At 43.7% G+C, this 144,179-nt stretch overlaps 2 long non-coding RNA genes and 1 pseudogene across 7 annotated transcripts; 2 read left to right on the top strand and 1 right to left on the bottom strand.

Annotated features, from left to right (window-relative positions):
• The first annotated feature begins 20,916 nt into the window (after positions 1–20,916).
• Positions 20,917–21,944, top strand: LOC140478454 (cyclic AMP-responsive element-binding protein 1 pseudogene; annotated as a pseudogene).
• Positions 21,945–33,554: 11,610 nt separating this feature from the next.
• On the top strand, positions 33,555–60,276 carry LOC140478539 (uncharacterized). 3 transcript variants are annotated; one of them, XR_011960796.1, is made up of 5 exons: positions 33,555–33,620; positions 34,175–34,281; positions 38,970–39,069; positions 56,046–56,249; positions 60,130–60,276. It is a non-coding gene; the product is annotated as an uncharacterized lncRNA (long non-coding RNA). The 3 variants fall into 3 exon arrangements; XR_011960798.1 differs by lacking the exon at positions 60,130–60,276 and adding an exon at positions 59,470–59,630; XR_011960797.1 differs by lacking the exons at positions 33,555–33,620; positions 34,175–34,281 and adding an exon at positions 37,148–37,219.
• A 28,388-nt stretch (positions 60,277–88,664) lies between these two features.
• Positions 88,665–125,881, bottom strand: LOC140478538 (uncharacterized). 4 transcript variants are annotated; one of them, XR_011960792.1, is made up of 4 exons: positions 125,829–125,881; positions 124,682–124,775; positions 119,016–119,141; positions 104,225–104,251 (listed from the first exon to the last, which is right to left on the bottom strand). It is a non-coding gene; the product is annotated as an uncharacterized lncRNA (long non-coding RNA). The 4 variants fall into 4 exon arrangements; XR_011960794.1 differs by lacking the exons at positions 104,225–104,251; positions 119,016–119,141 and adding an exon at positions 88,665–88,794; XR_011960795.1 differs by lacking the exons at positions 104,225–104,251; positions 119,016–119,141 and adding an exon at positions 88,817–88,953.
• Positions 125,882–144,179: the final 18,298 nt, after the last annotated feature.

Raw genomic sequence — 144,179 nt, 5'->3', positions numbered from 1 at the left:
GGGGACTCTTTGGGATTTCCACTCTCACACACACTCTGGGGATTCCTTCTCTCCCACACATTCGGGGATTCCCTCTCTCCCACACACTCTGGGAAACTCGCATGCATACTTTGGGATACTCTCACACACACTCTGGGATTCTGACTCTCTCACACACACGCGGGGACTCCCTCTCTCACACACACTCGGAGATTGGCTCTCTTTCACACACTTTGAGATTCCCTCACTCACACACACGCTGGGATTTGCCCTCTCTCACACGCTCTGGGATTCTCTTTCACATATGCACTCTGGGATTCCCTTTGACACTCTGGGATTCCCCCTCTCTCACACACACTCTGGGATTCCCTCTCACAAACAAACACACACACACACACGGATTCCCTCTCTCTCACACACACTCGGGGAAACTCGCACACACACTCTGGGATTCCCCCTCTCTCACACACACTCTGGGATTCCCTCTCACATACACACTCTGGGAAACTCGCACACACACCTTGGGATTCTCTCATTCATACTCTGGGATTCCCTCTCTCATACACACTCTGGGATTCCGACTCTCACACACAGTCAGGGATTCGCTCACGTACACACTCTAGGATGCTCTGGGATTCCCTCTCACACACAATCTGGGATTCCTGCTCTCTCTCACACTCTGGGATTCCCTCTCTCTCTCACTCGCTGGGATTCCGCCTCACTCACACACTCTGGGATTTCCTCTCTCACACACTTAGGGATTGTCTCACACACACACTTTGGGAATCCCTCACTCAAACGCTCTCTGGGATTCCCTCTCACACACACAATCTGGGATTCCCTCCCTCACACACACTCTGGGATTCCTTCTCTCACACACACTCGGGGACTCCCTCTCACATACTCTGGGGCTCTCTGGGATTGGCTCTCCCTTTCACATACTCTGGGGCGCGCTGGGACGCCCACGCTCTCCCACGCGCTGGGACTCTCCCAGGCGCTCACACGCGCTGGGACTCCCACGCTCTCCCACGCGCTGGGACTCCCACGCTCTCCCATGCGCTGGGACCCCCGCGCTCGCACACGCGCTGGGAACCCCGCGCGCTGGGACTCCCATGCTCGCACACGCGCTGGGACTCTCCCACGCTCTGGGCCTCTCACACGCGCTGGGACTCCCACGCTCTGGGCCTCTCACACGCGCTGGGACCCCCGCGCTCGCACACGCGCTGGGACGCCCGCGCTCTCACACGCGCTGGGACCCCCGCGCTCCCACACGCGCTGGGACCCCCGCGCTCCCACACGCGCTGGGACCCCCGCGCTCCCACACGCGCTGGGACCCCCGCGCTCCCACACGCGCTGGGACTCTCCCACGCGCTGGGACCCCCGCGCTCCCACACGCGCTGGAACCCCTGCGCTGGGACCCCCGCGCTCTCACACGCGCTCTCACACGCGCTGGGACCCCCGCGCTCCCACACGCGCTGGGACTCTCCCACGCGCTGGGACCCCCGCGCTCCCACACGCGCTGGAACCCCTGCGCTGGGACCCCCGCGCTCTCACACGCGCTGGGACCCCCGCGCTCCCACACGCGCTGGGACCCCCGCGCTCCCACACGCGCTGGGACTCTCCCACGCGCTGGGACCCCCGCGCTCCCACACGCGCTGGGACCCCCGCGCTCCCACACGCGCTGGGACCCCCGCGCTCCCACACGCGCTGGGACTCTCCCACGCGCTGGGACCCCCGCGCTCTCACACGCGCTGGAACCCCTGCGCTGGGACCCCCGCGCTCTCACACGCGCTGGGACCCCCGCGCTCGCACATGCGCTGGGCCGCCCGCGCTCTCACACGCGCTGGGACGCCCGCGCTCCCACACGCGCTGGGACGCCCGCGCTCCCACACGCGCTGGGACGCCCGCGCTCCCACACGCGCTGGGACACTCCCACGCGCTGGGACCCCCGCGCTCCCACACGCGCTGGAACCCCTGCGCTGGGACCCCCGCGCTCTCACACGCGCTGGGACCCCCGCGCTCCCACACGCGCTGGGACCCCCGCGCTCCCACACGCGCTGGGACTCTCCCACGCGCTGGGACCCCCGCGCTCTCACACGCGCTGGGATCCCCGCGCTCCCACATGCGCTGGGACCCCCGCGCTCCCACACGTGCTGGGACTCTCCCACGCGCTGGGACCCCCGCGCTCTCACACGCGCTGGAACCCCTGCGCTGGGACCCCCGCGCTCTCACACGCGCTCTCACACGCGCTGGGACCCCCGCGCTTGCACACGCGCTGGGCCTCTCACACGCGCTGGGACGCCCGCGCTCTCACACGCGCTGGGACGCCCGCGCTCCCACACGCGCTGGGACCCCCGCGCACTCAAACGCGCTGGGACCCCCGCGCGCTGGGACTCTCACGCTCGCACACACGCTGGGACTCTCCCACGCTCTGGGCCTCTCACACGCGCTGGGACCCCCGCGCACTCACACGCGCTGGGACTCTCATGCTCGCACACACGCTGGGACTCTCCCACGCTCTGGACCTCTCACACGCGCTGGGCCCCCCGCGCTCCCACACGCGCTGGAACTCTCTTGGATTCCCTCTCTCACACACACACACTCTGGGATTCTCTGGGATTCCCTCTCTCTCTCACACTCTGGGATTCCATCTCTCAACACACACTCTGGGAAACTCGCACGCATACTCTGGGATTCCGTCCCACTCACACACTCTGGGATTGGCTCTCTCTCACACACTCTGGGAAACACACACACACTCTGGGATTCTCTCACACACGCAAATGGCGTTGCACGGGGTTGGGGGGCGGGGGAGGAACGGGGGGGGCGGGAGAGGAACGGGGGGGCGGGGGAGGAACGGGGGGGCGGGGGAGGAACGGGGGGGGCGGGGGAGGAACGGGGGGGGCGGGGGAGGAACGGGGGGGGCGGGGGAGGAACGGGGGGCGGGGGAGGAACCGGGTTGCACGGGGTTGGGGGGGGAAACGGGGGTGGGGGGGGGGAACGGGGGTGGGGGGGGGAACGGGGGTGGGGGGGGGAAACGGGGGTGGGGGGGGAACGGGGTTGGGGTTGGGAACGGGGTTGGGTTTGCACGGGGTTGGGGGGGAACCGGGTTGCACGGGGTTGGGGGGGGAGCCGGGTTGCACGGGGTTGGGGGGGACGGTGTTGTGGGGAACGGCATTGCACTGGGTTGGGGGAATGGCATTTGGGGGAACAGCGTTGGAGAGGGTTGACGGGAACAGCGTTGCACACAGTTGGGGGTAACAGTGTTGCACAGGGTTGGTGGGACGGGGTTGGGAGGGACAGTGTTGCATGGGGTTAGGGGAACGGCATTGTGGGGGGAACAGCATTGCACGGGATTGGGGGGGAACGTCGTTGCACAGGGTTGGGGGGACATGGTTGGGGGGGAATGGGGTTGGGGAGGAACGGCATTGGGGTACGGCGTTGCACATAGTTGGGGGGACGGGGTTGGGGGAACGGCGTTGGGGGGGTACGACGTTGCACAGGGTTGGGGGGACTGGGTTGGAGGGTACAGCGTTGCATGGGGTTGGAGGATACGCTTTGCACGGGGTTGGGGGGAACGGCGTTGAGGGGAAGCGGGGTTGGGGGAATGGCATTGCACAGGGCTGGGGGGTCGGGGTTGGGGGGGAACAGGTTTGGGTTGGGGACAGCATTGCACGGGTTGGGGACGGCGTTGCACGGGGTTGAGGGAACGGGTTTGGGGGAGGGGCATTGCACAGGGCTGGGGGGTCGGGGTTGGGGGGGAACAGGTTTGGGTTGGGGACAGCATTGCACGGGTTGGGGACGGCGTTGCACGGGGTTGAGGGAACGGGTTTGGGGGAGGGGCATTGCACAGGGTTGGGGACGGGGTTGGGTGGGGTTGCATGGGGTTGGGCGGGGACGGGGTTGTGGGAATGGGTTTGGGCGGGAACGGCATTGCACGGGGTTGGACGGGTACGGTGTTGGGGGAATGGGTTTGCACAGGGTTGGGGGGATGGGGTTGGGGGAAATGGCGTTGCACGGTGTTGGGGGGACGGTGTTGCACGGGGTTGGGGGGAGGAACGGGTTTAGTCGGGTACGGAGTTGGGGGAACAGGGTTGTGATGAACGGCATTGCACAGGGTTGTGTGAATGGAGTTGGGGAAATGGCGTTGCACGGGTTTGGGCAGGGATGGGGCTGCATGGGGTTGGGCGGGGACGTCGTTGCACGGGGTTGGAGGTACAGCGTTGTGGGAGCGGGGTTGGGGGGGGACGGTGTCAGACGTGGTTGATGGGAGCAGCGTTGGACGCGGTTGGGGGTGGGTGGGGGGACAGGAGCCCCCTGGAAATTGATGTACATCCCACCCAGCCCCTGAGAGCCCCCTGTACACATTGACACATTCCCCCCACCTCACCCCCCCACCTCGGATCCCCCTGGAAACACTGACACATTCCTCTGGTGTATTAATCCGTTCCTGAAAGTTTGTATAAACATCCCCACAACCACGCTCAATCAGCTTCTCTCAAGCTCCCACTCACAATGAAAGCTATAGCCCCCTCTACAAATGGGTGAAATGAACAATCCAAATGATACCCTTCCATTCCCTACATCAAAGCAGTGACTACTCTTCAAGCTGACAATCTGGGCCTCCAATCAATCTCTGTTCTGGGAATTCACTGAGCAAATATTAAAGAAATATCCATTATGATCCTGACAGACCACCTTTCAGGGATTGCCCCTGAGGGAGAATGTGTATAGTGGGTATCTCCTGAATTGTCCCAATGGCTGGAAGTGTTTCTCCATCGAGATCCTCTGATTTAGAGTCCAGAAACTGGGATGTGTAGAAGGACAGGACTGTGTGAGCTAGTGTATACCACATCTGACTGTGTCAGTCACAAAAATAAATCTCTCGGTTTGAGTCCTGTCATGGTCAGTGAGGATCAGTAATGGACGTCTGATTCCCTGTCTGGGAGAAAATCTTCCTGTTTTGCAAGATCAACATTTTAAATTGAATATTCCCATGTAACAGAACTACCTCCAGAGTCAGCAATGAACAACGGACCCTAATTTACACCCAGGCATCAATGAGACATAGAAAAATAGTCCTTGCTGTTTCAATAGCATAATCACAGCACCACAGTCAAGCAAATGAGGGGATTGTTTCTCCCAAAAAAAAACTTAAGCAACACAGACAGAACGTTACCATTTAGCCCCAGGAGCCTGACTGCAGCTTAATAACATTTTTTGTTCAGATTAAAAGTTTGTAGGCAGCACGGTGGCACAGTGGTTAGAACTGCTGTCTCTCAGCGCCAGAGACCCGGGTTCATTTCCCGCCTTAGGCGACTGACTGGGTGGAGTTTGCACATTCTCCCCGTGTCTGCATGGGTTTCCTCCGGGTGCTCAGGTTTCTTCCCACAGTCACAAAGATGTGCAGGTTAGCTGAATTGGCCATGCTGAATTGGCTGTAGTGTTAGATGTAGGAGAATGGGTCTGGGTGGGTTGCGCTTCGACGGGTCGGTGTGGACTTGTTGGGCCGAAGGGCCTGTTTCCATACTGTAAATAATCTAATCTAATCAAATGGAAAACATTAACTCTGCTTCTCTCTCTCTACATTACCTGCCAGTCTGTTTCAAATTTCCAGCAGCCACAGCATGTGTGTTCATTTTAGTAGCATCATCATTAACTTTCCAGAACTCACCCAGTTTCTGCAACATCTTTTGATCCACTTTGTATTGCAAACATTGCAAATTATTCTCTGGAATGTAGTCAGTGATTCCGTTCTTGAAGTGGAAATGATCACAGATTCCCGGGTGTTTGAGTGAAGTCATTTCTCCTTATCTCAGTCACTCAGGCTGCTCTCCATTTCGGAGACTGTGACCCATTGTTCTAGATTCCTATCAGCAGAGACAGCTGCCAACATCAATCCTGCCAATCTCTTTGGTCATAATATCCAGTTCAATGAAAACACCTCTTATCACATGCAGTACAGGATCTCTGAATCTCACCCACTTAGTCAACAATCTCCAGAACCAGGAATAAGCCGGTGCCCCTCTGTTACAAACACTCTGATGGCAATGTGTGCTTCCTTCAGTGAGGAAAACAAATTTGCAACCATCTGTGTCCATCTGTCTGCCTGAGGTTCCAATAAGTGCATTGATGGAAATCACATTGGAAAACCAAATCCCGTTCCAGGTGTTCAAATCACTTCACGCAGAATTTACAGACAAAGGAAATCTGTGTTATCGGGAGCATAATCTTATTAGTGACAGTCTGTTGCACACAGCAACATGATCCTCTCACAAACACAAGCCATTGTTCTATGTTGAAATTGAAATGTGAAGCCAAAAAGGTCATGTAAACAATCTGCTGCTTGTCACTTTAATAAATGAACTTGCTGATAAGATAATGCTCAAAGTGTTATAAAGTTGAAGGTGTGTACTGTATCTTTAAGAGGGAGAGAACACTCTTCTGAACTGAGAGCTTATAACTACCTGTGTACCGTATATGACTGGCCAGCAATCCCAGAGTGTACTGGGAAAGCAAACAAATGTAACATTTGGCTGTGAAATATAGACCTGAGTTGGTTGCTGTTTTGACAATAATTCAAATTTAATCTATCAGTTTAAATTATACCCCAAGATTCCAAAACCCAATCGAATTTGTATTTATTGTTTTGCCAGCATCAAGCCAATGAGATGATCTGTTGGGGGCATATAAAGTGCAGACATTTTAAAATTGGTCAGAGAGTAACTGCTGTCTGGGAGAGTTAACATCTTGCTCGCCAAGAAATTAGGAAAGTCTCTCAATCAAAGGGTATTTTTTCATATGAAACATACTCGGAATAAAAGAAGACAACGGCCCAGGGAGATCCTCAGACAGACGAAGAAAGACACGAAGAAAGAGCTGCTATGTACTTTTGAAATTAAGTTGATGTAATTTTAATAAGTGTCTTATTGAAATAACATATTGTTATATAGCTGGAGGCAGATAATAAACAGTGAAGAGAAAGAGGGAGCTTAGATTTATGATTAGTTGTTTAATATTCACTTTTCAAGTTAAAAATAATTTGATGCTATTTTCTTTAAATAGTGGAATTTGTGAGTTTTCTGTCACTCAGACTTTAACAGATTACGTGGTGAGGTGAACTTTTCTGGGTGTTTGGTTTAATTAACAGAGGGGTTTACCGTCATGTTGCAACAAAAGAAACAAAACAAAGTACAGCACAAGAACGGGCCCTTCAGCCCATAATGTTGTGCTGAATGTGACACCAAATTAAACTCATCCTTTCTGCCTATCTTTGTTCCACATCCTTGCATATCCACATGCTTACCCAAATATCCCTTCAACACCCCTCTCATATCTGCCTCCTGTACCATCTTTGGCAGCATGTTCCAGATTCCTACCACTCTCTGAGGAAAACATATTAGCCCTCACATCTCCTTTGAGCTCTCCCTCTTTCCCCTTAAATGCATGTTCCATAGTAAAGATATTTCAGCTCTGGGTAGAACATTTTGACCGTTAACCCTGTGCATCTCATGACACTGCGCTGACTGTCCCTAATTAGGCCATTCTTTCCCAAATGCGCATAAATCCTATCCATAAGAGTTCTGTCCAAAGCTTCCCAACCACTGAGATGAGACCCACCAGGATATAATTTCCTGGATTGTCCCTATTTCCCTTCTTGAAGAGAGGAACACCAGTCCTCTACGACCTTTCCAGTGGCTAGCGAGGACTCAAAAATCTTGGCCAGGGGCCCAAAGATCTCCTGTCTTGCCTCTCTCAATAACCTGGGGTAGCTACCATCTGGCCCTCGGGATTAATCCACTTTAATGCTCTTCAAGAAACCCAACGCTTTTTTCTCGACCTCAAAATTGCCCGAGCACATTAGCCTGCTCCACACAAATCTCAGTATCCTCTATATCCTTTTCCTGGGTGAATGCCGATGCAAAGTAATTATTTAGGATCTCGCCCACTTCCAGTGACTTCAAGCACAAGTTCCTTCCTTTAGACTTGACTGGCCTGACCTTCTTCCTAGTTATGTGGAAGCTGTGGAAAGGGTTCAGAGGAGATTTACTGGGATATGGCCTGGTATGAAAGGAAGGTCTTACAAGGAAAGGCTGAGGGAATGGAGGCTATTTTAGTTGGAGAGAAGAAGGTCGAGAGTTGACTTAATTTAGATGTATAAGATAATCAGAGGGTTAGATCGGGTAGCTATTGTTTCCGCGAATGGTGAAGGCTAACATGAGAGGACATAGCTTTAAATTGAGGGCGGATAGATTAAGGACAGATATTAGGGGTACTTTCTTCACTCAGAGTGCAGTAGGCACACGGAACGCCTGCCTGCAACAGTAGTAGAATCACCGACGCAAAGGGCATTTAAATGGGTATTGAACATACATATGGGTAATATTGGAAGGGTGTCTGTTAGATAGGCATCAGATTATTTTCACAGGTCGGTGCAACACTGAGGGCCAAAAGGCCTGTACTGTGCTGTAACGATCTATGTTCATATCCTCTTGTGGGTAATTATCTCCAGAACGATTTGGGATTCACTTTAACCCTACTTGTGAAGGGCATGGCTCCTCCTTGCTCTGCTCATTCCCTGTTTGGGTTCCTTTGAGCTTTTGTTTTGCACATTTCTCGCATGCGATGCCAATTCTAGCTTCCCAAAATTTGCATAGACTTGTTTTTTTCTCCCTTCTGACTAAATTCCCAGCCTCCCTCGTTATCCAAGGAGCCCTTACATTGCCAGCCTTGTTTCTCCTCCCTCCTGAAACATGCTGGTCATGAACTCCGATCAGAAAGCCTTTAACTAACTCCCACGTGCCCAATTCGGCATTGTCTGATGACAGCTGCTCCCAATTAACACTGCCTAGCTCCTGTCTAATACTGACATCATTTTCAATCCCATAATTTAGAAAAATCCCTCAGGGTCCTGTCCGTATCCTTATTTGTAGCTACCTTAAAAAAACTTAAGTTGTGATCACTGTTTCCAAAATGCTCTCCCACTAAAAGGTCAGTCACCTGGCCAGGCTCATTCTGAAACAATGAAACCCTGAAGTGTTGAGCAGCCAGGCCTTTGCTTCTCCCAACCAAATTTCTGGAATGGCCACAATATCGGATCTGAGTTTATCTACCTTAGCTACGTTGCTCCTTGTGTTGAAATTAACACACTCCAGCCCTTTCTGATTGACTCGTTTACATCTTCCTTCCTCATCCCCCCCCCCCCCCCCCCCAATGTGCTGCCCTGCTACTGTGGTTCTCATGTCCTTGCCATTCTAGTTTAAACCCTCACATGTAGCAGGAGTGAGTCTCCCTGTGAGGTATCAGTTCCCCTCTAGTTCAGGTCACCCCTGCTCCAGAAGAGGTTCCAATGATCCAAGATCCTGAAACACCCACTGTACCAGCTCTTCAGCCATGCATTCATCTCTGCTATCTTTCAATTCCTAATCTCACAAGCACATGGGACTGGTGGTAACACAGTGATTACTACCCTCAAGGTCCTGCTTTTCAATCGTTCCCTACTTCCTGTGCTTACTGCTCAGGATCTCATCCCTCTTTCTACCCGTGTCGTTGGTAGCAATGTGCACCATGACCTCTGGTCTCCCATTCTCCCAATTCAGAATTTCATGCAAATGCTCAGAGATGTCCTTGACCCAGTCACCAGGGATACAACACCCCATCCTGGAGTCTCGGACGCAGCCACAGTAACACCTGTCTATGCCCCCCAACTAGCGGCTCTCCTCCTATTTTCGCTCCCTTGGATTTTGCCAGACCTTGTTCTACAGCAGAGTCAGTTATAGAGTCATAGAGTCCTACAGCCCTACAGCACAGAGAGAGGCCCTAAGAGCCAGACTGATCCCTGGCAACCATAATGTCCATCCGTGACAACCCCATTTCCCTGTCCATGCCCCATATCCTTCTAATCCTTCTAAGAAGGCTAATAGCATGCTGGCCTTCATAACAAGAGGAATTGAGTATAGAAGCAAAGAGGTGCTTCTGCAGCTGTACAGGGCCCTGGTGAGACCACACCTGGAGTACTGTGTACAGTTCTGGTCTCCAAATTTGAGGAAAGACATTCTGGCTATTGAGGGAGTGCAGCGTAGGTTCACGATGTCAATTCCTGGAATGGCAGGATTGCCTTACACGGAAAGACTGAAGCGACTGGGCTTGTATACCCTTGAGTTTAGAAGACTGAGAGGGGATCTGTTTGAAATGTATAGGATTATGAAAGGATTGGACACTCTGGCAGGAGGAAACATATTTCCGCTGATGGGGGAGTGCCGAACCAGAGGACACAACTTAAAAATACGGGGTAGACCATTTAGGACAGAGATGAGGAGAAACTACTTCACCCAGAGAGTGGTGGCTGTGTGGAATGCTCTGCCCCAGAGGGCAGTGGAGGCCCAGTCTCTGGATTCATTTAAGAAAGAATTGGATAGAGCTCTCAAAGACAGTGGAATCAAGGGTTATGGACCTAGAGTCAGGGGATGTAGAGTCAGTGTGGATAGAGCTTCGAAACACTAAGGGTAAAAAGACCCTCATGGGAGTCATCTACAGGCCCCCAAACAGTAGTCTGGATGTTGGAGGTAAGTTGAATCAGGAGCTGAAATTGGCTTGTCGCAAAGATGTTACTACAGTTGTTATGGGGGATTTTAACATGCAGGTAGACTGGGAGAATCAGGATGGTATCGGGCCTCAAGAAAGAGACTTTGTGGAGTTCCTCAGAGATGGATTTTTAGAGCAGCTGGTGCTGGAGCCGACCAGGGATAAGGCGATTCTGGATCTGGTATTGTGTAACGAACCAGAATTGGTCAGTGACCTCGAAGTGAAGGAGCCATTGGGAAGTAGTGACCATAATACAATAAGCTTCAATCTGCAATTTGAGAGGGAGTGGGTACAATCTGAAGTGACAATATTTCAGTTGAATAAAGGGAAATATGGAGCTATGAGGGAGCAACTGGCCAAAGTTCAATGGTTCAATACCTTATCAGGGAAGACCGTGGAGGAACAATGGCGGATATTTCTGTGTATAATGCAGAAGTTGCAGGATCAGCTCATTCCTAAAAGGAAGAAAGATCCCAGGAGGAGACATGGGAGGCCGTGGCTGACAAGGGAAGTAAAGAAACGTATAAGGTTAAAAGAGAAAAAGTATAACTTAGCGAAGATAAGTGGGAAAACGGAGGACTGGGAAGCTTTTAAAGAACAACAGAGGATTAGTAAGAAGGAAATACGCAGAGAAAAAATGAGGTACGAAGGTAAACTGGCCAAGAATATAAAGGAGGATAGTAAAAGCTTTTTTAGGTATGTCCAAGGCAAAAAAATGGTTAGGACAAAAATTGGGCCCTTGAAGACAGAAGCAGGGGAATATATTACTGGGAACGAAGAAATGGCAGAGGAATTAAATGGGTACTTCAGATCTGTGTTCACTGGGGAAGACACAAGCAATCTCCCTGAGGTAACAGTGGCTGAAGGACCTGAACATAAGGGAATTTCTATTTGCCAGGATTTGGTGTTGGAGAGACTGTTAGGTCTGAAGGTTGATAAGTCTCCGGGACCTGATGGCCTGCATCCCAAGGTACTGAAGGAGGTGGCTCGGGAAATCGTGGATGCGCTGGTGATTATTTTCCAGAGTTCAATAGAATCGGGGTTGGTTCCTGAGGATTGGAGGGCGGCTAATGTTGTGCCACTTTTTAAGAAGGGTGGGCGGGAGAAAGCAGGAAATTATAGACCAGTTAGTCTGACCTCAGTGGTGGGAAAGATGCTGGAGTCTATTATAAACGATGAAATTACGGCACATCTGGATAATAGTAACAGGATAGGACAGAGTCAGCATGGATTTATGAAGGGGAAATCATGCTTGACTAATCTTCTTGAATTTTTTGAGGATGTAACTCGGAAGATGGACGAGGGGGATCCAGTGGATGTACTGTACCTGGACTTTCAGAAAGCTTTTGATAAAGTCCCACACAAGAGGTTAGTGAGTAAAATTAGGGCGCACGGGATTGGGGGCAAAGTACTAGATTGGATAGAGAATTGGTTGGCTAATAGGAAACAAAGGCTAGTGATTAACGGCTCCATTTCGAAATGGCAGGCAGTGACCAGTGGGGTACCGCAGGGATCCGTGCTGGGACCGCAGCTTTTTACAATATATGTAAATGACATAGAAGATGGTATCAGCAATAACATTAGCAAATTTGCTGATGACACAAAGCTAGGTGGTAGGGTGAAATGTGATGAGGATGTTAGGGGATTACAGGGTGACCTGGACAACTTACGTGAGTGGGCAGATGCATGGCAGATGCAGTTTAATGTGGATAAATGTCTGGTTATCAACTTTGGTGGCAAGAACAGGAAGGCAGATTACTACCTCAATGGTATCAAATTAGGTAAAGGGGCTGTTCAGAGAGATCTGGGTGTTCTTGTCCACCAGCCAATGAAGGCAAGCATGCAGGTACAGCAGGTCGTGAAGAATGCTAATAGCATGCTGGCCTTCATAACAAGAGGGATTGAGTATAGAAGCAAAGAGGTGCTTCTGCAGCTGTACAGGGCCCTGGTGAGACCACACCTGGAGTACTGTGTGCAGTTCTGGTCTCCAAATTTGAGGAAAGACATTCTGGCTATTGAGGGAGTGCAGCGTAGGTTCACGAGGTCAATTCCTGGAATGGCAGGATTGCCTTACATGGAAAGACTGAAGCAACTGGGCTTGTATACCCTTGAGTTTAGAAGACTGAGAGGGGATCTGATTGAAACGTATAGGATTATGAAAATCTGGACACTCTGGCAGGAGGGAACATATTTCCGTTGATGGGGGAGTGCCGAACCAGAGGACACAACTTAAAAATACGGGGTAGACCATTTAGGACAGAGATGAGGAGAAACTACTTCACCCAGAGAGTGGTGGCTGTGTGGAATGCTCTGCCCCAGAGGGCAGTGGAGGCCCAGTCTCTGGATTCTTTTAAGAAAGAATTGGATAGAGCTCTTAAAGATAGTGGAGTCAAGGGTTATGGAGATAAGGCTGGAACAGGATACTGATTGGGAATGATCAGCCATGATCATATTGAATGGCGGTGCAGGCTCGAAGGGCAGAATGGCCTACTCCTGCATCTATTGTCTATTGTCTATTGTCTATTGAGATAAGGCTGGAACAGGATACTGATTGGGAATGATCAGCCATGATCATATTGAATGGCGGTGCAGGCTCGAAGGGCAGAATGGCCTACTCCTGCATCTATTGTCTATTGTCTATTGTCTATTGAGATAAGGCTGGAACAGGATACTGATTGGGAATGATCAGCCATGATCATATTGAATGGCGGTGCAGGCTCGAAGGGCTGAATGGCCTACTCCTGCATCTATTGTCTATTGTCTATTATCCTTTCCTACCCATGTATTTGTCCAAATGCCTCTTAAATGTTGTTAATGTATCTGCCTCAGCCACTTCCACTGACAGCTCATTCCGTACGAGAATCAGCATCTGTGTAAAAAGGTTGCTGCTCACGTTCCCTTTTATTCTTTCCCCTCTAACCTTAAACCGATGCCCTCTAGTCTTCAATTCTTCAACCCTGGGAAAAAGACTGAATGCATTCACCCTCTCCATGCTTCTCATGATCATATACATTTCTATAAGATTGCCCTTATGTCTCCTATGCTCTGAAGAAAAATATTCCAGCTTGTCCAACCTCTCCCGATAACTCAGGCCATTGAGTTGAGGTGTTAAAGACCTGGCTACCGCTGTGCTACTCCCCTGAGAAGCTATCCCAACAATACACCAGCTCTCTCTTCTTAAACATCCGCATCCAACCCCATCTTTATCCCCTGTATGATCCTCAGTGTGTCCTGCTGTTGCTCCAACCCGAACACACGGACACCCACCTACCTGATGGAACCTGGATGTTTGGACTGGACAAGATCAGGGGTGTATTTAAACGCAATGAATGGAATTCTGAAATTACATTTGGAGTGAATGTAATGTAGAGCAGCGTGAAATGGAGGTGGATGACGTACGTGACTCGCTGTAAGGACACAGACAGGAGAATCTGAGGTGATCATGAGTATATGGAGGTAGAATGTGGGAGACAAGCTGGGACTGTATTGGGTAGTCATGGTCAGAGGGAACAAATGCTCGATGGAGGGTTTCAGCAGCTGATGGACTGACGCTCAGGTGAGCCATCGGAAACTGAGCAAGTGACCACCATCTAATAGGACAGAGAAACTGATCCATCAGCCTGAAACTGACTCACCACGTGGTTGTCAGTGACTCCAACACAAGTGAATGGAAGCATTGCTCAGAGCCTGTTTCTGTAACATTTAATACAACCAGGAAATGAAAAGTGAATAATTAGCTGAAAACAAGGCCACTGCTCTGTTAGAGTCAAAATCATTCAATGTTCAGTCACTGAATATTCTAACCTGCAGAAAGGAATCTCCCAGAATCACAGCAGAAGGAGAAAACAAGCTTGGCAGAGACAGAATGAAGCCACCGCCTGCATCAAAACAGCTCAGAACAAAGAGGCTGAATTCTCCACCAACTGACAAGCAATACAGATACTGTCAGTTACAGATCGAGTTCAGAATTATTCAGGAAACAGACTTACCAGATACACTGGTCGGTGGTGTGTGCCAAAAATCCATGAAATAGCTTTGTGATGTGTCATTTTTTCGTTGAGAAATGATTCTTTGTTTTCGCTGAGAAGAGCGGATGTGTAGTTCACTGATCACTAGATTTACAGACAAAGGAAACCTGATCAAGGACTCACAGGTCAATTACACTTTTAGCGACAGTCCATCGCACACAACAACAGCCTGTCACACAGAGAACAGAACAGATTCTAGTTTAACAGAGACACTCTCACAATGAACATCTGCTGCTTTAATAAAAATGTTACCTGTTTGAAGAAAAGGAACATATCACCTATACAGCGAGACTTTTAAACTGCCCAATGTAACTGCGGAGATTTTAACCAATTCAGTGATCACTTTTTCTATGTACTTTGAAGCTATTTTGAGCAGGGTATGTATCGTGGGTCGGTGTGGACTTGTTGGACCAAGGGCCTGTTTCCACACTGGAGGGATTCTATTCAATACAATTGTCAACCTGTCCCACAGCAGGATGGGTAAGGCTCGAGGGGACTCTGTACCGGGAAATGGTCATGTCCCATGGCAGGATGGGCAAGGCCTTGGACAAGTCTGGACCCAGGATGGGTAATGTCCAAGGGATATCTGTACAGGGGAGGCATTGTGTCCCACGTTAGGGTGGGTGAGGCCGGACAGGAATCTGTACAGGGGAACGTCTCCCCCACAGCAGGATGGGTAAGGCCCAAGCGGAGTCTGTACTGGGGACTGGTTGTGTCCCACAGTAGGATAGGTAAGGCCCCAGGGGAGATTGCAACAGGGAGGGGTTGTGTCCCACAGCAGAATGGGTAAGACCTGAGGGGAGTCCAACCCATAGAGGGGTTGTGTCTCATAGCAGGATGGGTAAGATTTGAGGGGAGTCTGTACCGGGGAGTGGATGTGTCCCGCAGCAGGATGGGTAAGACCCGAGGGGGGTCTGTACTGGGGAGGGATTGTGTCCCTCACCAGGATGGGTAAGGCCCGAGGGGAGTCTGTACACATGTGGTTGTGTCCCTCAGCAGGATAGGTAAGGGGTCTGTGTCCCTCAGCAGGATTGGTAAGGCCTGAGGCGAGTTGTACCATGGAGGGGTTGTATCCCAAGCAGGATGGGTAAGGCCCGAGGGCAGATTGCACCAGGGAGGGGTTGTACCCCACAGCAGGATGGTTAAGGCCAGTCAAGAGTCTGTACTGGGGAGGGGTTGTGCCTCACAGCAGGAAGGGTGAGGCCCAAGGGTACTCTGTACCAGGGAGGGTATGCGACCCAAAGCAGGACAGGTAAGGCTCAAGGGTAGACTGTGCCGGGGAGGGGTTGTATCCCCCAGCCAGACGGTAAAGGCCCGAGAGGAGTCTGAATCCTCAGAGGGCATGTGTCACACAGCAGGATGGGCAAGGCCCGATGGAAGTCTGTACCGGGGAGGGGTTCGGTCCCACAGCAGGATGGGTAAGGCTCGAGGGGAATCTGTACTGAGGAGGGGTTGTGTCCCACAGCAGGGTGGGTAATGTCCGAGGGGAGTCTATGTTGGGGAGGGGTTGTGTCCCACAGCAGAATGGGTAAGGCCTTAGGAGTGACTGAGAGCAAAGATTTACGTAGGGAGCTGAGGGGCAACATTTTCCACAGAGGACAGTTCATACACGGAATGGACTGCCAGTGGCGCATGGGAGAAACAAGAACAATTACAACATGGAAAAGACATTTGGGCAGGAACATGGAGGGGAGAAGGTTTGAAGGGCCAAGGGCCAAACGCAGGGAAATGCAACTCATTCAGTTCTGGAAACCTGGTCAGCATTGATGACTTCAGCCAGAGAGTCATGCAGCACAGAAAAAGACCCTAAGTCTTGGGTTATTGGTGGAGTGGACTATCGTGACAAGGCATGTTGTCGAGACTGAAGTAAGTTAGAGAGATATGGATGGTCGTCTGGACTGGAGCAGGTTTCAAATGTGTGAAGTGATTGGTGAGAGGGGAGGAAAGTACAGAGATAGGAACTGTTTTTGGCATTAGAATGATTGAAGACACTGATCCACAAGACAAGCTATAGATACAGTGTGGGAGAGGGAACACAGAATGGAGCATTCCCACCTGCTCGTGGAAGGCCTGCTTTCCCCTCTTTTGTTCTGATGCTCACAAGACAGCACAGGCTTGGATTGATAACTGTGACACTCCCAATGTCGTCTTCGTACAAGAAAGCTTGCAGTAAAGGCAGTGACTGAACCTGGGGTGTGTCTGTATTGTGCTCCCCCTCCAGCACTTTAGCTATGTCATGTCCTGTTAGCTGATGTTTGGAGTCCTCTCATTGCTCTCTGTTCTGTGCACTGAGTGTGATCTTACCTCACTGCAGGATTTACTGAAGGCTCCAGATCTCCCTGCCCTGTGTCTCTCTGGCTGACAAACCATCTTCAATGAGAGATGGATGAGACACCTAGCAGCTGGGAAGTCTATTAGGTCAGGACCTTCCTGAGTACCTACAGACAGATAAGCAGAATGGGAAATTAGACTGATGCAGTGAGGGCTACACATGTCAAATGGCACTGAGTCCCACAGAAATCTGGAACATCCCAGTCTCCATCGTCTCTCTGGAGTGGAGAAGTCTGTTTGCTCAGGATCTGGAGTAGCTGCAAGAGCGAGGGACATTGACAGAGGCAGCAATTAGACCCACTCAGTGAGGGATACCACATGGAGAGATACTAAGTGATATCACCAGAGTGCAAGATCAAACAATTGTGCAGGAAGAAAGGGTTTTGATTCATGTTGCACTGGGATGGGCAACCTGTAAGCAGGCGAAGTGATGGTCTAGTGGCATTAAGTGAGACAATTTATCCAGAAACTCAGCAAATGTTCACTGGACACAGATACAAATCCCACCATTGCAAATGAGAAAATGAGAATTAAATGCTTCAAAAAAGATGTAATTAAAAACCTGTGAGTATTAAACAATTGCTGATGTTAAGAAAAATCCACCGGGTGCATTCATGTCTTTAGTGAAATGATCTAAGATGGGTCTTTCCTTTGATTGTCCTGGACCCCGATAGCCCCGCCCTCCTGCTCGTTGACCTTCTCAAGATGGCGGCTCTGAGGTCCGCGCTCCCTCTTCCCTCAAATAAATGGCGGCCGTGACCCTGGGCCGCTTTCCCAACAGAGACTATCATCTCCTTATCCGGGTCTGGAGGGTCTTTTTCGGATTTTTTTCACCTATATCCGCGTCTTGTGAATTCTCTCCGCTCCTTTCTCCCAGTGAGTCTCCCACACACCGCTCTCTGAAGCCAATCGTAGCCGCACCCGGAGAAAGCTGCTCCATGACTCGCCTTGTCCTGGTTAATGTGACACTGCGCATGCTCTTCATAGAAACCAAACTGCGCGTGCGTCGGAGGTTGTCAGTGAGTTTATAGAGAATATTCATATCTGCACAGAATCACGGGGGAAATATTCGACATTAACAATTGCTCTGTCGAGTTACAGTCAATGAGATGGTTAATATGCAAATAGATTGTTCGGTCCAACTTAACCATACTAGCCAGGTATGTAAATTACCAATCGTTCTGGGAGTTTGAAAATAAGTTTGTTAATCAAGTTGTGTAAATCGATTGGAAATATGTTCATTGTCAGATTTACATCTGAACTATTTCTTTAAAACCTCACATTGGTTTATGAGAGGTGTTTAATGCTCCGCTATGCCGTGACAATGATCAATCCTGCAAAGCAGTTTGCTTTCTGACCAATCCTGAAGCGTTCACTCCACAGAATGCATTGGCCTGCTCCTCACTCACTCTGGTTGGAGGACCGGCCGCTGCTCGGTCCTTCAGTTCCGCCCCTTCCTTCCAAAAGCAGAGGTGATTCAGGTGCGACTCAGCAGTTAAGCAACAGAAACATTAAGGGACAAGGGAAGTTGGAGTCGATGCCTTATGATACAGGGAAAATATCCCGAATCTTGGACCGACAGACCGGCGTTCAATTTACAGGTAGTGCAGGTGTGTGTAAAAACAACTTTGAACAGGTTCATGAGGGAAAATAAGGGAAGTCAGGAACCGAGTAAAAACAATAGAAAACCCATACAATGTGGTGGTGCTCTCAATAGTCAGATGATTTTAGTCTTTACCAAGTGTTTCAGGGTCCCAATACAGTCTGTTCCACTCCTCCTTGTGCACATATACCACGATTGTGGGGTAAAGTGTTGTGGTGGGATATAAAGGTGCTTTTCTAGAACTCACTCGGTTTTGGAGTTAAAAATGGGTGAGAAAGAGTAGGGTTTTGTATGAAGTTACCTGTTCCCCTCCTGCTGCAGCATCTCATTACTGCCCTGACTCTACCTCGTACATGTTTGGTAGAGATCACTGTCATTTCATAAGCCCACAATACAAGATCCGTCACTCTGTTTAAGACAGCAGAAATCTCTTTTAGCACTATAGTCATGACATGCATGAACCTGTTGCAGTGCTTCAAACTCCATGACAGACTCGGTCTGGAACCTCCTCTATCCTTAAGACTTTATGCATTGCTTGCACTTTTCCATTTCCCCTTTGCACGTTCCCTTTCCAACCCACCCCACCTGTATCATTCCACAGTTGGAGCTGTCAAGGGCAGAAGTCTGTGGAATAGCCTCCCTAACCTTCTGTATCTTCCTTTTAAGATGTATTTTAAAATCATTCTCTTTAATCAATGTTTTGATCATCCATGAAGCACCTTAGGAGATTTGCCATTGTGAAAGTTCCATACAATGCAAGTAGTTGTTGTTATTGCCATACATTTAGGAGAAACAGGAATGATGCAGTCAAAATTCTAACAAGAAAGTCACTGATAGGCACAATATATAGGCCAACAAATAACTACATTACATTGGCATGGGCAATAAACAAATAAATAACTAATGCCTGTACAAATGGTACAGCTATTATCGTCGATGATTTTAATCTACATGTAGATTGGTCAAACCAGCTCAGTCAAGGTAGCCTTGAGGAGTTCACTAAGTGTATTCATGATAGGTTTCTTGAACAGTATGAAATGGAACTGACAAGGGAGCAAGCTATCCAAGATCTGGCCCTGTGCAATGAGGCAGGAATAATTAATGACTTCAGAGTTAAGGATCCTCTGGGAAGAAGCGATCACTGTATGGTTGAATTAGAATACATATGGAGAGTGTGAAGATAAAATCTAATAACTCGGTCCTGTGCTTGAACACTGGGAACTACAATAGAATGAGCGAGAATCTGGATAAAGTAGACTGTAAACAAAAATTTTATGGTGGGAAGTTGATGAGCAGTGGAATATTTTCAAAGACATTTTACAATGTGCTCAGCAAAGATATATTCCAGTGAAAAGGAAGGACTGTATGAAAAGGTATACTCAGCAATGGGTATCTAAGGAAAGTGATCAAATTAGACCCTAAGAACATAAGACATAGGAGTGGAAGTAAGGCCATTTGGCCCATCGAGTCCACTCTGCCATTTAATCATGGCTGATGGGCATTTCAACTCCACTCACCCGCATTCTCCCTGTAGCCCTTAATTCCTTGTGACATCAAGAATATATCAATCTCTGCCTTGAAGACATTTAGCGTCCCAGCTTCCACTGCACTCTGTGGCAATGAATTCCACAGGCCCACAACTCTCTGGCTGAAGAAATGTCTCCGCATTACTGTTCTGAATTTACCCCCTCTACTTCTAAGGCTGTGTCCACCGGTCCTAATCTCCTCACCTAACGGAAACAATTTCCTAGCATCCACCCTTTCCAAAACATGTATTATCTTGTAAGTTTCTATTAGATCTCCCCTTAACCTTCTAAACTTCAATGAATACAATCCCAGGATCCTCAGCCGATCCTCGTATGTTAGACCTCCCATTCCAGGGATCATCCATGTGAATCTCCGCTGGACATGCTGCAGTGCCAGTATGTCCTTCCTGAGGTATGGAGACCAAAACTGGACATAGTACGCCAAATGGGGCCTAACCAGAGCTTTGTAAAATCTCAGTAGCGCATCGCTGCTTTTATATTCCAACCCTCTTGAGATAAATGACAACATTGCATTCGCTTTCTTAATCATGGACTCCACCTGCATGTTTACCTTTAGAGAATCCTCGACTAGCACTCCCAGATCCCTTTGTACTTTGGCTTTATGAATTTCTCACCGTTTACAAGGTAGTCCATGCTTGTATTCTTTTTTCCAAAGTGCAAGACCTCGCATTTGTTCACATTGAATTTCATCAGCCATTTCCTGGACCACTTTCCCAAACTGTCTAGATCATTCTGCAGCCTCCCCACTTCCTCAGTACTACCTGCCTGTCCACCTAACTTCGTATCATTGGCAAACTTCGCTAGAATGCCCCCAGTCCCTTCATCCGGATAATTAATATATAACATGACCACGCAAGTAACCATGCCTGGGATCCAATCAACGACAAGTCCAGCAGTAACTTCAGTGCATTTGCCAAATGGGCAGACTGTTCAAGTGCAAGGAGTTATCCAAGCAGCTCAGTCCTCAGTCATACAGTCCCCTTCAGTTCAGACTGTTCAGATCTCTACTATATCTGAATGTGAGGACTCCAAGGAATCTGTGGATAGCATGACTGACTCTCAGAAACGTAGAGAAATTCTATCGAGACGGCCTTCATTCAGGAAAATCCTGAATGAACTTTCTACTGATCCCCTGGTGTGCCAAGAAATTGATGAGGAAAAATAAGAAGAAGAGTCTGTCTCAACTGTTACTACAATGACGATGCAGACACCCATCTATCAGACTATCAGCAGACAATACATTGCTATCACACAGCGGGGGAGCAATTCAGCTGGCCACAAAGGTTCAGATGGAGTGCAAGGACTCCAGACACTAACAATGACCAACGCAGCTACAGCCAAGGTTGGAGCAGCCATTGTACAGTATGCACAGAGCCCTGATGGACAGCAAATCTTTGTTGAAAATGTGTTGCTGGAAAAGCACAGCAGGTCAGGTAGCATCCAAGGAACAGGAGAATTGACGTTTCGGGCATAAGCCCTTCTTCAGGAATCAGGCAGCATCCAAGGAACAGGAGAATCAACGTTTTGGGCATAAGCCCTTCTGTGCCAGGCAGCCAAGTGCTTGTACGAGGTGCTGCTGAAGATGTCCAAACCTATAAGATCCGTAAAACTCCTAACTCCACTGCTGGCCAGGGAATGGTTATGGCATCTTCACCAGTCCTGCAAAGCCAGTTCCAGAATGCTGAAGAAACCACTCATAAATGTGAAATCTGCCACATGAAAAACAGGGAAGCAGCTCGAGAGTGCTGTCGCAAGAAGAAAGAGTATGTGAAATGCTTGGACAATCGGGTTGCTTTTCTGGAAAATCAAATTGAAAGAGAAGGTGTACAAAGTGGCCAAAACAGCGTGAAACTAGAACTGGGAAAACGTTAAAGGTCAACTGAAAGCCACAAAAGAGCAATAAAGAAAAGTAATATAGAACATGAGAAAAATAAACTAGCACAGACTATAAAGACAGAGAGCAAAAGTTTATATAAATATATATAATGAGAAAAGAATGGCTAAAGTAAATGTTGGTCCTTTGAAAAATGAGAAGAAGCATTTAGTTATGGGATATCATAGTGGAGGATACTAATATCTTTCCAGTAACTAGCAAAGAGACAAAGGTAGGTGAGGATTTGGAAACTATCATTATTACGGAACAGCGAGTTTTAGACTGTTTGGAGGTAATTGAGCTAATGATAGAAAAGTCTTCTGACCCTGATGGAATGCCTCCCAGGATACTAAAAGAGATGCCAGGAAAAATAGCAAATGCACTGGCAGTAATTTTCTAAAATTCACTGGACTCTGTGGCAGTCCCAGCAGACTGGAAAACAGCAAAAGTGACCCCACTGTTTTAAAAAGGAGGTGGACAAAAAGTGGGGAATTATATACCAGTTAGTTTATTTTCTGTAGTGGGAAAGATGCTTGGGTCTATTATCAAGGAAGAAATAACAGGGAATTTCGATAGAAATTGTCCCTTTGTACAGATGCAGTACGGGTTCATGAAGGGCAGGTCATGCTTCACCAATCTTTTGGAATTCTATGAAGACATTTCAAGCAAGGTGGACAACGGGGACCCAGTGGATGTGGTGTACCTGGATTTCCAAAAGACCATCAACAAGGTGCTGTGCAAGAGGCTGTTGCACAATATAAGGGTGCATGGCATTAGCGGTAGAGTATTAGCATGGATAGAAGATTGGTAAACTAATAGGAAGCAAACTGTTGGGGACAAATGAGTATTATTCTGGCTGACAACCATTGACAAGTCGTGTGCCTCAGGGATCAGTGTTGGGACTGCAATTATTTACAACTGATACAGATGATTTGGAGTTGGAACTACATGTAGGGTGTCAAAGTTTGCATGTGACAGACACTAAGATGATTCGCAGGACAAAGTAAGCGGAGGACTGTGAAACTTTGCAGAGAAACATAGATACATTGAGTGAGTGGGTAATGGTCTGTCAAATTAATTAGAATGATTGTAAATATAAAGTTTATACTCTTTGGTTGTAGTAACATTTAAAAATAAAATAACTTGAATGTTAAAAAGTTGCATCATTTGCTTTGCAGAGTGACCTGAGCATCCTTCTGCATGAAGGTTGGTCACCAGGTACAACAATCAGTTCAGAAAGCAAATGGAATTTTGTCCTTTGTTGCTGAAAGGATTGTGTTTAAAGGCAGGGGTTATGTTCCAGCTGTATTTGAGTGCTGGTGAGGCCACACCGGGAGTACTGCATGTAGTTTTTGTCTCCTTACTTGAGAAAGGATGTACTGGAACTAGAGGGGATGCAGAGGAGGGTTAACTAGGTTGATTCCGGAGTTGAGGGGTTTGGCTTGAGAGAGACTGAGTAGATTGGGATTATATTCATTGGAATTCAGAAGAATGGAAACATATAAAATAATGAATGGAATGGATAAAACAGAAGTAGAGAGATGTTTCCATTGGCAGGTGAAGCCAGGACAAGAGGGCATCACCTCAAGATTAGAGGCAGCAAATTTAAGACTGAATTGAGCCGGAACTTCTTGACCTCTATGGAATTCATTGCCCAGGGAAGTAGTTGATGCTAGTTCAGAAAACATTTTTAAAGCTAGGTTAGATTTTTAAAAACGTAATTAATTAATGGACACAGTGAGAACGTGGGTAAATGGTTCTGTGTCCACGAAATGATCAGCCATGATCTTATTGAATGGCAGAGCAAGCTCGAAGGGCAGGACAGCCTTCTACTGTTCCTAGTTCTTACGTTATCTCTCCCTCATTCTTCGTGACTTGGTGTTGGATTGGGATGGACAAAAGTAAAATTCACAGAACACCAAGTTATTGGTCAAAGCACTGCTGCCTCACAGCGCCAGGCACCCGGGTTCAATTCCTGCCTCAGGCGACTGACTGTGCGGAGTTTGCACGTTCTCCCCGTGTCTGCGTGGGTTTCCTCCGGGTGCTCCGGTTTCCACCCACAATCCAAAGATGTGCAGGTCAGGTGAATTGGCCATCCTAAATTGTCCTTAGTGTAGATAAGGGGTAGGGGTATGGGTGGGTTGCGCTTCGGTGGGGCGGTGTGGACTTGTTGGGCCGAAGGGCCTGTTTCCACACTGTAAGTAATCTAATCTAATCTAAAAAAATATTCTTTGGAAGCACTAGATTTGCTGGTTCTTCATCAGGTGGTTTTGAGGTGGTGTTGTGTCATTTTTCACTCTTGTAACTCATGAACAGCAACAAAAACCACGAAGCAATCCGCATGCTCCAGCCAACAATGGGCCCCGGGTGATTGATGTCAGAGGCGGACCAATGGAAAGGCAGGGACCGAGCTGGAGGACCTGGCGGAGCAGTTGGTCCTCTGACCAATCAGGGTGAATGAGGGGCGGGACTAGACTATACCACGTGATCATCCTCGCAATCGGTTTGGGATGTGTGGACGGAGAGCTGTTGGTAAAGATAGAAATAAACAGCAGCAAGCGGGAGGGAAATGGTGTTGGTATGGGGTGAGAGGGTTTATAGTCATTTGGAAAATACAAATTTGAAACTTAGTCCCGTTTTTGCAGTAAACGGGTCAATGCCTCATCTAGCGATTGACTCGAGTAAGCGCCACCATCTTTATTCGGGGCAACGATTCACTGGACTTGTGCAGCCGCCAGCTTTGTAGGGGGCAAAGTTCAGCGGGACGCATGTGCAGCCTTCTCTGGTAGAGAGACAAAGGAAAGGATTTACACAGAGCATATTCACACCCAGAGAAATGGATCTTTTTCTGGATTTGTTTTGTCATTCGTTTAAATGATTTGGATGTGAACAGAGGCGGTACAGTTAGTAAGTTTGCAGGTGACACCAAAATTGGAGGTGTTGTGGACAGTGATAACCGGTATCTCAGAGTACAATGGGATATTGATCGGATGGAACAATGGGCTAGGGAGTGGCAGATCGGGTTTAATTTAGATAAATGTGAGGTGCTGCATTTTAGAAAAGCAAATCATACCCTCCCCTTCACTGTTTTGATCACGCAGCATTGCCCTTTGATGTGAAGGGCAGTGCTTATCACTAGCCACTCGGGTGCTTTTCATATCTTCCTGGTGGTGGAAATTGAATGAAGATTCGTGCACTTTGTGTCCTTCACTGTGTCTCACATCTACACACACGCACACCATTGGTGCTGGGGAAAAAATAAGCACTAAAGAAAAGAAGAAATAAAAAATAGAAAAGCAAATCAGAGCAGGACTCACACATTGAATTGTAAGGTCTTGGAGAGTCTTGCTGAACAGAGACCTTGGAATGCAGGTTCATAGTTCCTTGAAAGTAGCGTCGCAGGTCGATAGGATAGCGAAAAAGGCATTTTGTATGCTTCCCTTTATTGGTCAGAGCATTGAGTAAAGGAGCTGGACAGGACATTGGTTAGGTCACTTTTGGAATATTGTGTGCGGTTCTGGTCTCCCTCCTATCAGAAGGAGGCACTGAAACTTGAAAGGTTTGAGAATTGATTTTCAAGGATGTTGCCAGCTTTGGAGGATTTGAGTTGCAGGGAGAGACATGATAGGCTGGGGCCATTTTCCCTGCAGTGTTATAGGCTGAGGTGTGATGTTATAGAGGCTTATAAAAATCGTGAGGGATATGGATACCGTAACTAGACAAGGGTTGGTGGAGCCCAGAACTAGAGGATATAGGTTTAGGGTGGGGGGTGGGGGGGAATTTAAAATGAGCCTAAAGGGCAACTAAAATTGTAACATTTCAAAGACATTTGAATAGGAAGGGTTCAGAGGGATGTTGGCCAAGTGCTGGCAAATGCGAATACATTAGGTTAGAATACTTGGTTGGCACAGATGGGTTGGACTGAAGAGTCTGTTTCTGTGCTAGACATCTCTGACTGTGGGATCATAAAAGTGAACATTGCTCTGATTCATCTCTGGGCTCTTTAATGTCCACTTGTTTGTTATCTAGCTTCCTCAGTCTCTCCTGTGTATTTTTGCTCTGTGTAGTATTTTACTATTACGTTCACAGACCTCTTTGTAAATGAATTGTCCACTGCTGCCCGGCTCCTGACCATATGCCCCATTATCAGGTTATTTTTTCCACAATATCTTTGGCAGTCAAGAGTTCTTTTTTCCAATAAGTGAGTGGATTTTCCTTCCATTTCTGACAGTCAAATTCTGCACCATTTTCATTCCCTATAAATCATATTGCACTCCCTGAAACATCATGTGTATTTCTCCTTCCACAGATACCAGTGATACCAAAGCTCTGTTACCTGTTGAGAAGGTGATGTTTGACTTATTTGTACTGCTGCAGTTTGTATGGTGAAGGTGCTCCCACAACGTGGTTGGGTAGGAGACATTACAGATTATTCACTCAGAGATAGTGAAGAGTAGAAGATATCTGTACAAATCAACACATTTTTAATTTCACAAAAGTATAGAGAACTTTTGACATAAGACCACAGATGGAGAATATTATGTCCGGTGACCAAACCTTTGCAAATTAAGCAATTTTTCAGGAATGACTTCAAGGAAGAAAGCAGATCTAAGAGGGTGGGAATTCCAGACCATTTTGCCTTGGAATCTATAGAAACAGTCACACAGCTGAACCCAAAAATAAACACATCATTGGGAGTCTGAACGAAAATGAGTTGTTGAGATGTGAAAGGGTGTGTGGTGCAGGAAGATAGGAATGATTACAGCCAGGAATTAAGTCAAGGGTGTGAAAGTAAATTGCTGTTGCTTATAAATGGGAGCCTTTTGATGGATCAACAAGTTCTGGTACAAGTGAACACTTGGGCGGTAGAGTTCTCAATATTCTGAAGATTATAGGGAGGGTGATTGTGGGATGCTGGTCAGGAGTGGGTTTAGATAATGAAAGAGAGTTTCAGTAAATGAGCTGAGACTGTGGTGAGGTCTGGTGATATCACTGAAGTCGAAATAGTGGTCTTGGAGTGGGACTGGGCTGTTACCCTCAGCTGTGGTATTCAGCTGTTTGTCAGTTTGTGAATCAAGTCTGTTACAAGCTCAGAAGCTGATTGGCCCTGGCAGAACCCAAACTGGGTGTCACTGAGGAGGTTATTGTGAGCATGTGCTTGACAGCACTATCGACGACAACTTCTATCACTTCACTGCTGAGGGAGTGTGGACTGATGGAGGGAAATTGGCTGGGTTGAATGTGTCCTGCGTTTTTGTGTTGAACAACACTGGGAAACATTTCCCAATGTCGGTAGATGCCAGTGCTGGAGCACAACGTGTCTTGGTGGGCAGCAAGTTCTGGAGGAGAAAGTGAGGACTGCAGGTGCTGGAGATCAGAGCTGAAAATGTGTTGCTGGAAAAGAGCAGCAGGTCAGGCAGCATTCAGGAACTCATTCCTGAAGAAGTGCTCATGCCCAAAACATCGATTCTCCTGCTCCTTGGATGCTGCCTGATCTGCTGTGCTTTTCCAGCAACACATTTACAGCAAGTTCTGGAGCACAGCCATCAGTATTATTGCCACAATGCTGGTAGGGCCCATAGCCTTTACACTACTTGTCAATTTCTTGATCTGATTTGAAATGAGTTTTCAACCAATTCGATTCACATCAGTGATGTCAGAGACCAATGTAGAAGGCTCATACACTTGGCACTGCTGGCTGAAGATTGCTGCAAATGTTGTCGTCTTATCTGTTGCATGAACGTGTGAGGCCCCTCCATGTGTAAGGGTGGGGATATCTGTGATGCTTCCTGCAGTGAGTTGTTTAATTGTCCATCACCATTCCTGACTAGGTGTGGCAGAACTCAGATCTGATCCATTGGTTGTTTGATCACATAGTTCTATTTGGTGTTGCTTGCACTGTAGCTTCACCAGGTTGGCACCACATTTTTAGGTATGCCTGGTATTGTTCCTGGCATGCCCTGCGGAACTCTCCATTGAACCAGGGTTGATTCCCCTGGCTTGATGTTAATGGTTGAGTGGGGGATATACCAGGTCATGATATTTCAGATTGGGCTGGAGTACAGTTCTGCTGCTGCTGTTGGCCCACAGTGAGACAGAAGTTGCAGGGTCAAAAGAGCTGATTGTTTTTTCTAGTGCACTGGAAAATACAATAACACAATGTGGTCCATCCAGTTTCATTTCTTTGTTGAGTCTGTGCAGTGACTAATACAATGAGTGATTTGGTGGGCCACTGTCAGGAATGCAACTTTTTTTTAAAAAAGGATTTGTGATTTACATGTGAAAGAAGTGAAACTATCATGGTATTCGAACAGATGAAAGACTGAACAGAAAATCAAGCTATTTTTCAATGGAGAATTTCAGTTACATCACACTATAAATTTTTGCTATAAATTCTGTGCCTTAGAATTCTGCCCTCCACAATCACCTGATGAAGCAGCGGCGCTCCGAAAGCTAGTGTGCTTCCAAATAAACCTGATGGACTATAACCTGGTGTTGTGTGATTCTTAACTTAGAATATGACAGCACTACTAACAGGGCTGCATGTAAACAGGCTCAGCCCAGTTAATCAATACATTCGGAAGGATTTCCTCCAAGTTTGATGACACAATATTAGTCAAAACAGTCAACTTCAACCTGCGATGTTGCTCTTAACAAAAACTTCAGGCTGACACAAAGCTCCCCACCCCACTGCAATGTGGTAACTGGGCCCGGCCCAGGAATTGGAACTGGGACATTTGTGGACTGTGATCTCAAAGGAAGGGAGCAAACACAATTCTTACAGATTAGTCCTCAAAGACGAGTAGCAAGTTTGAGACAAGGCAGGTGGTATGCCTTCTTACACTTCGCTTAATTGCATTTCTTATTTACAGTCGTGTTTTGCAAAGTATAAAAAACCGGTTTGTTTTCCGTGGTTAGGGAGTTTTATCCTCGTTGATCACAATTGCTGCCCCTCGCTCCCCAAGTCAAATCATAGGATCGATAACAAAACAATAAACTGTACGTGCTGGAGATCTCAACCACAGAAACAAAGTGCTGGAGAAACTCCGCAGTTCTGAGGGTATCTGTGAAGAGAAAAAAATGTTACATTTGAAGTTCACTGACTCTTCATCTGAACGGACAAAAGGTCATGAGACTTGGAGCTTACAATGTTTTATTCCCCTCAGAGATGCTGCTGGACCTGCTGTTCTCCAGCACTGTGCTTTCTATAGTGAACTTTATTTACAAAACAGATCGGAAAAATACTAATCTCCAAAAGTGAAAGGTTCATTGCAAACATGAGCATAGTTTCCACACTTGAGTTACACAAGCACGTCTCTTTTTAAAAACAAGATTTAACTCAAAGTAACATTCCATCTCAAAATTAGCCAAGTTACACCAGTAATAAAGCTCATCTACCCAATGAGGCACTTCAGCACAACATCCTGCAGTGTTGCACACAGCCACCATTACCAAAGAATGATCACATGTCACAAAATTGAAGGCCAAGAGCATGTCTCTTTAAAGGAGCTGAAGTCAAACTCAATTTTTGGAAGGATTTTTATTAAACCTGATCGAACATTTAAATCTCAGAGCATAATCTTTGCTTTTTTAAACAAAGTGTGTGGGAAACATCCCACATCTTGCTAAAGGTTCAGTTTGGCCTGATGCATAGAGCCAAAGGTCAAACAAACATCTCACTTTCCATTCACTTCCACAAAGGATTTAGGATTTAAAGAATTTTATTAATTATTTGTAAAATCATTTGTCACGTTAAATAACTGGACAATAAATGCCATTGTTTGCAATAAGCAGATTTAGCTTTGGAAGGCAGTGTATGCACTTTCTAAATTCTGGGAGCACTTTGGGAGACTGCTCCCAGATGGTGATAGTGAGCATATCTGGAATGCACTTTTTTGATTTGGGAATCCTTGGGAGACAATCTGTGGTTTCACTAATACTTGGCTTACGTTGTTGGTGTACAGTAAGCAATTCATAAAGTTACTTATGTATTGTTGTTGACTACCCGAATGGTATTCTAATCTGCCAGGTTGCCTTCAATAGTGTAAATGCATCTATTGTAAATGTTTGGAATATTCCAGAACTGCCCAGTGCTTGGCAAATTCAGGGGGGACAAAAAATCACATTGAGTAATTTTAAATTAAGAATCCAAGAGGACATAACCACTGAAGTATTCAATTCAAATAGTTAAATGGAGTGCTCACATTTAAAATACCTCTTATCCATAGGAATGGATGGACTGACAGAATTGGGACCAAATTCCTAGCTGAGGCATGTGAAATGTGCTTTGATAAAGTCACCTGCATTTACCAACAATAATTTGACAAGCTCGGAAATTTAAGAAACAATACAAGCTTTATTGCTGCTCCAGTCGGGTCATAAGCTCTGTGAAAAAATAACAATGTTCAGGTTTATTGCATATACTCTGAAACACGTGTTTCTTCTACAGATCTTGCAAGTTTCTCCAATGAGCATAGTCCATCCAAATGATGTTGCTAACTTTGGCCAATTCATTTCTTTCCTAGCCTCTATAGCCTGAAGCGTAACCAGATGCAATTACTCCACATATGTGGGAACATTACCGACGAGGATCTTTTCATTCAGAATTGATTTCCATATATTCAGTTCCCAGAAACGATAAAAAGCTTGTTACCTTTTATAGAGCAATGATTCAGTGGGAGTAAAACACTAACCTTTCCTTGCTTAACAATCACGCTGCCTAAATTTTAATAATGAACACTTCATAATAGTTCACCAGATCCTAACGAAATATTTTGTGCGAAACAAATCACATGATACATTATTCAGATAATAAAACAGGTTTGTTCATTGAAGAACCCAGAGGAAAAGGTCATGAAACAATGTGAGTTTGATATACCTCAATCATCATTTCAAGTGCATTCTCTGCATAAATTCTCCTTTTCTTCCTCGAAGTATTCAACTTCTTGAATAATTGAGAGAATGAAGTCACAGTTGTACAACACAAAATCTGACCCATCAGTCCAACTTGCCCATGCTGACCAGATATCCAAAATTAATCTAGTCCCATTTGCCAGCATTTGTTCCATATCCATCCTAAACCCTTTCTACTGATTATCAGTTTATTTCACTTTATCAGCACTTGAAATACTGACTTTTTTTTTCCCAACATTGGTTAAAGAAATCATAAGTTCATTCATCCAAGTTAATTTTGTAATCTTTCACAAAGAAACAAGTGAGAACAACATATAGCTGAGTGCAAAACAAAATACTGCAGCTGCGTGATATCTGGAAACACTCTAAAGGTGAGGCACTGATATTGCACAAGTTTGTCAGCACGGTTTCAATTACTGACAATAATTTAGTAATGCCTTAGCCTTCACACAGTTAAGATAAATGTGAGATATCTGAATTTCATGAATTGGTTCCTATTGCACTTTGAGAAGATTAAACCAAGGATAACTTTTGTTGATCAAAGGAGAAAGTGATGACCAAAGAAGCTGGACATCAGAGTTTAAAAAGTGTCATGCTGGAAAGGCACAGCAAGTCAGGCAGCATCCGAGAAGCAGGAGAGTTGATGTTTTGGGCATAAGTCCTTCATCAGGAATCACAGGCTTCAGAAAAATTACTGGCATAGACTTATGCCAATACATATGTAGAAGGGTCAGAGCATGTTACTATCAGATTAGAGACTAATTTCAGATTTGGTACCATTCAGTGCAACATTTCAGTATGATATTTACATATGTACCTAAAAGAGAAGTTGTCTAAAATTACAAGCTCTAGAATAATTATAGAATTAAACCTGGAAATAAAGCTGGTGAACAAGAATGGCAAAGTGAAGTCCCATCAGTATCGCCTTGGGTAGTGTCAAGTAAGAATTTGAGAGCAGAGTTGTCACTTTGGTGTAACCTGCAGCCTGGCCAAATTGCAGCAAACATCTGTTCAATTTTATCTGCAAACTATTGAATGCAAAATCCTCCTTGCACAATAATGAGGCAGCATTTTGGGATGTCATTTTTAAAATATATTATTTTCAAAGTTACTCACAATTAAGAGTGATCACTTGGTGCTGTCTGCATAACACAGTACGAAAAGGAATTAACAGAAAAAACATTATAACCCAAATTCAGAGTCACTAATTTATTGATATTGCATGGGTCCAGCATTGATAAGTAATCGATTTTTAAAAATAAATACAGATATATTTACTAACTACATTGGAGTACAGTCAAGTTTTTTTACTGAACAGTGACAGGATTGGACAGAGTCCGCATGGATTTAAGAGAGGGGAATCATACTTAGCAAATCTACTGAAAGAATCTACAGAGTCGAATATTAAAGAAAGAAATTGCAGGACATTTAGAAAAGCTTATCGTTAAACATGGTAGACTGGGTTTTGTGAAAGAGAAACTATATTTGACAAATTTACGACAGTTCATTGAGGAGATAACAAGCAGGGCTGATGAAGGGCAATCCAATTATGTTCTGTGTTTGAATTTTAAAAATGCAAATTATAAGGTGCTACATAAAAATTAATTGCACAATTTAGGAGCTCATGGTATCGGCGTAATGTATTAGCATGGATTGAGGACTGGTTAACCACACTAGCTGTTGCTGAGTCCTCACTTGCAGTGCTGTATACAATAATAGCTCCCATATTTAATAAAGGATAAATCAACATCGGAGACCATTCAAAAAAGATTCACTTAGCTACTTCGAGGATGAAAGGGTTGACCTATCAAGAATAGATAAGCAGGGGTGATATTATGGAAACAAGATACTCAAGAGCTTGATAGAGTAGATGTTGACTAAATCTTCCAACACCAGTGAAGTCTCAAACCAGGGGACATTACATAAGGGAACGTTAAATTTAAAAAAAAAGTAAAGAATTTTTTTCTCACAGTGAATGACTAGAATTTTCTCACCCAAACAATTGTGAAAGTTAAATGTGGGAGGGGAATGGTTGGGTTACTCTTCGGAGGGTTGTTCTGGCTTGTTGGGCTGAAGGGCCTGTTTCTACACAGTAGGGAATCTATGATTCTATCTCAAATTATTTTAAAAGAGGGCAGATAGATTTTTGAAGTATTGAGCAGTTCAGGACTATGAGGATCAAGTATAAAAGAGGTGTTGAGGTCTGGGTTGGCCCAGCCATGATCTGATAGAATGGGGGAACAAGCTGAAGGCGATGAATGCCCTACGCCTGCTCCGATTCCTTGAGGCTCCTTTTCATGTTTTTTTGTTTCCAAAGAAGAGTGTGATACAATGTGCTAAAGATCTCAGATGTGAAAATGGGGTGTTTATGTACTGGTTCAGATGGTATTGATTCATCAATCATAGCTATACAGTCATGAGTAGGAAGGCAATTCCTTCCATGAATAAAGGAAATCTACTGCAGAGCTCACACAAAGGGATCCTTCCCCTCAGTAAACTCTCCCATCACGTTTCCCAACATATCAGCTCAAGCAGGACACACTGCGCATGCTCTAGTCAACAAGTCGACCCCGGGTGACTGATGTCAGCACTGGACCAATGAAAGGTCGGTGGGCGGACCTGGATGACCTAGCTGGAGGTTGGTCCTCCAACCAATCAAAGTAAATGAAGGGCGGAGCTAAACTAAACCATGTGATCACCCTCGCGCGCGGCGCAGAGTCGATGTAATGAATGTTCGGGAAGTTATGGAGAGAAAGGATATGGTAAGGAAAGAAATAAACAGGGAAATGGGAGAAAAACTGTGTTGCTATGAGCGGAGAGGTTTTACAAACAAATTGTGCACGTCGGAAAACACAAATTTGAACGTCCCAGTCCCGTGTTTGCAGTAAATGGGGAATTGCCTCAGCGCGGCTGCAGGCCTGAGTGAGCGCCGCCATCTTTATTCGGGACAATGAATCACTGGATACGTGCGGAGCCGCCATCTTTGTAGGGGGCAAGGTGCATCCAGGCGCATGTGCAGCCTTTCTCTAGTGTAGAGTCATTGTGATCATAGCAGCCAATACTGCTCTGATTCACCTCTGGGCTCCCTCATAACCACTTTGTCAATATCTAACTTCCTCAGTCTCGAACCATGGGTGTATATTTAGTCTGTTTAGTACTGTATTATTACTTTTATAGACCCTTTGTAAATTAGTTTTTCACTGCGGCCCAGCCCCTTACCATGTGCTGCTCTATTATCAGGTTACCTTTTTCTTTTTCATTCCCTGTAATCCATTTTGCACTCCCTGAAACATCAACTGTGTTTCTCCTTCCACAGATACCAGTGATTAATGCCAAAGCCCTGTTGCCTGTGGAGAGGGTGATGTTTGACTTTCTTGTATAGCTGCAGTTTGTGTGGTGAAGGTGCTCCCACAATGTGGTTGGGTAAGAGACATTACAGATTATTCATTACAGTAACAGTGATTATTTGAAGATAATGTCCAAATCAAGAACAGTTTGTAGTTTTATTATCATGCTTATAATTTCACAAAAATACTGTTGACAACTTTAGACATAAGGCCAGAGATGGAGATATTAGGTCAGGTGACCAAAAGCATTGCCAAAAAACAGGTTTTGAGGGATGTCTTAAAGGTGGAAAGCAGACCTGTGAGGTTTTGCCTGCAAATTCCAGACTATGTTGCTTTAGTAACTGGAGAATCAGCCACACAGTTGAAGTAATGAATTAACAAATCATTGGGAGTCTTGAAGAAAATGGGTTGAGACCTCGACAAAGGATGTGCGGTGCAGGGAGCTCGGGATGATAACAGCCAGGAATCAAATCAAGAATGAGAATTTTAAATTGTTGTTGCTTATTGATAGGAGCCTTTTGACTGATGAACATGTTTGGGGAGAAGTGAGCACGTGGGCAATAGACCTTTCATTTTTTTCCTGAGATTACTGGGAGGCTGGCCAGGAGTGTTTGGATAATTTAAGTCTGGAGATAACAAAAGATGGATGAGAGTTTCAGTATATGAGCTGAGATGAGGGTGGAATCAGCTAGAAATAGTGGTGTTGGAGTGGGACTGGGCTGTCACTCTCACCTCACCTCTGGCATTCAGCTGGGTGTCAGGTTGTGAATCAGGGCGGTAACACAATCGGGAGCTGAGTGGCCCTGGTGGAGCCTAAAATGAGTGTCGCTCAGCTGGTTGTTGCTGAGCAGCAGCTGCTTGATAGCCCTGTTGATGACTACTTCCCTCACTTTACTGCTGATCGAGTGTGGACTGACAGAGGGAAGTTGCCTGGGTTAGATTTGCCCTGTGTTTTTGTGTTGAATTGTAGAATTGGCCACACAGTTGAAGTATTGAATTAACAAATCATTGGGAGTCTCGAAGAAAATGGGTTGAGACCTCGACAAAGGATGTGTGGTGCAGGGAGCTAGGGATGATCACAGCCAGGAATCAAATCAAGAATGAGAATTTTAAATTGTTGTTGCTTATTGATAGGAGCCTTTTGACTGATGAACATGTTTGGGGAGAAGTGAGCACGTGGGCAATGTTCCACATTGTCGGTCGATGCCAGCGCTGGAGCGGTATGTGGCTTGGTGGGTGACAAGTTCTGGAGTACAAGCTATCAGTATTATTGCCAGAATGCTAGCAGAGCCCGTAGCCTTTACACTACTTAACCATTTCTCGATATTATTCAAACTAAATTGAACTGGCTTAAAGCTCACATCTGTGACATTATGAACCACTGGAGAAGGCTGAGATGGACCATCTCACTTTGCATCTGGCTGAAAATTACTGCAAATGCTGTCATCTTATCTTTTGCATGGATGTGTGAGACCCCTCCATCAGTAAGGGTGGGGATATCTGTGATACTTCCTGCAACAAGTTGTTTAATTGTCCATCACCATTAACAGCTGGGTGTGGCAGAACTGCAGAGCTCCGATCTGATCTGTTGGTTGTGGGATCACTTAGCTCTGTTGCTTGCTGCTGATGCTGTTTGAAATGCAGATAGTCCTGTATGGTAGCTTCACCAGGTTGGCACTTCATTTTTAGATATGCCTGGTGCTGCTCTTGGAAGACTCTCCTTTCCTGTCCATTGTGATGGGTGAGTGCAGGATGTATGAACCCATGAGATTACAGATTGTGCTGGAGTACAGTTCTGCTGCTGTTGTTATCCCACAGTGCCTCAGAGATATCCAGTTTGAGTTCCTACATCTGTCCCAATTAGCACGGGGATAGTACCACTCAGCACAATGGAGGTTTTTCTCAACTTTAAGGTGAGGCTTTGTCTCCAAAAAGACTGTGGGATGGTCACTCTTACCGATACTGTCTTCGACAGATGCATTTGCAGCTGGTAGATTCATACTGCTAAGATCTAGTATGTTTTTCCCTCTTGCTGGTTCCGTTACCGCCTGCTGCAAACCCAGTTGAGCAGCTATGTCCGTGAGGACCCGACCAGCTCAGTCAGTAATCCTGCTGCTGAGCTACTCTTGGTAGAGGACATTGAAATCCTGTACCCAGAGGAGCCTTGTCACCATTTTATTGCCTCGGTGCTTCCTCCAAGTGTTATTCAACATGGAGGAGCACTGATTCATCAGCTGTGGGAGCACGGTACGTGGTACTCAGCAGGAGCCATGAGACTTCCTGGTGTCCGAAGTCCATGCTGAGTACTCCCAGGGCAAATCCTCCCTGTGTGGACACGACTGTGCCATCACCTCTGCCTGGTCTGTCCTGCTGGTGGGACAGGACAATCCAGATATTTCAAGAGAAAGTGAAGACTGCAGATGCTGGAGATCAGAGTCGAGCATCTGGTGCTGGAAAAGCACAGCAGGTCAGGCTGATGAAGGGCTTAGGCTCGAAACATCGATTCTCCTGCTCCTCGGATGCTGCCTGACCTGTTGTGCTTTTCCATCATCACACTCTCGATATCTAGGGATGGTGATAGTGGTGTCTGGCCATTATCTGTAAGGGGTTACTCTGTGAGTATGACTATGTCAGGCTGTTCCTTGACTAGTCTGAGAGACAGCTCTCCACGTTTTGGCACAAAAAAAACAGATGTTAATGAGCAGGATGTTGCAGAGTCGAGAGGGCTGATTCTGTGGTTGTATTTCCTAATGCCTTGTTAGATGCCGAGTGGTCCATCCAGTTTCATTCCTTTGTTGAGACTTTGCACTGATTAATACAGTGAGGAGCTTGTTGGGCAACTGTCAGGTTGGCAGGATGTTTTTCGCCGTTGACAATTGTTCCATGGAGATTAGGAGATTCCTAATTCCAGTTATTTTTTCTTGAATTCCGATTCCACCATCTGCCGAGCTGGGATTCGAACAAGGACTTCAGTTGTACATTTTAATATTCTGGATAAAAGTTAAATACATTAGGTTTGTTCACTCATTTTAAATATCACTAACCCTGATTTTGTTTCTTTGTAAAACACTGTCCATCATCCTGTCTCCTTCATCCTTCCCTCCAACAACAAGAGCAAGGAGCACATTGATTTTCTCTATCACCAAGACTGAGACAATCCGATCAGCTGCCTCTGCTGCTTCTCTCCCTCCCACTAGCCCACCGAGACAAGCTGCCTCACATGGTGTTCCTGATTTTTGTCCCAAACTTACATCTTTCTCCAGTCTCTTGTCAAGCCTTATCAGAGCTCATCTTGATCTTTTACTCGTCTCACTAAACTACAGACATTCCAACTCTGTTTCCTCCTCATCACTCCCCCTCCCCAATTCACAGGTATTGTTCCTTGTTGTGTCTGTCTGTCTTTTCTGGTTATGTCCTTCTCATCCATTCTGCAAAAAAAAACTAACATTTGATCTCACCATCATTTGTAAATCCTGTTCCATCTCCACTCTCCCTTTCCTTTCTGAATTCATTGTATTTGGTGTCCCTCAAGGATCTATCCTTGGTCCCTCCTGTTTCTCACCTACGCACTGCCAGAAGGTGACATCGTCCAAAAGGACAGTGTGAGGTTTCACATCTACACTGACGATGTCCAGCTCTCCCTCCCCACCATCCCTCTCCATTGCTCCACTGTTACTCAGTTACCAAACTGTTTATCACATTCCCACTACTTGATGAACTACAATTTCCTCCAAAGAAACATTGTTACAGTTAAACCCATTACCTTCAGTTGCTATTCCAAATTCCGTTCCCTTACTGCTGAGTCCCTCCCTCTCACTTGGTGCAGTCTGAGACAGAACTAGACTCTTCATAACATTGCTGTCATATCTGTAACCCCAAGGTGACCTTCTGATCAGACATCTACGTAATCACAAACACCAGGAATTCCAATCTCTAAAACGTTGCTTGTCTCCACCTTACCCCAGCTCCATTGCTACTGAAACCCCATAACCGTGTTGGTGTTACCTTAAACTTGATGAATCTGAAATGAACCCTTGATTTCGTGACTGACCCAGAATCTGCTAGTTTTCGGTGTTTCCTGCGCAATTACCATCCCCCCCCCCCCCTCCCTCCGATCCCTTTGTGGTGCAGTTTTCTACAGTTTCCACCATGTAAATAGCACTCTGTTCTCTTATTTTCCCCTCCAAAATTACTGACCTCACTTTTTCCCAAATTATACTCCATCTGACAACTTGTTGCCCCCTTTTCCTGTGCATCTCTCTCTCTTCTCAATCCTCTTAGAACTTTACAATTATGCCTTTTCTAGGAGCCCCCGCCCATTCTTCTAAACATTTACTGGGAGCACTGGGCAGTGTGAAGCATGCAGAGTTGCTCTGTTTTTAGAGATACTCGATGGGAGGAGCTTGCTGCCCATTAGTCAGAATGGAGACAACTTGCCCATCAAGTTGCATGAGCCTTTCATCCCCCCATGTCTTATTGATGAGGCACAGCGGCAGCACAGAAGGAAAGAAAAGGAAGCAAATCCTGCTCTCCACATCTCACTGACTCTTGGAATGTTCTGTCCCATGTGTCAAAGATCTGCCCTGTTCAGTCACATGAAGTCCCATGGTGGAAACTTCTAGAAACCCACATAGATTTTCCTCTGAACTGACTGCTGACCTTCACAAGGGGTAATGTGTCCAGTCATCCTGGGCCAGGAGGAGGGGATGGTGTGAGTTTCTAACCTGAACTGACAGTGATGGATTTTATGAACTTGTATTACAGGATACTACAGGTGGACATTCAGATGGTAATCTCAGTCATGGTAACACCAAACTCTGATTGAATTAGTCAATTCATCAGGACCTGGATATTCGCATTGTGTGTGAGTATTGTGTTCCGTCGGAATCCCATTTGCTGCATAAAAGTTCTCCTTTGAATCTTCCCAAACCTTTAATGTGTGTCCTGTAATCCTTGTATAATGATCTGATGGGTGTAAGGTTTATTATTATAATGTGTAACTTTTCTAAACCCCTCTGTCACAGCTCCTCTCAATTGCCTTTGCTACAAGGAGAACACCTCAGTTTCCCCAAACGCCTGATTCCCCAATGTCTGTTTGTTCTCTATAAGGCACACATCAGGATTGTGTTGGAACATTCTCCACTTGCCTGCATCAGTGCAGACACCAACAATATTAAAAAAAAAGTGAACATCCTCCAGGACAAAGCACTGTGCCTGAGTGGTGTCCAATCCACTACCTTCAGCATTCCCTCTCCCCATCCCAGAGACACAGTGGCATCACCGTGTAAAAGGTAAAGGCAGCATTGTCCTACCAGACCATAGGGCTGCTCTCTCATTAGGGAGGAAACTGGAGCCCCTGGAAGAAACCCATGCAGACACTGGGAGAATGTGCAAGTCCCACAGAGACAGTTGTCCAAAGCTGGAATTGAACCTGGGGCCCTGGCAGCAGGGCTAATCACTGAGCCACTGTGCCACCCTAAAATTGTAATTTGATTCACAACTACCACTTCCTCTGATGGTTCATTCCATACATAAACCATTATCTGAACAAAAATAAAAAAAAAATTATCAAACGCCTTTTTAAAGCCGTTCTGCTGTCAACTTAAAAGGTATGTACCCAGTCTTGAATCGCGTCCCTTCCTGGAAAGGACACCTGCTGTTCACATTACTGATACCACCCCTCCATGATTTGAGAAACGTCTAATAAGGTCACTCCTCAGCCTCCGGCGCGCCAGTGAAAGAAGTCGCAGCCTATCCAGCCTCTGCTTATAATTCAAACTATCCATTCCCATCAACATCCTGGTAAATCTCTTCTGAATCCGCTCCAACTACATAATGTCTCCCAATATCAGCAGGACCAGAACTGGACACTGAATTCCAGAAAAGGCCTCCCCAACATCCACAATAATGTCCCAACTCTTGTACTCAAAGGTCTGAGCAATGAAGGCAAGTGTGCTAAGCACCTTCTTAACCACCCTGTCTACATGTGACACAGACTTGAAAGACCCGAACCTCTCGGCCTCTTTGTTCCATAGCACGACTCGAGGCCCTGTTTTTAATTAGTGTCAGTCTGCCCTCGTTTGTTTTCTCAAGATGTAATATTTTTGCATTTATTCCAATCCAAAAATCCCAAATAACCCTGAGCATTAAAGACAGTAGGAATATACTTAAGAGGGAAATCAGGAGGGCAAAAAGGGGACATGAGATAGCTTTGGCAAATAGGGTTATGAATAATCCCAAGGGTGTTTATAAATACATTAAGAACAAAAGGGTAACTCGAGAGAGAATAGGGCTCCTCAAAGGTCAGTAAGGTAGCCTATGCGTGGAGCCGCAGGAGATGGGAGGGATAGTAACTGAATATTTTGCATCAGTGTTTACTGTGGAGATGGACATGGGCAATATGGAATGTGGGGAAATAGATTCAACATCTTACAGAGGATGACGTGCTGGGTGTCTTGTAACCTGTAAAGATTGGTTAATCCCCAGCACCTGATCAGGTGTATCCTAGAACTCTGGGAAGCTGGGAATGTAATTGCTGGGCCTCTTGCTGAGATATTTGTATCATCGATTATCACAGGTGAGATGCCGAAAGGCTAGAGGTTGGTTAAGGTGGTGCCGCTATTTAAGAAAGGTGGTAAGGACAAGCCAGGGAACTATCGACCGGTGACCCTGACATTGATGCTGGGCAAGTTATTGGAGGGAATCCTGAGGAACAAGATGCGCATGTATTCTGAAAAGCAAGGACTGATTAGTGACAGTCTGCATGACTATGTGCATGGGAAATCATGTCTCAGACACGTGATTGAGTTATTTGAAGATGTATCAAAGATTAGGGCAGAGAGGTGGACATGATCTATGGAATTCAGTAAGGCGCTCGACAAGGTTTCCCATGGAAGACTGGTTAGCAAGGTTAGATCTCATGGAATACAGGGAGAACTAGCCGTTTGGATATAGAACTGGCTCAAATGTAGAAGGCAGGGTGGTGGTGGAGGGTTGTTTTTCAGATTGGAGGCATGTGACCAGTGGAGTGCCGCAAGGATCAGTGCTGGGTACTTTGTTGTTTATACATACATGATTTAGATATTAGCATAGGAGGTATAGTTAGTAAGTTTGCAGATGACACCAAAATTGGAGGTATAGTGGACAGCAAAGAGGGTTACCTCAGATTACAACAGGATGTTGTTCAGATGGGTGAGAAGTGGCAGTTGGAGTTTAATTCAGATAAATGTGACGTGCTGCATTTTGGAAAAGCAAATCTTAACAGGACTGATACACTTAGTGGCAAATGATAAACAAAGATATCTTGCAGTGCAGGTTCATATTTCCTTGAACGTAGAGTTGCAGGTAGATCGGATATTGAAGAAAGTGTTTGGAATACATTCCTTTATTGATCAGAGCATTGATTATATAAGTTGGAAGGTCATGTATAGGACATTGATTAGGCCTCTTTTGGAGTATTGTGTGCAATTTTGTTCTCCGTCAGTCAGAAAGATGTTGTGAAACTTGAAAGGGTCAACAAAGATTTACAAGGATATTGCCAGGGTTGGAGGGTTTGAGCTGCAGGAAGAGAGCAAAAAGGCTGGGGCTTTCTTTCCCTGGAGCATCAGAGACTGAGGGGTGACCTCCGTAGAGGTTTATAAAATCATTAGTAGCATGGATAGGGTAAACAGACAAGGTCTGTTCCCTGAGTAGGAGAGTCCAGAAATAGAGAGCATAGGTTGAGGGTGAGAGGGGAAAGATATAAAAGGGAACTAAGGAGCAACTTTTTCACGCAGAGTGGTGTGTGTATGGAATAAGCTGCCAGAAGAAGTGGTGAAGGCTGACAATTATAGCATTTTAAAGGCATTTGGATACTTGACATGAATAGGAAAGATTTAGAGGGATATGGCCCAGGTGCTGGCAAGAGGGATAACATTAGGTTCAGATATCTGGTTGGCATGGACAAATTTGACTGAAGGTTCTGTTTAGTGGTGTTCATCTGTGACTCACAGCTCAGTGGGTTTCAGTCTCTTCAAAGATAAATCTTAATCTTTTATTTTAGTAAAGCTACAGCATTCAGTAGGGCGACCATTTATTTCTTCAAATACACTTCTTATAATACTTTGATTAAGTTTTTTGATATAAAATATTGGTACTAATTTATTCTAGAGTAGTGTTTTGTAAAGCTGTAAGACTGTGTGCCTTTTTCTGGGTCTGTGGACTGTTAAGGTGCAGAGATGGACATTCGTACAGTGATGTGCTCTTCCTGTTGGTTTTAGGAGAGTAAGCAAAGTTTCAATGATCCTGAATGTCTGCAGGAAGTGAGGGTGTAAATCCTGTAGGATTTCATGGATCAGATGGAGCGATGGTTAAAGGTAATGAAGAATTTACAGAAGTCAGGGGGTGTGATAGGTGGCAGTTTCAGAAAGGTAGGAAGACTACCGATCCAGTCAGGTAGATGGGTTTCCTCTTGGAAAGGGAGGAGTGGAGGGCAATTAGTGTAGGTGTCTCCTGTGGTTATTTCCATCTCAAACAAGTATACTGTTTTGGAAAGCGTCAGGGGGTCACACTCTCAGGGGAATATCGCACTGACAGCCAAGTTACTAGTGTAGTGTGAGGTATATCAGGTTCCAAGCGATCGATGGTGATAAGGGGCTCTCTAGTCTGCAGCACAGGCTGCAGTTTCTGTAGCTGACAGTGAGAAATCAGAATAGGGTGGTGCCTCCCTACTGCCTGGGTGAAGGATGACTCCAAGGGTGCAGAATATTCTGAAAGGGGAGAATGATCAGTGGGAGGTCGCTGTACATTGGTCCCAATGATATAAGAAAAAAGGATGAAGTCGTGATGAGAGAATATAGCAAATTAGCCTGGAGGATAATAAGCAGGTCCTTGTGGGTAGTAATATCTGGATTACTCCCGGTGCCACATGCGAGTGAGAGTAGGAATAGCAGGGTAGAGCAGATGAATGCATGGCCAAGGATCTGATACAGGGGAGAAGGATTCACATTTTTGGATCATTGGAATCTCTGCTGGGGTAGAATTGACGTGCATAAGAAGGATGGATTACACCTGAATTGGAAGGTGTCTAATATCATAAGACCATAAGGCATAGGAGCGGGAGTAAGGTCATTCGGCCCATCGAGTCCACTCCGCCATTCAATCATGGTTGATGGGCATTTCAACTCCACAAGCAGGGAGATTTGCCAGTGCTACTCGGGAGGCATTAAACCAGTGAGGGTGTGGGGGTAAAACGAAAGAGATAGTGAGAAAGGAGGTAAGTCTGAGTTGAGAAGTTAGACAGGCAAGGCCAAGGCACCGAATGAGGTAGGACTGACAAGGTACAACAGACAATAGGTGCAGGAATAGGCCATTCTGCCCTTTGAGTCAGCACCACCATTCATTATGATCATGGATGATCGTCCACAATCAGTATCCTGTTCCTGCCTTATCTCCGTAATACTTGATTCCATTATCTTTAACAGCTCTATCCATCTCTTTCTTGAAAGTATCCAGAGACTTGGCCTCCACTGCCTTCTGGGGCAGTGCATTCCCTGTGTCCACTACTCTCTGGGTGAAGACGTTTCTCCTCAACTCTGTTCTAAATGGCCTCTCCCTTATTGTTAAAGTGTGTCCTCTGGTCTGGACTCACCCATCCGTGGAAACATGCTTCCTGCCTCCAGAGTGTCCAACCCTTTAATAATCTCATAGGTGTCTATCAGATCCTCTCTCAGCCTTCTAAACTCAAGTGTATACACGCTCAGTCGCTCCAATCTTTCAACATATGATCATTCCACCATTCTGGGAATTGACCTCGTGAACCTACCCAACACTCCCTCAATAGCCACAATGTTCTTCCTCAAATGTGGAGACCAAAACTGCACACAATACTCCAGGTGCGGTCTTACCAGGGCCCTGTACAGCTGCAGAAGGACCTCTTTGCTCCTATACTCAATTCCTCTTGTAATGAGGGCCAGCATGCGGTGAGCTTTCTTCACTACCTGCTGTACCTGCGTGCTTGCTTTCATTGACTGATTTACAAGAATACCTAGATCTCGGTGTAGTGCTTCTTTACCAAACTTGCCTCCTTTTAGATAGTCATCTGCCTTCCTATTCTTGCTTCCAAAGTGGATAACTGCACATTTATCCACATTAACCTGCATCTGCTATGCATCTGTCCACTCGCCTAGCCTGTCCAAGTTAACCTGTATTCTCATAACATCCTCCTCACATTTCACCCTGCCACCCAGCTTTGTGTCATCAGCAAATTTGCTAATATTACTTTTAATATGTTCATCTATATTATTAATGCATATTGTAAACAGCTGCAGTCCCAGAACCGAACCTTCTCGTACCCCACTAGTCACTGCCTGCCATTCTGAAAGGAAACTGCTCTTTGCTTCCTGTCAGCCAGCCAGTTTTCAATCCAAGTCAGTATATTCTCCTTTGTAAATCCATGCTGACTCTGATGAATCCTATTACTGCTATCCAAATGAGCCTTAATTTCATCTTTTATAATTGACTCGAGCATCTTTCTCACCACTGACATCAGGCTAACCGGTCTATAATTCCTTGTTTTCTCTCTCCCACCTTTCTTGGAAAGTGGGACAACATTAGCCACCCTCCAATCTGAATCTGCATCTCCTGATTCTGTGTCTCCCCCTTCGCAAGGGACTGAACGTCATCCCTCACCAACAGGGCCATCCCACCCCCTCTGCCCATCAGTCTGTCCTTTTGATAGCACTGCACTGCATTTATTTCAATGCAAGAGGTTTGACAGGGAAAGCAGATGAGCTTAAGATATGGTTTTGTACATGGGACTGGGATATAGTGGGTATAACAGAAACGTGGCTTAGGTTGGAAAGGACAGGTAGCTTAATGTTCCACAGAATAGATGTAAGAGGAAGGATAGAAAGGGGGATAAGAGAGAAGGTGGAATTGTGTTTTTGATTAGGGATAACATTATTGTTGTGCTTAGGGAGGATATTCATGGGGGTTCGCCCGTTGAAATTACTTGGGTGGAACTGGAATATAAGAACAGGATGATCACCTTATTGAGGTTGTCTGTGTGGGTTTCATCCGGGTGCTCTGGTTTCCTCCCACAGTCCAAAGATGTGTAGAATGCGTGGATAATCCAGGCTGAATTGCCCATATTGTTCAGGGATGTGCAGGTTGGGTGGATTGGCCATGTGAAATTGCCCATAGTTTTCAGGGATGTGCAGGTTGGGTGGATTGGCCATGGGAAATGCAGCGTTACAGGGGTAAGATAGGAGGCTCTGAGTGTCAGTGTGGACGTGATAGGCCGAATGGCCTGATTCCACACTTGGGATTCTCTGATAATTCTACTAGTTTTAAAATAGTTACAGAAAATAATAGACCAGATCTAAAAGTTGGTGTTCAAAATTGGACAAAGGTGAATTTTGACAGTACAAGGCGAGAACCTTCAATATTTCTTTGCAACCCCCAGGTAAAGGGACGGCTGGAAAGTGGGAACATAAGAACAGAAGGAAGAGGAGCAGGAGTAGGCCATCTGGGCCCGTCGAGCCTGCTCTGCCATTCAATAAGATCAGGCCTGATCTTTTCATGGCATCAGCTCCACATTCCTGCTCTCTCACCATAACCCTTAATTCCTTTCCTGTTTGCAAATCTACGTTTTGCCTTCAAGACATTCAAGTTGATAACGTCAACTGCTGCACTCTGCAGGGAATTCCACAGATTCATAACTCTTTAGCTGAAGAAGTTCCTCCTCAACTCTGTCCTAAATCAGATACCCCCTTATTTTGACGCTATGCTCTCTAGGTTGACCCGCCTCCCCAATGGAAATAACCTCCCTGCTTCTATCTTATCTATACCCTTCTTAATTTTATTTTTTCCAATAGAACCTCCCATTCTTCTAAATTCCAAAAAGTATAGTCCCAGTCTATTCAATCTCTTCACGTACACCTACTCTCTCAACTCCTGACTCAAAGTAGTGACCCTCCTCTGCACCCCCTCAAGTGTCAGTACATCTTTGCTGAAGTAAGGAGATCAAACCTGTACACAGTACTCCAGGTGTGGCCTCACCAGCACCCTGTAAAGTTGCAGCATAACCATCCCTCTAGTAAGGAAGGTCAATAGACCCTTCACCATCTCTTTTAGTCCCCTGAGATGCATTCCATCACGGCCAGGAGACCCATGTAATTTTGGGCTGTTACCTTTCCCAACACTACCTCTTTACTGAGAATGACTGTTTCCATATCCTCATCTGCCATTGCCTCCATAGGCCTGTGGAAATGAGACAACATGAGTACATAGACAGTATGTTCCTATTAAGGCCAAGTCTGGTAGGTGTAGAGAATGCTGTGTGTCTAGAGAAATTGAACCTCTGGTCAAAAAGATGAAGGAGGGATATGGCAGGTACAGACAGCTGGGTTTGAGTGAATCCCTCGGAGTATAGGGGCAGTAGGAGTATACTCGAGGGAAAACAGGAGAGCAAAAAGGATACATGAGACAGCTTTGGGGGGAAAGAGGTTTAAGGACAATCCAAAGAGATTCTACAAAACACTGAGGACAAAAGAGTAACCAGGCAGAGAATGGGGACCCTCAAAGATCAACAAGGCTGTCTGTGGAACCACAGAAGGTGGGAGAGATACTATCCGAGGATTTCATGTCAGATTTTACTGAAAGAGGATATGGAAGCTAGAGACTATGGAGAAATAAATCGTGATAACTTGACAACTGTCCATTTTACAGAGGAGGTTGTACTGGATGTCTTATACATAAAGCTGAGTAAATCTGTGGGACCTGATTGGGTGTATCCTAAATCTTTATGGGAAGTTAGGGAAGTGATTGCCGGCCCCCTCGCTGAGATATTTCTATCACCGATAGCCACAGGTGAGGTGCTGCAAGACAGGCGCCAATATTTGAGAAAGGTGGTGAGGAAAGTCCAGGGAACAATACACTGGTGAGCCTGAAGTTAGTGGCAGACAAGGTGTTGGAAGGAATTCTGAAGGACAGGTTTATATGTAATTGGAAAGGCAAGAAGTGATTAGGGATAGTCAGCATGGCTTTGTACATAAATCACTAACTTGGACTTCAGAAAGACATTCAAAAAGGTTCCACATAACAGGCCGGTTAGCAAGTTAAAACACCATGGGATACGGAGAGAACCAGCTATTTGGATACAAATTAGCAGGAAGGTTGGAGACCGGAGGGTAGTGTTTTTTGGACTGGAGGCCTGTGATGAGCAATATCTTGTGTGGATCGGTGCTGGGTCCACTACTTTTCATCATTTATATCGGTGATTTCTATGTGAATATATGAGGTATAGTTAGTAGGTTTACAGTAGACATCAAAATTGGAGGTGCACTGGACAGCGAAGGAGGTTACCTCAGAATACAATGGGACTTCAATCAAATGGGCTGAGGATTATCACATCGAGTTTATTTCACATAAATATGAGGTGTTCCATTTTGGAAAAGCAAATGAGGGCAGGAATTATACACTTAATGGGAAGGTCCTGGGGAGTGTTGCTGAACAAAGAGATCTTGGAGTGCAGGTGCATAGTTCCTTGAAAATGGAATCATAGGCAGGGTAGTGAAGGTGTTTGGTGTACTTGCCTTTACTGGTCAGTGCATTGAGTAGTGGAGTTGGGACGTCATTTTGCGGCTGTACAGCACATTGATTCAGCCACTTCTGGAATTCTGCTTTCAGTCCTGGTCTCCCTGCTATCGGAATGATATTGTGAAACTTGGAAGGGTTCGGAAAAGATCCGCAAAGATGTTGCCAGGGTTGAGGGTTTGAGCTATATAGGTAGAGGGTGAATAGGCTGGGGCTGTTTTCCCTGGAGCATCGGATACAATTGTGAGGGGCATGGATAGGGTAAATCCCAGGGTCTTATTCCCAGGATAAGAGAGTCCAAAGCTTGGGGGCACAGGCTTCAGGTGTGAAGGAAAAGATTTAACAGGGATCTAAGGGGCAATGTTTCCAGCTGAACATGGTACGTGTATGGAATGAGCTGCCAGAGGAAGTGTGAAGGCTGGTACAATTACCCAACTATGCCTTTGAGATGTTGTACGTGATACGCAAAAGTTTAGTAGGATATAGGCCAAGAGCTGGCATATGGGGTGAGGTTAATTTAGGATATCTGGTCAGCATGGACAAGTTGGATTGAAGGGTCTGTTTCTTTGCTGTACATTATTATGACACTACTAAAATTAAGATGGGTTTCTCTTTTATGGAGAGTTAGCAGAAGGTCAGATAATTCTCCTTGGAGTTGAGAAGGTTAGGCAGTGATTTTGACCAGGAGCAGATTTGAATCCAGGATATTTAATTTACAGAGAGACAGAGGGAGAAATTATTAATGTCACAATTTTTAGTAACTACCTTCAGGTAACTGGCAAATAATGCTGGTTAAAAATGTGAAGATTATTTTGCTCACTAATTTCTGAACATCTGGAACAGTTTGACCGACAGCTCGATGAAGATTCAGTAGTTATTGTCAAAACAAATTTGGAATTTAACTTGTTTAAGGAAGGATTTGGAGGGCTACAGACAAATGGGAGGTGGGTTGGGATAGACTGGCACCATCTCCAGAGGTGGAGCGTATAGCCCCAAACCCCTGTGCTCTGTGTTACTGCCCGTTCACTGTGAATGATGAAGCTCATCCCAGGGCAGAGTCACAGAGACCTACAGCATGGAATTAGACCCTTTGGTCGAACTGGTCCATGCCGACCAGATATCCCAACCTAATCTAGTCCCATTTGCCAACATTTGGCACATATCCCTCTACACCCTTCCTATTCACATACCCATCCAGATGCCAAATGGTGTAATTGTACCAGCCTCCACCACTTCCCTGAACAGAAGATTCCATACACGCACCAATCTCAGTGTGAAAAAAGTTGCCTCTTGGGTCCCTTTTTAAATCTTTCCCCTCTCACCTTAAACCTACACCCTCTCGTTCTAGACTCCCCCACCCCAGGGAAAAGACCTTGTCTATTTTTGCCATCCATACTCCTCATGATTTTATAAAGCTCTATGAGGTCACCCCTCAGCATCCAATGCTCTTGGGAGAAGCCCACTCATGTCACAATGGGGCCCGGGTGATTGACAGCAGCTTCAGACCAATAGGAGATTTGGCGTGATCCTCCAGCCAATGGGAGTGAATTTGGGGTGGGTCCAGCAGGCCAACACGTGGCCATGAGCTGTACAGGCGCAGTGTCACGGTGAGGGTGAGGGTGAGGGTGAGGGTGAGGGTGAGGGTGAGGGTGAGGGTGAGGGTGAGGGTGAGGGGGGAACCTAGTGAGTGTGAAGGGAGTGGGAGAGACTGCAAAGTCTGGGGAAGAAATGGAGCTATTGTGGACTGGGAGGGTTTATAAATGCACGGTTTTAGGCTGCTAGACCTGAATTAGAAATTCCTGGTAAGTTAGAACCAAAAGAACTGCGGATGCTGTAAATCTCTCACAACAACCAAAAGGGACTGGAAAAGCTCAGCAGGTCTGACAGCATTGTGAAGAGAAATCAGAGTTAAAACTTTGGTCAGCTGACCCTTCCTCAGAACTGATGTTACTGAAAAGAAATGTCGGTTTATATGCAGAAGGTAGGAGTTAAGGAGAAAATGATAGGTGGTGATAGAGTCCAAAGAGATGGGAGCAGTAGGACAAAGGAGTGGATAATGATCTGGCTGGGGGAGGGTGAATAACTGTTTATGGGGACTGTTAGTGACTAACCATAGGTAATGTGTAATGGTAGGCTATGTAATAACAGGGCCTGGCATGTGGGTTAAGAGGCTAGGGCGCTAGGAAATTGGAGAGTTCAGGACGTAAAATTATTGAATTTGATACTGGGGCTCGAGCGGTGCAGGGTCCCCAAGTAGAAGATGAGGTGTTGTTCTTCCAGCTTGCGTTAAAGTGTGGCGCTGGAAAAGCACAGCAGGTCAGGCAGCATCTCAGGAGCAAGAGAATCAGCGTTTTGGGCATATTCCTTTTCATCCGGAATGCCAGGATGGGGGGCGGGGGGGAGTAAGAGGGCTGAGAGATAAATAAGAGCGATGTGTGGGGTTGGTGGGAAGGGAGCAAGGAAGGCAATAGGTAGATGTAGGTGGAGGGTAATGGAGAGAGGGTGGAGTGGATAATTGGAAAGGAAGATGGACAGGTGGGACAGTTCAAGACGGTGGTGTCGAGTTGGAGGGTTGGATCTGGGATAAGGTAGGGGAGGCGAGGGGAGATGAAGAAACCTTGATTCTGTGTTTAAAGGGTCCCAATGTGTAAGATGAGGTTTTCTTCCTCCAGGCGTCGGTTGGCTGGGATTTGGTGGTGGAGGTGGCCCAGGACTTGCATGTCCTTGGCGGAGTGGGTGGGGAAGTTGACGTGGTCGGCCACAGGATGGTGGGGTTGGTTGGTGCATGTATCCCAGAAATGTTCCCTGAAACATTCCGCAAGTTGGTGTCCTGACTCCCCAGTGGAGAGGAGACCACATCGAAAGCAAAGGCCATAATAGGTGAGGTGGTTGGATGTGCTGGAAATTCTCTGCTGGATGTGGAAGGATCCATTATGGGTGAGGGGGAGGTGTGGGCACAGGTTTTACACCTCTTGCATTGGCAAGTGAAGGTGCTGGGAGTGCAGGGTGGATGGATCTGACTAGGAATTCACAGGGAATCATCTCTGTGGAATGCTGAAAGGAACGGAGAGGGAAATATATCTGGTGGGATCTGATTGTAGGTGGTGGAAATGGTGGAGGCTGATGCGTTGTATCTGGGTGGAAGGTGAGAACTGGGGGATTCTATACTTGTTGCAGTTGGAGAGGTGTGGTTCAATGGCAGATGTGTGGCAAGTGGTGGAGATACACTGGAGAGTATTGTTGACCACATGGGAGGGGAAATTGCAGTCCTTGAAATACGGGGCGTTTTGGTATGTTCTGGAGTGTCCTGCCAGCTTGCATCAAGCTTCACTGGAACACTGCAGTAAGCATGAGACTGAGATGTTGGCCAGGGAACAGACTCGTGTGTTAAAGTGATAGGCAACTGGAAGCTCAGGGTCTGTTTTGCAGCAGAATGTAGATCATCAGCTGCCATTTCCAGCACCTCCATTGAGATGCTGCCAGACACAGTTCCTGTCCCGTCCATTAACAGCTGTGCACCCTCCCAGCCAGATTGTTATCCACTCCTTTGTCTTTCCAAATGTTCCTGTGTCTCTCTGGGCTCTGTCCTCATCTATTATTTACTCTTTATACCCCTATTTCCTGCAGTCCAAAGGTATGCAGGTTAGGTGAATTGGCCCAGCTAAATTTCTCGTAGTGTTCAGGGATGTATAGGTTAGTTGCATTAGTCAGGAAAAATGTAGAATGATAGGGTCGGGGAATGGGCTTGGTTGAGAAACTCTTCAGAGGGTGGGTGTGGACTTGTTACCACACTGTAGGGATTCTAATTTTCCCAGCTGCCATCGGTTCTGAGGAAGGGTCAGTGGACCTAGAATGACCCTTGGTGTATGCAGGAGGAGGAAATGGGAAAGGGGAGTTGGATCCAGTTTAGACTGGGAGGATTTAATTACACCCTGTACATGTAGTTAGACCTGAATTAGAAACTCTTGGTCCCACGTTTACAGCAAATGGGAAAATGGCTGTGGCCCTCAGGTCCTGGGTTATGGTCGCCATCTTTATTTGGGGCAAGGTACAGCGAGGCACATGGACATGTCCTCTTTCTGGGTGGGGGAGGGGTGATTGAAAGCGGAGCATTTACACATCAGACACATACCAAGAGAATTTTTGACTTTACTGTTCAGCCTGCACTGACTGTGAGGTTTGTTTTGTAAATTCATTTTATAGGATATTAGTTGAGAATAATTGAGACAGAGATCTCAAAAGTAATTTTCTATCGTCAGCAGGGTCATCAGGATCTGAATACCATTGACATTTAAATGTGGAAGGAGACAGGTATGTCTGTTCTGTCTGTGGGAAAGTATCTGTTTTTTCAAGCAAAAAACGGCACGGTGGCACAGTGGTTAGCACTGCTGCCTCACAGCGCCAGAGACCCGGGTTCAATTCCCGCCTCGGGCGACTGACTGCGTGGAGTTTGCATATTCTCCCTGTGTCTGCGTGGGTTTCCTCCCACAGTCCCAAGATGTTACAGGTCAGGTAAATTGGCCACGCTAAATTGCCCATAGTGTTAAGTTATGGGTGGATTGTGTCTTGGCGGTTTTGGTGCAGGCCATTCAGAAATTCACATGATCTCAATGGGAACAGGCAAGTTGTAAGCAATACCTGCTGAGTTTTCTTTTAAAACAGATTTTAAAGTATAAAATGTCAACTTAAGTAAAGATCGGGGCTTTCGATTATAATGGAAATGTCTGAAGAGAAGGAAGATTGCTGGCTCATTTAGATTCTCCTAATGGGAGTAACTTACTGAAACTAGAGAGACATTGTGACAGGAGACCTTAGACCAGTGGTGTGCTCCTCTTGCACAATGTGCGAAATAAAGGGCACTTCCAGTGTCCGTGACGGCTATTTGTGCAGGAAGTGTGTCCATCTGCAGCTACTGGGAAACTTTTTCAGACCTGGAGCTGAGAGTGAACTCACTGTGGAGCAATACTGAGAATGTTATGGACAGTACGTTTAGTGAGTTAGTCACACTGCAGGTGAGGGTTACACAGGCAGAAAGGGAATGGGTGACCATCAGATCAAGTAAATGGTCAGGAAGGAAGTGCAGAACTCCCCACTGATCGTTCCCCTTTTCAAACAAATATTGTGCACCGCTTGGGATTCTATAAGGGGGGAGCAGGTGGGGTGGACTCTCAGGGGAAATCAGCAACAGCCAGGTTCATGACACCACAGATAGCTCCGCTGCACAGAACGGGAGGAGGGAGAATGGCAGAGCTATAGTGACAGGGGATCCAGTAGTCAGGGTCAGAGACAGGCGTGTCTGTGCCCACAGACATGAATCCAGGACAGTGGAATTGAACCCAAGTTCATTTATTGATAAGTGCACAGACCAATAAAGGTCAGTGTCCCAAATGCAACCTTCAGCACTTGGTCACCCTGAGACTCTACTTTCCAGGGACTGTGCACTTGTTCTGAGCCCTTCAGAGGGATTGAAGGGGATAGGGAGAAAACAGGAACAGGGTTGTGTTGTAGATCTACAAAATAACGTCACCCTCCCGTCTTGGTCTCTCCCTTCTGTCTCCCACCCCCATCATGCCTCCTCCCCACTACAGGGAAAAGACCTTGTGTATTTACCCTATCCGTGCCCCTACTGATTTTATAAACCTCTCTCAGGTCACCCATCAGCATCTGACGCTCCAGGGAAAACAGTGTATTCAGCCTCTACCTGTAGCTCACATCCTCCAACCCTGGCAACATGCTTGTAATACTTTTCTGACCCCTTTCAAGTTTCACAATATTGTTTTGATAGGAAGGAGACCAGAATTGCACGCAATATTCCAAGCGTGACCTAACCAATGTCCTGTAGAGCTGCAATATGACCTCCCAACTCCTATACTCAGTGCTCTGACCAATAAAGGAAAGCATACTAAATACCTTCGCTATCCTATCTACCTGTGATTCCACTTTCAAGGAGCTATGAACCTGCACTCCAAGGTCTCTTTGTTCAGCAGCACTCCCAAGGACCTTACCATTAAGTGTATACATCCTGCTAATATTTGCTTTCCCAAAATGCAGCACCTCACAATTATCTAATTTAAACTCCATCTGCCAGTCCTCAGCACATTCAACCATCTGATCAAGATCCCGTTATAATCTGAGGTAATCCTCTTCACTGTCCACTACACCTCAAATTTTGGTGTCATCTTACTAGCATTACTTCCTATCTTCACATCCAAATCATTTATATAAATTATGAAAATTAGTGGATCCAGCACCGATCCTTTGTGACACCCCACTGGTCACAGGTCTCCAATCTGAAAAGCAAACTACCACCACCACCCTCTGTCTTCTACCTTTGAGCCAGTTTTGTATCCAAATGGCTAGTTGTCTCTGTATTCCATGAGATCTAACCTTGCTAACCAGTCTCCCATGTGGAACCTTGTTGAACGCCTTACTGAAGTCCATGTAGATCATTTCCACCACTTTGCCCTCATCAATCCTCTTTGTTGTTACTTCAAAAAAATTGGCTCAAGTTCATGAGACGTGATTTCTCACACACAAAGCCGTTATTAATATCCCGGACTTAACTCTGTACATTGGGGTCTGTGTCACCCAGTTATGGGTGTTAATATTCTGGATAAAGTTCCCGTACACCAGCTTTGTGTTGGTGACTATGAACTGAGTCTTGTTAATAACACCAACACAGGTGAGTTCCAATTGAAAGGTAGTCCCTATATCCCTTCCCCCTCCCACCTGCTCTGTCTCCTCCATCCCCACCGTAGACAGTAAGTGGGAGGAGCTCATGGAGTTTCCATGTGAGTGAGATTGAGAGAATCTTCCCTTCTTTCCACTAGCCCACCAAGAAATGTTGGTAGTGTCCTTACCTCTGGACCAAGAGAATCGGGTTCAGAGTTTGGTAACAGTGGCTTTGAAGAGGCTGATTGGAAAACATGCCCAAGCCACCAGACCATACTGTCTCCCAGCTGTCCCTGCCTGAGTCTCCAAACAGAACCATCCTGTAGTTTCTCTCCTGTCAGACTCTCCCATTGCTCAGTTTGTCCAGGATCCCGTCCTGCTGCTGCACTGCTCCTGTCCCTCACTGACCTGTCCATCCCCCAGTGTCCTCCACATTCATTCACTGTTCACAATCCCATTGTTCCAGTCCTGCAGCCCCGTCCCCTCCACTCTATTGGGCACAGCTGCTGTCAATCACCCAGGCACCTGTGTGATCTCGAGCATGCTCTGTAGGAGGGGAGACCTGTGCACAGGCGCAGTGCTGGCCAATTGTTGGCGTATGTGCAGTATGGGTCAGTGCCAGCGAGGGAGGCTGTGGATGTGTGGGATTAATCTGTCATTGGCTGCTCCCTCCCTTCCTCCCTCTGAGAACAGGACCCAGGGGACTGGTCCCTGCCCTGGTATCGTGACAAGTGGTCGGCATATCAGTGGGGGAGAATTTTGCAGAAAGTTATCAGAACTCAGGTGAAGATTCAGGAATGTTATGGAAAGGAAAGGTAGGCCTGCAATTAAAGTTCTAATTTGGTTCATTTTAGTTCAACCAGATATGATTTGTCCAGTGTGTGCAGGATGGTTCTCATCAGAGGGTCGGTGTAGGGAAAATAAATAAGAGGTTCCAGATTGGGGAAAAAAAATCAGTTTGGGTCTGACCAGGAAGGAAACCCTGCAAGGTGGGCGGAGGATTCACCAACACCCAGGAAGCTCTGAGTCAGAGTAATAGACTTGATTAAATTAGATTTCCTGCAGTGTGGAAACAGGCCCTTCGGCCCAGCCAGTCAACATCGACCCTCGGAAGTGTAGACCCCCAGACCCATTCCCCCTGACTAATGCACCTAACACTATGGGCAATTTAGCCTAGCCGATTCACCTGACCGACGCATCTTTGGATTGTGGGAGGAAACCAGAGCACCTGGAGGAAACCCACGCAGACACAGGGAGAACATGCAAATTCCACACACAGTCACCCAAGGCTGGAATCGAACCTGGGACCCTAGTGCTGTGGGGCAGCAGTGCCATCGTGCCACACCTTTGTTTTGGTTCTTTGTCTGCAGGCAGGAGCTAGGAAGCTGAATTCAATGAGAGGAAAGAGCATTAGAACTGGGTGTGGAGGAAAGGAGTGAGGAGATTGGTTTGGATTCCAGTTCACAGAAGGGAGAAATTGTGAGACTGAGAATTAAAGCTTTGGGGGAACAAAGAAACTACAATTTAATCCTATAATTGTCTTGTGAATTTCCATCCTGTGTTAACAGTGGTGACTTGTTTTCTCTGTTGTAGAGCACTGAAAGGGCGGATTTGTGGATGAGAAATTCAAATTGAACTTCCTGTTCACCTTTGTTAGCTACTAGATCCGTGCCAATCTGGATATCATTGGCCTTTTCATGTGGAAGGAAAGGTGTGCATTCTGTCCGTGGGCGAATATTTCAAATCTCAGTGTGACTGGCAACATTACTGAGACACAGCCAAGTCCATGTCAGCATGGTGAGTGTGGAGAGAGATTTCATTTGTTTTTAAAAGTCTGAAAATACATGTCACATTTCCCAGGAATAATTAAGTTACAGATTTGTTTTGTATGAGGACAAGTTTTTAAATAACCATGCAACCAGAAAGACAGAAGGATACCTGCACCATGGAAAATACAATGAAAACGGTATTGTTGTAAAGGGGTTAATTATCGATCATGGCTTGTATTCCGTTGGCGATGTCACGTCTGTTCCAGTGCCGTGGGGAGACACTGGAAATGTGATGAATGGAGTGTAGGTTTCAGTTATTAAACTGGAAAAGGTGCAGAAGAAATGGGCTCAGGGGTCTGAGTTAGAGGGAGAGGTTGGACAAGCGAGGATTTTTTTTTGTTTAGAGCAGAGGAAACAGAGGGGAGATCTATTTCTGGAAGTGTATAAGATCGTGACAGGCTTGGGTAAGGTGAATGCACTCAGCCTTCTTCCCAGGAAATCAAGGAGTAGAGGGCATCAGTTTAAGGTGAGAGGTGAAATTATGAAAGGGAACCTGAGGGGCAACTGTTTTACATAGAAGGTGGTATGTATATGGACTGAGCTGCCAGTGGAAGTGGTTGAGGTGGGTACATTAACAACATGTAAAAGGCATTTGGACAAATACATGGATAGCAAAGGGTCAGATGCAGAGGAGCCAAGTGTGCAGGGAAATGGAGTTCGCGTGGATGGACATATTGGCCGGCATGGGCCAGTTTGGGCCAAAGGGCCTGTCTCTGCTGTAGGACTCTGACTCCAAATATATTTACTATTTCTCACACCACCTCTGGTAGTACCCTGGGATGTATTCCATTAGGGCAAAGAGACTTGTCTACCTTTAGCTCCATTAGCTTACCCAGCTCTAACACTTTCGTGATAATGGTTTTTTCTTGGTCCTCGCCTTCCTCAGTCTCCTTATCAATTACTGGCATGTTCTTCGTATCCTCCACTGTGAAGACTGACTGCTGTGTACTCATATTCCTGAACCCTGCTGGATAGGAATAACTAGGCACAGAACTCTGAGAGGTCTTCTTTGAGTCTTTATTGATGAGACATGGCAGTTACCTGGATAGTGTACAGGCAGAACACCTTCAGGTAGCATTATGTAACTCCCCGCCTGTCCGATGTATGGCTCCCATTCTTATACCTTTGTGGTTTTGAATGGACGCTGTCTCTCAATATTATCTCCATGGCATTGGCAGTTAAAAAGTAGAGTTAAGCTCAACACTTTGTGGTTAAACCACATACCCCTCCCTCACACCCCTGTGGCTCAGTCAGGTATCTGACAGGCACTTCAGTTTCCGTGGGGCTGTCTGTCAGGATTCTGATTTGGAAGAACTGGTGTTGGAGTGGGGTGGGCAAGGTTAAAAACCACACATCACCAAGTTATAGTCCAACAGGTTTATTTGGAAGTACAAGCTTTTGGAGTGTGCTGTGACTTTGAACAATTACAGAGGCCATATGTTCCCCACACAATAGGTTCCCCTCTAGCAGTGTAAACTGCTATTCTGGCCCTGGGGATAGCTACTTATCGCTTTTCTCCCCCAATCCCATCTAGGTTTCTGTTCATCTTTAAAGTTTTTCTAATCTCCTAGTTTCTCCTTGGTCTTTGCCAATTTGGATGCTTTCTATTTCAGTTTGATAGACTCCCTTATTTCCTTAGCCACCCACAGCAGATTACTCCTTTTCCTACAGTCCTTCCTTTTCACAGATATATACTTTTGCTGAGCAGTTTGAAAAATTCTTTGATATTCCTCCACTGTCTGTCAACTGTCCCACCCTAAAGTCTTTGCTTCCAGTCTAAATTAGCCAACTCCTGCCTCATCCTATTGTAGTCTCCTTTGTTTAAGCACAGTATCTTGGGATTGGATTTAATCTTCCCGCTTTCCAACTGTACTCTAAATTCAACCAGACTTAACACAAGTCTTTTATCAGATTACGAGGTGAGGTGATGTTACCTGGGTGTTTTGGTTTTCATCGTCAGAGACCTTGGCTTTGTAATAAAGTACAGGATAGATATTCAAAACAGAGTATTCTGGACGGTGTGAATGTACTACACAGTCTAAAACCATAAATCACTGTCTCCCCTCAGTTTACATGATCTGGAGATGCCAGTGTTGGACTGGGGTGTACAAAGTTAAAAATCTCACAACACCAGGTTATAGTCCAACAGGTTTAATTGGAAATACACTAGATTAGAGTGTTGCTCCTTCATCATGATCCAGTTAAACCTGTTGGACTATAACCTGTTGTTGTGTGATTTTTAACTCGCCTCAGTTTAAAATTGCAAAGTCATTATCTCCCACATGCTTCCTCACTATCTAAGTTTGGAACGCTAATCCACATGACTATCCTGCTTTTTCCAAAAATCTCCTTTGGTTAAGGCAGTGATTTTTGGATTCATCTTTTCAGTTATTACCGTAAGAAGATAAGCCCTGGGCACAGGAGAGGCAATGCAGCCCTTCGAACCAGCTCCACCATTTAATACGGTGATGATTGAGCTCACATCGGTCTCAGCTGGATTTTCCCGCCTGCTCTCTCTCTCACCCTTCACCTCATTGCAAAATCAGCATCTCTATCTCTTCAGTAAATTTGCTCATTCTCCTGGCATCCACTGCATTTTGAATAGGGAATTCCACAGATTCACAGCACATTGAGACAGGTGCATTCTTCTTCATGAGTATAGAATAGAATTCCTACCGTGCAGAAACAGGGTGATCATCCATGGAGTCCGCACCAATCCTATAATGAGCATACCATTCAGACTCACCCATTCCCTGTACTTCCCAAGGTTAATGGCTTAACCTGCACACGCATGGATACTGTGGGCAATTTAGCATCGCCAATCTACTTAACCTGTACATCTTTGGACAGTGGGATGAAACTGGAGCACCCAGAGGAAACCTGCACAGACACGGGGAGAACGTGTAAACTCCACACAGTCGCTTAAGGCTGGAACCAAATCCAGGTCCCTGACGCTGTGAGTCAGCAATGCTAACCATTGAGCCACCTCTGCTTAAAATCTGCTCCTCCTATTAACCACCCCACGCCCCAGTTGGCTGAATCTATAGTCCTTACATCAGAAAATCAGCTTGTGGAAGCAAGATGTCTCCATAAAACCCAGTGACAGTCCATATGTTCTGTGTATTTGAATGGGGATACTATACACAACACCCTCCAGTCCACACTTTTCTTTCACTTTCCTGAGACAGGGCTCCAGTGGCTTCATGGGGACTACAATTCCGACAATCCCTGAGGCAGGGACCACACGTGTGCGGGGAAACCCGGCACTGTACATGTACAGAATGTGGGCGGGTTTTGGAACACGTGCTTTGGGTAAGTATACTTTGCGGAAAGTATTTCACACTGTGATTGGCTGGAGGAGGGATGTATCTGCTTATACTATTGATCTGTTGGGGGGTTTAAAGTGTCACTACACCCATGTAGGAACACTCTCCATCCCCAATTCATTGTAATACTGGGAATCAACTAATGGGAAACCAAGAAGGATCTTACCCATTCTCCCAGACTGAAGGTTCCTCTTCTGTCCAGGATCTGCCACCTCCCTTTCTGTTTCCTTTTGTTTCATTCTGCTGTTACATTATTGACTTGCAGCAACTGAAGGGAAAGGAAGTGAACCCAGAAAGGGTGCAGAGTCTAACCAGGGACGGAAAGTGGTGGCATGGATCTGTTTATCAGTTACTCCATGAGAATGGGGAGGGTGTACATTAGGGGCAGCAGAGTCAGAATGGTGGGAGAGAGTAAGTGGGCTGGAGGGTTACAGCTTTGGGGAAGAAAGGGGAAAAAGATATTCCAGAGAAACTAGAATTGTCTGCTCTGAATTTCTAATCTGTACATATTCCTTTATACAGGGTGCTAGATGATGAAGATTTGCAGACTGAAATCTCAAAATCAGGTGCAGATTGTGATTAAGTTAACCAGCATTTGATGAACCAAAGATGGAGAATCACTCGGCCAAAATCCTGCAACACTCTCCCTCCCAGCATTGTCAGTCTATCTGCGCCAAATGGACTGTCAATGGTTCAAGACAGCAGCTCACTACCATCTTCCCGAGGGTAACGAGAGATGGGGAATAAATGCTGGCTGAGCCAGTGATGCCCATATCCTGGAAACTGTTTCTATCTCTAGTTGCTGAACCCCAGTTGATGTTCCTGCAGGATGATGAGGGACGCTGAGTGCATCCTCCAGGAGGCAACACCATCACATTGCCCCTGCCTACACCCACACAGTAACACCACAACGCCACTGGAACAAAAGGCAATGAAGCTAAATGAGGACTTAGATATAGTTCTTCGAGGTAAAGCCATGAAAGGGGATTGGAACACAGCAGGAACAGGAGACTGAGCTGGATGGTCAGCTGTTTCCCATTGAATGGTGGAGCAGGATTGAAAGGCTGAATACCCTCCTGCTACTATCTCCCAGGTATGTATATAGTCATGGAGCCCGGGTAGGAAGAAGTAGGCAGGGATTCTCCAGGCGATTGCACTTCCACAACAGTTTTCAGTGAGGGATGGTTTGATGGATTTTATTTGACATTTATCTTGAACACAAGGTTTCTAAATTTTGGCTTTAAAATGTTGTAAACGTTTTTTGCACCGCAAATAAAATTAAAGAAAATAAATTAAACTGTCTGAATATAACAGTTTTAAAGCTTTCAACCTCCTATAAAACAAAATCCTGTCTATTCCCGGACACCATCACTTTCCAGCTACTCAAACTCCAGGGAAATATTCCCTCCCTGTCTGAACCTTTGGTTTGATTCAACTGCTTTTCAGTTGTCGTTCTGTGAGCTGTGAAGCGTTCTTTTTCCCCATTTCTCCAACCCAGAAATGTGATCACAGCAACCTTTCCACCATCAAAATCATCATTACGCCATTTTGCTTTTCGTTATCATATAATCACCAGCAGTGCAAAAGTGAGGACCGCAGATGCTGGAAACCAGAGCCTAGATTAGAGGAATGCTGGAAAAGGCCTCTCGCCAAATCGTTGATTTTGCGGCTCCTCTGATCCTGCCTGAACTGCTGTGCTTTTCCAGCACCACTCTAATCTAGACATATCATCACCAGCAGTAAACCATTTGTGTAATCAATTAAATATTTATAAACAAAGCCCATTACAGGCCAAGCAATCTATTACAAGTGACAGAGTGAGAAGGACTAAATCGAAGTAGAGTTGGGGGGAGGAGGGGGCAGCGGTGAAGATAAAGCACTATATCTCCTGCGGTGCCCACTTCTATCTGAAGGCAGAGGAAGCATTGATACACACCACATGCTCCTTCTCCAAGGACACCCTTCTGCGTAGCCTTTATCCTCAATCATAGAATAGAATCCCTACAGTGTGGGAGGAGAGCATTGGCCCATCAACCATCCGAAGCACATCACTCCCAGAGCACTCCATCACTGTAACACTGCATTTCCCATGGCTGATCCACCTAGTCTGCACAATCCTGGACACTGTGGACAAGTTAGCAGACTGATCCACCTAACCTTCGCATCTTTGGGCTGTGTGAGGAAACCAGAGCACCTGGAGGGGACCCACACTATCATGGGGAGAATGTGGGAACTCTGCACAGGCTGTTGGACAGGGCTGGACTCCAACTTTGTGCCTGATGCTGTGAAGCAGCCGTGCTGCAATCACAATTTAAATCAAAGCAGATGATCCCTGCTCCTTGTCACATTGCTGTTTGTGGAGACTTACTGCCCAGAGAGACATCCTGAGGTTCAGAAAGTGGCAATGTAAGTTCAGTCACCTCCAGCCCAGTTAATGTGGTTAACAACAACAACATCAATACTCCAGCAGTGTCATCATGTACAAGGTCCACTCCTGACTCTGATGGACAGTAACATCAAAATCAGAGTCCTGCAAACCACACAGAGCAGGGGGCTGACCACTTCCCTGTGAGCACTCACTGGGCTCTCAATCGTGTTGAAGATGCAGCAAATCCCTTGTCACACAGAGAGGGGAACAGCTCCTACCCAGTGTGAACATGCTGGGGTCTCAGGGGGTGGGATGAATCACTGAATTCCTTCTCCTATACTGAGTATCTGAATGGCCTCTTCCCTTCCCCCCCCCCCCCGTGTGGGCTCACTGGGACTTCGCAGGTGGTGCATTTGTGTGAATCCCCCCCCACACTGGGAACAAATGAATGGCCTTTCCCCAGAGTGAGCTCGCTGGTGTTTCAGCAGGTCACCGAGTGAATCCTTTCCCACACACTCAGCAGGTGAATGGCCTTTCCCCGATGGGACTGCACTGATGTCTCCGCAGGTGAGAGATTTGAATGAATCCTATCTCACACATGGAGCAGGTGAAGGGTCTAAATCCGCTGTGCCATCTCTGGTGCCTCAGCAGATTGTAAGATCGAGTAGTTCCCTTCTCATACATGGGGCAAGTGAACGGCCTCTCCCCAGTGTGACTGTGTCAGTCAGTGTCACGCTGGGAGGTGTAAGTGAATCCCGTCTCACAGTCCTTACATGTACACAGCCTCACCCTGGCCCAAACACATTGGTGTCTTCCCAGATCACATGACCAGTTAAATATTCAACCACATGCATAACAAAGGAATGATTTTTCTGGGCTGGGAATGCTGCTTTCCCCTTCCATATTACCGATAAAGATCAGGACCTGCGGAATTGAACGACTCTGCAGTTGATGTGATGTTAAAGCTGAGATTCCCATCTGGGAACTCTGTCTGTAAAACAAGGTTTCCCCTATCATTACTATAACTCCCAACACCAGCTCTCCCTTCAATTCCCCTGAATTTCTAAATTTGGACTAGTGAAATGACCTACTTAATGTGCCTTTCTCTCACTTGTATCTGAAAGTAAGTTGGGGCCATTTTGAATAACTTTATACACTTGACCAGCAGAACTCGTACTTACTCTGTCATTTACGATTTGTAACCCATGGGAAATTTGTTACCATCTTCGATGACCGTTATAATGCTCTGCCCACTTCTCTGGAGACAGTGCAAGTCAATTCTAACAATTACCAATAGATTGTATCTGAACGGGATGCCCCCACAACAGTAGGCGCTCTGACACTCCATGCCCATCATTTAAGTTATTTTTCTTAAAGCCCCTCATGTGTCTGGCAATACAATTGAAGATACTTTATACAGTAACCTTTCAGTCTCAATTGCCAGTCCCAGTCCTTGAAACAGTCAGTAACATGCCAGTGACTTGAATTCTAACAGCAGCATTGCCCTGGCAGAAGAGATTGAGGAGAATGAAGCTGTCTTCTCTGGACTATCTAAACATGAAACACTTCAAATGAACAAAACTCTTAAAGAGATCAATATGGTAGACACAGCAAAGGATGTGTGTCCTGGCTGGAATGAAATCAGCACTAACTGTGGTATCTTTACCCAGCATCCCCTTTAGCTGCATAAATGTTTAAGATTTATTTGCTGCTCTAATTCCACTCTCTTGATCAGTCCCACTTGTAACTCCTGTAATGTTGGTGGCCATGCAAATTTATAACATTTGATTTATTCCATCCCAAAACCTCTCTGTATAGGTGTCTCACTTTTGTTCACCGAGACTCTCATTCAATCTGACCTCTTCACAATCCCTGCTCTGATAATTCCTTCGTGGGCTCAGAATGAAATGTTTACAGAAGGACAAAAGGAGGCTGATTGACTCATCAGCTCTCCAAAGGATCACCTCACCAATGCCAGTCTTTACCTTTACCCCATAAACATTCCCAGTCATCCCCTTCCAATAACTGTTCAATTCTATTCTCGTCATTGTACCTGGCTCCACCTCGCTCTTTGGCAGTGCATTCCATAAACATTTTCTGCATGAAAACATTTTGTCTCATGTCACATGTGCTTCTTTTGTCAATCCCTTTACATCAGAGACTCCTCATTATTGATTCTTCCATGCATGTGAACGGTTTCTCCTGATCTACTCTCACTAGATCCCTCTTGGAGATATCTTTACCCAGTATCTCCTGGGATGGTGAATATCATCTCTCCCGGTCCCAGGAGACCAGTAAGAGATCATTCAGGTGCTCTCACTGTGGTACTGAGTTCAGTACACCATCCAGCCTCGCTGTATTCCAGCGAATTCTCACTGGGGAGAGGCCATTCACCCGCCCTGAGTGTGGGAAGCCACGCACTCAGATATCCAGCTTGATGAAACATCGGCAAGCTCACAACTAACCACAGCGATTGGATTTGTTTTGTTTGTTCATGGGTTCACGGCATCACTTGCTGGGGCAGCATTTGCCATCCATTCTAACTGCCCAGGAGATGGTTCAGAGTCAACCACGTTATTCAGTGTCTGGATTCACATGTAGGTTGGACCAGGTCAGAATTAGCACAATTTCCCAGACCCAGTGACATGAAGATTTATGGTCTATTATCCTATTTCAGAAATATTAATGAATAATGTTTGCAGTTGAATTAAAAGTGGAAGACCAAAATGTGTTTTATTCTGATTGAGCACATCCTCCTGTTTTCTCAGTTGTTATTGACAATCTCATTCCCCCCGCACCAGAACCTGTTCCAGACAGTGTTACAGAAAAGGCAGAATGGTCAGCGGCAGCTGGTCACCTGACCCGTCACTGGTCCCAAAGGTGCACTCTCCATAGATGCTGCCAGATCTGCTGAATTTTTCCAGCAATATCTGCTTTTGTTCCTGATATCCCAGCATTTGCAGTTGATCAGTTTTTCAATATTCATGTTGTCTGTTGCAGTGGAGTTTATTGATGTGTTTGGAGGGTTTTGAAAATTGCAAGTTAAGCCAGAAATCAGCCATGATCATCCTGAATGGCAGAGCAGGATTGAGGGGCTGAATGGCCTCCCCCTGTTCCAATGTAAGTTGTCCATCTGCAGCTTGTGGCAACATTTCCCCTCACTGCTCACTTCACCTCCATGTCTAACACACTGTTACTGACTGAACCAACCTCCTTTGTTTGAACTAAACCTGTTCATGTTCAGTGGCTCCCTCTCCGGCCACCCGCGTTTAACTCTCATCATGGAATGCTGTCTCGTGTTACTGCGGGAATGCCCACAAGGACTAATCCTGGAGTCTGTATCCCCGGGATCCACAAACCCTGTTTATTTCCTCCTTCCTCTTTCATTCTGGTTATTGAACTGTCAGTTTCAATCCATTCTCCTGTCATGGTCTTCAACATACCATGTGGGTGGACTATAGGCAGCTGGGATTTAATGAAGGGAAATGGGGATTAGGCAGAAAACCTAAGAGAGGTGACAGCAAAGAAAGCTCTCATGATAACAGCAGAGTTTCTCCGTGACCCAGTGAGTGGTGAGGCACCTGAGATTGTGGGGAGAGGCAGATTCAATCAGGGATTTGGGAAAACACTCAGACAATGACCTATCCATCTGATTGTTAACTCAGACAGATAGATAGAAAGAAAGATGCACATTTCGATAGCACCTTTGATGACCTGGGGCAATGAAACATGCTTCAAACCCAATGATTTCAACCTCAAATCTCTGAAAACACAGACACAAAGCTTCCTTCTTGTACCAGGTTGTCTCTCAGCCTCCTCTTTTCTTAAGAAAAGAGTTTTAAGCTGTTAATCACCCCCCTGGTGATTATAACCTCTGCGTTTCTGTCAGATTTGTGACTGAACCTTTATTTTCCTGTTGTGAGTGATGCTAGTAGCAGAAACAGTTCCTGACTTGTGAGGGGTTTCGGTTGGAGTATTTATATTTACACATTCATTCCCACCCTCACATACAGTGTGAAATTGATGTAAAACTGAAGGAAAGGATTGAGTGAGAACCCAGAGAGACACAAAACGCAGCATGTGTACCTGAGCTGAATGAACCTGGCATGAGGAAACTGTGACAACAATCACAATTAGTTAGAATCACAGCATCCCTTAGGCACACAAACAGGCTATTCAGTCTATTGAGTCTGCAATGACCTGCTGTCCCACCCTACCTCCATAACCCTACCTCCACATTTAGCATGGCTAACCCAACCCACCTAACCTACACACTACAGGCCATGTTAGCACGGCCAATCCATCAAACCTGCACATCTGTGGGAGGGTCTCAAGTAATGTCTAAGTGCTCAGAATTGTGGATGAAGGCTCAAAATCCTTTTCTTTCAAAATAAAATCTGGGGGAAACTGCAGCCAGAAAGATTTCCGTTTATCTCATGAGGAAGAGAATTCAAAACTCGTGCCACTGTCCCAGGGGGTGCAGTGAAGTCACAGAGGTCTGGGAACCATCAGAAATGTAACAGGTTGTGAGCAAGTTGGGGGTGAGATAAGGACAAAAAGACAGTCTGGCACACGGGGGATGGCAGGAGAGATTAAACAGCAGAAATGGTAGTCCCTCAAGGCCATGGGGAATGGAGTTAGGGCTGGGAAAGAAACCAGGAAACAAGGTATGCAGCTGTGAAAGATATACATTATAAAAACAGATTATAACAATATAAAGGGCAGAGTTCACAGTCTGAAATTGTTGCTCTCGTTGGTGAGTACAGAACGCTGTAAAGCCTGGGTAGTTCTATCACAGCCAACACATGCAGGATGGGCCACGTGGCCTCAATCTGTGCTGTAACTTTCTGATAGGGTTATTCTGACATTTGGAATTCAGGTCGGATGATGTTCATAAATTCTCAAATTGGACTTGATTTGAATATTCTGGAGAAATATCAAGTAAATCACAATGATCCCATTCTGCAGACTTTAGTCCGCAGCCCTGTGTGCTCCAGCATTTCAGTTACATCCATGTCCTTTTATTCTAATGTGATGCTGGTTACTGCCTCTGCCACTCCATCAATGAGTTCCTGTTCCCCACCATCTCCGAGTGAAATGAATTCTCCCCTCCCCTTCTTTCTGAGAATTAGTTTCAATCTAAAACCTCCAGTTTATGAATAGCTCCTTCCTATCCACTCAAACTGGATTCCTCAGCATTTTATCACTTCAATTAAATCTCAGCTCATCCTCCTTGGAAATCATTCCCAATCTATCCAACCTTTCCTCAGAGCAGAAATTTTCCAATTGTAGAAACATTCTGATCAATCTCCTCTGTACCCCCTCTGGTGTGATCACATCAACTCTGGAATGTGGGGATCAGAAGTGTGTGCAGTACTTTAACCACAGTCAAACGAGTGTTCCTGACATTTCCCGTGTCACCTCCGTGTTCTTATGGTTGTCGCTCAAACAAGAAGTGTCCTGGTTTTCCCACATGGAACTGGATGTGCACTCCATGGGGCTGGGATTCCCGACCATGTGTTTATTTGTTAACTAATCCTAAATTAACTTCAGATTAAAACAAGATTATCAGCTACCCACCAATCAACTTCTTCCATTATACTCAAGTCACCTTACTTTTTAAAATCTCTTTAAAATTATTGCTATCTAAACACAACAGGCTTTAAGTTGCTGATCAAGTATTCAGATGTCCCCACTGTTACAATCACTTGAAGACTATCTTTACCTTCAGCTACATTTGGTGAATTGAACACGGATTGTAAATATATAAATATCAAACGGACTTGAGTTTTATGATAATTAATCCAGTCTGATGTTCTTGTTGGTTAATATCTTGAAGAGAACTGTCCTCAGAACTCCAGCTGTGCTCTGACTTCATTCACAACTGGATGTGGCTGGACTGCAGATCTTAGATCTGTTCTGTTGTTTCCCGGATTGCTTCACTCTGTCTATCACTTGCTGCTTATGCTGTTAGACACACAAGTAGTCCTCTTTGGTAACTTCATCAGGTTAACACCTCATTCTTTGGTATTCATGCTGCTGTTACTGACATGCCCTCCTGAATTCTCTCAGTTGAATGAGGATTGATACTCTGGTTTGATGGTAAGAGGCAAGTTGGGAATATGCCGGGCTGTGATTCTGTAAATTTTGTTGGAGTACAATTCTACTGCTGTTGGTGGAAGGAAAGAGCTAAACTCTTGCACTGTAAGCCGTATATGTAAGAAGCTACATGCAGTATCATGAACACGGATAGGCCATGAAATGAAATGCGAGCATCACTGTACAATGATGCAGGATCATAACTGCAGCAAGGGGAGATTTAGATCCAACTTGACATAGGAGTAGGGAAAGAAGCAGCTGATCAGATTGTCTTATTCATAGTCACAAAGAGACTGTGAGATTATTGTACTGTTGGAGGTGAGGATGGAGGAGGTCAGGGGGATGGAGAGTCCTTCCACAGAAACTAATCTGCCTGAGAGTTATGGGATCGACTTGATTTAATAGAAAGCTAATTGAAACTGTTTTTATCCCCAAAGGATAACAAGACAATAGAAACAAACCCCAGAATACATGGTTCAGAGATGGGTGTCAATAGCCCATCAACATCCAACTCCTGCAATTATTCAGCAAACGTATGTGTGATTACCCTGTTCTGATGAACCAGAAAATCGCTGTTCACTCTGTGCAGATGGACAGTGATGTGGGGAAGTATTGGCCGAGTGGTATTGTCACTAGACAGTTAATCCAAAGCCCCAGATAATGTTCTGAAGACCTGGGTTCAAAGCCTGCTGCAGCATTTGGGGGAATTTCAATTCAATAAAAAAAGCTCTGGAATTTAAGTGTTTAATGATGACCATTAATCGATTGCCAGAAAAACCAATCTGTTTCAGTAATGCCCTTTCAGGAAGGAAGCTGCCATCCTTACCTGGTCTGGCCTACATTGTGACTTCAGACTCACAGTAATGTGGTCGACTCTTACCTGCCCTCTGGGCAATTAGGGATGGGCAGTAAATGCTGCCGGGCCAGCGATACCCTCATCCTGTGATGTGGCTGCATCAAGCTGTGCGTGGATCCCCGGTACGCAAACACCAAGTGTCACTATGTACTGAGGTTCTACCTGTCCCCGGTGTTGCGAAGGATGGGCCTGGCCTCGCTGCCGCGGAACGCTCCGAGTAGTTGGACTGTTCCGTATCACCTGTCCTTCGTGGAGAAATTTATGAGGAAAAACACCTTTGACCACAAGTCCATCAGGAAGTGGTCAGCACGTAGCGTCCTTGAGACCCTTCGGGAAAAGGAGAGGGCGGATCCTGTCGAGCGGTTCCCTGAGCAGACTGTCAAAGCCATTTGGCAGAATGCCTCATCGCCAGAACTTTCCAACAAGCACCAAGACGTGGCTTGGCTGGTGGTGAGAAGGGCTCTGCCTGTTAGATCCTTTATGCACGCCCAGACTCTCTGCCGCACCGCACGCTGCCCTCGAAGTGGCTGCGGGGGGGACGATACTGTCACACACCTCCTTCTGGAATGTGCCTATGCAGAGGAAGTCTGGAGAGGAATGCAGTGGTGCTTGTCGAGGTTCGTCCCGAGCAGCGCCGTGACGCGGGACTCCGTGCTCTACGGCCTGTTCCCCGGGACTCACACCGAGACGAACATTAACTGCGCCTGGAGGATCATCAACTCGGTGAAGGACGCTCTCTGGGCAGTCCGAAACCTGTTGATCTTCCAGCTGAAGGAGTTGACCCCGACCGAGTGTTGCAGACTGGCACATTCCAAGGTCCAAGACTACGTGCTGAGGGACGCGCTGAAGCTTGGGGCAGCTGCCGCCAAGGCACGGTGGGGAAAGACCACCGTGTAAGATCGGCCTGCCTAAAGAAGAACAGGGGGCCCATGCGGACGTTTTTTTGGGCTCTGCTGATGCCTCAGCCAAATATATGTATATGTACAAGATTGAAAAGTGCACAGGATTGTAAATGACAAGGATAAATTTGAATCTGTGTTTGTAAATGTGGACATATGTATGGCATGATCAAATGTACAGACCATCAAATCATTCTATGAATAAAGTAAATTTTTGAAATTAAAAAAAATGAACAAAGGAAAATAAAAATCTGTACCCAGTGTGAATCTGTACATGTTCAACGATGTTGTGAACATTTCCAAAGCTAAGTTCTCTATATGCAAAACTTTATGAACTGCCAAAACCATTGTTCATTACTTGGTGACTTGATGTGAACAAGAGAACCTATCAACAACCTATCAAATACAGATATTTTTGTCTGCTATATCTAGGTCTGTTATAATCTTATACAGCTTTATCAAAAATATATTTAACTTGTTTATTTCAAAGAAAATAGCAATCTCTTCAAATCAATCCAGTGACTGCATTTTCTTCATCAGTGAACCACTCCAGTAAGTCTGTACTCCACACTCTGAAGGTCACTTATATCCTTCCTTGTTCATGTCTGTTTTGTTCCACAAATCTAGACGACACAAATTTTCTGCACAACAACAGTAGCTTTATTATCAGACAGCTGGCAAAAATTTCAAAGCATCTCTAAAGAAGCTGAGTGTCTACTTGTACAGACTCATCTTCACAAATCTCCCCCTTACCCACAGAGACAGTATATTTAATAAGAATTAGACAAAGGCATGTCAGTCACATGGACGATTGTCATTACATAGTTTAAAGCTGGTAATTATGAATTTACAAAGCTTGATGAATGCCAATGTCCTGTGATAATGTGTGATGGATTACAGAGACTGATTATCGTATTGTTCATGATTATGTGTTGATGGGAAGAGATTAAGGCAGAAGGGTTCTTCCTTCAGTAAAAGGGGGATTCACTTACGTATGCTCATATGGAGGGGAGGTAAGACAATGGGAGCAGGAGGCAGTTTAACAGGGTTGTGCCCAGGGCTCTCAGTCTTGACTGGAAAGGGCAAATTGCTCTATCTGGGGTTATGGTGGAATCCACATGTGTGGCTCCAAGAGGTTCTATTTTGAAGATACAGTCTGCCTCACCCCTACTGAGGTGTTCAGTCTGTATTGGAAGAGTACAGGCCTTGTACTCCTACAATACGGCAATAAGACCTTTGGCAGGAGAATGTTTAACCCTTGAGTCGCCAATGCATCCTGAAAGAGAAGCAAAGTATGGCACAGGCCCCTCTGTGCTATTTTAGCTTCCTCGTCCTGACCAGGAATCTGTTGACCACAATTGGATGCAATGATTGACTGTGACCTAACTAGAACTTTGTCAATGGTCAGCATCTTTTCCATGAGTATGTTATCATTCCCTCTGTTAATGAAGGCAAGCATCCCATACGTTTACTCAAAACACTTTATGTTCTCTCTCCTTTAAGGATTTGTACACATTGTCCTGCATTCCTGTTGTCCTGCTCTCTCTGTCTGTGCCATTCAAATATATATTCCCTTTCTACATTGCTTCTCTCAAAATGCATCAACTTACTGTGTGTTCTAAAGAAGAGACATATTATACTCAAAATATTATCTCTCGCTCCACACATTCCCCCCCCCCACCCCCCCCCCCCCGGAAAACAGAACAGTACAGCAATGGTATAATCGGCCCACCATGTCTGTGTGGATCATGATTCCATCTGCCTATACATGATCCATATCCCTGCCAACCCTTGCCTGTTTATCTGTCTGTCCAAATGCCTCTTAAACATTGTGATTGTTTCTGCTTTTACCATGTCTCAGGCAAGTACATTGTAGTCACTGACCACCTTCTGCATAAGAAACTTGTCTGACACAACTCCATTTTAACTTGCACAGATGTTGTTGAAAATGCTCAGCAGGTCATGCAGCATCTGTGAAGAAAAATCCGTTAAAGTTTCGGGTCTGGTCCCCCTTCCTCAGAAATGTTAACTAATTTCTCTTCACAGATGCTGCTAGAACTGCTGAGCTTTTTCAGAAACTTTTGTTTTTCTTTCTGGTTTACAGCATCTGCTGTTCTTTCGGTTTTCATTTCCTTTAAATTTGCCCCCTCTCCCCTTAAATCTATGGCCTGTGAATTGGTACTTTCCACTTGGAAAAAGGTTCAGATTATTCACTCTGTTTGTGCCTCTCGGATCACTCCACAGCCACTGACTTTCCAAAGACAACAATCCAAGATTTTCCAACCTCTCCCAATCCAGGCAACATCCTGGTAAACCCATTTCCATCCTCTCCAAAGCCTTCACATCCTCCTTATAATGCGGTGCTCAACACAGCACACAATACACCAAAGGTGGCCTAATGACAGTTTTATATTCAGTCCCCTGACAGAAGAAGGCAAGCCTGCCATCCACCTCCTTCACCACATTCAGGGAGCTGTGAACTTGCACCTGAAGATCCCTCTGTATATCGATGCTGCTCAGGGCACTTCCTTTTCGTGTATACATTGCTCTTACAATGGCCCGCCCAAAACGCATCATGTCACACTTGTCTGAATTAAAATCTATCTGCAATTTCTCCGCATAACCTTCCAACTGATCTCGTCCTTGATGTTTCCTTTGACAACTTTCTTCACTATTCACAACTTCTTCACTTTGTCCCATCTACAAACTTGCTAATTAAGTCGTTTACATTTTCAGGCTAATCATTTATGTGTATTACAAAGGACAGATGTCCCAGCTCTGACCCTTGTGGAACAGAGGCACTGGTCACAGACCTCCAGTCGGTAACAAACCCCTGCACAACTGTTACTGGGAGAAATATCAAAGAGGAGCCTTGAGTTCTGTGCTGAGCAGCACGACCAATGTTTATTCAGAGCTCCTTACTAATGCAGGATGGAAGAGTTCCCTCTCTGGAATTCTGTGACTCCCGCAGCCAAGTCCAGCATTTTGATGTGTTTCTTTCATACGTTCCACTAATATTTCCCCCCCGACCCGATCTCCTGGTTTCGGGATGTCAGCTTGGATGTTTATGAGCTCCCTTTCCCAGTCTCTGATTCTCTGTCCGTCTGCAACTTCCCCTCTCAGCTCATGCAGTTGCTTTGTCAGTTCTTTCATAAATTGTTTCACCCTATCCTTGCCATTGTACATCTCCTGCCCTCCCACTACCATACCCTCTGGCAGCTGCATAGTCCAAATTCAAAGGGGGACTGCCCTGTTCCCTTTGCTGGGGTTGACATCAGTTTCATTAGGATTGTGGGGAGTACACTAACCCATCCCGGCCTGTCTCTGTCAGGGCCTTAGTCAGACTAGCTTTCAGTGTCTGCTTCATTCCTTCTACTGTCCCTGAGCTCTGGGGGTGGGATGTGAGATGGGATTTCTGCTCAGTACCAAACAGGCCACAGAGCTGCTTAACTTCGTTTCCTGGAACCTGTGTCCCTTGGTCAGAATCTGCAGGGGAATGCTTCCACCCACTGAGTAAACCTGTTTATTAAGACCCAGCAGGATTTCCTTCCCTGGGATTGGGATGGGGGTGTATGTAAAATCCATCTGTAATTGTTCCCTTGAGCCCCTGGGTCCCTGCTGCTGCCTCCATTTTATCCTGATTGTTTTCCCTGGCTCACACTGTGTACAGACTACACTCCTTCGACAAAACCTTCTTGTTCCAGAACACCACTGTAGTTGATCATCCGATATTGCATTTTATCCTGCTCAATATGGGCCAGCCCATGATATGTTTTTAATAATGTTTGTCTTATACAGTGGCACTGCTAGATCATCCTATTTCCTATTACTGCCCCACCCTTTTCCCATTCCTGTTTCTCCTGCTATGGGATTGTTTCTGGAAATGTCTTTAAACTTTCCTTTCTCACTTCTGTAGCTACTGCCACTGCATCCTCCTCAAATGTCTGCACAGTTTCAGTAAGTATGCTCACCCATGCTCACCAACTACCCCGTTGGTGTGGGGTTTCTACTTTCCTGTGAGCTCTAATCTTCATTATTGCTGCTTCACGGGGAAAGTTAGCTGCTTCCACTAACTCTCTGACCTGATCTTCATGCTCTATGTGCCCACAGACAGGGTGATATACCTTCACCGAGCCCAGTTATGAACGATATCAAAGGCATGCTGACTGTGTGCATTTTGCCTCCCTCACCCCTGGATAATGTCCACGCTTCTGCCAGGGCTCCTGATGGTTCTCTATTTCTGGATAATTCCTCACAAAATTCGCACAATAATTAAACAGTCCTAAAGTTTGCCTGATCCCTTTACGGTGTGTGGGTAGATAATTTTATAATCATAGTTTTTGTTCCCGCTGGGTCTGTTCCCTCTCCCTTCCTGATTTTATCTCCCCAGTATGATGTCCCAGTTCCGTCTCTCCCTACCTTCCCAGTTGCCCTCTCTGTGTGATAATTTTCAGCCTGGCCTGGCTAATCTGATCCAATACTCTGTATAATATCTGGATATTTTCTTTCTCACCGCTTGAGGTGATGAGGTGTTGGTAAGATCAGTGTGATGAAATCCATCAAACACACATCAGTGGGATATACTGGAATATTGCGGGATCCCTGAGATAATAGTATCCTGGTGGACTGTTCTCCTCGGTCAGTAAACACCACTCTCTTCTGCCATTCAATGTCCACAGGTATGGACCCAGACTATTTCCAGCTTCCGTCAATCTATCACTGTCACAATTGCTGCCTCTTCAGCCCCAGCTTTGATGAGATCCCGTTTGTGTGGGGAGTGAGAGGACACTCGATCTCTACAGAGTCGATAGATAACAGCCCACTTTCCTGTTTGAGTTACGCACACCGCTGAGTGGGCCCGAGCTATAACCCACCAGATTCTCTGACTGTCCCATTCTCCCTGCAATGCAGCTACTCCGGAGAGGTTGCCTATCCTTTTCTTTCTGTCCCAGTCCTGCCTGGAGCATCCCCATGTTTAAATTCGGGTGTTGACGTCAATAGTTGCCATTTTAGAATAAATAGGAGCAATTCCCAGAATGGTCCCTTCTTGAGTTTCACACCTCCATATCTGAATATATTTTGTCATACTCCCAGTCTACATCGGGACAGTTTGCTTCATCCAGCTTCCCAGGTTCCCTCTCCGACTGCTCTCATTTTAGTAATTGAGGGGGTGAGGGGTAAATCCTTATCGGTAACTGACAAAGATGCTCCGGTGTTAGAATCATGCAAGTGTTGGCCCCTTAACAGCACGTCAATGAATATTCATGGGCTATGCATATACCTACATGAACACAGGCCACTCACAACATGAACACCTATCTCCCACTCTGTGCCTTCGTTCTTTGTCTATGTGCCCTTTCCTGCTTCCCTTGTAACATTGTGGGTCTGATTACCCTCCCTGTACTGCAGCTATTCCCCTGTGTTTCTGTGTTTGCCTCAGCTCTCATGGCCCAATTCAGAATGTGGTTAGAATTATCTCCCACTGAGAGTCCCATGTTTATAATTACAGTTAAATGGGGTTCTATGTCATCTTTTAAATACATCAAACCGATTTCATCATCACATGTTAGGGTTTGGTAATCCCCCGTGGCCCTTACACACCTCAGGCTTCCTCTCTGTATGATCCTCGATATTACCCTTGGTTCCCTGAGTCACCAAGGTTATTTTAGCCCATTCAGCCTGTCCCCTCCCCAGTGTGTCCCTGCAATATCTGTAAATGCCTGGTGCCATGGATCAGCTGTACTCTGGGGGGAACCGGCTCATACCCCATCCTCTCATTGCAGGTACAGTTTCTGCTGTACACTTCAGGGCATCTTGGGCCGAGGGAGGGTCCGTGCATCATCTTCAGTGAGACCGTGTACCTCTACTAATTCATCCATATTGTCCCAATAAGGCCCATTATTACTAATTCTCTATCAGGCTGGGTGTTCATTCACCATCATCTGTCATTCAGCGGGTGAACGGTTCAGGTTTGGTTTCTGTCAGTTCCCTTTGTTGCTCCCTACTGTCTAAGTTGAGCTTTGATGCCCAGTGGTGCCATAGACAGGGCCTTCTGGACCTTATAGGGCGTTGGGTCATCCCACTCATTGCCGTCCCTCTGTCCATATGTGGATGCTTCACCATCTAACCCGTTCCAGTCAGTGTCACCATCCTCACTGCCTTCTGAGGAGAGCGGGGCACTAGGTACCTCCCCCACTGTAACTACCACCTGGCCCTTTGGCTTTAAGGCCTCACGTCTGAGAGCCACCACCTTCACTTGTTCCTGTTTATCATAATAATGCAACATATTCTGTCATCCCTGGATTCAAACAGAACATAATGTAAATTTGGTTTGACTTGAAATATTAATAATTTGACATTCACTTTGCATATCTATGGAGGTGAAAATTCTACTGTGATTATTTAAGTGAATTTAACGTAATCATCCAATGAAAATAACTGACAAGCAACGACAATGAATGAACTGAATAAAATGTGATTATTTGTACAAGTTCTTGCAATGAAAATTCAATTTTATTTAATGTTTGTCATCCATTACACCATGGCAATGTTATTAGGGAATAAAGTAATGGAAGGATATCAGAGAAAATAAATAGACTTTAATTTTAGCTTCACTGCAATAATGAGCCAAAACAATATTTGGAAATATGGTTAAACTACATAACAAAGTTTCCAGTGTCATTATTGACATGAAAACTATTTTAGTTTACAAGTCGTTTTGAACTAAGAATAATTGGAAATGAATTGTGATTTGGAATACACCATTTAAAATATATTTTGAAGAGAATAATCAGATACATTTTTGGAGGAAATTAGGAATGGAAATAAATATATATTCATTGATATTAATAGTTTTAAAATGTTTAGAAGTTGACTAAGATTATTTGATTGAGAGAGGCTGCATGAGTATAAAGACCAATTCGCCGTTTTCATTGCATTGTTGGTTTCACTAGAATCTGTTGTGGTCTGAGCTCTTGTTGTGTGCAGTGGACTGTCACTAATAGCTTAATTAACCTGCGAGTCCCTGATCAGGTTTCTTTTGTCTGTAAGTCAGTCTGTAAGTGCGTGACACACCTGCTTTTGTGAGGGGAAACAGATTCTCTTCAAAGGAAATAAGTGACAGTTCACACTGAGAATAGTTTCGAGCACACACCATCAGCAGGGAAGAGTTTTTTCTAAAGAATTCCAATCTCTATCTACAAATCTGATTTGTCAGTTTGTGGAAGATTCAGCCCCTTTGTTCAGAGCTATTTTTAGACAAGAACTTGGTTCATTCTGTCTTTGCCAAGAATGTTGTTTACTTTCCCCTTTTACTGTGATTCTACAGGTTTGCATTGTCTGTGAGTCAATAATGTTCAGTAACTGAACATTGAATGATTTTGTCTCTAACAGAACAGTGGCCTTATTTTCAACTAATTATTCACTTTCCATTTCCTGGTTGTGTTGAATGTTCCAGAACCAGACTCTGAGCAATGTTTCCATTCACTTGTGTTGGATTCACTGACAGCCACATGGTCAGTCAGTTTCAGCAGTTTGAATTCAATAATCATGTAGAATTATGAGTCTATTGATGAAATTATTCTCGATTGTCAGGAAAAACCCATCTCGGTCACTGATGTCCTTTAGGGAAGGAAGCTGCCATCCTTACCTGATCTAGTCTACATGTGACCCCTGACCCACAGCAATGTGGTTGACTCTTACCTGCCCTCTGGGTAATAACTGCTGCCCATAGCTAGTGGCACCTACATCTAGTGAATGAATTTTCAACAAAGCTCTTAGTCCTGTGTCATGTGAGAAAGAAGCAGAAGGTGAAGTTTCAGCCCCTCAAGTCCATCCATCATTCAATAAGGCCAGGCCTGATCTGTTAGTGATTTATATTCCATCTTCCCCCAAAGTCCCTTAACAAGAACCTATCAACCTGTGTCTTTAAAATATTCATTGAGCCCACCTTCTGGGGCAGAGAGTTCCAAAGTTGCACAGCCCTCTGAGAGGAAATAAATCTCTTCATCTCTGTCCTGAAAGGGTGAATCTAATTTTAAAGCAGTTCTCTCGAGTTCACATATGACCCACAAGAGGAAACATCCTTTCCACATCCTCCTTAACAAACCATTCAGGATCTTAGACACTTCTGTCATGTTACCCCTCACTCTCACAAACTCCGGCTGAAACAAATCCAGCCTGTCCAACCGATCCACATTTTATTACTGTCACACCGGGTTGAAATGTTGTGTTGTGTTTATTATGCAGTGAATGTGTTGTTCCACTGTGTGGGGTCTAAGAGTCAATGTGAGCCATACTAGCTTTCCTGTCTCACTGTGTTACATATATCTTACATCACTGTGGTGATCCAATCCCTCCCTACCTCATATAATCAAAAAGAATGGCAGAGAGAGTTCAAGAAAAGTTGTTAGAAAACGTGTTGTCGCCTAAAAGGTACTTGGTCTGTTTGTAGAGATTGCATTGTAATTGAAATAACCAGTTAATGAAAAGTTACTGAAAACATATTTTAAGCTGAGTTGCTGCTGGTGATGGAAATGCTGCTGGTTGGTATAAGAGAGGGCTGGGGGAATACTGTACTGATGAGAAAGTTGAGCAAGGTAACCTTTTATCTTTGTCAATAAGAAGAGGCAGAGATTGCAGCTAGGACCGCTTTGGAGCTGTTTTGATCTTGCAGACATTATTTTAATATTTATTTGATGTGATTTGGTTGTCAGTGGCTGGGCTCAGCATTTATTGCCCGTCCCTAGTTACTCTTGAGAAATTGGTGATGAGTTGTCTTCTTGAACCGCTGCAGTCTACCTGCTGTGGGTTGACCCACAATACCATTGGCGTGGGGATCTCGAGGACATTCACCCACCGACAGTGAAGGAATGGCAATACATTCCCAAGTCAGGGTAGGTTAGTACCTTGGAGGGGAACTTGAAGGTAGTTGTATTTCCATCTAGCTGCTGCCTTTGTCCTTCGAGATGGAAGTGGCCATGTGTTCCTTGAGTGTTGTTAGGGCGGCACTAATCCAGGCAAGTGGGGAGTATTTCATCACACTCCTGACTTGTGCCTGGTAGCTGTTGGGCAGGCTTTCAGGAGCCAGGAGTTGAATTACTCTTGTAGCCACTGTGTTTGTGTGGTGAGACCAATTCAGTTTCTGATCAATGATTATCCCCAGGATAATGTTGATAGTGGGTGTTCAGTGATGGTAACAGCATTGAATGTCAAGTGATGTTAGTTAGGTCATTTCTTATACGTGATGGTCACAGCCTGCATTTGTATGGGATGTAGGTTACTTGCCCCTTGTCAGCCCAAACCTGGATATTGTCCAGATTTTGTTGTTCTTGGGGTTGGACTGCTTCAGTACCTGAGGAGTTAATTGTTTATCAACTTTCAATAATTACAAAATTATGCAAATTCCTTTTTCTATCAAATGTCATGGACTGTATCTTGTGGTCACTCTGATATTCACTTTCATTATCTCCTTATTTTCTTCCTAATTCAGACACAAATGATTGAACATCGATCTTGATAAAATTAAATAATTTAAAAACATACGTTTCTACATGTAAACCAATTGAATGAAATACATTACTTCTGTATTGTCTGCATTTTGAGCAAAAGTCATTTATTTTCAATAATTACTGAATGTCTCATTTATTGTCCTCAATCCATCAATCCAGCTGTTATATTTTAGTCTCCATAATGTTCCCATGCAGGAAGGGGCAGGATTATAATCACATACTTACTGTGGTTACTCACAGGGAAAACTGCTCAGATATTTATCATGATAATTGGACTAGGATTGTATTAGACAGTTCCAGTGGATAAAAAGAATTACTAATTTCTAATAATGGTGGAATGAAGTGACAATGATCTTAAATAAATATAAGTCTCATGATAATCAAATAATTCAATATGTTTGAAGCAGTTATTCATATACATAAATTAACATTGACCTGCTTTGTAATGTACATGAATTGGAAATAAAGCATTCGCCATTCAACGTGACTACTCAGCGAAAGACAACTTTCCTCAGTTTCACAAAATTGTGATTTCTAAGAATTCAAGATTTATTGTAAAAGAATAGATCAAACATTTGTTAATTCAAGTTTGTGTACACAAGAAACACATGAAATTTAAATAATGTTTAATGTGAAAAATAGTTAGCTCTTTTGTAATAATCAGAAATATAGAAATGTTAGCATTGAAGTGAAATACAATCAGTACAAGAATGCAAAAAACTGTGAATGCTGGAACTCAGAAACAAAATCAGTAATTGCTGGAAAACAACACAGCAGGTCTGCAGCATCTGTGGGAAGCATTCAGTGTTAATACTTTGGGTCCAGTGACCCTTCCTCAGAATGTATTTTTGCTCACAGCCAATTCAATCCAACTAAGCTTCCATACGGAAAATTATTTTGCTAAGATTAAGAGATTGTAGAGTGCAATATTGTTTGTCAGTTGATGTATTGAGCCATTGTTCCACATCGACAGCTGGATATATTGCATTTAAACAATGATTACCAGTTAGACGTTAGCAATAATTAGTTTTAAAATGGCTGAAACCAAATTTAAGGTTGATAAGAAAATCCTTATTGCATTGTAATTGTGCAGTATATCTGAAAAAACTGAAATATTGAAGTGAAAAATAATTAGCCATCTTTAATTGATAAGGATGATTAATAATCCTTCCATTAATATGAGAATTCAAATGAAAGAGAATGAGACAGTTACTATGAGTGTTGGATGAGAAAACTTTGGTTGATTGCAGGTGTGTTGACCTGAAAAGAATGTTAATATTTCATTATGATACTGGCACTAAGAAATAATGGATTCAACTAAACTGTGAATCTCATGATGGTGTGAGAATTGAAATGACAATCAAATAATAATTAATATTAGAACTCAACACTTAAAATGATTCAATATATTCAAAGCAGTTTGTACTTGATATTCATTAAGATCAGTAAACTGAGAATTAAAATATTGGGTTAATTTAAAACAAAAATCACACCTTCAGAGATTATTCATCAGAATTGTTTTGTCATTGAAAAAACCTCATTTATTCAAGAATTCTGTATTTCCCTCATTTTCTGTCTTTTGTCCACAGGGGTCTGTACTGGAACCCTTCTGGTTATGATACAAATATATAGAAGTGACATGAATTAAAATCTAATTGGGTGAGTTAATAAGCTTGCAGATGATACAAAGTGCAGTGCAGTTGTGAATAATGTGGAAGGTTGTCGAAGAATGCAGCAGGAAAAAAGATAAACTGCAGCTATAGCCAGAGAAATAAAGGTAAAGCTTAATCCATACAAGTTTGAGGTGTATCACTTTGGGAGCTCAATTATTAAGGAAAAGTAGATAGTTAATGGCAGGACCCTGAACATCTTTGTTGTTCAAAGGGATCTTGGCATTCAAGACCATGGCTCCCTGAAAGTGTCCATGCAAGTAGATAGGGTGGTAAGGAAGGCAAATGGCATGCTGGCCTTTAATTAGTTAGGGAACTGGTTACAAGATGTCATTATACAATTAAGATCTTTAACACAGATCTTTAATCCCTTCCTATATTAATATAATATAATTGTAATTGAAAAAAAATGCTCACTGAACACAGCACACACAACCACACAAATGTCTTCCTGGTCATCTAATTACTGCTCAAGAGAAAAGCCTGAGTAAATATTTTATTGTTTCTGAGAACAAGAATCACAGTAAATATTTGGTGAGCAGTTCCATCCAATAAATTCACTTGATTTCTTAAATTTCACTTCAGTAATTGCACACGACATATTTCGCTAAACCTAATAACAATGCATTATTCCAAATGAGCAAGGACGCTAACATCAGCATACATAGATTTCCAATCCCCTTGAAGTATCGCAAAATAAAATAATGTATTTTGGCTTGGTACAACTGTACTTGAAAACATTTTGAGCTTGCACATTAAAAATCTTCATCTGTTTATTCAGACAAAATAGTGAAACTTGGCACTGTAAATTTATTTTGACTTTCACTCACGAAAATACTCATATGAATCGTTTCTCATTATCTTCCTAGTTCTGATCCAAATGTTGAAATATTTACGATAATAAAACTTCAGGAATAATTAAGTGTTCTTTGCAAGAACGGCATGAAGATGTTCAAGGTCCTCGAATTACTGTTGAATAGAATACTCTTCATAAGGGCCTTATTCTCTCGAGACGATGTTTTCTGTGACTGGTTTTTTTTTTGACTAGTGACTGATGTGTTTTCAAATCATGTGCACTGCAGAAGGATTTTTTTAATTTTCAATTTGTTATGAGCAAAAAAACTGTTTTGAACACGCTAATTTACTTTTTTTACTCCAACGTTATTTATCAATGCACAATCATCACAAAATTATGGAAGTTCCCTGTATCTTACGTTCACTGTCATGCACACTTTCACTATCCACTTATTAACTTCCTACTTATGACAGGATTGTATAAACATTGGTCATGATCAAAAGTATATAAATTAAAAGCACGTCTCAAGAAGCAAACCAATGGATGGTAACATGTCATTCTTGTAATCCTGCTTGTTTGACCCAAAAACAATTCTGCTGAATAATAACTGAATTGCTCAGTTTTGTGAATCCATAAAGCTAGCTATTATATTGTATTCCTCAGTTTACCGATATTCATGAATATCCAATAATCATCAAGCAAAGTGTTTTAGAATATTAAATCAATTTATTTTTACAGAATATAATGTCATTTTTCCAGTCATTGCCATTACAATAATTGTACAGTTATTGGAGTTAGTCTTTCTAACAAATAGTGAGAATCGCATTTCAAATGCATCAATTGTTTCTGAGTATGAACACTACAATATAAACATCAATTTACTTCTCAGTTGATCCATCCCATAATGGAACCAATGACTTCCCATTCAATGCCTCATTGTAAATATTTGATGATTGCTCATTTGAATGATCACGGTAATCTCAGCCTGAAGTGTTCAGAGAACTGTAATTACATTTCATTAGAATAATTCGTGGTCGTTTCTCCACATTGTTCAGTGAAATAATCAGCTAAGATTTCTCAGTATTCTTAAATTAACTGATAGAATTTGGACAATCCAATTACTGCTATTATCTAATCATTGTTCAATATAGTTCAGGGTATATCTGTGGAATTATGGCCCATACATGAAATAATGCAAAGACGAGCAGTGTGTGTTGTAAATATCTATTTTTATTTTAACCCTAGCAAAAATTGAATTGATTTAATTATGTTTCACTTACATGTTAACATTTACTGTATTTATAAACACGGTACAAGTTAATCATTTTTCATGGAACAAAATCATTTAAAATTCTTGTGACGTTTTGAAGTACAACAAAAGGAACTAACATCACTATTGTTTAATGAAATAGTCACAGTACATTTTGAACTTTGGGAACTGAACATTTCTGGAAAGAAGGGAAGTTGTCTTCAGATGAATAGTTGCATTGTGTGACTAATTCATTTATTTTCCTATTCATTTATGTTGCAAAAAACATTTGAATTTTCCTTTCATTCTGTGAAAACTTGCTTTGAACATATGGACTTGTTTTATTGATTTTTGTTCATCAGTTTACAATGATCAAATGATTAGGCATTTTTTCCTCTCATGGATCATCATGAGATTCATATTTAATTAAAGTCATTATTGCTTTGTTACATCATTACTGTAAATACTAATTCATTTTGTCAGTTCATTACACACAGGAAATATGTAATTAATTCCCATACAAATTATTACAATAAACATCTGATTCGTTTTCATTTGTGTTGCCACAGTAAGCATGTGACTATGGTCCTGCCCTTCGGGGGTGTGAACATTATGAAGGGTCCTTGTGGAGCTCTGACAGTGTCTCTACGACAAGATCAGGAGGAATGATTTCAATTCCCACCTTCAGCAGAGATGTGTCAGAGCAGCTTTAAATATTCATGAAAAAATACATGAGCATAGACTGAACTACTTTTCAAAACAACATGAAATATACTTCAATCTGCTGTGCATTTCAATCATCACCATATCCACTACTTATTTTCTTCAGGTCACTGATAAAACGATGCATCTAATTCTGCTAGTTCAACATTCCTTGAAAAAGTAATTGAGAATATTGCAATCTTAAATTTGGAAGAGTCCAAGAAATGATACTGATTTTTTTTTCTCTGTTTGAAAGAACCTAATTCAGACATTTCAAGCACATAAATACTTATTCTCCAGTATTATAAAGATGAAAAAATAAACAGTCGAAATTCCTATTCAGCAACTTCATAGTATTCACTGGTCAGTTGATCATCTACAATTGTAACTAAATATTGCAATTCATCTAAATATTGTTATGTGCTTTGAACAAATTAAATTTCTTATTACTATCCATTCTTGAATTGTCAGGAATTTGTTTTTATTTTCCATCCACCTATTCATAATTCATAAGATTGATATGCTTTCAAAATATCGACGTGCTCATTTGAACATTTAATTTGTCTCTCTCTCACTTGTCTCACTTCATGCATGATAGCTTCAATGCATTTTGCTAATTAACTCTACGAAACTTAAAGATGTTGTTGACTTTACTTCTTTTGTGTGCAAGAAAACAATGTAGGTACACCCATTTGTTCTTTAGCTCAAATAACACTAAATTTTAAATTATTGAAAAGACTACACTGGGGGAAAAAGAACGATTCTTCATCTCAAATATCACATTAAATGACACTTTTTCAAATCATGTGACCTCTAAAATGATTTGTATTTTAATTTCATTGTAAGAAACAAAAACTGTTTTGGAAATGTTAGAATCATTTCTTTTACTTCCAGCATTAGTTGTCAATGAACAATAATCACGTAATTATCAGTCATTTAGTGCAAAATAATTTTCTGTACCAAATGTCATTAACTCGACCTTTTGTTCACAATAGTACTCACTTTCCTGGTCTAATTATTTTCTTCTTTATTCTGACATAGATGTCTAAACATTTATCACGATAAAAATTTAAAAAATAAACATGACTCAACAAAAAAACCCAATGTTGAACTGTGTCAATTGTTGCTGAGTATTTTTTAGAATTATTAAAGCGACTTTTTATATATATTAATTTTCTGTTTATCAATCTTAATTATTATGTAATCGACGTCAGAGCAAAGTGCTTTCAAAATATTAAGTTAATCTATCAATATTCTAGAAACAATTAACAATTACAATAATTACACAGCACTTTGTGCTTGTTACGAAGTCTAAGTTAATGTGTTTTTAATATTTTCCATATTTCTTATTGTGAATGCTACAATATAAAAACCTGTTTGGTTGGGCCAATACACCCAGAAACAACCAATAACTGCCCTTGTGACATCCTTTGGAAATATCTGACTTTTGCTCATTTGAAAGATCACAGTCATTGATATTCAGAGAACACCAGTTACTTTACACTGCAATATTTCTCTTCATTTCTGCACATTACTCAGTGGAATAGTAAGATGAGATACATCATTATTCTTAAATTTATTAATAGTAGTTTTAAAATCAATTTGTTGCTAATATCGAATAATTGTTTAATTTAGTAAAGGATGTAAATGTGGAATTATGGTTCCATATAATAACTATTGCAAGGACTTAGCAATGTAGAATCTCTCAATCATTGTGAATATTGCTTTTCATTTTAAACTTGGAAACACGTCTGAAATGATTTGATTGTAATTCACTTCAATTTTAACATTTATTGTGCTTCTAATCACAATAATAGTTGAATCTTTTTCTTGTGCAAAATTATTTAAATTCCGATGAATTTTTTTGAAGTACACAAAAAAAGGATTGACATCTTTCTTGTTTCTTTAAACACTCACGGGAAATGGTGGCTTCTTAGAAATCATACATTTTCAGAAAGAATGAAAGTTGTCTTCATCTGAATAGTCCCATTGACTGACCATCATTTTGTTCCAATTTACGTGTAGAACAAAAAAAATTACGTTGCATTTCATAAAATGAGAAACTATTATGAACATCTAGAATGATTATATTCATTTTTATTTATCAATTTACAGTAATCACACAAATCTATCAAGTTGTCATTCCACAAATTATCATAAAAATCATATTTAATTAAGACATCTGTTAACTCCCATCATTATTGTAAATTACTATTTAATTTTAAGTACATTACACACAGGATCCATCCATTTAATTCCAATCCAATTATCACAATACACATCTGATTAATTTTCACTTGAGTGACCACAGTAAGCATGTGATTATAGACCTGCCCAGCCTAGTTGGGAACATTATGAAGGAATGTTGTGCAGCTCTGATAGTGTCTCTGTTACTAGACCAGGAGGTACAGTTTCAATTCCCACCTTGCACAGAGTTGTGCCAGAGCAGCTCTGAATGTTGATTAGAAAATATCTAAGAATCAAATGCATTGCCTTTCAATTCAATATTAGATATGCTTCCATCTGTTGTTCATTCCAATAATCACAGTATTTGCTATTTATTTTCTTCAGGTCACTAATAACAGAATGTATCTAATTCCACTCAATCAATATTCATTGAAAAATATTTGAGAATGTTGCAGTCATACAGATGAAATATACAAAGAAAAGATGTTAATTTATTTTCTTGATGCTCCAGTGCTATAAAAATGAGGAGAAAAAATACATTTCTTGTTCAGTCAAATAAACAAATGCCAATTCCTTTTATTTATCAATTTTTAATTATTGATGTTTATGAATTGCGTGAAATTTGTTTTTCATTTTATTTATATTGAATGTGAGATTGAACTGCTGTGAAAATATCCAAGTGCATTCATTTGAAATTTGACTTTGCATATTTATCACTGTGGGATATATGTAAAGCAGTGTTACTTCTGCAATCATAATTGTTTATTCTAGGTAAATAAACTCGCACCAGTGTATAATTGTTTCAGCCAAGAGCTGAGTTAACAAGAATGAAAACTATATGAAGGAAATATATAATTGCTTTTGTATTAGCTAAAATGTGCATACAAGAATGAAATGTGTCTGCAAATAATGGTAGATGTTATAGACAAATAGTTAAGGTGCTGTGAGGGGAGGGGGTGTAGGTTAAGCTAGATATGCCTGTACAAACAGTTACAAGCATCTGTTTCCCACTTCAGCAGGAACAAAATAACACCATCAAAAGGTCATAAGGCTTGGTGTAAATAAAGAATAAAAAGAAATTATGCTTTGGTTAGCACGGAAATAGATGGCAGTGAAGACGGATAAATAACAATAAGACCACAGAGGGAGGTGGTCAAATGGCCTTGTGAGGCCAGAGATAAACATTTTGTCAGGGACGAGGCTGGATGAGTTCAGAGATAAACAGCCGGTTTAGATTAGAAATCGATGTAAACAGGGGAGGAGCAATGGGAGGAGGGAAGAGTAACGAATTACATAAATATTGTGTACTCATTAAATTCTGTGTGTGTGTGTGCCTTGTGGACAGTGGACACCACACCCATCTTGCAACAGCGTAATAAACGATACTACTGATTCAGGTCTTGTTCCAGACTGAAGTTATTGAAGTGAATGAACTTCATTTCTCACAATCACTTACCTCATTTATTGCATGATATCTGAAGTGTGTTTTGCTCAGCAATTCTATCAACTATTTAAAAAGTCTAATCTTAAATAAGATCCTTAACACCCAGTTATCAATCTATTCCTAATTCATGTAAATATCTCAATTTTCTTGAAGTCAATGTTCACACAAAACAGTGCACATAAAGCGACACAAAGATATTCATCATCAGCTGATTACTGTTCAGTGGAATAACCTGAGTGTCTTATTGTTCCTGAGACTAATGACAACAGTAAGCATTTGTTTACTCGTCCATGCAGTAAGTGCATTTGATATCTAATATTTCAGTTCAGTCGTTAATGAAAATTTTTGTTGTTTAAACCAATAATTCTAATTTATTATGGATATTGACTGTAATATAACACTGGAAACATTTTTTTAAAAATATTCTAACAATCTTTATGCTCCTCTTCTGTTGTGTGTGTGCAAGAGACAATTCAAATTATAACAATTTTTGTTGCAAATTCAACAAATGATACATTTTGAATTTATGAACTTCTTACAGTTTTGCAAAAAGGTTAGTCTTCACTGTATGTCATATTAAAAGACTGCTTTTTCCAAACATGCATGCTACAAAATGATTATTGCTTTCATTGCATTGTAAGAAAAGAAGTGTTGAATTTTTTGTTGTTTCAATTCCAACATTATTCATCATTGTGCAATAATGACACAATTATTACAATCGCTTTATATACCACCCAGCAGTGACTTCATTGTTTGTTTATTTTCATGCTCATTTTCATGATCTATTAATTCTCTTCCTAATTCTGACACTTTGATTATAATATTAATCAACGTACCATCTCTACAAGGAATCCAGTGGAAAGAAATTCGCAATTTGTATATTGCATATATTTTTGAGTTCAGAAAAGAATTTTGTTCAATAATTACTGAATGTCTCATTTTTTCTTTAATACGTAAAGCTAGCTACTATGTTTTATTCCTTAGTTCACTGATCTTAATAAATACTCAATCGACATCACAGCAAAGTGCTTTTGAAATATTGAATCATGTTAATTCTTCAAATGCATTGCAGTGTACAATCTCTCATTCATTGTAACAATCAATATGTATTTTACATGTTGAAACATAGTTGTATTAATGTAAATATATTTCACTTCAATGCTAACACTTAAGAATTAAGCATTTTTCATGTAACAAAATCCAATGAAAAAGCATCAGCATCTCTTTATTATTTCATTAAACAATGAGAATAAATTTGAATTTTTGAAAGTTGAACATTTTTAGAAAGAAGGAATGTTGTCTTCAGTTGAATGTTCGCATTGAATGACTTCTTCACAGTATCTGCTGTTTATTCTCTTCTTCGGGTTCCCAAGAAAAGAAATTAACTAGTTCTGCTGGTTCTAAATTCCTGACAAATATTTGAGAATGTTGTGGTCTTAAAGGTGAAAAGGCTAAGTGATCGTAAGTGATTAGTTTTTTGTTCGAAAGAGCTTGATTCAAACATTTCGGACATTCACATTGTTATTCTGCTGTGTTACAAGGAGAGAAAACAAGTCGCTTTCTTCGTCTGTAAAGTAAACATATGCCACTTCCAAGTATTCATTAGTCAGTTAATTACCTACATTTGTTATTAAAAATTGCAATTCATCTAAATATTGGAATGACATTTGATCAAATTAAATTTCTAATTATTTTTCATTCGTGAATTGTTGGAGTATTTTTTTGTTTTCCATTCATTTATTCGTATTCAATGTAAATTTTATGTGCTTTGACAATAGTGGAGGGTGTTTATTTGAAATTTGTCTTTGCATACCTCTCACTGATTTTACTTATTGCATATAGTTGCACAGTGGCGCAGTCATTAACAATGCTACCTCACAGTGCCAGGGATCACGGTTTGATCCCATCCTTGGGTAACTGTCTTTGTGTACTTTACCCATTCTCCCCAAGTCTATGTGACTTTACTGTGGTTTCCTCCCACAATCCAAAGACGGGCAGGTTAGGTGAGCTGGCCATGCTAAATTGCACATTGTGTTCAGGGATGTGTATATTAGTCAGCAGTAAATGTAGAGGAATATGGTTGGGAAAGTGTTTGACTGGGTTACTCTTTGGAGGGTCACTTTTTTCAATGAAATGACCTGTTACCACACTGTGCTAACAGGGATTCTACAACAGTTTAATTGCGTTTCTCTAAGCAATTCTAACTTTTTAAAAGTTGACTTTAGTTAATACCTTTAACACTTATTATCAGTGTTCCTAAATCTTGTAAAATATCTCAATATTTTTTAAATCATTGCTCACACAAAACACTAAACATGAGGCCACACAAAGGTCTTCATGACCATCTAATTACTGTTCAGTGGAATAATCAGAATAACTATCTAATTGTTCCTGAGATCAATCCCCACTGCCACAGTAAGGATCTGGTTATCATTCCCTCCAATAAATGCAGAAGTTGTCCTCTGGTATTTCAGTTCAGTAATTACACACGATACTGGTTATTCAAAGCAGTGGTTATTCTTTATTATGAATGGCAAAGGATTCTAATAGAAGAGGTGTTCATATGTCCTAATGTGTTGCATGATCACAAACAATTTTCAGTCCAAATATTGCACAAAAAAGTGTAAATTTGGTTTTGTTCAACTGCTGAGGCGAACATTTTCAGTTCATGTCCATTACAAATATTTGGTGAAAGTGAGGAAAGTAGATGCTGGAGATCAGAGTCAAGAATGTGATGCTGGAATAGCACAGAATATCAGGCAGCATCTGAGGAGCAGGAGAAACCATGTTTCAGGCATAAGCCTTCATCGGGAATCTCCGGCTCCATGGATGCTGCCTGGTCTGCTGCGCTTTTCCACCACCACACTTTAGACATAAAAAATATTTGCTTATTTGGAGCAAATACTCTCTGTTTCCTCTGTAATTTAAATTTACTGTGCTTTTTATTCACTCAAGTTCTCATTTTAATAGCTCCTCGTTTTCTTCTTAATCTGGTACAAGTCTCAAAACTCCGGGCACAATAAAAGCGATATGAATTATAAAATTAGTATCTGGACAAGAGAACCAATGAACAGCTACATAGACTTCTTGAACAACAAAGATATTAGAATGAAAAAGCAAAGCCTTCTAAAAAAATCTCTGTACGTCTGTATCCTTTTTCAATTCAATAATCCTGCAAATAGCTTATAATTGTCAGTTGATCTCTCTTAATGACTATCTAATCAATGTCATTGTAAACCACTGATTAAATTGAAACATTTTATTTGTTAAAATGCAAAGATTCATTCTCATTTCGTTATTACAACAATAAGTGAACCATATTTTATCTGTCCGCTAAGGTCAAGTGACCTGTGGCCCATACTTGAACATTCTAAATATTCCTACAGCTGGGGAAAGCAGAGCTAAAAAGGTTAAACTAAAGGAAACAGTAGACAAAGTAACCAGCTCCAGAAAACAGTGGAAAGCCCGGTCAAAGAGCTCACAAAGGTTCGGGAGATCCTGTTACAACCAACCCAAGAGCTGTGTTTTGGAGAGGTTGAAGCAGACTTCCTGGCACCTTGACTTCCAGCCAGTGCCTCAGCATTAGACACCTCACTTGAGAATGACGACAAGTGAAGGGTGTTTGCACGAAACACATTGAATGCTTAGAATCCAGAATTTTGGTACAATGTTGTGAAACATTTCCCAGATCATGGAAATCAGCTCAACATTATTGAAATCAAAGTACTTGTAATGGTCTTCAAGACCACCTAATTACTGTTCGGTGAAAAACACTTTGTACTTGCCTTATTGTGCTCAGGATGAATAATCATAGCAAACATCACAGTCTCACCAGATCCAAACATATGTAAGAGACACCTTATTATAATTTACACACTACATCTTTCCCAGACCCATGGTGACACGTTATGACTACGTGTAACATGTATCGAGATGAAGCAAGTCCTGAATATAGGATTTTTTTTCTGATAGATTTCCAAACCAAAAATTATGATAAAAATGATATTGTGGTTCATTACATTGTCAACAGATCCCCATTAAACGTATTTATCCGTTTATTCAGAGACAATATTGAAACAAATACGTTGATAAATGCTGTTGACTGTATGCTTCTGTGAAAATAAATATTCCTTATTGATATAATTTCATTATAATTCTGACTCAAATGTCTAAATATTGATGATATGAAAAATTGCATGAATTAAATACAATGCAGAATTTGTTCTTGTTATATATTATATTTCTCCAGAAGAAAAGTAGGGAAACCAAATATAGAAATCTTGAAGATCTGAGAATTTTGAATGACAAATCATTTCTGATCAACGTTCACTGAATGTCTAATGTCTTTCCATATCATCATGCCAGAATTTGCATTCTCAGCTGACAGATTAAGAAATATCTAGTCAACATCAGAGCAAATCCATTTGGAAATATTGAATCATTTACTTTGCCAAAGTTCTAAAATTAATTATCAATTCATTGTCATTCCAAAAATCACACAGTAATTCAGTTTAGGTTTTGTAACAAACATCGTCAAATTCACATTTTAATTTAATCCATTATTTCTTAGTGTCAATATTAAAAGAGGAATAATAGTTCTCTTATTCCACGATAACACAAACACAAACTAATTAATGATTCCCTATCCAACACTCACAGATAATATCTGTTCCCTTCTCATTTGAATGTTCACAGAAATCATTGGATTAATATTCGTCCTTACATATAAAGAGACGTCTGATTATTTTACACTCCAATAAATGTTGTTCATTTTTACACATGACGGGCAGCTATATGAGATTTCTAATCATCTTTGTTTGCTATGAAATGTTTTTAAGATTAATTGTTACTTATATCTAATATTTAAGAATTGATCAAATCCAGTATATCTAACTTTAAGTGTGAAATTAAGGCTCAGTAACGTAAACGTATTGCATTGTACAGAAACCAATGGTAGCGAATGGTGATTTTTATTTCAATACTTGAATCTTAGTTGAATTGCTGTTCTGGGCATGGCCTGCCCCACCTGGAATAGAATGGTCCATATTGGCTCATACAAAATGCCTGACAATCAAAAACAGGCAGCCTACCTTAGAACTAAAATACAAGGTGTCAGGGGGTGATAAACTAGACTAACATTCTGTTCCAGCCTTAAATTAAAAGAAAGCACACTACCAATGGACCCACTCCAACGCCAGGACTACAGCATTCCTGACATTTCTTGATAAGAGCATGCCGACATACAGACAAATGACCAATCCTGATCTTCATAAATGAAAGGATAATTGTTCCAGTAAATGAATGACCAGCAGCTGCAGGGTGCAGCCCAGTTAACTCACTAAGCAGCTATCATGACAACAGAAGAGTTCATTTGTCAGACATGGTTATTATTTTACAGTTACTCAGAATATTAAACAAAGGTTCTAATTACAGATTCTTGAGTATAATAGGGGAAATTTGCAACATAAGTTTGATATATGTTACCAATGCCTCCTAAAAACATGATAGAAAAGCATTTAGACAGAGATTTGAAGTTAGCTAGTTTTAGGAATTAACTTCACGGTATGATGTTGACTGCTCATTAATTATAAAGTCCTGACAGAAAGAGTAGCTGTATAATTTTACACAATATAACAAACTTTATAACACAAGTCATATTACTAATCTTATAGCAAGTAAGCTAAAATTAACTGTCTTTTCTATTTCTTTGTACATATATAATTAAGATAGTGAACGATATGAGGAGTAATTGGCTTTGATAAAATAAAATATAATGAATAGCAGAACTCAAAATGTCCCAGCTGATAAGGTATCCTGAGAGGCCCGAGGGAGTTCAGGAATAACTTTGAAATCTAAGTCAATAAGATACATGGAAAGATCCCAATAGGAATCTGGGGATGTCCATTAGAATGCTCATCTGCAATTATGTGTTTCAATTGGGTGGCTGGATGAGGAGGGAAGGGCTGTAATCACATTGCATGTGGCCATTGTGATGTAGAAAGTCCATAAAAATGCTGCTTTTTACTGTACATGTTATAGTGTGTTATGGATCTCCATTCCGATATTGGCCTCGGGGGACGATCCCTTCATTAACTGATTGCTGCATGAGTAAACATCTTCCACATGCCTGAGCTCAGATTGCCTCCTGAGTCCTCATTTCCTGCCAGTGAAAACAATTCTGCAGCTGTGATGACATTTCAATTCAACACATACATTTATTGTGTGTGAAATTATTACATTCAGAGCGATATAATTTTCATGATAAAATTGCTTTACATTTACTTTTTTTGGTGTACAAGAAAACATTTTGATTATATCCATTTGTGCTTTCGTTCAACCAACACTAAGTTTTAAATTATTGTAAAGTCTGCAATGGGGGAAACGGGGATGAGTCTTCAGCTCAAATGTCGTATGAAATGACTGTTTCCTTTTTTCAAACAAATTGCCCTACAAAATTATTTTTATTTTCATTTCATTATAAGAAAAAACTGGCTTGGAAATGTTGACAATTCTCCTTTTCCTCTCATATTAGATGTCAGTGAACAATAATCACACAATTATGAGAATTCCTTTCCGTATCAAATATCAGTGACCCTGTATTTTGTTCACAATAATAGTCACTTTCATGGCCTAATTCTTTTCCTCCTAATTCTGAAAAAAATATCGGAACATTTATTGTGGTAAAAATTACATCAACAAAATTTACATGACTCTTCAAGAAAACTATTGGAACCATATAAATCTTGCATTGCCTGCATTTTTAAACAAAATCATTTTTTTCAATTGCTGCTGAATGATTTTTTCACATCATACAGCTAAGTTTTATGCTTTAATTTTCAGTTTCTTAATCTTAACGAATATCCAATCAACATCAGAGCAAGTGTTTTCAAAATATTAAGTCAAAATATCTGTCAGGATTCTAAAAGCAATTATCAATTACAATAATTGCACAGCAATTTAACATAGACTTTGTAAAAATGCAGTGTTTTTCTGAAAATTTCATTCATTATTTCTTATTGTCAATGCTACTATATTAATACCTATTTGTTCAGGCACATGCACATACCAAACGACCAATAATATCCTTTGCAAAATTCTTTGTAAATGTCTGATTTTTGCTCAGGTGAAATATAACAATTATCTCAGCCTTTAAATTCAGAGAACTCCAATTACTTTTCCCTGCGATATTACTCTTCATTTCTACATATTACTCAGTCTAATATCAAGATGAGATATCTCATTATTCTCAAATTCATGAATATATATTTTTAAAATCCGTTTGTTGCTAATATATCTTATATCTAATAATTGTGCAATCCAGTAAGGGCTACAAATGTGGAATTATGCTTCTGTACAATAAATACTGCAAGGACATTGCAATGTACAATCTCTCAATCATTGTGAATATTGCATTTATTTTAAACTTGGAAACATCTTTGAATTGATTTGATTATAATTTATTTCGATGCTGACAAATACTGTATATCCAATCACAATATCAGTAGATTATTTGAAGGTATCATCGTCCATTCCAATAGTCACAGTATCTGCTATATACTTTCTTCTGGTCACTCAGAGCAAAATGTCTCTAATTCCACTCAATCAAGATTCCTCAGAAAATATTTGAGCATGTTACAGTCATAAAGCTGAAATATACAAAGTCATGAGAGTCATTCATTTTCTGTTGTTCTGTAGATCTTAGTTAAAACAGCACAGAATTTTATGCTCCAGTGCTATAAATATGAGAAAAGATCAATTACTTCTCAGTAAAATAAACAAATGCCACTTGCTATTATTTATCAATTTTTAATTATTGGTCAGTTTATGAATTGTGTGAGATTTGTTTTTAGCTTTCCAGTTATCTATTTATATTGAATGTGATATTGAAATGGTGTGAAAATATCAGGGTGTGTTCATTTGAAAGTTCAATTTGCATATCTCTCACTTATCCCATTGATTGCATGGTGGTTTAAGAACGTTTCACTAAGCAATCCTCGAAAAAATCAAAAACTGTCTGATTTTAAATCAGATCATTCACACCCAATTATCAAACTGTTCCTAATTCATGCAAATATCTCAATTTTATCGAACTTAATGTTCACACTAAACAATACACATAAAGCAACAGAAAGACTTCCATCACCATCTGATTCTTGTTCAGTAGAATAACCTGAGGAAGTAACGTTTTGCTCCTGAAACCAATGATAACAGTAAACAGTTGTTTACTATTCCATGCAACAACTGCAATTGATATCTTCTATTTCAGTTCAGTAGTTAAAGATGATTTATGTTGCTTAAAACAATGCTTCTACTTTATTACTTATATTGACTGTAATACAATCATGCAAACAACAAATGTTTGTCATTCTAAAAATCTTTAAGTTTACTTATTTTAAATTTGTGTCAAGAGATATTTCAAATTATAACCATTTTTGTTGTATAATTCAGCAAACCTAAATTTTGAATTTGGGAAAATCTCCATTTTTGCAAAATGGAAGTCGTTTTCAATTTATATAACACAGTAAATGACTTTTTTTTCAAAATCACGCGCTCTGCAAAATGATTATTGGTTTAATTTAATTGTAAGAAAAGAACTGTTTTGAACATGTTGATTCTTTTTGTCTTTTCTATTCCAACATTATTAATCACTGTACAATAATGAACAATTATTATAATTCCTTTATGTACCAAATGTCATTGACTGCATCATTTGTTCACTTTCATGCTCACTTTCATTATCTATGAACTTTCTTCCAAATTCTGACACAAATGTCTGAACTCTGATCATAATATTCATCATCTCAATTAAAATGACATGTCTCTTTGATAAAACCATTTGATAGAAATTCGTATTTCTTGTGTTACCTTCATTTTTTAGTAAAGAAAGAAAGAAAATTTCTATAATCACTGAATGGCTAATTTTGTCTTCAATTCATAAAGATAGTTACTATATTTTATTCCACAATTTACCAATCTTAATAAATATCCAATCAACATAACAGCAAAGTATTTTTGAAATATTGAATCATTTTAATTGCTCGTATAACAACATTATCAAGTCATTGTCATGATAATAATTGTGCAATTATTTAAGAAAGTGTTTTGAACAAGTAAAGTGAGACTCACATTTTAATTTAACCAATTGTTTCTGAGTACCAACACTGCAATATGAAACTTTATTTTCAGGTCAAGTTTCCCAGAATGGAGCCAAGGACTTCCCATCCAACATTAACTATGAATGTCTAATGTTTGCTTATTTGAATGATCTCCGTAATCACAGACTTTAAATTCACAGACCTGCAATTACTTTTCATTGCAATAATTCCTGTTTGTTTGAACATATTCCTCAGTCACATAGCAAAACGAAATTTCTCATTATTTCTAAATTCATTGATCGAATTTTATAATTCATTTGTTGCTCATACCTAATAATTATCCAATCCAGTACGTGCTGTGAATGTGGAATTATGGCTCTTTACATGAATAACTAATATAGTGTGCAATCTCTCATTCATTGTTTATATTAAGTCTTATTTTACCCACAGAAACATAATTGAATTCAGTTAAATATATTTCACTTTGATGCGAACATTTACTGTATTTCTAATCATCATAAGATTTAAGTATTTTTCATGACACAAAATCATGTAAACTTCCTGCGTTTTGTTCAGTCAAATGAAAATGAATTAACATTTCTGTATTGTTTCATTAAACAATGACAATGCATTTTGAATTTTTCGAAGCTGAGCATTTTTGCAAAGAAGGGATGTTGTCTTCAGCTGAATATTCACATTGAATGACTAATTCACAGTATCTGCTGTTTATTCTCTCCGAGTTTCCAAGCAACCAAATTAACTAATTCTGCTGGTTCTAAATTCCTGGAAAGTATTTGATATTTTTGCAGTCTTAAAGATGAAGTCGTCAATGTGAATTTACTGATTTTTAAAATTGGAAACAGGTTAATTCAAACATTTTAGGCACATAAATTGCTATTCTGCAGTGTTACAAAGATGAAAAGCAAGTCAATTTCATCATCAGTGAAGTAAACAAATGTCACTTCCCGTTATTCATTAGTTAACTAATTCCGAAATTGTAATTAAACAATGCAATTCACCTGAATATTGTTGTGCCCTTTGATCATATTAATTTTCAAATTATTGTTCATTCATGATTTGTCAGGGATTTCTATTTTTTGTTTTCCATTCACCTATTCATATTGAATGTAAGATTGGTACGCTTTGGCAACATCAGAGTGTTCATTTGAAATTTGAATTTGCACGTCTCTCACTTATCTCACTTCTTGTATGGGGGCTGGGCATTGAGAACAGAGGATCAGTAAAGTAATTGAGAATGTGAGTCTTAAGGATGAAGAAGTCGATGTGATTGTATTGCTTTGTTTTAGCTCATTCCCAAATTTGTTGTTATACAATGCAATTCACCTGAATATTGTTGTGTCCTTTGATCATATTAATTTTCTAATTATTGTTCATTCATGATTTGTCAGGGGTTTTTATTTTGCACATCTCTCACTTGTTTCAATTCTTGCATGGGGGCTGGGCATTGAGAACAGAGGATCAGTGGTTAGCACTTGTGACTTACAGTGTTATGCACTTGGGTTTGATTCCATCCTCAGCCACATGTTTGTGTGGAGTTTGCATGTTCTGATTTTCTCCCACAATCCAAAGATGCGCAGATTAGGTAAATTGGCCATGCTAAGCTGCACGGTCTGTTCAGGGATGTGTAGGTTATGTGCATTAGTCAGTGATAAATGTCCAGTAATCTGAGAGCAGAATGGTGCTGAGTGGATTATTCTTTAGAACGTCAGTGTAGACTTGTTGGGCCAAATGGCCTTTTCCACACAGTAGGGATTCCAGAAAATTAGAATTGTGTTTCGCTAAACAAAACTGACAATTTTTTAAAAATGTTGCCTTTAAAACTTATCTTTAACAGGCAATTGTCAATCTTGTAAAATATCTCAATGTTACTCAAATCAATGTTCAAACAAAACACTGCACATAAAGCCACACAAATATCTTCATGACCATCTAATTACCGTTCAGTGGAATAATCACAGTAAATATCTTACTGTTCCTGAGATCAATCACCACTATCACAGTAAGGATTTGGTTATCATTCCCTCCAATAAATGCAATCGTTGTCCTCTGGTATTTTAGTTCAGGAGTTATACACCATACTGGTTGTTCAAAGCATGGTTATTTTTTATTATGAATGGCCAAGGGTTCTAATGGCAAGAGATATTGTTCGATCTGATTTGTTGCATGTTCTCAAACAGGTTTTCACTATAAATATTGCAAAAAATGTGTTAATTTGGTCTTGTTCAACTGCTGATGCGAACATTTTCAGTTCGTGTTCATTAAACATATTTGGAGAAAGTGAGGAAAGCTGTAGCATTGGAAAAGGGCAGGCACATCCAAAGAGCAGGTGTATCAATCTGTCGGGCATTAGGCCATCATCAGAAAAGATTCCTGATGAAGGGCTCATGCCCAAAACGTCGATTCTGCTTCTCCTCGAATGCTGCCTGACCTGCTGTGCTTTTCCGGCACCACTCTCTTTTGACATTAGAAATATTTGACTGAATATTCAGAGATAATACTAAAAGTTGCCTCTGTCAATTAAATTTACTGTGCTTTCTATTCACTGAAGTTTTCATGTTAATTCTTCCTCTTTTTCTTCTTAAATCTGATGCAAATTTCCAAATACGAACACATTTGAATTCACATGAATTATAAATTTGATTTCTCGACCAGAAAACCAGTGAAAGGCGATATAGAATTCTTGAAAAGCCTACACATTTGAATGAAAAAGCAATTCCTTCCAAAAAATGTTTGCACGTCTGAATCTTTCTTTCAATTCAATAATCCTGCAAATAATTTATAATTGTCAGTTGATCTCTCTGAATGAGTACCTAATAAATGTCAATGTAACCAGCTGAAACATTAACATCAGATTGATAACTGGGTGTTAAAGACCTTATTTGAAGTGAACAAATGTTTGGAATTTACTTAAATTCCACCAGAAAACATTCTTGAATCATAATACAAGAAATGAGATATGTGAGAGATGTGCAATCCTTATTTTTAAATGAACGAACTCCAATATTTTCAAAGCATTTCAATCTTACGGTCAAAATGAACAGGTGAATGGAAAAATAAAAACAAGTATCTGACAATTCATAAACTGAACAATTACAAATTCACTTTGATCAAAGGACAGAGTAATATTTAGATGAATCACAACATTTAGTTACAAAGTAGGCAATCAGCTGACTGACAAGTAATAGGTGGTAGAGTTTGTTAGTTTACTGAAGAAGGTATCAACTTTATTTCAAATTTATAGCATGAGAGAACAATGTTTAATGTGTTTCAATTGTTTGGACTTGCCCCTTTGCAACAAAAAAAATCAATCTATTTACTTAGACATCGTAATCTTGAAATCTGTAACATTTTCAAATATTCTCCAGGAACTTATAAGCGACAGAATTAGATACAGGTATCCCCACTATCTGAAAGTAAAGCGTTATTACAAAACCTTACATAATCTGAAAAGGCGTTAGTCAAAGAAGCATTAATTTATATGGGAAACATGTCCCCTTTTTTCGTAAAAGTGAAAATCCTCTTCATATTTCTTTCACTTAGAGAAAACAGGGACAGATGAAAGTCTTTTGTAAAAGCAAAGTGGCTAAAGCGAATTTTCCAACACATATTTCTTGGTAACCTGGTAATCTGATAAGTATCAGATTTTGTGATTATTGATATAATAGATAAAAGCAGATCTAATGTTGGATTGAATAGCAATTCAGTCTGAGCTTAGGTACTCTCTAATCAACATTCAGATAGCTCTTGATATATTTCTGTTGAAGGTGTGATTTGAAACCTTCCGTCAGGTTTGGTAATAGAGACACTACCACAGCTCCATAAGCTCCTTTCATAATGTTCCCACTCAGGACGGCAGGACTGCAATATTGTGTTTCATGTAGTTTCTCAAATGAAAACTAATCAGCAGTTTATTGTAATTTGAATGGGAATTAATTAGGTAGTTTCGGTGTGTAATGGACTGGAAATTAAACAATATTTTACAATAACAATAGAATAAATCAATGATGCTCTTAAATAAACAGGAATCTCAAGACAATTCTTTGAAATACAAATTGACAAAACTGCGTGATCATTGCTTGGCACAAGGACTGCACAAAACACTACACAGGACAAACAGGAAGACAGCTAACGATCCATATACACGAACACCAACTAGTCACGAAATGACACGACCAGCTATCCTTAGTAGCCACACACACAGATGACAAGCAACATGAATTCGACTGGGACAACACTATTATTATAGGACAAGCCAAATAGAGAACAGCCAGGGAATTCCTAGAGGCATGGCACTCATCCACAGACTCTATCAACAAACACATCGACCTGGACCCAATATACCGGCCACTACAGCGGACAGCTGGAACTGACAACTGGAAGCAGCAGAGACAGGGCACTATAAATGCCGAGGGAAACGGCACAGAAGTGCTTCACAGGAGGCTCCCAAGCACTGAGGATGTCACCTAGACAGGGGACGAAACGTTTGCAAGACAAATTCCCAGCTCGGCGAACAGAACCACAACAATGAGCACCCGAGCTACAAATCTTCTCCCAAACTTTGAACATCCAGGATTAGTCCTTGTGGGCATTCCTGCAGTAATACAAGACAGCATTCCATGATGAGAGTTAAACCCGGGTGGTAGGAGAGGGAGCCACTGAACAGGAGCAGGTTTAGTTCAAACACAGGAGGTTTGTTCAGTCAGTAACAGTGTGTTCGACATGGAGGTGAAGTGAGCAGTGAGGGGAAATGTTACCACAAGCTGCCGATGGGTAACTTTCATTGGAACAGGAGGAGGCCATTCAGCCCCTCAACTCTGCTCTGCCATTCATGATGATCATAGCTGATGTGTGACCTAACGTACAACTTTCAAAACCGTCTAATTTCATCAATAAACTCCTCTGAAACACACAAGATGAGTATTGGAAAACTAAACATCTGCAAATGCTGGGGAATCAGAAATTGCTAGAAAAATTCAGTAGGTCTGGCAGCATCTGTGGAGAGTGAACCGTTCATGTCCAGTGATCAGTCAGGTGACCAGCTGCAGCTGACCATTCTGTTGTTTCTGTAACACTCTCTGGAACAGGCTCTGGTGCGAGGGGAATGAGATTGTCAATAACAAACGAGAAAACAGGAGGACGTACTCAATCAGAATTAGGAATTCACTTACCCCACCGAGTAGGACACCCACCGACACAGTCACACTGCGGAGAGGCCGTTCACCAGCCCCACACATGGGAAGGGATTTACACGATCTTACAACCTGCTGAGGCACCAGATTTGGCACAGTGGAGTTAGACCCTTCACCTGCTCCATGTGTGAGAAAGGATTCAATCAAATCTCTCACCTGCAGAGACATTAGTGCATTCCCACCGGGGAGAGGCCATTCACCTGCTCAGTGTGTGGGAAATCATTCAATCAGTCCTCTGACCTGCTTAAACACCAGCGAGCTCACTCTGGGGAAAGGTCATTCACTTGTTCCCAGTGTGGGGGGAGATTCACTCAAATGCAGCACCTGCGGAGTCCCCAGTGAGCCCACACAGGGGGAGAGGCCATTCAGATGGTCAGTGTGGGAGAAGGGATTCAGTGATTCATCCTGCCCCCAAGACCCCAGCGCGTTCACACTGGGTAAGAGCTGTTCACCCCTCTGTGAGACAAGGGATTTGCTGCATCTTCAACCCGATTGAGAGCCCAGTGAGTGTTCACAGGGAAGTGGTCATCCCCCTGCTCCGTGTGGACTGCAGGACTCTGATTCTGATGTTACTGTCCATCAGAGTCAGGAGTGGACCTTGTACATGATGACACTGCTGGAGTATTGATGTTGTTGTTAACCACATTAACTGGGCTGGAGGTGACTGAACTTACATTGCCACTTTCTGAACCTCAGGATGTCTCTCTGGGCAGTAAGTCTCCACAAACAGCAATGTGATAATAAACAGGGACCATCTGTTTGGATTTAAATTGTGACTGGAACACGGCTGCTTCACAGCATCAGGTACAAGGTTGGAGTCCAGCCTTGGTCCACGGTCTGTGTGGAGTTCCCACATTCTCCCCATGATAGTGTGGGTCCCCTCCAGGTGTTCTGGGTTCCTCCCATAATCCAAGGAAGTGCAGGTTAGGTGGCTCGGTCGTGCTAAATTGACCACACTATCCAGGATTGTGCAGACTAGGTGGATCAGCCTTGGGGAATGCAGTGTTACAGGGATGGAGTGCTCTGGGTGGGATGTTCTTCAGATGGTCGGTGCGGTCTGATGGGCCAATGCTCTCCTCCCACACTGTAGGGATTCTATTCTATGATTTTATTCTAAGGCAGGGTGTCCTTGGAGAAGGAGCATGGAGTGTGGATCAATGCTCTCGATGCTTTACATAGAGGTGGGCACCGCAGGGGATACAGTACTTTATCTCCACCGCTGCCCCCTCCCCACAACTCTACTTTGATTTAGTCCCTTCTCACTCTGTCACTTGTAATGGTTTACTTGACCCGTAGTAGGCTTTGTTTGGAAATATTCAATTGGTTACACGAATGGTTTACTGCTGGTGATTATATGTCTAGATTAGAGTGGTGCTGGAAAAGCACAGCAGGTCAGGCAGGATCCGAGGAGCTGGAAAATCAACGTTTTGGCGAGAGGCCTTTTCCAGCACCACCCTAATCTAGGCTCTGGTTTCCAACATCTGCAGTCCTCACTTTTGCACTGCTGGAGATTATAGGTTAACCAAAAGCAAAATGGCGTAATGATGATTTTGATGGTGGGAAGGTTGTTGTGCTCACGTTTCGGAGTCAGAGAAATGGGGACAAAGTACGCTTCACACCTCACAGAATGACAACTGAAAAGCAATTAAATCAAATCCAAAGGTTCAGACAAGGAGGGAATATTTCCCTGGATTTTAAGTAGCTGGAAAGTGATGGTGTCTGGGAATAGACAGGATTTTGTTTTACAGGAGGTTGAAAGCTTTAAAACTGTTATATTCAGACAGTGTACGTTATTTTCTTTAATTTTATTTGCTGTGCAAAAAGCTTTTGCAACATTTTAAAGCCAAAATTTAGAAACCTTGTGTTAAAGATAAATGTCAAATAAAATCCATCAAACCATCCCTCACTGAAAACTGTTGTGGAAGTGCAATCGCCTGGAGAATCCCTGCCTACTTCTTCCGACATGGGCTCCATGACTATATACATACCTGGAAGATAGCAGCAGGAGGAGGCCATTCAGCCTTTCAATCCTGCTCCACCATTCAATGGGAAACAGATGACCATCCAGCTCAGTCTCCTGTTCCTGCAGTGTTCCAATCCCCTTTCATGGCTTTACCTTGAAGAACTATATCTAAGTCCTCCTTTGGCTTCACTGCCTTTTGTTCCAGTGGCGTTGTGGTGTTACTGTGTGGGTGTAGGCAGTGGTAATGTGATGGTGCTGCCTCCTGGAGGATGCACTCAGCATCCCTCATCATCCTGCAGTAACATCAACTGGGTTTCAGCAACTAGAGATAGAACCCATTTCCAGGATATGGGCATCAGTAGCTCAGCCAGCATTTATTCCCCGTCTCTCGTTACCCTCGGGAAGATGGTAGGGAGCTGCTGTCTTGTACCATTCACAGTCCATTTGGCGCAGATAGACCGACAATGATGGGAGAGAGTGTTGCAGGATTTTGGCCCAGTGATTCTCCATCTTTGGTTCATCAAATGCTGGTCAACTTAATCACAATCTGTACATGATGTTGAGATTTCAGTCTGCAAATCTTCACCATCTAGCACCCTGTATAAAGGAATATGTACATATTAGAAAATCAGAACAGACAATTCTAGTTTCTCTGGAATATCTTTTTCCCCCTTTCTTCTCCCAAAGCTGTAACCCTCCAGCCCACTTACTCTCTCCCACCATTCTGACTCTACTGCCCCCTAATGTACACCCTCCCCATTCTCATGGAGTTACTGATAAACAGATCAATGCCACCACATCCCGTCCCTGGTTAGACTCTGCACCCTTTCTGGGTTCACTTCCTTTCCCTTCAGTTGCTGCAAGTCAATAATGTAACAGCAGAATGAAACAAAAGGAAACAGAAAGGGAGGTGGCAGATCCTGGACAGAAGAGGAACCTTCAGTCTGGGAGAATGGGTCAGATTCTTCCTTGTTTCCCATTGGTCAATTCCCAGTGTTATGACAAGTTGCGAATGGAACTTGGTCCCATCTAGGCGTAGTGACACTTTGACTCCACCCCCACCCCACCCCCCACAACTGATCAATACTATAGGCAGATGCGTCCCCTTTCCTGCCAATCACAGTGTGAAATGCTTTCCGCTAGTTACTCCAAAGAACATGCTTCAAAACCCGCCCACATTCTGTACATGTACAGTGGTGGGTTTCCCTGCACACGTGTAGTCCCTGCCTCAGGGACTGTGGGAGTTGTAGTCCCCATGAAGCCTCTGGAGACCTGTCCCTGGAAAGTGAAAGAAAGTGTGGGCTGGAGGGTGTTGTCTATATGATATCTATTCAGACACACAGGACATGTGGGCTGTCACTGGGATTAATTGAGACATCCGCTTAGACACCTCGATTTCTGACGTAAGGAATATACATTCAGTCAATTGCGGGGTGGGGTGGTTAATAATGGGCAGCAGATTTTAAGCAGAGATGGTTCAGTAGCTAGCACTGTTGCCTCACAGCGTCAGGGACCCGGGTTTGATTCCAGTGTTAGGCAACTGTGTGGAGTTCACACATTCTCCCCATGTCTGCATGGTTTTGTTCGGTGCTCCAGTTTCCTCCCACAGTCCAAAGACGTGCAGGTTAGGTGGATTGGTCAGGCCAAATTGCTCACAGGGTCCATGCGTGTGCTGGTTAGGCAATTAGCCACGGGAAATGCAGGGTTACAGGGAATGGGTAGGTCTGAATGGGATGCTCATCATAGGGTTGGTGTGGATTAGATGGATGAATACCCTGTTTCTGCACTATAGGGACTCTATTCTATCCTCATGAAGAAGAATGTACCTATCTCAATGTGTTGTGAATCTGTGGAATTTCCTATTCAAAATGCGGTGGATGCCATGACAAGAGCAAATTTAATGAAGAGATACAGATTTTTAATTTGCAATGAGTTGAAGTGTGAGAGAGAGCAGGCGGGATAATCCAGCTGAGACCGAGGTGAGTTCAATCATCACCGTATTAAATGGAGGAGCTGGTTCGACGGGCTGCATTGCCTCTCCTGTGCCCAGTGCTTATCTTCTTACGGTAATAAGCAGAAAGATGAATCCAAAAATCACCATCATCACCAAAGGAGATTTTCAGAAAGAACAGTATAGTCAGGTGGATTAGCATTCCTAACTTAGGTAGAGAGGAAGCGTGTAGGAGATAATGATTTTACAATTTTAAACTGAGGGGTGACAGTGATTTATGGTTTTAGACTGTGTAGTACATTCACACCGTCCAGAATACTCTGTTGTGAATATCTATCCTGTACTTTGTTACAAAGCCAAGGTCACTGACAATGAAACCAAAACACCCAGGAAACATCGCCTCCCCTCGTAATCTGATAAAGACTTGTCATTAATCTGGTTGAATTTAGAACACAGATGGAAAGCAGGAAGATTAAATCCAATCCCAAGATCCTGTGCTTAAACAAAGGAGACTATAATAGGATGAGGCAGGAGTTGGCTAATGCAGACTGGAAGCAAAGACTTTACTGTGGGACAGTTGATGGACAGTGGAGGAATATCAAAGTAATTTTTCAAATTTCTCAGCATAAGTATATATCAGTGAAAAGGAAGGACTGTAGGAAAAGGAGTAATCTGCCATGTCTAAGGCAATAAGGGAGTCTATGAAATTGAAGGAGAAGACATACAAACTGTCAAAGACCAAGGATAAATTCGGAGATTGGAAAAACTTCCAAGATCAACAGAAAGCATGATGGAATTGGGGATAAAAAGTGATGAGTAGCTATCCCCAGGAACAGAATAGCAGTTTACACTGCTAGAGGGGAACCTATTGTTTGGTGAACATATGGCCTCTTAATTGTTGAAGCACGTAACTGTTACCATAGAGATAATCCTGATCAAGTTCAAAATCACAGCACACCCCAAAAGCCTGTACTTCCAAATAAACCTGTTGGACTATAACCTGGTGATGTGTGGTTTTTAACTTTGTCCACCCCACCCCAACCCCAGCTCCTCCACATCAGAATCCTGATAGACAGCCCCACTGAAACTGAAGCGCCTGTCAGGTACTTGAGGGAGCCATAGGGGTGTGAGGGGAGGGGTATGTGGTTTAACCACAAAGTGTTGAACTGAACTAGAGTTTTGAACTGCCGTTGCCATGGAGATAATATTGAGAGACAGTCTGTATTCGAAGTCACAAACCACAAAAAGGTATAAGAAGGGGAGCCATACATCGGACAGGCGGGGAGTTACCTGATGCTGCCTGGAGGTGTTCTGTATGTACACTATCCAGGGAGTTGCCGTGTCTCATCAATAAAGACTCAAAGACGACCTCTCGGAGTTCTGTGCCCAGTTATTCCTATCCAACAGGGTTCAGGAATATGAGTACACAGCAGTCAGTCTTCACAGTGGAGGATACGAAGAACATGCCAGTAATTGATAAGGAGACTGGGGAAGGTGAAGACCAAGAAACAATCATTATCACGAAAGAGTTAGAGCTGGGCAAGCTAATGGAGTTAAAGATAAACAAGTGTCCTTGCCCTGATAGAATACATACCATGATACCAACAGAGTTAGGGGGAGAACTAGCAAATGCACTTAGAGTTATAATGTCCTGCAGCAGAGACAGGCCCTTTGGCCCATACTGGCCCAAGCCAATCAGAATGTCCATCCACACTAACCCCATTTCCCTGCACTTGGCCCATCTGCTTCTGAAACTTTCCTATCCATGTATTTGTCCAAATGTCTTTTACTTGTTGTTAATATACCCACCTCAACCACTCCCACTGGCAGCTCATTCCATATACATACCACCTTTGTGTAGAACAGTTGTCCCTCAGGTTCCCATGTATTCTTTCTCCTCTAACTTTAACCTGATGCCCTCCAATCCTTGAGTCCCTGGGAAAAAGATCGAGTGCATTCACCTTACCCACGCCCCTCATGGTCTTATACACTTCTATAAAATATTCCCCCTCGGTTTCCTCTGCTCTAAACAAAAAAGTCCTCGCTTGTCCAACCTCTTCCTGTACCTCAGACCCCTGAGACCTGGCATCATCCTTGTAAATTTCTTCTTCACCTTTCCAGTTGAATAACTGAAACCTACACTGCACTCATCACATTTCCAGTGTTTCCCCACGGCACTGGAACCGATGTGACAACACCAATGGATTACAATCAATGATCGATAACTCACTCCATTACAACAATCCCATTTTCATAGATTTTTCCATGATGCAGGAATCCTGTTGTCTTTCTGGTTTCATGGTTAATTGTCCTCATACAAAACCAATCTGTGTCTTACCTTTTCCAGGGAAATGTGCCATGATTTTTTAGACTTTCAAAAACCAAGTCCCCACGCTAATATGGACTTCACTGTCTCAGTACTTTTTTCCAGTCACACGGACATTTGGAATATTCGTCCATGGACAGAATGCAAACCTTTCCTTCCAGATGAAAAGGTCAATGATATTCAGATCGGCACGGATCCAGTAACATGAAGTTCAATTTGAATTTCTCAACTGCAAATCCCCCCTTTCAATACTCTATAAAAGAGAAAACAGAAAGTGCTGGAGATCCTCAGCAGGTCTGGCAGCATCTGAAATGGTGACAGATGCAGGAAACATTGCAGCCTTGAAGAAGTGTTGAGATGATCACACCAGGCATGTGTGCTTGATGACCATTATGGATAAGATGGGGGCAGGGATCCCTTTCTGGAAGGGCCTTGGTGAGACCACACCTGGATTACTGTATATACCTTTGTTCCCCTTTTCCAAGGAAGGCTCTCCTGGTTATTGAGAGAGTGTAAAGGAGGATCACCAGATGAGTCCTGGGATGTGAAGATAGTTAAGGACTGCAGATGCTGGAAGTCAGAGTCTGTACAATGTGGACCTGGGGAGGTGCAGCAGGTCTGGCAGCATCAGAGGAGCAGGAAGGTTGATGTTTTGGGTCAGGACCCTTTGTCAGTCTTGATAAATAGCCCTGACCCGAAACGTCAACTTTCCAGCCCCATCGTATTCATGCTGGTCATCAAGCACCTATTTATTCTAGTCCCACGTTCTGGCACTCAGCGTGTAATCGATATTGTGGTGCTTGGTGTGATCATCTGAACACTTCTTTAAGGCTGCAATGTTTCCTGCATCTGTCATCATTTCAGATGCTGACAGACTTGCTGAGGATCTCCAGCACTTTTTGTTTTTATTGCAGATTTCCACCATTTTGCTGAAGCACAGAGTCATAGACATGTAAACAGCTCCAGATTTTGTTGACTCACCTTCCTGGGATGTCAGGACTGATGGCTGAAGAGGGACTCAATCTTCGTTTAATCCTCCTTTCCTTTGGCTTTCTGAGCCGCTAACTACATCACTAATATTCTACCTCCCATTCCCTGTCCTGAATCTGACCCATCTAAGCCGACACTTTTGTTCCCAACCCCCTGCCAGACTAGTTACAAATCACCAATAGAACTGGCAAAAGCCCCCACCAGATTTGTCTCAGCTCTGCCCGGGGTAACCGGTCAGGCTGGTACAGGTCCCACCCAGAAACAGTCCCAGTGCCTGAAGAATCATAACCCTTCTCTGGTACACCATTTCCCCCAGCCACACATCCAGCTGATCTACCTTCTCATTCCTGCTCTCATTACCACATGGCACTGGGAGTAAGTCTGACATTATTACATTTCAGGAGCTACATTTTAATGCATCTCTGCTCTCCCTATATCCAGCTTTCAGGCCCTAATCCCTCTGTTTAGCGATATCGTTGGTATCTGTGTGTTGCACCACCACGGTCTGTTTACCCTCCAGCTCCAGAATGTCCTGCAGCCGCTCCATGATATCATGGATATTGGCACCAGGGAGATTACATACCATCCTGGATTCATGTCTGTGGGCACAGAAGTGCCTGGCTGTACCCCTGATTATTGAATCCCCTGTCACTATAGCCCTACCACTCCCATTCCTCTTGTTCTGATCAGCAGAGCTCTCTGTGGTGTCATGAACCTGGCTGATGCTGATTTTCCGAGAAGCTACCCCACCCATTCCCGCCCTTACAGAATCCCAAGCGGAATACAGTATCTGTATGAGAAGGGGATAACAACAGGGGACTCCTGTACTCGCTTCCTGAGCCTTTTACTTGATCTGATGGTCACCCATTCCCTTTCTGCCTGTGTAACCCTCACCTGCAGTGTGACTAACTCACTAAACGTGCTGTCCATAACATTCTCAGTATTGCAGATGGTCCACAGTGAGTCCACTCACAGCTCCAGCTCTGAAAAGCAGTTTCCCAGTAGCTGCAGATGGGAACCCTTGCTGCCCACATAGCCGTCAGGGACACTGGAAGCGGCCCTTATTTCCCACATTGTGCAAGAGGAGCACACCACGGGTCTGAGGGCTCCTGTCACCACGTCTCTCTGCATTCATCTAGTTACTCCCATTAAGAGAATTTAAATGAGTGAGTAACCTTCCTTCACTTCAAACATGTCCATTGTAATAACAAAAAAAATCTTTACTTAAGCTGATATGTCACACTTTAAAAACTTAAATACTCCACAGGTATCACTGACAAATTGGCTATTCCCATTGGGACTGTGAATTTCTGAAAGGCCTGAGCTAAAACGGAGTTTCAGCTTCACCTTCTCCCTGTCTCACCTCACTATTTACACCCAACTCCAAAACACTCTCATTGAGCCAAGCAGCCCTCACAGTGCAGCCCTGTCATTTTCATTGTCTGCTCACACCTACACTGCCCTCAGCCTCCTGTACTGTTCCAATGCATCTCAATGGGAGCTCAGGAACAGCATTGCATCTTTCAATTCAGCCCAATTCAGACTCAATTCAGAGTCAAAATGGACTTCAGCAGTTTCTGAATGAACAGACAGTTGTCAGAATTTGGAACGTTCCACCTGAAATGGTGCTGGAATTTGAGTCCACGAGAAATTTGCGGAGAATTGGAAGTAGGGAGTTTACAGATTAACATTATAAAGTGGATGATTGAGACGAAATCTGACAGTTCATGCAAAAGGACGAGGTGTAATTTGGATAAATCTGTGCTCTCTCTCAGGCCAATACCTCCTTCCGCAGCTACAGGGCCAAGAATTGAACGCAAGGGGGATCCAACCATGAACTTGAACATCTTTCTGCTTTTGGCTTGACAAAAATATTGAAGATATTTTCCCACAGTCAGAACAGACAAACTTTTCTCGTTCCACAGTTAAATGCCAATGATATTCAGATCCCGATGACTCCACTGACTGTAGAAACTTGTTTTTTGGAGATCCCAGTCTCAATTATTCTCAATTAATATCCTATAAAATGAATTCACAAAACAAAGCTCAGTCAGTGCATGATGAATAGTGAAGACAAACACTTCTCTTGGTATGTGTTTGATGTGTAAATGCTCCTCTTCAAATCACCCCGCCCCCACCCAGGAAGAGGACACGTGCATGCTCCTTGCTGTACCTTGCCCCAATAAAGATGGTGGCTATAACCCAGGACCTCTCACTGCCTGAGGCCCAAGCCATCTTCCCCTTTGCTGCAAACATGGGACCAAGAGTTTCTAATTCAGACTAACTACCTGCCCAGAGTGCAACTAAACCCTACCAGTCTACACTGATACATGTCATCCGGTTTCTGCTGCCACTCTCCCCTTTCCGCCTCCTGCACACACCATGGGTTATCGCGGGCCCAGTGACCCTTCCTCAGAACCGATGGCAGCTGGGAAAATTAGAATCCCCACAGGAAACAGGCCCTTCGGCCCAACAATTCCACACCCACCCAGACCCATTCCCCTACCCTATTACTCACCATTTCCCCGGACTAATGCACATCCCAGAACACTACGGGAAATTTAGCTGGGCCAATTCTCCTAACCTGCACATCTTTGGACTACTGGAGATAGGGGTTAAACAGTAAATAATAGGTGGGGACAGAGCCCAAAGAGACACAGGAACATTTGGAAAGATAAAGGAGTGGCGGTGGTGGAAATGGTGGCTGATGATCCACATTGTGCCTGCAAAAAGGACCCTGAGCTTCCAGTTGCCTGCTCTGGAACACACAAGACTGTTCCCTGTCCAACATCTCAGTCTCATGCTTACTGCAGTGTTCCAGTGAAGCTTGATGCAAGCTGGTAGAACAATTCAGAACATACCAAATGGCTTCCTATTTCAAAGACTGCAATTTCCCCTCACATGTGGTCAACAATGCCCTCCAGTGTATCTCCTCCACTTCCCACACCACTGCCTTTGAACCCCACCCCTCCAAATGCAACAAAGATGGAATCCCCCCATCCTCACTTTCCACCCAGATACAACACATCATCCCCTGCTCTTTCCACCATCAGATCCAACCACCTGAGATATATTTCCCTCCCCACCCCTTTCAGCATTCCACAGAGATCATACCTTCTGTGACTTCCACGTTAGATCCACGGTCCCCACCAACCCACCCTCCACTCTAAGCACCTTCGCTTGCCACTGCAAGAGGTGGAAAACCTGTGCCCACACCTTCCCCTCACCTCCATCCAAGGCACCACTTGATCCTCCCATATCCAGCAGAGATTTCCCTGCCCACCCAAACAACTCACATATTGTGTCCCTTGCTCTCAGGACGCCAAATTGTGGAATATTTCAGGGAACATTTCTGGGACACATGCACCAACCAACCCCACTGCCCTGTGGCCGACCACTTCGGCGACCCCCCATCCCCTCCGCCACCACGCTGCCAAGGACATGCAAGCCCTCCATCCCAAATCCGAGCCACCCGATACCTGGAGGAAGAACACCTCATCTTCCACCTTGGGAACTTCCAACCACACAGCATCAAGGTTTCCTCATCTCCCCTCCCCCAACGTATCTCAGATTCAACCCTCCAACTCAGCACTGGCCTCTTGAACAGTCCCACCTGTCCATCTTCCTTCCCAATTATCCATTCCACCCTCTCACCACGACCCTCCATCTACAACCACCTATTGCCTCCCTAGCTCCCTTCCCCCAACCCCAAACACCTCTCCCTATTTATCTCTCAGCCGTATTCCAGCATTCACATTTCTGATGAAGTGCTGACATGCCCAATACGCCAATTCTCCTGTTCCTTGGATGCTGCCTGGCCTGTGGTGCTTTTCCAGAGCCACACTTTAACACCAACTGGAAGAACAACACCTCATCTCCCACTCGGGGACCCTGCAACCCTCTGGCTTCAACATCAAATTCAATAATTTTAGGTCCTGACCTCTCCCACGTCCTAGTGTCTTTGCCCCCTACCCCACATACCAGGCCTTGTTATTACGTAGCCTGCCATTACACACTACCTATGGTTAGCCACCAACAGTCCCCATAAACAGCTATTCACCCTCCACCCGTCAGATCGTTATCCACTCCTTTGTCCAACTGCTCTTATCTCTCTCTTTGGCCTCTATCCCCACTTATCATTTACTCCTTAACCCCAACCTTCTGCATAAAAACAGACTTTTTTTTCTTAGTAACATCAGTTCCTGAGGAAGCGTCACTGGATCGAAAATGCGAACTGATTTCTTTTCACAGATGCTGCCAGATCTGCTGAGCTTTTCCAGCACCTTCTGGTTGTTGTGTGTAATTTACAGCATCCGAAGTTCTTTTGGTTCTAATTTACCCAGAGTATCTAATTCAGGTCCAGCAGACTGAAACAGTGTTTATCAACCTTCCCAGTCCACACTAACTCCATCTCTCTCCCAGTATCTGCTGTCTCTCCCACTCCTTCACATTCAGTCCCCCCTCACAGTGACACTGCGCCTGCAAAACTGATGGTCATGTGTTGGCCTGCTGGACCCACCCCTCATTCACTCCCATTGGCTGGAGGATCATGCCAACTCTCTTATTGGTCTGAAGCTGTGTCAATCAGCCAGGCCCCATTGTGATCTGAGTGGTGGGATCCTCCCAGGTGCATCAGAGGCTGAGGGGTGACCTCATAGAGGTTTATAAAACCATGAGGGGCATGGGTCGGATAAATAGACAAGGTCATTTCCCTGGGGTCGGGGAGTCGAGAATGAGAGGGCATAGGTTTAAGATGAGAGGGGAAGAATTTAAAATGGATCTGAGGGGCAATTTATTTTCCCCACTGAGGTTGGTGCATGTATGGAATCTTCTGTCAGGAAGTGGACGATGTTGGTACAATTAAACCATTTGGCATCTGGATGGGTATATGAATATGAAGGGTGTAGAGTGATATGTGCCAAGTGTTGGCAAATGGGACTAGATTAGGTTGGGATATCCAGTCAGCATGGACCAGTTTAACCAAAGGGTTTATTTTCATGCTGTACATCTCTACGGTTCTGCCCTGTGATGAGCTTCATCATTCACAGTGAATGGGTCAGTATCACACAGCACAGGGGCTGGAGGCTATTCAGCCCATTGGGACAGTACTCTCTCCTTCTGGAGATGGTGCCAGTCAGTCCCAACTCACCTCCCATTTGGACATAGCCCTCCAAATCCTTCCTTAAAAATGTTAAATTTCAAATTTGTTTTGACAATAACTACTGAATCTGCATCCAGCTGTCGGTCAAACTGTTGCAGATGCTCAGAACTTAGTGAGCAAAATAATCTTCACATTTTTCTTTGCATTATTTGCCAGTTACCTGAAAATAGATACTACAAATTGTGACGTTATAAATTTCTCACTCTGTCTCGCTGTAAATGAAATACCCTGGAAACAAATCAACTCCTGGTCAAAATAACTGCTTAACCTTCTCAGCTCCAAGGAGAATTGTCTGGCCTTCTGCTAACTCTCCATAAAAGAGAAACCCATCTTAATTTTAATTTATTAGAGTCATAGAGATGTAGAGCACAGAAACAGACCCTTCAGTCCAACTTGTCCATGCCGACCAGATATCCTAAATTAATCTCGTCCCATATGCCAGCCCTTGGCCCATAGCCTTCGAAACCTTTCCCAATCACATATCCAGTGAGATGCCTTTTAAATGTTGTAACTGTACCAGCCTCCACACTTTCTCTGGCAGCTCATTCCATACACATACTACGTTCAGCTTGAAACTTTGCCCCTAATATCCCTTTTCAATCTTTTCCCTCACGCCTGTGCTTTCTAGTTTTGGACTCACCTAAACAGGAATACGACCCTGGCTGTTGACCCTATCCATGCCCTTCACGATTTTATCAATCTATGGTCACCTCTCAGCATCCGATTCTCCAGTGAGAACAGCCTCAGTCTATTCAGCCTCTCCCTATAGCTCAATCCCTCGACCCTGGCAACACCTTTGCATCTTTTCTGAATCCTTTCAAGTTTCACAATATCATTCCAATAGCGGGGAGACCAGGACTGAAAGCAGAATTCCAGAAGTGGCTGAATGAATGTCCTGTCCAGCCACAAAATGACGTCACAACTCCTGTACTCAATGCACAGACCAATAAAGGCAAGTACACCAAACACTCTCTTCACTAACCTGCCTATCTGTGATTCCACTTTCAAAGAATTATGAACCTGCACTCCAAGATCTCTTTGTTCAGCAACACTCCCCAGGACCTTCCCACTAAGTATATAAGTCCCACCCTGATTTGCTTTTCCAAAATGCAGAACCTCACAGTTATCTAAATTAAACTTCATCTGCCACTTCTCAGCCCATTTGATCGGAGTCTCATTGTACTTTCAGGTAACTTTGCTGTCCATTGCACCTCCAATTTTGGTGTCTATTTTAAACCTACTAACCATAGCTCCTATATTCACATAGAAATCATTTATATAAATGGCAAAAAGCAGTGGACCCAGTATCCAGCCTGACAGCATATTGCTCATCACAGGCTTCCAGTCCAAAAAGCATCCTGCACTATGACACTGTCTGCGCAGCAATGTTAGAGCTCATGGCATACAGAGAGATCTAACCATTTGGATACAGAACTGGTTCAAAGGCAGAAGACAGAGGGTGGTGATGGAGGGTCGCTTTTCAGACTGCAGGCCTGTGACTAGTGGAGTGTTACAAGGATCACTGCTGGATCCACTACCTTTCGTCATTTATATCAATGACTTAGATGTAAACATAGGAGGTATAGTTCGTGAGATGACACCAAAACTGGAGGTGTAGTGGACAGTGAAAAAGATTACCTCAGAGTACAATGGGATCTTGATCAGATGGGTGAATGGGCTGAGGAGTGGCATTTTGGGAAAGCAAATCTTAGCAGGACTTATACACTTAATGGTAAGCTCCTGAGGTGTGTTACTGAACAAAGAGGCCTTGGAGTGCAGGTAGATAGGATAGTGAAGGCGGCATTTGGTATGTTTGCCTTTATCGGACAAAGTATTGAGTACATGAGTTATGAGATCATGTTGCAGCTGTACAGGACATTGGTTAGGCCACTTTTGGAACGTTGCGTACAAATCTGGTCTCCCTCCTATTGGAAGGATGTTGTGAAACTTGAAAGGGTTCAGAAAAGATTTACAAGAATGTTGCCAGCATTGGAGGATTTGAGCTAGGCTGGGGGTTGAATAGAGGTTGAATAGATTGGGGCTGTTTTCCCTGCAGCGTCGGAGGCTGAGAGGTGATCTTATCTATGTATATAAAAACCTGAGGTGCATGGATAGGATAAATATACAAAGTCTTTTCCCTGGTGTGGGGGATCCCAGCAGTAGAGGGCATAGGTTAATGGTATGAGGGGAAAGACTTTAAAGAGACTTGAGGGGCAACGTTTTCACACCGAGGGTGGTACGTGTATGGAATGAGCTGCCAGAGGAAGTGGAAGAGGCCATTATGATTGCAACATTTAAAAGGCATCTTCATGTGTATATGAATAGGAAGGATATGGGCCGGGTGCTGACAGGTGGGACTAGATTGCGTTGTGATATCTGATCATCATGTACTGGTTGGACTGACGGGTCTCTGTTTCTGTGCTGTCCATCTATGATTCTTTGACATTCCAGCCAATTCCGTATCCAAACAGCGAGTTCCGCCAGAATTCTATGGTGTTGAACCTGCTAACCAGTGTGTTATGTGAAACTTTGTGTCTTTCTCAAGTCCAAGTTACTGATTTCAATGCACAAAGCCATGCTGACTCTCCCTAATCATTTCTTGCTTTTCCAATGACATGTAAATCCTGTCCCTGAGAATCCCTTCCAACAACTTCTCTGCCACTGACTTCAGGCTCACCTGTTTGTAGTTCCCTGGCTTTTCCTTACCACCTTTCTCAAATAATGCCGCCAGTCTTCCAGCACCTCACCTGTGGCGATCGATGATACAAATATCGCAGTGAGGGGCCCAGCAAAAGCTTCCCTAATTACCCACAAAAGAGGGAGTTTGACCCCACCCCACAGCTCACCAATAGGATAAACAACACACTGAGGAATCTACAAAAAAACGGACAGATAACCTGGTCTGACCTACAAAGAATGAAACCTGAAAGCAACAACACCCCCAGATTCTATGGACTACCTAAAGTGCACAAACCAGCCATCCCACTCAGACCCATAGTATCACTACCAGGGACACCATCACACAAACTGGCCAAAGAACTACAGCAGAAACTGAAACACCTGATCAGTGGATCCAGACAATCTATACAATCGACACAGGAATTCTTGGACATCATCAGAAATATACACATAGACAAGGAAGAAACTCTGGTCTCATTCGATGTAACGGCACTGTTCACCTCCATCGACAAAACACTAGCCAAAGAAACAATAGCCAACCTGCTGGACAGACATAACAGACAACAGGACGTCGAACCTATCAATAAAGACGGCATACTTAAACTAATGGACTTGTGCCTCACAACACACTTCACATTCAATAACCAAATATACGAACAAATCAACGGAACACCCATGGGCTCACCGATCTCTGGACTCATAGCAGAAGCAGTAATGCAAAGGTTAGAACAAACATTCTTACCACAACCTCAACACAAACTCTGGGTCAGATACGTGGATGACACCTTTGTAATAATTAAAAACACAGAAATAGAGAACACACGCCAGATCATCAACACCACACTCACAGGAATTCGATTCACTAGAGAGGAAGAAAAGGACAACCAACTCCCATTCCTAGACGTGATGGTACAGAGAACACCGAACAGAGAATTCACCACAAAGGTTTACAGGAAAGCCACACACACAGATCAAGTCCTAAACTATGAAAGCAACCACCCCAACACACACAAACGAAGTTGCATCAGGACACTATTCAAAAGGGCCACAACACACTGTAGCACACCAGAACTACAAAAAGAGGAAGAGTAACGCCTATACAAAGTATTCACCAAAAATGGATACCCTCGCAATTTCATCAACAGATGCCTAAGGGAGAGACAACGGAACGAGGACATGCCGCAACCCAAAGGACTAGCCACACTACCATACATCAGGAGCATTTCTGAACTGACAGCGACCACACGGACTCATAACAGCACACAAACCAACAGCCACTCTCAGACAACAACTCACCAGATCAAAGGACCCGATACCCAACATGAGCAAAACTAATGTAGTGTACAAAATCTCATGCAAGGACTGCACAAAACACTACATCGGACAAACAGGAAGACAGTTAACGATCCATATCCATGAACACCAACTAGCCATGAAACGACACGACCAGCTATCCTTAGTAGCCACACACACAGACGACAAGCAACATGAATTCGACTGGGACAACACTACCATTATAGGGCAAGCCAAACAGAGAACAGCCAGGGAATTCCTAGAGGCATGGCACTCATCCACAGACTCTATCAACAAACACATCGACCTGGACCCAATATACCGGCCACTACAGTGGACAGCTCGAACTGACAACCGGAAGCGGCAGAGACAGGCCACTACAAATACCGGAGAAAACAGCACAGAAGCGCTTCGCAGGAGGCTCCCAAGCACTGAGGATGTCACCTAGACAGGGGACGAAATGTTTGCAAGACAAATTCCCAGCTCGGCGAACAGAACCACAACGAGCACCCGAGCTACAAATCTTCTACCAAACTTTGAATACCCACAAAGTTCTGGGATACACCTGATCAGATTCAGGGATTTATCCACCTTTATGCATTTTAAGACATCCAGTACCTCCTCCTCTATAATATGTACACTTGCCAAGTTATTACTATTTATTTCTCCAACTTCTCTAACTTCTATATCCCCTTTCAGTAAAAACTGACATGAAATACTTACAGAATCTCTCCCACCTCCTGCTGTTCCATAGACAGTCTTGTTGATCTTTGAAGCTCGCTATTCTCTGCCTAGTTATTCTTTTGTCTTTAGTGTATTTGTAGAATCTCTTTGGATTCTCCTTAAACCTATTTCCCAAAGCTATCTCATGCCCCTTTTTTGCCTCCTGGTTTCCCGTGAGTATACTGCTACCTCCCTTATAGTCCTCTAGGGATTCACACAAACACAGTGGGGTCTGTACCTGCCATATCCTTCCTTCATTTTCTTGACCAGAGCCTCAATTTTGCAGGTCATGCAGCATTCTCGACACCTCCCAGCCTTGGCCTTAACGGGAACATACTGTCTGTGTATTCTCATTGTCGCAGGCCTATGGAGGCAATGGCAGATGAGGACAGAGAAACAATAATTATCAGTAAAGAGGTCGGGTTGGGAAAGGGAACAACTCATCCTTATCTCTATAATTCCTCTCTAGCCTCAGAACTACCACGATCTCTGGGATCAAAAACATCTCAATCTATGCAACATCCTCCAATCTCTAATCTCCTCCAGTCTCAACACACTATCTTTAATCTTGTCCACCCTCACAAATCTCTGTGATGTGCCTTTCTTTAATTCCAGCCTTCAGGATAACCCATTTTTATTTCAGATTCCTGCACCCAGAGCTCCACAAAGTCCCGCTTAACCTCGGTCACATTTTCCTCCAAAAAACCTTAATCAATCACGTATCATCTATTGTAATATCACCTTCTCTGACCTGGTTTCTATTGTGGCTTGTCATATTCCTATATTACGCGTCTGTGGTCGACATGACGGAAAACGGTTTTGTGGTCCATTGGGTTTATGCTGTAAAGAAATCTCCCAGCTAACTATTTTAATCCCATTTTCCAGCACAGAGCACATAGACCTGTCAGCCTTGGCCTTGCAAATGTGTTCCTAAATAGATCTTAAATGCCTTCGGGATTTCTGTCTCTCACTCTCTTCCAGACAGTGAGGTTTAGTGCAACTGTTGCTCTCTGCTATCGCCCACAGGGTTCAGAGCAGCTGGGTCTGTGCGAACCACAGATCGCCCAATGGGAAGGATGGCAGGGTCCCTGAGACAGGGCACAGGAGATTTACCAGGATGGTTCAAGGAATGGGGGATTTTAGTTGCAGAATTTGTGGGGCTTTTTTAACATTAATTGTTCACGTGACATGTGTGTTGCTAATACACATCAAGAACAACCATCCGCAATTAATGGACTCTCCTTTTCAACTTCTCCCCTTTGCTGTGCTGTGGTAATATTCAGGTTAACCACTACCAGACATCTCTCTCTAATGAGAGAGCAGTCCTATGGTCGGGTAGGACAATGCTGACTTGATCTTTTACACAGTGATGCCACTGTGCCTCGAGGGTGGGGAAAGGGAATGCCGAAGGTGGTGGATGGGAAACCACTCAGGTACAGTACTTTATCCTGGAGGATGTTCACTTTCTTTAATATTGTTGGGGGGGGGGGTGCACTGATGCAGGCAAGTGGAGAATGTTCCAACACAACCCTGATGTGTACATTATAGAGAGCAAACAGACATTGGGGAATCAGCGGTTTGGAAAAACTGAGTGTGTTCTCCTTGTAGGAAAGGAAATTTGGGGAGCTGTGACAAAGCGGTTTACAAAAGTTACACATTATGTCCTTACACCCATCAGCACATTATACAAGGATTACAGGACACATGTTGAAGATTATGGAAGATCTATTGAGAGGATGGTTTGATTCAAAGGAGAACTTTTATTCAGCAAATGGTATTGATTGGGAACACAATACTCTCATACAATACAAATATCCAGGGCCTGATGTATTGAGTAATTCTGTCAGAGTTTGGCGTTACAATGACTGAGATTACCATCTGAATATCTGCCTGTAATACAAGTTTATAAAATCCGTCACTGTCAGTTCAAGTTTGAAACTCATACAATCCCCTCCTCCTGGCCCAGGAGGACTGTACACATTACCCCTGGTGGAGGTTAGCAGGCACTTCAAGGGCAAATCTGTGTGGGTTTCTATGAGTTTCCACCTTGGGACTTCATGTGACTGAACATGGGACAGAATGATCCAAGATTCAGTGAGATATGGAGAGCAAGATTTGCTTCCTTGTCTTTCCTTTCGTTCTGCCGCTGTGCCTCCTCAATAAGACATGGGGGGGGGGGTGAAAGGCTCATGCACCTTGATGGGCAAGTTGTCTCCATTCTGACCAATGGGCAACAAGCTCCTCCCAGTCATGAAATAGAGTATCCCTGAAAGATAGCAACTGCTCATGCTTCCCACTGCCCAGTGCTCACAGTACATGTTCCGAATAATGAGGGGGGAAATCTCCTAGAAAAGGCATAACAGGAAAGTTCCAAAAGGAGTATAAACAGTTTACAGAGAGATATTCACAGGAAACCTGGGCAACAAGTTGGCAAATAGAGTATAACTTGGGATAAACTGTAGAAAGATGCAGCACAAAGGTACTGGGGGAAAATGAGCAGGAAACACAGAAAGCGAGCACACAGTTACAGCATGGAATCAGGAAGCGGAATGGAATGCTGTCCCTTTTTTAAAAGAGTTTGCAATATAAGAGTTTGGAGTATATACCTTAGGGCAACTAAACAAATGGCAAGTGAGACCACATCTGGAGTAACGTGAACAGATTTGGTCACTTTAGTTCATGAAATAGAGCAGTTGATTGAAGGCATTTCAGAGAAGATCCATTGGGATGATCCCTGTTTTGAAGGGATTATCCTGTAAGCAAAGGCTGAATAAGTTGGGAATATACTCACTGGACTTGGGAAGAATGGGAGGTGATCTCTTTGAAACATACAGGATTCCGTCGAGGTTTGACAGGGTAAATATGGAGAGGATGTGTCCCATTACGGGTGAGTCTTGAACCAGATTCTGAAATCAAGGGTTCTGTTTCAGATTTGTTAAGTTAAAGGCAACACCGACACAGGTTAGGGTTTCAGTAGCAATGGAGCTGGGGTGAGAAGGAGACAAGCAACGTTTTAGAAATTGGAATTCGTGGTGTTTGTGATTGTGTAGATGTCTGATCAGAAGGTCACCTTGGGGTCAGATATGAAAGCAATACTGTGAAGAATGTAGTTCTGCCTCAGACACTTCCCAGTGAGAGGGAGGGACACAGCAGTAAGGGAAATGAATTTGGAATAGCAACTGAAGGCAATGGGTTTAACAATTACAGTGTTTCATTGGAGTGAATTGCAGCTAATCGAAGCGTGGTAAGCAGTTTGATAACTGAGTAATAGTGGAGTAATGGAGAGGGATGATGGGGAGGGAGAGCTGGGCACTGTCAGTGTACATGTGAAACCTAACACAGTGCTTTTGAGCGATGTTACCTCCTGGCAGTGTGTAGGTGAGAAACAGGACGGGCCAAGGATAGATCCTGGAGGAACACCAAATACAATGAACTCAGAAAGGAAAGGGAGAGTGGAGACGGAGCAGGATTTTCCAGTGATGGTGAGGTCAAATATTAGGTTTTAGCAGAATGGGAGAGAAGGACATAACCAGGAAAGACAGACAGACAGATCATGGAACAATATCTGTGAATTGCAAGGTGGGGGGGTGGTGGAGGGAGGGAGGGCGGTTTACAAGCAGGAGGATTAGACAGATTTGGAATGTCCATGATTTAGCTACACTAGGGTAAATGGTCAAGATGACCTCTAATAAGGCTTGACAAGGGACTCGAGGAAATGCAAGTTTAGGACTAAAATGAGGAGCACCCTTGTGAGGCAGTTTGGCTCAGTGGGCTAGTGGAGAGGGAGGAAAGAAGCTGATCGCATTGTCTCAATGTTATGGACAGAGAAACTCCATGTGCTTCTCACTCTTGTTGTTGGAGGGAAGGATGGAGGAGACAGGATAATGGACAGTGTTTTTATTTCCAAAACAATAAACAAAACCTGTGATAGTGATTCTAAAAATAAGTGAACAAACCTGTCGTATTTATCATTTATCACGAATATTAAAATATACAACTGAAGTTCAGGTTTGAATCCCAAATCGGTAGAGGGTGGCTCTGAATTCAAGAAAAACAAAACTGGAATGAAGAATCTACTGTTTGCCATGGAACCAATGGGGATGTTTTTCTGCCATTGACAATGTCCTTGAGGGAAAGAAACCCGACAGTGGCCCATCAAGTCACTCATTGTATTAATCACTGCACAGTCTCAACAAAGAAATGAAACTGGATGGACCACATTACATCTCCCAATGCACCCACACAGTCAGCTGTCTTGACCCTGCAACTTCTGCCTCATTGTGGGCCAACAACAGCAGCAGAACTGTACTCCAGCCCAATGTGAAATCTCGTGGCCTGATATCCCCCACTTAACCATTAACATCAAGCCAGGGGAATCAACCCTGGTTCAATGGTGAATGTAGGAGGGCATGTCAGGAGCAGTACCAGGCATACCTAAAAATTAGGTGCCAACCTGGTGCAGCTACCAAACCTGCAAGCCAAACAGCACAAGCAACACCAAATAGAACTAAGTGATCCCATAACTAACAGATTAGATCTGAGTTCTGTAGTTCTGCCACACCAAGTCAAGAATAGTGATGGACAATTAAACAACTCACTGGAGGAAGCATCACAGATATCCCCACCCTTACTGATGGAGGGGTCTCACACATTCATGCAACAGATAAGAGGACAGTATTAGCAGTGATTTTCAGCCAGCAGTGCCAAGTGGATGAGCCTTCTCCATTGGTCCCTGCCATCACAGATATGAATCGACTTGGTTGAAAACTCATTTCCAATCAGATCAAGAAATGGATAAGCAGTGTAAAGGTATGGGCCCTGCCAATATTCTGGCAATAATACTGTTGGCTGTGCTCCAGAACCTGCTGCCCAACAAGACAAGTACTGTTCCAGCACTGGCACCTACTGACTTTGTGGAACATTGCTCAGGGATGTTCCAACACAAAAACACAGGGCAGATCCAGCTCAGCCAATTCCCCTCCATCAGTCCACACTCGCTCAGCAGTGAGGTGATGGAAGGTGTCATCAACAGTGCTGTCACGCAGCTGCTCAGCAATAACCTGCTCAGCGATGCCCAGTTTGGGTTCTGCCAGGGCCACTCAGTTCCTGAGCTTGTTATAGACTTGATTCACAAACTGAAACAGCTGAATGAGGTGAGGATGACAGGCCAGACCCCCTCCAAGTCCACTATTTCGACTTCAGTGATATCACCTGACCTCACCACAGTCTCAGCTCATTTCCTGAAACACTCATTCATTCCTTTTGTTAACTCTAGATTTCATTATCTAAACCAGCATCCCACATTCACCTTCACGATAATCTCAAGAATATTGAAAACTCTACTGCCGAAGTGCTCACTTGTACCAAAACTTGCCGATCAATCAAAATACTCCCATTTGTAAGCAACAATTTACTTTCGCACCTTTGAATTAATTCCTGGCTGTAATCATTCCTATCTCCCTGCACCACACACCCTTTCATATCTCAATAATATTTCATTTTAGTCCAGACTCTCAAATGATGTGTTTATTTTTGAGTTTACCTGTGTTTCCGTTTCTATAGACTCCAAGGGAACATGGTAAAAACAATGACTGCAGATGCTGAAAACCAAATACTGGATTAGTGGTGCTGGAAGAGCACAGCAGTTCAGGCAGCATCCAATTCAAGGGAACATGGTCTGGAATCCCCACTCTAACTCTCTAAGATCTACTTTCTTCCTTTAAGGCATTCTTGAAAAACTGCTTATTTGGCAATGGTTTTGGTCACTGGACACAATATTCTCCATCTGTAGCCTTATGTCAAAACTTCTCAATAATATTTTTGTGAAATTAAAACCATGATGATTTGTACAGATATCTTCTACTCATCAATATCGCTGAGTGAATAATCTGTAATGTCTCTTACCCAACCACCTTCACCATACAAACTGCAGCAGTACAAGGAAGTCAAACATCACCCTCTCCACAGGCAACAAGGCTTTGGCATTGATCACTGGTTTCTGTGGAAGGAGAAATACACAGTTGATGTTTCAGGGAGTGCAATATGAATTACAGGGAATGAAAATAGTGCAGAATTTGACTGTCAAAAATTGAAGGAAAATGCACTCGCTTATTGGAAAAAAGAATTCTTGACTGTCAAAGATATTGTGGAAAAAATAACCTGATAATGGAACATCATACGGTCAGGAGCCGGGCAGCAGTGGACAATTCATTTACATTCCTGAAGAAGGGCTTATGCCCAAAACGTCGATTCTCCTGCTCCTCGGATGCTGCCTGGCCTGCTGTATTTTTCCAGCTCTACATTTTTCAATTCATTTACAAAACAGCTGTGAAAGTAATAGTAAAATACTATACAGAGCAAAAATACACCCATGAGAGACTGAGGAAGCTAGATAATGAACAAGTGGACATCAGAGAACCCAGAGGTGAACCAGAGCAGAGTTCACTTTTATGATCCCACAGTCAAAGATGTCTAGCACAGAAACAGACTTCTTCGATCCAAACTATGGCAACCAGATAACCTAACCTAATCTACCTCAATTAAATCCTTTTTGCCACTCCTCAGCCCATTGGCCCATCTGATCAATATCCCACTGTACTCTGAGATAAACTTCTTCATTGTCCACAATACCTCCAAGTTTGGTGTCACCTGCAAATTTATTAACTATACGGCCTCTATTCACATCCGAATCATTTACATGAATGACGAAACAAATCCAGACAAAAGTCCATTTCTGTGGGTTTGAATGTGCTCTGTGTAAATCCTGCCCTATGACTCTTTTTACCAGGGAAGGCTGTACATACATCCCTCTGAACTTTGCCCCCGACAAAGCTGGCGGCCGCGCACGTGCCCAGTGAATCATTGCCCCGAATAAAGATGGCGGCGATCACTTGGGCCGATTACTCAACGAGGCATATTTCCGTTTGCTGCAAAAACGGGACTGTAAGTTTCGAATTTATATTTTCTGATGTGTACCAAATGATTGTAAAACCTCTCAGACCATACCAACACCATTTCCCTCCCGCTTCCTGCTGTTTATTTCTTTCCTTACCAACAGCCGAACATCCGCACCCACCGCGAGGATGATCACGTGGTATAGTCTAGTCCCGCCCCTCATTCACTGATTGGCCGGAGGACCAACTGCCCAGCCAGGTCCTCCAGCTCCTCCCCTGCCTTTCCATTGGTCCGCCGCTGACATCAATCACTTCTTCGGTCCAACCTGTCTATTACAACCAGATATCCTAACCTGATCTATCTCAATTAAATCCTATCTGCCACTCCTCAGCCCATTGGCCCATCTGATCAATATCCCATTGTATTCTGAGATAACCTTCTTCATTGTCCACAATACCAACTGTTGGCTGGAGCTTGCGCACTGCTTCGTGACTTGCTATTTCTCAGTTACAAGAGTGAGGGACAAAGTTAAAAATCACACAACCACCTGATGAAGGACCAGCAAAGTAGTGCTTCCAAATAAACCTGTTGGACTATTACCTGGTGTTTTCTGAATTTTAATTTTGTCCATCCTAATCCAACACCAGCACCTCCAAGTCACGAGTGAGGGCGGAATGCATAACATAAGAACAAAAGATCTTGGAAAAAGAGAAGGCCGTCCTGCCCTACCATTCAGTAAGATCATGGTTGATCATTTTGTGGATACAGAACAATTTACCCACGTTCTCACCGTATTCCTTATTTATTTATTTTTTTTAAAAAACTAACTTAGCTTTAAAATCTTTCATTGAACTAGCATCAAATACTTCCCTGGGCAATGCACTCCATCAAGGTCAAGACATTCCTTCTCAATTCACTCCTAAATTTGCTGCTTCTAATCTTGTGGTGATGCCCTCTTGTCCTAAATTCACCTGCCAGTGGATACATCCTCTCTACTTCTATTTTATTTATTCCATTCATTACTTTATATCTATCCATTCTTCTGAATTCCAATGAATATTATCCCAATCGACTCAGTCTCTGTTCAGCCAAATCCCTCACCTCCGGATTCAACATAGTTAACCTCCACTGCACCCCCTCTAGGGCCAGTACATCCCTGAGCACGTAAGGAGATAAAATCTGCATGCAGTACTCCAGGTGTGGCCTCACCAGCACCCACTATAGCTAGAACATAACCTCTGCTTTTAAACACAATCCCTTCAGAAATGAAGGACAAAATTCCCTTTGCCTTCTGAATTGATTGTTATACCTGGTGACTAACCCTCCTGTAGAAGGATGTTCAGGTGCCTCTGCATAGCAAATAATGTAACTTTTTAAAAATTCAAGTAATAATCTTTTTATTAATGTTACTCCAACCAAAGAGTATGACTTTACATTTATGAACATAATATTCCACTTGCCAGACCATTGCCCACTCACCCAATGTATCTCTGTTCCTCTGCAAAGTTTCACAGTCCTCCGCACACTTTGTTCTGCTACTCATCTTAGTCTCATATGTAAACTTTAACACCCTACATGTGGTCCCCAACTCTAAATCATCTGTATCAATTCTAAATAATTGCAGTCCCAACACTGATCCTCGAGGCACACTACTAGTTACTGATTGCCAGCCAGAATAAGGCTTATTTATCCCCACTCTTTGCTTCCTGTTAGTCAACCAATCTTCTATCCACGCTAATACTCTATCCCATGCACCCTTATATAATGCAACAGCCACTTGCGTGGCACCTTGTTGAAGCCCTTTTGGAAATCCAGGTACACCGCATCCACTAGGTCCCCATTGTCCACCTTGCTCGAAATGTCTTCATAGAATTCCAAACGATTTATCAAGCATGACCTGTCCTTCATGAATCCATGCTCTGTCTGCCCAATGGGACAATTTGTATCGAGATTCCCTGCTATTTCTTCCTTGATAATAGACCCAAACATCTTTCCAACTACAGAGAATAAACTAACTGGTGTAGAATTCCCTATCTTTTGTCCACCGCCTTTTCTTACAGTCCTTCCTTTTCACTGGAATATGCCTTTGCTGAGCACTTACTAAAATGTCTTTGAAAATCTTTCACTGCTCATCAACTGTCCCACCATAAAATCTTTGTTTCCAGTCTACATTATCCAGGTTTTCCCTCATTCTATTTTAGTTCCCCATGTTCAAGCACAGGACCAAGGTATTAGATTTTATCTTCGCACTGGAGGAGAAAGTGAGGACTGCAGATGCTTGAGATCAGAGCTGAAAATATGTTGCTGGAAAAGCGCAGAAGGTCAGGCAACATCCAAGGAACAGTAGAATCAACATTCCAGGCATAAACCCTTCTTCAGGAATGAGGAAAGTGTGTCCAGCAGGCTAAGATAAAAGGTAGGGAGGAGGGACTTGGGGGAGGGGCGTTGGAAATGCGATAGGTGGAAGGAGGTCAAAGTGAGGGTGATAGGCCGGAGTGGGGGTGGAGGGAGAGAGGTCAGGAAGAAGATTGCAGGTTAGGAAGGTGGAGCTGAATTCGAGAGATTTGACTGAGACAAGGTGGGGGGAGGGGAAATGAGGAAACTGGAGAAATCTGATTTCATCCCTTGTGGTTGGAGGGTTCCAAGGCGGAAGATGAGGCGCTCTTGCTCCAACTGTTGTGTTGCTCTGGTCTGGCGATGGAGGAGTCCAAGGACCTGCATGTCCTTGGTGGAGTGGGAGGGGGAGTTGAAGTGTTGAGCCATGGGATGGTTGGGTTGATTGGTCCAGGTGTTACAGAGGTGTTTTCTGAAACGTTCCGCCACTAGGCGGCCTGTCTCCCCAATATAGAGGAGGCCACATCGGGTGCAGCGGATGCAATAAATGATGTGTGTGGAGGTGCAGGTGAATTTGTGGTGGATATGGAAGTATCCCTTGGGGCCTTGGAGGGAAGTAAGGGGGGAGGTGTGGGCGCAGGTTTTGCATTTCTTGTGGTTGCAGGGGAAGGTGCCGGGAGTGGAGGTTGGGTTGGTGGGGGGTGTGGACCTGACAAGGGAGTCACGGAGGGAGTGGTCTTTTTGGAATGCTGATAGGGGAGGGGAGGGAAATATATCCCTGGTGGTGGCGTCTATTTGGAGGTGGCAGAAATGACGACGGATGATACACTGTATATGGAGTTTGGTGGGGTGGTAGGTGAGGACTAGTGGGGTTCTGTCCTGGTAGTGGTTGGAGGGGCGGGGCTCAAGGGCAGAGGAGCGGGAAGAGGAGGAGATGCAGTGGAGGGCATCGTCGACCACGTCTGGGGGGAAATTGCGGTCTTTGAAGAAGGAGGCCATCTGGGTTGTACGGTATTGGAACTGGTCCTCCTGGGAGCAGATGTAGCGGAGACGAAGGAATTTGGAATATGGGATGGCATTTTTTACAGGGTGCAGGGTGGGAGGAGGTGTAGTCTAGGTAGCTGTGGCAGCCGGTTGGTTTATAGTAAATGTCTGTGTTGATTCGGTCGCCCGAGATAGAAATGGAAAGGTCTAGGAGGGGGAGGGAGGAGTCTGAAATGGTCCAGGTGAATTTGAGGTCGGGGTGGAAGGTGTTGGTAAAGTGGATGAACTGTTCAACCTCCTCATGGGAGCATGAGGCAGTGCCGATACAGTCATTGGTGTAGCGGAGGAAAAGGTGGGGGGTGGTGCAAGTGTAGCTGCGGAAGATGGACTGTTCCACATATCCTACGAAGAAGCAGGCATAGCTGAGGCCCATGCGAGTGCCAGTGGCTACTCCTTTGGTTTGGAGGAAGTGGGAGGATTGGAAAGAGAAGTTGTTCAGGGTGAGGACCCGTTCAGTCAGTTGAAGGAGGGTGTCAGTGGAAGGATACTGGTTGGTACAGTGGGAAAGGAAGAAGCAGAGGGCTTTGAGTTCTTCGTGATGGGAGATGGAGGTGTATAGGGACTGGTGAAGATAAGGCGTTGGGGGCCGGGGAAACAAAAATCATGGAGGAGGTGGAGGGTGTGGGTGGTGTCCTGAACATAGGTGGGGAGTTCTTGGACTAAGGGGGACAGGACTGTGTCGAGGCATGCAGAGATGAGTTCGGTGGGGCAGGATCAGGCTGAGACAATGAGTCGGCCGGGGCAGTCACGTTTGTGGATTTTGGGCAGGAGGTAGAAACTGGCGGTGGGGTTGAGGGACTATGAGGTTGGAGGTGGTGGATGGGAGATCCCCTGAGGTGATGAGGTTATGGATGGTCTGGGAGATGATGGTTTGGTGGTGGGAGATGGGGTCATGGTCAAGGGGGCAGCAGGAGGAGGTATCCGCGAGCTGGCGTTTAGCCTCAGCGGTGTAAAGGTCGGTGCACTAAACTACTTCCGCGCCTCCCTTGTCTGCCGGTTTGATAGTGAGGTTGGGGTTGGGACGGATGGAGCGGAGGGCTGCACGTCCCGAGGTTGAGAGGTTGGAGTTGGTGAGATGGGTGGAGAAGTTGAGGTGGTTAATGTTGCAGCGGCAGTTGGCTATGAAGAGATCGAGGGCAGGTAATTTATCTTCACACCTCTCCATATGTATTCTAACTTCAACCATACAGTGATCACTTCTTCCAAGAGGATCCCTAATTCTGAGGTCATTAATTATTCCTGTCTCATTGCACGGGGGCCAGATCTTGGAAAGCTTGCTCCTTGTCGGTTACATTTCATGCTGTTCAAAAAAACTATCATGTATACACTTTATGAACTCCTCAAGGCTACCCTGACTGAGCTGGTTCGACCAATCTACATGTAGATTAAAATCACCCATGGTAATAGACATGCCATTTTTACAGGCATTAGTTATTTCTTTGTTTATTGTCCATCCCAATGTGATGTTATTATTTAGCCTACTCACTGCGCCTATCAGTGACTTTCTTGTTAGAATTTTAAAAGCATCATTTCTGTTTCCCCTAATGTACAGCAATAACAAGAACTACTTGCTTTATATGGAATCTTTCGTAATGGCAAATCTCCTAAGGTGTTTCATGGATGATCAAAACATTGATTAAGGAGAATGATTTTAAAATACATCTTAAAAGAAGATAGAGAAGGTTAGGGAGGGTATTCCACAGACTTCTGCCCTTGACAGCTCCAATTGTGGAGTGATGCATGTGGGGTGGGTTGGAAAGGGAACGTGCAAAGAGGAAATGGAGGAGCACAGGCAGTACTTAAGGACTTAAGGATAGAGGAGGTTCCAGACTGAGTCTGTCTGTCATAGAGAGTATGGCTGCCTCATGGAATTTGAAGCACCACAATGGGCCCATGCATGTCATGTTAGTCAAGGATAGTATAACGGTGGCTGAGAGAACATTTGATGAGGACTTGTCTACTGAAGTAGTGTGGGCTGAGGTTAGAAACAGGAGAGGGGAGGTCACACTGCTTGGATTTTTTATAGGCCGCCACAGAGTTCCAGGGAGGGGGAAGAGAGGATTAGAAAAATTACTCTCGGTAGGAGTGAAAGTAACATGGTGGTCATTATGGGGGACTTTAACTTCCCCAACCTTGACTGGAAATTCTATAATTCTAGTACGTCGGATGGATCAGTTTTTGTCCAATGTGTACAGGAGGGTTTCCTGACACACTATGTCGAAGGGCCGACAAGAGGGGAGGCCACATTGGATCTAGTGCTTGGTCATGAACCGGGCTAGGTGTTTGATTTAGGTGTAGGTGAGCACTTTGGAGAGAGTGATCATAATTCAGTTATATTTAGTTTGGCAATGAAAAGGGATAGGTACATGTCACAGGTGAAGACTTATCAATGGGGCAGTGGCAATTATAATGCGATTCTGCAAGAATTATGATGCATAGGATGGAGGAGTGAAATGCAGTGGATGCAGACAATGGAAATGTGGAGCTGGTTTAAGGAACAGATATTGCATGTTCTTGATAGGTATGTCCCTGTCAGGCAGGGAGGAAGTGATAAGGTAAGGGAACCGTGATTTAGCACAGAAATTGCATCTCTCATTAAGAAGAAGTAGGAGGCTTATGTGTTGATGAGACAAATGGTACAGATGAGGCGATGGAGACTTACCGATCAGCGAGGAAGGATTTCAAGAGAGTTAAGAAGAGCAAAGAGAGGACACCAGCAGTCTTTAGCAAATAGAATTAAGGTGAACCCTAAAGCTTTCTATAGGTATGTGAGGAATAAAGGATAGGGTAGGAATAGGGCCAATCAAAGACAGAAGTGGGAAGTTGAGTGTGGACACTGTGGAAATCGGAGAGGTGCTAAACAAACATTTCTCATTGGTTTTCACTCAGGAAAATTAGAATATTGTAGATAATAATGAGGTAGAAGATGTTAGACTAGAAAGGATCGAGGTTAGTTATGAACAGGTGTTATCAATTCTAGAAGGATTGAAAGTAGACAAGTCCCCTGGGCTAGATGGAATTTATCCATAGATTGTCTGGGAAGCTAGGGAGAAGTTAGCAAAGACTTCGGCTTTGATATTGAGTTGTCATTGCCTACAAGTTCAGTACCAGTGGACTGGATGATTGCAAATGTTATGCCGTTGAACAAGAAGGGCAGTAGAGATGACCCAGGTAATTATATACCAGTGAGCCTTCCTTCTGTTGTAGGAATGGTTTTGGAAAGGATTATAAGAGACACTATTTGTAATCATCTGGCAAACAACAATATGATTTCAGATCGTCAATATGGTTTCATCAAGGGCAGGTCGTGTCTCACAAACCTCCTTGAGTTTTTTGAGATGGTGACCAAGCATATAGATGAGGGTAGGGTAGTTGACGTGGTACACATGGATTTCAGTAAAGCCTTTGATAAGGTTCCACATGGTAGGCTGTTAGAGAAAATACAGCGACATGGAATTGAGTGTGATTTAGCAGTTTGGATTAGAAACTGGCTTTCTGAAAGAAGGCAGCGAGTGGTGGATGATGGAAAATAATCAGCCTCCAGTGCGGTTATTCGTGGTGTGCCACAAGGATCTGTTTTGGGATCACTGCTGTTTGTCATTTTTATAAAAGTCTTAGACGCAGGCATAGATGGAAGGATTAGTGAATTTGCAGACAACACAAAAGTCAGTGGAGTAGTGGACAGTGTGGAAGAATGTTACAGGTTGCGGGGGACTTGGATAAACTGCAGAATTGGGCTGAATGGTGGCAAATGGAGTTCAATGCAGCTAAATGTAAGGTGATGCACTTTCTGAAAATAACAGGAAGGCAGAGTACTGGGTAAATGGAAAGATTCTTAGTAGTGTAGATGTGCAGAAGGATGTTGGAGGCCATATACATAGATGCCTGAAAGTTGCCACCGAGCTGTACAGTACTGTTAAGGCGGCAGACAGTGTGTTAGGTTTCAATTGTAGATGGATTGAGTTCTGGAGCCGCAATATCATGCTGCAACTATACAAAACACTGGTGTGGCCATATTTGGAATATTGTGTGCAGTTCTGGTGCCTATGTTTCTGGAAGGATGTGGAAGCATGGGAAAAGGCATAGAGGATACCAGGATGTTGTGTGGTCTGGAGGGAAGGTCTTATGAGGAAAGGTTGAGAGACTTGAACGTGTTCTCATTGGCAAGAAGGCTAAGAGAGGATTTGATAGAGACATACAAGATGATCAGTGGCTTAGTTAGGGTAGACAGTGAAAGTCTTTTTCCTCGGATTATGACATTAGTGTGTATGAGGGGGCATATCTACAAATTGAGAGGTGATAGATTTAAGACAGATGTCAGAGGCAGGTTCTTTACTCAGAGTGGTTAGGGCATGGAATCCACTACCTACTAATGTAGTTAACTCAACCACATTAATGAGATTTAAACAATCCTTTAGATAAGCACATGGGTGATTTCAAGATAGTGTAGGGGGACGAGCTGAGAATAGTTCACAGGTTGGCACAACATCAAGGATCGAAGGGCCTGTTCTGCGCTGTATTGTTCTCTGACTATTGTGTTACAAGAGATTTTTACTGTCTTAAACAGCGTGATGGATCTTGTATTGTGGGCTTACGAAGTGTCACTGATCTCTACCAAACATGTACGAGGTAGAGAATGCTGCCTGACCTGCTGCGCTTTTCCAGCAACACATTTTTCAGCTCTGATCTCCAGCATCTGCAGTCCTCACTTTCTCCATGTACGGGGTAGAGTCAGAGCAATAATAAGAGGCTGCAACAGGAGGGGGACAGGTAGCTCCATACAAAACCCGACTCCTTCTCAACTGTTTTCACCACAAAAACCGAGCGCCTTCCAGACAAGCACCTCTATATCCTACAACTTTGCCTTACAATCGTGGTATCTGGCTGTGCACGAAGAGCAGTGCAACAGTCTGGACTGGACCCTGAAACGCTTGGTAAAGAGTCAAATCATCTGAGCATTGAGAGCCCCACCACATTGCATGCATTTTCTCTTGTTTTCACTCTGTTCCTGACTCCCTTGGTTTTCCTAATGAACCTGCTAAAAGTTGTTATTACACACAAGCTGTGAATTGAACCCAGGTCCCTCGGTCCAAGATTCGGGATATTTTCACCGCGTCACAAAACATCGACTCGAACTTCCTTTGTCCCTTGCCTGCAAAGTCACGCCTGAATCAACTCTGCAATTGGGACGAAGGGGCGAAACAGGAGGACCGAGTTGCGGCCGGTCCTTTAACCAGAGTGAATGAGGAGAGGGGCCAAAGCATTCTCGGGAGTGAATGCTTCAACATTGGTCAGAGAGCAAACTATTTTGCAGGATTGATCATTCTCACGACATAGTGGAGCATTAAACGTCTCTCATAAATCAATGTGAGATTTTAAAAAATACTGTAGTTTAAATGTAAATCTGATAACGTACATATTTCCAATCGATTTACACTATTCGAGTAAGAAACTTATTTTCAAACTCTCAATACGATTGGTAATTTACATACCTGGCCGGTATGGTTGAGTTGGACCAGACAATTTGCATATTAGACATCTCTATGACTATAACTCAACAAAGCAATTCTTAATGACTAATATTTTACCCATCAGTCTGTGCAGATATGAATATTCTCTATAAACTCACTGATAATCTCAGACGCACGCGCAATTTGGTTTCAATGCAGAGCATGCGCAGTGTCACATTGAAAAGGGCATAGAGAGAGAGAGAGACATGGAGCTACTTTCTTCGGCAGCGGCTGCGATCGGCTTCAGAGAGCGGCGCACAGAGCCCGTGTGTTGCAGCCAAGCTGGGAGAAAGGAGCGGAGAGAATTCACAAGTCCCGGATAGAGGTTAAAAATAACTCGAAGGCCCGGGTAAGAAGGTGGCGGTCTCTGATCAGGTAAGTGACCCAGGTTCACGGCCGCCATTTGTTTGAGGGAAGAGGAAGCTCAGGGCCGCCATCTTGAGAAGGTCAAGGGGCAGGAGGGCGGGGCTATCGGGGTCTGTAGAATAATCAGAGGAAAGGGAAGACCCATTGTTATTGATTAATTCCCCGAACACAGCGTCACTGGGCGATCCTGCAGGAATATCCTCTCTCAGTCCTGCTGGGATGTTTCACCCAATCAGAACCAGCAGCTCTCCTCCTCTCTCAGCTCCCCTTCTGTCCTTCCTGCAGCATCTGTCCCCTGGAACATTGAGCTGCCTGTCCTGTCCCTCCCTCAGCTGTTGTTTCTGTAATACCTGTGATATCCCAGTCCCACCTTCGATTACTTCACTAAAGACAGGAATGCACCCGATGGATTTTTCTGAACATCAGCAATTGTTTAATACTCACTTACAGGTTTTTAATTACATCATTTTTGAAGCATTTACTTCACACTCAATCATTTGCAATGGTGGGATTTGAACCTGTGTCCAGAGAACACTTGCTGAGTTTCTGTATAAATTGTCACACATAATGCCACTAGGCCATCACTCCACCTGCTCACAGTTTGTATATCGCAGTGCAACATGAATCAAAACCCTTTCTTCCTGCACAATTGTTTGACCCGGCACTCTGGTGATGTGACTCAGTACCTCTCTCTATGGTATCCCTCACTGTGTGGGTCTAATTGCTGCCTCTGTCAGCGTCTCTCACTTTTGAAGCTACTCCAGACCATGAGCCAACAGAATTCTTCACTCCAGAGAGATGAGGCAGCACAGGTCAGGAATGGAGACTGGGATTTTCCAGATCTCTGTGGGGCTCAGTGCCATTCTATATGTGTAACCCTCAAAGCATTCGTCTAATTTCCCATTCTGCCAATTTCGGTGTCTTCTACAGGTACTCATGGAGTTCCTGACTCAATAGACTTGCCAACTGCTGGTTGGGACGATGGTTGGTCAGCCAGAAAGACAAAGTTAGGGAGGTCGGGAGTCTTCAATAAATCCTGCTGCCAGGTAAGATCATTCCAGTGCACAGAGCAGAAAGTAATAAGGGGAATCCAAACATCAGCTAACAAGACATGACATAGAGAAAGTGTTGGAGGGGGAGCACAGTACAGACACACCCCAGGGTCAGTCACCATGCCTACTGCAAGTTTTGTTGTAATGAGACAGCACCGCGAGTTCCCAGTTATCAGTCCAGGCCTGTGCTTTCTTAGGGAGCATCAGAACAACTGAGGGGGAAGCAGGCCTCCCCCGAGAGGGTGGTAATGCTGCCTGGGATCTTTCTGTTCCCTGTTCCCTCTCCAACACTGTATCAATGGCTTGTATTTAGGACCAGTGTCATCAATCATTCTAACTCCTATAACAGTTCCTATCTCTGTCATCTCCTTCCCTCTCACCAATTATTTCACATATTTGAAACCTCCAGTCCAGATGACCATCCATATCACTGTAACTTGCTTCAGTCTCTACAACATGCCTTGTCTCGATAGTCTCCTCCTCCAATACCTGGAGACATCGGGTCTGTTTCTGTGTGGCATGACTCTTCGGCCAAGGTTCCCTAAATGGAATGAGTTGCATTTGCCTGTGTTTGGCTCATCTCCCTTCAAACCTTCTCCTCTCCATGTACCGGCCCGAGTATCTTTTCCATGTTGTAATTGTACTTGTTTTTACCATTTCCTCTGGCAGTCCATTCTGTCTATGCACCATCCTCTGTGGATAATGTTGCCCCTCAGCTCCCTCTTTAAATCCTTGCTCTCTCACCCCACATTTATGCCTCTAGCTTTGGACTCACCTACCCTTGTCAATTCACCTTACTTAGACCCTACATGATTTCATAAAACTTTATAACGTCGCCCTGTGGCCTCCTCTGCCCAGGAGAAATATTGACGACAGTGTTACCAATATCTCCAACTCATGTCTTCATTAGTCAGAGCATTGAGTACATGTGTGCCAGTTGCCGCTTTCAACACCCTGTCGCCCTGTGATGCCAGTCCGAGGAACAATGTAACTGCACCCCTTGGTCTCTCTCTGTTCGACAGCACTGCCCAGGGCCCAACTGTTACCCGTATGCGTCCTCCCTGGTTTGTCTTAACTAAATCCAACACCTGAATTAAACTCCATCTTTCATTCCTTGGCCCACTGGCCCAGTTGATTACCATCCCCTTCAATAACTATGTTCCCTGCCCACTCTTCCACTAATCTTGGTATTCACAAACAGACTAACAGGGACTCCTGTATTTTCACTCAATTGTTTATGTAAATGGTGCACATCAATGGTCCCAGCACCAATCCTGACAGCACACTGCTGGTCAGAGGCTCCAGTCTGAACAACAACCCTCTCCCACCACCCTCTGTCTCCCACTGTCATCCCATTTTGTATCCAGTTGGCAAGCTCTTCCAGATCCCTTGTGATCTACCCTTACTAACCAATGTATCATGTTACACCCTGAACAAGGGTTTGCAGAAGCCAGAAACAACGTCTGTTGCTCTTTTTTTAGTCTATCTTTTATCTTTTTGGTCACATCGTGAGCAAACTCCAGTCAAGATTGTGGGACATGTTTTCCCATGCACAAAGCCATGCTGGCTGTCCGTAATCAGGCCTTATCTTTCCAAATGCATGTAAGACCTACCTCTCAGAATGACCCCCAACAACTGACCCACCCTGATGTCTCACTCATCAGTCTGTAGTTCCCTGGCTTTCTCTTGTAGCCTTTCTTAATTGATGACACAACATTATAATCTTAGTCGGAGTCATACCGCACTGTTTGGTTAACGCTAACCATACTCTAAAACTGATCTCATCGCACCTGCCTGTTCCTGGATCACATCCCTTCAAACCTTTCCTATTCCTGTACTAATCCAAATGTCTTTTAAACATTGTTATTGTCCCCATATTCACCCCTTCCTTGGGAAGTTCATTCCACACACAACCCACCCTCTGTGTAACAATGTGCCTTTTGTGTCTTTTTAAAAAATGTTTCTCCTCTAAACTTAAAAATGTAGTGCCTTGTCTTGAAACTCCCCTATCCACGGGAAAAGACAACTCCCATTAACTCTATCTATCTCCCTCATGATTTTATAAACTTCTATGAGGTCATCTGTCAACATTCAGGTTTCAGTGAAAAATATCAACCTATTCAGCCTTTCTTTATACTGAAGCCTTTCGTACCCAGCCACATCCCAGTAAATCTCCTCCCAACCCTTTCCAGCTTCATAATATCCTTCCTATAACTGGTCGACCAGAACTGGACACAGTATTCCAGAAGAGGACTCACCAATGGCCTGTATAATCTCAACGTGACTTCCCAACTCCTATATCCAAAGGACTGAGCAATGAAAGCAAGTGAGGCAAACACCTTATTTTACACCCTCCTGTCTCTCCATGTTGCAATCTTCAAAGAATTATCTAGCTGAGCCCTGAGGTCCCTCTGTTCTAAAACACTACTGAAGGTCTTGCCATTAATTGTATGAGCCCTGCCAGTGTTTGTTGTACAAAATGCATTACCTCACATTTATTCAGATTAAACTCCATCTACAGTTTTTCAGCCATTCACACATTTCATCAGGATCCCTTTGTAATCTCAGAAAACCTTCTTCACTGTCCACAATGCCACCCTCCAGTCTAACAGCCTATCACACATAGCACTCTATGGTACAAATATCTCTGCTAGGGGCCCTACAATTTCTTCACCAGCTTCCCACAATGTCCTGAGATACATTTGATCAGGTCCTGGGGATTTATCTACCTTTGTGTTTTAAAACCTCCAGCACCTCCTTTTCTATAATGTGGACTCATTTCAAGACATTGAGTCATAGAGATGTACAGCACGGAAACAGGCCCTTCGGACCAACTCCTGCATGACGTTTCTAGTCACATTTGCCACAATTTTGCCAATATCCCTCTAAACCTTTGCTATTCATACACCCATCCACATGCCTTTTAAATGTATATCTATCAGCCTCCACTATTTGCTCTGGCAGCTTATTCCATCCACTCTGCGGGAGCCAGTTGTCCTTTAGACCCCTTTGAAAGGTTTCCCTCGCCTGGGGAAATGACCTTGTCTATTGATCCTATCGATGACCATCATGATTTTAAACACCTTTTATCGGTTAACTCCTCAGCCTCCCATGTTCAACTGAAAACAGCCCCAGCCTATTCAGGCTTTTCCCTGAAGCACAAACCCTCCAACCCTGGAAACATCTTTGGTCATTTCTTCTGAACACTTTCATGTTCCACGACATCCTTCCGATGGCATTGAGACCAGAACTGCACACAGTATTCCAATAGCGGTCAGGACAAACACTGTTTAGTTCCCTGAGCGCCCCAGTCTTTATCCACAGTAAGTTCCAAAGTGAAATATTTGTTTTGGATCTTGTAGTTTCGCACATCGTTGGCTTCATTGATCATTAAGGAGACCGGGTTTGTCCCGAGCTCTTCTTTTGCTCTTCATACACTTGTAGAGTCTCTTTGGATTCTCCTTAACTTTCTCTGCCAAAGCAATCTCGTGTCCCCTTTTTACATTCCTGATTTCTATCCTAAGTGTATTCCTACAGCCCAGATGCTCCTGAAGGGATTCCCTTGAGTCAGCCAGTTATATCTGACATGCGACCCATTTTTTTCTTGACCACAGCCTCGAAACTCAGCCAGTATTTCCTAATTCAGTCAGCATTGAGCTGCACACTAACAGGAACACAGTGGCACTGAACGCTCCTTTTATCTCGGTTTTAAAAAATTCCTACTTGCCAGACTTCCCTTTATCTGCAAATAGCCTCCCCAGATCTACTTTAAAAATTCCTGTCTAATACAACTTTGCTCCTTTGAGTAACTTGAACTTGTGGACCAGGCCTGTCCTTTTCCATCGCTATTTTCAAACTAATACAATTGTGGTAACTTTCCAAAGTGCTCCCCCACTAACACCTCATTCCCGTTCCCGACCTTGTTTCCCAAGGGGAGGTCAGGGATAGCCCCATTCTCCAGTTGGGCCACTTATATAATTTTCGGAACACACTTAACAAATTCCTTCCATCCAAATGCTTAACTTAGTAGCAATCCCAGTCCAGGTTTGGAACGGTTCAGATCCCCTATCATTACAACCCTATTATTCTAAGAGCTATCTGAACTCTCCTGACATATTTGCTCCTCCATCTCCCATTGCCTATCGCTGTAGTACGACCGTAGAAAACTAATGACCAATTTTTATTTCTCAGTTCCACTAATATCGTTTAACTGGGCGATCCTACATGAATCCTCCCTCTAGATACTGCTGGGATGTTTCCCCCCCAATCAAACCCACCAGCTCTCCTCCTGTTTTGACTCCTGTTCTATCCTTCCTGTAGTATCTGTCTCCGGAACATTGAGCTGCTGCTCCCTCAGCTGTGTTTCTGTAATATCTATGGGATCCCAATCCCATTTTCCCATCCATGCTCTGGGTTCATCTGCCTTATCTGTCTGGCCCTTTGCATTGAAATAACTGCAGTTTAATCCACCAGTTTTCCCTCATTGTCTGCTATGTTCTTGCCTGCCTTGTCTACTAATATTGCTCTCTTGAACATTTGTGCCATCCTCAACTTTCTTTCTGGCCTTACGACTCTTCGGGGTCACACAGCCCTGCCAGATGAGTTTAAATCCTCTCGAGCAGTTCCAGCAACGTTCCCCACCAGGATGTGGGTCCCCCTCCTGCTCCCAGTTCAGGTGTATTCCCCACCCTGTCTACTTGTGCTGACACCTTCAGACATCCAGGGACTTGCCCACCAAGGTCCCTGTGTTCCTCAGTACTCCAGGAGGAGCTACCATTCATGATGTATATCATTCATTTATTAGACTTCCCACAGTGCATTACCTCACAGTGATCAGAAGTAAACTCCATCTGCCATTACTCTGCTCAGTTTATCATCTGATCGATATCAGACTGCAGCCTGAGTCCACCCCCCTCACTGTGGACAACACCCTCACCTTTCATGTTATCTGCAAACCTACTAATGTTACCTTCTGCTTTCACATCCGAGTGATTAATGTCCACAATGAACAGCAATGGCTCCTGCACAGATCCCTGTGGTACACCCACTGGACAAAGGCTTTCAATCACAAAACCAACCCTCCACCAATTGTGGAGCCAATTTACCAACTTACCTTGGATCCCATGGGATCTTCCCTTTTGGACCAGCCTTCCGTGTGGGACCTTGTCAAAGACCTTAATGAACTCCATATAAACCACGTCATCTGCACTGCCCTCATCAATATCAGAGGACAGTCATCTCGCAAATCCATACAGACAATCCCTAATGAAATTGCGGGGGTATCCGTTTTTGGCGAATACATTGTATAGGTGTTCTTCTTCCTCTTTTTGTAGCTCTGGTGTGTTGTGGCCCTTTTGAACAGTGTCTTGATGCAACTTCTTTTGTGTGTGTTGGGGTGGTTGCTTTCGTGGTTCAGGACTTGGTCTGTGTGTGTGGCTTTCCTGTAAACCTTTGTGGTGAATTCTCCATTCGGTGTTCTCTGTACCATCACGTCTAGGAATGGGAGTTGGTTGTTCTTTTCTTCCCCTCTCGTGAATCGGATTCCTGTGAGTGTGGCGTTGATGATACGGTGTGTGTTCTCTATTTCTGTGATTTTAATGATTACAAAGGTGTCATCCACATATCTGACCCAGAGTTTGGGTTGAATTTGCGGTAAGACTGTTCTAATCTTTGCATTACCGCTTCTGCTATGAGTCCAGAGATGGGTGAGCCCATGGGTGTGCCGTTGATTTGTTCATATATCTGGTTGTTGAATGTGAAATGTGTTGTGAGGCACAGGTCCAGTAGTTTGAGTATGCCGTCTTTGTTGATAGGTTCCCCGTCCTGTTGTCTGTTCTGTACGTCCAGCAGGTTGGCTATTGTTTCTCTGGCTAGGGTTTTGTTGATAGAGGTAAACAGTGCCGTTACATCGAATGAGACCATGGTTTCTTCCTTGTCTATGTGTATATTTCTGATGATGTCCAAGAATTCCTGTGTTGACTGTACAGAGTGTCTGGATCCACTGATCAGGTGTTTCAGTTTCTGCTGTAATTCGTTAGCCAGTTTGTGTGATGGTGTCCCTGGTAGTGATACTATGGGTCTGAGTGGGATGGCTGGTTTGTGCACTTTGGGTAGTCCATAGAATCTGGGGGTGTTGTTGCTTTCAGGTTTCATTCTCTGTCGGTCAAACCTGGTTATAAGTCCCTTTTGTTTTTGTACGTTTCTCTGTGTTTTGTTTATCCTTTTGGTGAGCTGTGGGGTGGGATCAAACTCCACGCAATTTCATCCACAGATGCCTCATGGAAAGACAATGGAATGAAGACATGCCACGACCCAAAGAACGAGCCACACTACCATACATCAAGAACATTTCTGAACTGACAGCCAGATGACTGCGACCACTCGGACTCATAACAGCACACAAACCAACAGCCACTCTCAGACAATAACTCCAGGATGAAGTACCGATAGCCAGCATGTGCAAAACCAATGTAGTGTACAAAATCCCATGCAAGGACTGCACAAAACACTACATAGGACAAACAGGAAGACAGCTAACGATCCGCATCCATGAACACCAACTAGCCACGAAACGACATGACCAGCTATTCTTTCGTAGCTACACGCAGATGACAAGCAACGTGAGTTCGACTGGGACAACACTACTATTGTAGGACAAACCAAACAGAGAACAGCCAGGGAATTCCTAGAGGCATGGCACTCATCCACAGATTCAATCAATAAGCACATCGACCTGGACCCAATATACCGGCAGCGGACAGTTGGAACTGACAGTTGGAAGCGGCAGAGACAGGCCACTATAAATGCCGGAGGAAATAACACAGAAGCGCTTCACAGGAGGCTCCCAAGCACTGAGGATGTCACCTAGACAGGGGACGAAACGTCTGCAACACAAATTCCCAGCTCGGCGAACAGAACCACAACAATGAGCACCCGAGCTACAAATCTTCTCCCAAACTTTGAAGCCCTTTCGACTCTACAAAGCTCCGTCATGAACAATCCACCATCTCTCTATTTCCTTTGCCCTCTTCAGTGTCTGCAACTCTCGCTGTATCTTTCAGTAATGTTCTTTAGTTACTGCAGGTCTGCCTATCTCCCCAGATAACCTGTGTCTTCCCCTACAGGTCCCTCAATCACTGTAACACCCTCTGCTCTGTCTAATCCTCCTCTTTCCCACTGTCTTCCAGGCACAACGGCGATCCTGTAAGAGAGCAGTGCGGAATGGGATGTTATAAATCTCAGCTGAGGCTTGAGGCCTACCATTACCTGGGAGTCACAAGGGGAGAGAACCTGAGAGAGAGCAGCACAGAGCGGGAGAATATAAATCAGCAGCGAGGGTCAAGGCCGACTGGGACTTGGATTTGGATAAAAAGCAGAGCAGGAGGCTCGAAATCAGCACCGAGTCACAGAGGGAGGGACCCCGTGTGAGGGAGCAACTTGGAGCAGGAGCTTGAGGCTGACTCACAGCTGGGAGAATATAAATCAGCACTGACGATCGAGGCCTAGTTGTACCTGGGAGTAACAGAGACGGTGACCCTGTGAGGGAGCAGGCTGGAGTGAGAGCTGAACGATTACACGTCCGAGGAGACACATCACTGTGTGTGCACGTGTCCCTCCATTGTTCTGTGTATGTATGCGTGTGTGTCCCCTTCCCTCGCTGTGTGTGCGTGTAACTCTCCTCACTGTGTGTGTTTGTCCCTCCCTCACTGTGTGTGTGTGCATGTCCCTCCCTCACTGGTGTGTGTGTTTGTGTGTGCGTATGTCTGTGTGTCTCCCTCCCTCACTGTGTGTGTGTGTCCCCTCGCTGTGTGTGTGTGTGTGTGTGTCCCGTCCCGCTTTCTGAGCACATGTCCCACCGTCGCTGTGTCTGCGTGTCCCACCCTCGCTGTGTGTGTGTGTCCCTCTTGCTGTGAGTGTGTGTGCCCTTCTTGCAGTGTGTGAGTGTGTCCTCCCCTCGCTCTGTATGTGTGTGTATGCGTATCACTCACTCACTGTGTGTCTGTGTCCCTCCCTCGCTGTGAGTATGTGTGTGAATGCGTGTCCCCCTCTTACTGTGTGCGCGTCGCTCTTGCTGTGTGTGTGACCCTCATGCTGTGTGTGTGTGACCCTCCCTCGCTGTGTATGCATGTCCCTCCCTGGCAGTGTGTGCGCATATCCCTCTCTTGCTCTGTGTGTGTATCTCTCTCTCGCTGTGTGTGTTTC

The sequence above is a fragment of the Chiloscyllium punctatum genome, chromosome 6, assembly GCF_047496795.1.
Source record: "Chiloscyllium punctatum isolate Juve2018m chromosome 6, sChiPun1.3, whole genome shotgun sequence".
In the NCBI taxonomy this organism is placed as follows: domain Eukaryota; kingdom Metazoa; phylum Chordata; class Chondrichthyes; order Orectolobiformes; family Hemiscylliidae; genus Chiloscyllium; species Chiloscyllium punctatum.
This window is presented reverse-complemented; position numbering and strand designations above follow the sequence as displayed.